Raw genomic sequence first — 113,659 nt, forward strand, 5'->3', positions numbered from 1 at the left:
TCCTGTGTGGAGGGATGGCCAGGTTGACGCATGAACGGGTGGAGGGTTGGAGGGATGGAGGGGTGGATGTACAGACGTGTGCGGAGGGATGGCTAGGTGACTGGATGGGGGAGTGGGTGGGGGTCTCTGGCGTGTCAGACATAGCCACTGACCCCTCCCCAAGCCTGTCCTGTTGCCCCTCCCTCCTAGGGGAGGGCCCACCTCTTTCTGGGGCGCACACACTCCCTTTGCTGTGGCCTCTACCTCAGCACCCTCAGACCAGCCCCTTGCCTGGGGGCTGCAGGCTAACCCTCTGCCTAGAGCCCAGGTCCCACGTGCTGCTCCTCCCCTCTGCCCCACCGCTGGGCTGTTCAGGGTGCAGAAGGACAGGCCTCGGCCTGGCCACCATAAATCTTGCTCCCATCCTGCAGCCAGCCAATCACTGACCAGCTCCAAAGCCCCTGGGTGTCTCAGTGCTCGGCCTGCATGGCAGCCTGGCCTGGCTGTGGGAGCCGCAGCGCCACCGGCTCGGGATGCCGTTGGCTACATTTATTGAACCTGAAGCATTGGATTACATGTTTGTTCAATAGCAATAAACTCCCAAAGTTTTATGGGGTCATAAAACCGCTGTCTTGGCTCCCACTTTGGCAGCGCAGGGCATCATGTACACGGGCCGGGTTCCTTGCTAATGGGGTGGCGCGAGTGATTCGGTTCTATTAGCTGGAAACATCACATCTGCATTTCCCCAATTCTCATAAATACAGCCACCCGCCAGAGCGCACCTGACCTAGCCTCAGAGTCCCAGGAGAAGGAAGGAAGCAGAGAGGGCTGGAGACACAGAAATGCCTGGGCGGTGGGGAGGAGAGGGAAGGAATGTCCCTGAGACAGATGGGGGCAGGGCCAGGCACCCACCCACCCAGGTGGCCTGGAGTTAGTCCTCCCCGCCTCCCCCCTGGAGAGACTCCGAGGGGATCCTCTGAAGGTCTGGGCCCCAGTTCCAGGCAGGTCGGAGCTCAGAGGAAGGAGGGGGAGGTGTTGAATGGTGGGGAGAGATGGGGGGGGATGAGAGCTCCAGGCCAAGGGAGCAGCACATGCAAAGGTACCGAGGGGTGGCCAGGGCCCCGGGAGCCCCAAGGGCCAGCCGGGGATTCAGACTGGTTCAGGGAGGAAGTGATCAGAGCTGGAGGGGCCAGAGCAGGCAGAGGCTGCCCCCCGCCCCAGAGTGTGCATTTGGGAAGGGGTGCCACGTCTGGGGCCCTGGTCCATCATGAGGCGCTGCTGCGGGCAGTGATGGAAGAGGCAGCTTGTGAGGTAGTGAGCTCCCTCTCGTGGGGGGCCATGTCACCAAGGGAAGGAGAGCAGAGGCTGCAGAGAGAGCCCTGAGGCAGGGTCCTCTGTTGTGGCCTAGACCCTCAACCACCAAGCACAGACCTGCTCAGGTACCAACGGGAGACACCCAGACAGGGGTGGCATGAAGCAGGCCCCTCGGCCTTGGCCAGGTGAGGGCCAGGGGCCGGTACCTGCCAAGCTCCTCCCTTCCCCTCAGGTGGACCCAGCCATTGGCACTGGCCCCTGGATGGGCGGACAGCACTTTTTTGCCCATCCCTTCCCCCAGTCCTAGGCTCAGCGAAGACACTCAGTGAGTGGATGACTGCCCTGATCCTTGTAACTTTGCTATCGAGCTGGGTCCTCAGAAACACATCGATTTGCCTGAATCAATATTTATTGCAGCTTCAAAGGCTGGGGTAGGAGAGCTGCAGGCTGATGAATGGAGGCCAAGCAGCCAGCCAGTGGCCACCCTCCCGGCAGGCCTCGCCTACCTCAGCTCCTGCCCTGCCCACACCCAGGGATGGAGCACGGTCACTGTGTCTCAGGCATCCTGGTGTCCCGATCCCTAGGGCTGTTTGCTTGTTCCCATGAGCTTCTGAGGAACCAAGGCCTCTTGCAGCCTCAGACATCCTGGAGTCCTGATCCCTGGGGCTGCTCAGGAGATGGCGTGCACTGGGCAGTTTCTTGGGAACGGTGCGCTCCTTGCCCTCCCAAGGCTGACGTGTGGAAGGAAAGTCAAGGCACAGTCGGTGTTGCCACAAGAGCCATGGAGGAGGTGCGAGCAGTGCCCGTCTCAGGCGGGTAGAATCTGACGTCTCTAACGCTTACTGTCCCAATGCAGCACCCAGAACATCTGCCAGAAACTCAAGATACTTACTGGACACTTACCCTAAAACAACTCATGACAGCCACCCCTTAAAGACAAAGGGGCTCTTATGTCAGAGCACATAAGGTTTTAGCCTTTATAAGCCCCTCTCGCTTTCCCAGAAAGCTCTTTCTGTTTTACCACAATCTGTGTCTCCCGAATAAACTCTTCTTTTGTGCAGCTTGGAGGTCCAGGTCTGGAGGCATCTCTGGGAGGCTTCCTGGAGGAGGAAGCCCATCCCTGGCCACTCCTGCACTCCTCTGATCCCGGGCCAATCTTTAAAGTAGGATGAAAGTCAGGGAGGAAGCCAGAGCCCGGCAGACCATCTGCTCTGTAGCTGGGTTCAGTCTCAGTCACAGCAGAGGCCCTGCCCTTCCCTCCCACCTCCTTCCAGTGTGTGCCAAATCCCTCCTTCTGTGCAGTCCTTGGGGGCAAATCTCCAGCTCCACTACCTGCTGGCCCATTATTATTAACACCCTGTTGCTTGTGCTCCAAGCATCTCAGCCTTCCAGATTAAATAGAGCTGTACTCAGGGACTCCTTCCAAAAAGCCAGGAATTCTGACACCTCCTTGGCAGGGGCTGGGAGCACAGCCAGGATGGCCTGGGAGGTGGGACCCCACTCCAGGGATGCTGGGACCGAGGGGCCGCTGTGGGCAGAGGAAGGGGCCGTGCAGGTGGAGCAGCATCCGTCTTCAGGGCCGCAAGAGGCAGCCCCACAAGGAGGGCTGGGCGCCCAAGTGGGGCCAGGAGGTCTCAGGATGGATGGGGAGGGGCCTGGGCAAGATGGGGGCCTTAGAAACCCCTGGGAGATGGCAGCAGTCCAGCTGGACGGGGCAGCAGGGGGACTGGGCAGGCGGGCCACCGTGCACCCCCAGCGTTGCTGTGTGTCTACAGGAGATGCCCTCGACCCCATCCCCGTTTTACAGTGGACGCTGTCTCCATCCATTCCAGCTGCTATAACAAAATGTCAGGAACTGGGCAGTTTATCAACCATGGGGCTGAATCTCTCGCAGTTCTGGAGGCTGGGAGTCTGAGATCAAGATACAGGCGGATTGGGTGTCTAGTGAGAGGTCCCCACGGGGTCCTCACATGGCAGGAGGGGTAAGGGAGTTCTGGGGCTCTTTGATTAAGGGCACTACTCCCATTCATGAGGATTCCACATTCATGACCTAGTCACCTCCTGAAGGCCCCCCTCCTGATGCCACGCCCTGGGGGTTAGGGTTCTAACACTTGCATTAGGGGGACAGAGACATTCCTTCTACACCACCCAGCAGGCACTCAGCTCACAGAACTCACAAGCTGGGGGACTCCATGCAGGCCCCACCTTTCAGAGCCTGGCTTGCCCACCCCCAGGGTGCGGAGGGTGCCCGAGAGGCTCCACTGCCCTCATTCTGCAGGCCGCTGGCACCTCCCTGGTTCCACGTTGGGCGCCAGGCACCGGGAGGCTGACTGACCAGCCAGCCAGAGTCTGCCCCACACCCACTCCCACTTCTGACAGAGGCACCAGCTCCCGAGCAGGGGGGCAGGGCGGGGGGACACAGAGGTGGGGTCCTAGATGGAGCGTGGGGGCTGCAGGGGACCGAGGAGGCCAGGAGCCTTTCCTGGAAGCTGCAAGCAAGCCATGGGCCCAGGAGCACTGGGAACCTCCTGCAGGAGATTCCCAGGAGGAGGCCGGTGGGAAGGTGCATGCCCCATGCCCCAGGCATGCCCCGTGCTGGAGTGAGAAGGTGCTGGGATGGGGTCCCACTGCTGCCTCTGGGGAAGCTGAGTCAACCTCACGGTGCAGAGGGAGCCGGGCCCCCCACCTCCCGGAGCCTGATCAGGAATGTCTGCGCTGGGGGAGGGGCGGTGACAGGATGGGTCCACCTGTCAAGAGCTCTGTTGACCCTCCCGCTGACATTGCCTCCCGCCGGGAGGCCACCATGAAGGGCATCTCAGGTCTGTGCTCCTTGATCTTTGGGCATCGATTTCCTTGTTTCCAGCAGAGCTGGAACTAATATCTGGCATTTGGTTGTTTAGGGAGGAAACAGCATCAATATTGTCTGTAGGGCATCATTCCCGGTCCCTCAGAGAGGCCTGCTCCCATGCGTGAGCCTGGACAACAGGCCCGGTGTCTGACCGCCTGGCAGAGAAGCATGAGGACCCTGGAGGCTGGGTGACCTGCCCAGTGGTTCCCACAGAGCCAGTCATGTGGTGTGTCCCCAGGGCCCCGACTAGCATCTCACTCTCTCGCCTGATAGCAGCATCCCCGCACCCCCAGAAAGGACCCTTACTCCCTCCCCCTCGCACTGAGCAGGGACCACCACGGACATGGGCTCAAAGCAGGAACAGAGCCCATCAGGGTGTCTGGCCAGCCCTGATTGGGGCCAGGGAGAGTGCCAGGGGAGGCAGCTGCCACTGATAGAGGACACAAACGTGCAGGGCAGAGCTGGGGGTGTCCCCTGCCTCATTCCCCTGGGGCTCACATGGTCTCTGAGACAGGACAGTCCTCATGGCCCTACTTACGGGGAGGTGCACTGACCATCCCAAGGCCACCAGCCAAAGTGGTGACCAAGACCAGCCTCCTGAACCCTTGTCCCCAGAGAAGCCTGTTCTTCATTTCTGCCCCTAATTCTCATATGATCAGCCTCAGAGGCCAGCGTGGAGGAGGTGGTGATGACCCGGGAGAGGCCAATGGGCACGGTCAGGGGCCTGTGGAGGAGGGCAGACCTAGGGACTCGGGAGGCCAGGTGAGGCAGCAGGGCTCCTGTGTGCCGGGGTGTGAGGCTTCAGGAGGCCTCTGGGCGGCCCACAGACTCCACCGCCTGCTGCCCCTGCCCACTGCCCCCGCGGCGGGTGCTGAGCGTTTGCAGGGACAGGTTTGCACAGGGAAATAAACAGCTGGGCTGGGATCCACTCACTAAGGTCCCTCTCAGACCTCCCTGGGCTGACCAGGGCTCAGGGAGCCAAGGTGGTGACAGTAAGCCCTATGTCTCGGTGGGGCCCTTGGGTTGCAGACCCTGAGTGGCAGCTGGAGGTCGGACCAGGAGTGTCCTGGCCGGGAGGGGGAGGACGGGGTGGGGGGGTGGCCCAGGGCTGACAACACGCCCTATCCTAAGGTTTAAGTGAAAGGTAGGCACACAGCAGGTGGTTGCAGGCCTCTGGCAGGGAGGCAGGCAGTGGGCAGCGCAGAAACACCTGCTTGAAGGTCAAGGCTGATCCAGGCTTGAAACAGGGCCGCATCCGGCTGAGAGCCGGCCCCTGCCCCTGGGAAGCCCTACCTTCCCAAGGCCCAACCAGTGCTCAGAGCTCACACGCCAGGACACACAGCCAGGCCCAAGGGTGACCTTCGGTCTGGCACAGGGGCCCTGGACCCCCAATGGGACACCATGAGCACCCAGCACCTCTGGGACCCCTGTGTCCCCACCCCACCTAGGATGACCAGGCCTGATTCACAGGGAGGCCATGCACCTGCAAGAGCCTGGCACACTAGATGCTCACGGGCTGCCTGGCTTCACACGCCTGACACCCTTTCCAGGCCCTGAGATGGGAGGGGTGGTCCTAGGATTCTGGGCTGGGTCTTCAGGAGCTCTGTGCTGTGAGACGCCCAGAGCCCAGCACAGCCTCAGGCAGAGTGCCTGCCCCAGAGGCCACGTGTGGGTCTGCCCTATGGGGAGGGGTCAGGCAGGCTGGGGGCCCTGAGGGGCATGGGTGAGGCAGGGTTGCCAGTGACTTCCTGCTCTTTATTACAACACACCCTCTGTTAAACCTCACACCAGCCTGGTTCCCAGGCTGGCTCGCAGGGAGCCCCTGGGTGCCCCCACCCCTGGTGCCCTCACCCCTTGCCCCCGCCCAGGGATTATAGCTTGTCTGGCAGTGCTCTCAGCTGGGTCGGGAGTCCATGACCTTCTGGAAAGGCCCCTGCTTGCGGGGGATGCCCCACGGGGCGGCCTGGGGTCGACTGGTTGGCAACACCTGCTCGAGCGTCTTGTCATGAAATCCCGGAAATGACCCCAGGATTGGTCTGACACAGGACGGAGCAGCGGGTGATGGGGCTGGGGGAGGGTGTCCCAGGAGGGCGTGGCCTGGATAGGGGGTGCACAGTGGGTCTCACCCACGAGTCCCAGTGGGAGTCACCCCTCAGTTGGTGGGAAGAGGATGTTGGGCCGGGTCTCCTTGCGGGATGGGGGGGACAACTGGAGTGAGGGAGTGAGGCCCAGACAGTCGGCTGCAGAGCCCACCACTACCCCCATCCTGTCTGTACGGAGAGAGGGCTCGGGGCCGAGTGCCACCAGGGCTCCCCAGCCCACTTCTTGTGAACGTCCCCTGGGCTCTGCAGCCCCGGCCCACCACGGCCACAGACCCTGGCGGAGGGGACAGCTGGGCACACTGAGGCCAAGCCCTGCCTGTCCTCGCCAAGGGGCAGCCAGGTCAGGACTTAGACCCAGGCCCACAGATGCCCCACAGACGCCCCAACTGTGCCAGGCCCCCCTTCCTGCCCCCATAAGGGGTGTCCAGGCCCCGACAGTGTCCATCCTGGACCCTGCTCGTGTGAGTTCACCAGCTGGACAACGTGACCTCTGGTGACAGGTCCAGCCCGTCCCGCACCTCATTACCCACCCCACCTCTGCTCCAGAGGCCAGGAAAGTGTGGGGAGAACAGGGCGACAGCTACAAAGTCCCAACAAGCAGTTCCTGGATGGCCTGCCCTGTGCACAGCCTCGCAAGCCCTCGGTCGGGGGGTTGGTGAACAGAGGTCAGGGCCTGTCCTCCGAGCCACACACCTCGGGCAGGGGCAGCACCCTGGACCTCAGTTTACCCCTGCGAAGAGGGAGTGTGTGGGGAGGCGGGACCTTCCACTACGTGTGTGAGTCCACGCGCAGAAGGCCCCGACTGAGGTGGACTCTGGGAGCCCCCTGCCGACTCAGGGCACCCTAGACTCCCCCAAACACTCCTTTCCTGGGCACCTTCCTGATGAATACATATGCTGGAAGATTAACAGGCAAAAAAAGTACAGTTAGACACAAGTTAAGGGCACAAGTGGGTGTGAGATCCAGGGGAGTCCAGGGCTGGACAAGCATGGCCACGGCCACTTCAACACGCAAACGGCCAACGGCTCCACGGCCTCAGGACAGTGGCCAATGGGGTCCAGCTGGCCAGGCAGCAACAGGGGGGTCCCCAATCCCTCCCCACCCTCTCCCCAACACCTCCCTGCCTGCAACCCTCATCCTGCCCACCACCAAGGCCCACCACACTCTGCTCCATCCTGCACCTGCCCGCCTGCTTCACTATTATTTACTGGAGGGTTTCCTTCAAATGGATTTTTTTTTACTTAAATGATTATATTTTGAAAGGAAATCTTACAGCACCACTGGAAATGGAAAACAAGCATTGCAGGCGACAAATAGAAGGTATCCATACAAACAGAATGAAAACAAAACATGTTATGAAACCCCGCGAGGCCCGGACCCGCAGGTCTGCAGCCCTGATCTGGCAGCTCAGCTCCACGCAGAGCTGAGTGCCAGGAGGGGCACTGGTCCCGACGCATGGAGGGGCCCCACAGGAGGGTCAGAAAGCTGTTCCTTTACCCAAGCGGGCAGCTCCTGCAAGCACTGTCTAGTGAGGACATGAAATGACTTAATCTTGGCACCAGTTCAGAGGACGTGTCTGGGGATTGGGATCCCCACCTCCCACTGTCCTGGGCAGTCCCAGCCTCACCCCAAGCCCTTGCACAAGGCCCAGGGCAGAGCAGGAAGACGGCAGCCCCAGCCTGGCAGCATCCACACACAGACCAGGGCAGAGCCAGGAAGAAGGTCCCCCGGGGAACTCTGGGTTAAACAAGGTTAAGGGGTCCCCTGCAGGACTTCTCTGTGCCTTGTGTCTGTGTCCAGAGGTGGCCCTACCCAGCTCCAGCCTTTGGCCGTGTGCTCCCTGCAGGCCTTATCAGCACCTCGACTGACGTCCCTCTATCTGAACCAAAAAAGGAGAGAAAAAACATCCCACTCCTGCAAGGAGTCGCTTCCTGGGTGGCAGGCTCTATCTCTGGAGTCAATGGGGCCCAGTTGGTGGAGTGGCACCAGGGCCAACACTCCCCACCCCAGCCCTGAGCCCATGGGAGCCCCTGAGAATCTCAGCTAATTGGCCCCGGCCGCTGTGTGCTGCTCAAACAATTGGCAGCCTGTCACTGTTTTACGTGGTTTCCAAGGTGTTCCTGGGATTGGGGACGTCAGGTTTTGGACCCAGAGTGCAATGGAGCTGCCAGGCCAGGAGCCAGCTGGGCCTCTGGGGTGTCTCCAAGCACCCCACGGGCACTCACGTCCCCTTGGGTCCAGTCCCAGACCTCAGGACTCCCTGCAGAGTCTTTCCTCTTGGGATGGGCCCCACAAGGGATGCTCCAGGTGAAGGCCCCAAAGGCACTGCTGGGCTGGCAAGGGCACCTGGGGGCTGCGTCCGTGATGGCCCCATGTGGTGGGAGATGGCACGGAGCCAGCAAAATTTTTGCTTCCCAGGGGCAGTGTCGGCAAGGCACTGGGGACCGGTGATCTGCCCGGAATTGACCCCATGGAGGAAACAGACACACTTGTGCATTCCTGGACTTCCCCTGCAGCCCTGCACTCCTGGGTCCCAACCCTACATGCACATCAAGCTCCAGATACCGGCACCAAGAATCCCCGGTATCCTGGCCACCGCGGGATCTGACCCCTCTGGGTCTGCCGGAAGCTGTGCTCCATGCCAGCAGGGGGCAGCTGGCCCTGAAGGGTGGGGGCTCCTGTCCTGCCAAGAGCCATCTGTCCCACTGTGCACCTGGCACCCCAGGTGCGATCCTGTGCCAGGGACTTCAAAACAGCCACCTGTCCCCCCTGCCTAACCCTGAGCCCTCGAGGGGCCAGGGGCCTCCCAGAGGCCCTGCACAGAGGGCTGGGCCTTGGCTGTGGACCTTGGGCCAGGCTCAGCTCGACTCGGAGCCAGTCACTGTCCTGAGGGACCCTCGAGTCTGACCCGGGGCAGAGCCTGGGCCAGCTCGGTATGGGGGACGGGGGGCACTTGCCGGGGGCCACATGGGGCAGACACGAGGCCGAGCCCAGCACATCTCAGAGTGGCTGGACTTGAAGGCTAGCCCCACCAGACATGGCCAGCCTGCCTGAGCAATACAGGCAAGGCAGCTGTCCCCAGCCATGGGGCAGGCAGGCAGACGGGGGTACGGAAAGGGCCAGGTGCACAGGAAGCATGCTGGCCGGGACCGGGCCCAGGTCAGCGTCGTTACAGTGTCCATGCACTTGGAAGATCCCACGTGGCCCAAAGGCTGAGCAGACGCAGGCTTCTCTCTAGGGTGGACACATGAGTCCAGGAAAAGGGGACTTTGTCACCCAGAGGAGTGAGAGGTGGAGAGTAGGAGTGGGAGGGGTAGAGCGCGGCCCACACAACCCATTGCATGGAGGAGGGGCCCGCGGTCACAGGCTGACTGAGCCCTGGCCTCTCCAGGGAGAAGGGCCACGCGGAGGTCCCGTGGACCATGATGGTGACAGTGGGCTGAGGTCCTGCCCCTCATCACTGAGCCGGCCCCATGGGGAAGCCTCCTCAGAGCCACCTGCCAGGGACTGGCCCCTTCCCAACCAGGGCCGTGGCCCGGGGGTGGGTGGCCCTCCCTGGGCTCAGGAGCAAGGGGCTCTCCAGGAGGGCCTCCAGGGAGGGCGCTGGGGCCAGGAAGGTGGCGGCCATGGGGCGGTGCAGGCGGGTTGGTCGGCCAGACTGGGCAGCAGAGCACGGGGACAGCGGTTCTGTCCTGCAGGGGCCTCCCCGGGGCGCTTGGTTCCCTGTCACTGTGTCCCCCGGTGCCCCCAACCCATAACCGCCCCTGCCCTCTCCCAACACAGACCCTCCCACCTGCCTCCTGGCAGCCCACGGTCCCCGGTGCCCCTCGTCACAACCCCCATGTGCCTGACAGCAAGGGGCCCGGTGACTCGGTGACACCAATAGGCCTCCCTCAGACGCCTCAGCCCCAGGGCACCCTCACTCTTTGACCAGAGGCCTAGCAGGGCAGTAAAACCATGGGGACGGGCCTGGTCCCTCAGCAACTACAGCGGCCCCAGAGCTCCAGCAGCACCCCCGTGGTCTCTGGCGAAGCCCCCTGCCCCCAGCCTGACATTTCCGGACAGGCTCCCAGGGCTCCAAATGTCAGTGCAGCTGCCTGGGCGTGGCAGGGGCGGGGGGAGGGCCAGGGGACAGCAGGCACCATGACACAGGGCACCTGGGAGAGGGGCTCCCAGCTGGTCTGCCAGTGCAAGTGCGATGAAGCCACTGCCTTCTTGGGCCAGAGCTGCAGGGGGCCCTAAGGCCCCTCCCCCACGGCAAGTGGCAGCCCTGCCCCCCAACCCCTGTGCCCAGAGCAGCCCCTCCAGGGACCCAAAACCAAGGCACCTTCACACTGGAGGACGAAGCACAAGACTGGGAGGTGTGGGAATGTCCATCACTCACCTCACCCCTCACCTCAACCCTCACCTCATCCCTCACCTCACCCCTCACCTCACCCTTCACCTCACCCCTCACCTTACCCTTCACCTCACCCCTCACCTCACCCCTCACCTCACCCATCACCTCACCCTTCACCTCACCCCTCACCTCACCCCTCACCTCACCCCTCACCTCACCCATCACCTCACCCTTCACCTCACCCCTCACCTTACCCCTCACCTCACCCATCACCTCACCCTTCACCTCACCCCTCACCTCACCCCTCACCTCACCCCTCACCTCATCCTTCACCTCACCCCTCACCTCACCCATCACCTCACCCTTCACCTCACCCCTCACCTCACCCCTCACCTCACCCCTCACCTCACCCATCACCTCACCCCTCACCTTACCCTTCACCTCACCCCTCACCTCACCCCTCACCTCACCCATCACCTCACCCCTCACCTTACCCTTCACCTCACCCATCACCTCACCCTTCACCTCACCCCTCACCTCACCCCTCACCTCACCCATCACCTCACCCCTCACCTTACCCTTCACCTCACCCCTCACCTCACCCCTCACCTCACCCTTCACCTCACCCCTCACCTCACCCATCACCTCACCCCTCACCTCACCCATCACCTCACCCTTCACCTCACCCCTCACCTCACCCCTCACCTCACCGATCACCTCACCCCAACACCTTGCAGCCCTTCTTCCCTCTGAGCTCCCAGGTCACTGCCCCTCTCATTCCCCAGGAAGATCCCTGCAAGGTTTGGCCTGGGCATCTGCATAGCCCACCTTCCACGGGGCCCCCCAGTTTCCTCCACCCTCCACTGCCCGGAGCTCACAGGAGGGAAACCAAGGCACAGAATATCTCCAAGGGGTTCAGGAGCTGATCTGGGGCTCCATCCCCACCTAGTAGCTCCCATCCCTCGTGCTGGTCCTCAGAAGGCGAGTCGAGGCCCCCTCTGTCGTTTGGACACCTCGCTTCCTGGGTGGTTAGGTTAGGGTTAGCATCACACAGGACACACGGGCTTCCTGTGTCACAGTGTCCACGTCCACAACGTCCAAGTGCAGACCCCAGGCTCCTCCAGGCCGGGCCGCTGACCCCAAAGCCTCTCGGAAATGGAGCCAGAGATGGTGACTGGGGTCCCACACACCTGCCCTCCCCTCCGCACCCGTCAGCCCCGAGGGAGCCAGTCAATGCTGATTGATGGGTGATTGTTTCACCTCCGACCAGTCTGAGCCCTGTAACTCGGGGTGTAAATCCCAGCCACCGGGCTTGGCTGACAGGGAATGACACGCAGAATTAAATGGAGGCATAAAGATTAACAGCCCGTCAAAGTGTCCTGAGTGGAGCCCGGCCCAGCGGGACGCTAGTCTACATCCCCTCCAGGGGGTCCTCGCCAGGCCTCACAGTTCCAGTGGGCCTCTCTGTCCCCCCAGCCCTGCCCTGCCCCACCCAACTTTGCCCCCAAACCAGCCCCTGCCACCAGCCTGGGGTCAGGGCCGCTCTGGGGGATCCACAGCAAGACAGCGGCTAGCGTGCTCCCTGCGTGTGCAAGGACTCACGTGTCCTGGTGTCCCCCTGTGGCCATGCTCCCTCAAGTCTCCGGGGGCCCACCTCTCCCAGGCCGAGCTCCGTCACCCTGCACCCTTGGCCTGAGGGGTCTGGGGCTCATGGGGAGGGAGCCCGGCCTTCTCCTGGCCTCCCCCTGCCTCGGCCTCCTTCGCCGGTCAAAGGAGCAAAGCCCTCCCGGGTCCCTGTGGTGTGGACCGAGGTGAGGGCGGGCACCCATGACCCCTGGGCCTGGAGGCCCAACAGACGAGCGGGACCAAGGCTCAGCCCCTGCCAGGCCCTGTGCTCTGAACAGCAGGACCCTCTCCTGGGGAACACCGCCGAGGCCCTGCCTTCCCATCATCTGAAGATGAGGAACCAGCTCCGAAGGGCATGACCACACCACCCGCGGGAGCCCTCCTGGCCTGGGGAAGGACGCCTCCCGGGTCCCACAGGGGTTGGATGGGGACCCTGGCGCCTGGCCGCGGGCTTAACACCCAGACATCTTACTGGAGCAATGCAGAGTCCACCGTGAGAATCATCTCAATAAAAAGCCCCTTCCAAGTTTCCCTGGTGGCGCAGTGGTAGAGAGTCCGCCTGCCGATGCAGGGGACACGGGTTCGTGCTCCGGTCCGGGAGGATCCCACATGCCGCGGAGCGGCTGGACCCGTGAGCCATGGCTGCTGAGCCTGCGCGTCCGGAGCCTGTGCTCTGCAATGGGAGAGGCCACAACAATGAGAGGCCCGCGTACCACAAAAAAAAAAAGCCCCTTCCCCCGCCATCAGGAACAGTCAAATGGTTGCTATAACTTAATTGCCTCAGAGCTCCCTGTTTTGTAACTCAATAATTGTGATTTTGTTTCCTTATTAACGTCATTGTTTTAAACTTCCTCCACCACATTCTGTACTGGGCCTCCAAGCGCAGAGCAGAGGGGGACTCCACTAAAGAGGGGGATGTGGGAACAGTATCTTAGGGGTGGGAGAAACTCCAGCTGATGAAGGCCGGGGGTGCTTGGGGCAGGGAGATGGAATGCACGAAGGCAGGAGGCGTGAGCATGGGCGCCGAAGGGGCTTGGATGTTGTCGGGGGCGGGAGGATTGGGGGCCACAGAGTCTGCACTGCCAGTGGCAGGGGGAGGGGAGGAGCATGAACTTGACCTTGGATGTGTCACGGTGAGTTGGAGGGGAGGGACGTCCTGTGGTCCAGGGGACAGGGAGCAGGGAGAACCCTGCCAGAACAGGGGTGGGTGCTGCCTACAGGGACATGCACTTGGGGAGGCCACCTGCAGCCCCAGGCTCTGGGCCCTGAGGCACCCCAGCCTCTCCCCAGACCCTCGGTGAGCTGTGCCGGCATTGGGAATTCGGAGCAGGTCCAGCCTGCTGCTGTGTCGGAGAAATGCAACACGATTAATTAGCCCCTAAAAAAAGCGTTTGAAGTGTTTATTGCAGGACGGCGCTCCTGGTTTTATAAGCAGATGGGGAAATAAAGTGGTGGGGATGACAAGCCGGGAACAGCTGCACAGGGACCCGGAACCTAATTCATAATTCAGCGGACTAATCAGAGAACATCTTCTGCTGGCACCGTAACGAAGGGACGTGAGGCCGCAACTGATGAGCTGCACCCGTGCCCTCCGCCTGCTGGGGGGCCCCGCCGAGGCGCCAGCCCAGCCCCATCACGGTTCCAAGTGCCAAGCTCTGGACAAGAATTTTCTCAGCAACCACATTACTCATATACCCTCTTTCCAGGAGAGGAAGCTGAGGCCCAGGGAGGCTGAGCCTGAGGAATGGGTCCTGGTGGGCACACAGCCCCCACTCCCACCCCCCACCCCCGGGCCCAGGTCCCCCAGCCCTGGCTGTAACAGCGGAGATCACCCAGCCCCACGGCAGGGGAGAGAAGTGGGGGGGTAATGGGACAGGTATAGCATTCAGAGCTCACCAGAGCCCCTGGGAAGGCAGGTGGGGGCCAGGGTGGGGATGGGGCTGAGACAGAATCAGGGGCCTGGGTGGTACACAGGGCAGCTCATGGGCCCCCCATGGGGACTGGGATCATTGAACATAAAAACTCAGGCATATTCTATGAATCTTCCAGCTCCGACAGAAGCCCAGAGTTCCCAGCAGCCGTGGACTGTAAAACGCGCAGGAGGAAGTATCTGTGCCGGCTGGAAAGTCCTTGTTTTCTCCTCAGCTGCTATTAAAACAACGGGAGGTGAAGGGTGGGAGCCGGGTGCCCTGCCAGCCCCGCCAGCCCCGCCAGCCCCTGCCCCTCCCAGGGGGTTGGTGTGTCCCCCCGCCCCGACCAGGATCTTCACCAGCACACTCTGTATTCTCGTCCATGTGTCCCTTGTGTGCCTGGCAAGATAGGGCACCCAAGCGCCCTGAGCAGCTCATACCCTCCCAGGCAGACAGACCAGGTCAACTAAACTTTGCACAGGACTTTCCTTAAACACTTAAAACCACAGAGTGGTTGGTGCTGTAGCAGAGGAAGGCATGGGTGCCATGATGCCCCAATGGGGGGAGTTGTGGAGTTGGGCTTTGAGGCATAAGTAGGAGCTCGCCAGTGTGAGAAGCATCTGTCACCATCCTCTGTGCCACCGGTGCTGGATGGGATCCAGACTAGGGTTAGAAAGGGAGCTCTGAGTCAGACCCTGACCCCAACCCCCCTTGGACCCCCAGGCCGGCCTGACTGGGGACTTTTTCAGGAGGCCAGGCTCCTGAAAAAGGGCTTTCAGCCCTTGGACCAGTCACTTCCCCACAGGCTTTGAGGGGAAGTCAAGGAAAGGGGAGAGGCTGTGCCTGGTTACCTTCCACAGGTGACAGACAGACCCCATGCCTCCCATGTGCTCAGTTTAGGGGTCAGAATCCAGGCTGGGCTGTGGGGGCTGAGTTTCCCTTTTGTGTGACGTCCACTGGGTCCCTGGGTGCCACTCAGCACATTCCTGGCCTTGGCGGGCTGGCTGCCTGGCCGGACTCAGCAGGTCGCCCCTCTCCACGTGGCCATGCCAGTGGTGAGACTCCTTAAGTGGCAGCTCGAGGCCCAGAGCAGGAGGCAGAAGCTCCAGGCTCTGAAGGCCCAGGGCCCAGCTCAGCATCACGTCCACCCTCCATCTGCGGTCAGAGGTATCCCAGGCCACCTGGGTCCAGGGAGGAACAAAGACCGAGGTCATGGAGGATCAGGGACCTCCTAGGGTCCCCACAGGCCCGCCTCAGACCAGAGTGCCGGGGCAGGCAAAGGGGCAGAGGCCCACCTGGACCCCAGACCCCTGGAAAATTCGTCCAACGGAAGCTCCCGAGGTTCTGGGCAGATGCCCTCGTGAGCTCCTTTCTGGAAAAAAATGAACAGAAACGTCCCCAAGACTGTGGGTAAGAAGCAGCCCAGTGCCTCCTAGTCCTGAGTGGATCAGGTGTGTGGTAAACCCAGGACCTCAGCAGGTGAACCCTTGCCAAGATGGGGTCTTGGTGCTGAAGTGGGATTTGGGCTCAGAGGCAGGGCCGGCTGCCTTCAACGCCTGCTGCCCGGCTGCTGTTTGCCGAGGACGCCCGGGCAGCCAAGCTTAGCCAGCATGTGGCCCATCATCCCAGAGGCTGGTCCTCACCCACTGGCTCAGAAAGGAGACACACCTGCCCAAGGTCCCCCGGCCTGTAAATAAACGGCAAAGCGAGGAGGTGAGCCCTGTCCCTGGCTCTAGGGCCACATTTTGGCCACAGGCTGGCACTGCCCCTCCCCACAGCCAGGTCCCCAGAGTCCACATTTGCTACCTCCCACTCTTCCCGTACCTGCCAGTGGGCAGGCTTCTCTGGGTCACCCTCCCCCAGGGAAGGGGGCTGCTCCTCTGACCTCGGGCCCAGGGCCAGGCCCCTCCCTGGGCAGCTCAGAACCACGGAGACTGGACGAAGGGCTGGATGTGATGGACCACTGGGCAGGGACCCGCTTGTGCGGGTCCAGTGACCCACGGTGGTGGCCGCCTCAGGACCGTGCCTCCGGCACTCCGGGCTGGCTGCAGGGTGCGGGCAGCGGGCAGCGGGCAGTGCTACCCTCAGGCCACCACACACACGTTCCCTGCTTCGCGTCTGGCGGCAGAGGCAATCTCACTAAACGAACATGCCCCGGATTAGCTCTGTGCAAACAGCAGCAACGCCACAGCACCAAAGAGGGGCTTGGAGAGCCAAACACACAGTGGGGCTCTGGGGGCCAAGTCCTTCGGGCAGGAACATGGCAGGAACACCAAGCCATGGGGTGTCCCTGGGTTGGGGACATGGGACATCTTCTAAGACACACGCCCACCCAGCCCTCATGTGCACCGAGCTGGACACTGAAGGACTGTAGGGGCAAGGTGGACATGGCCCTGGCCTCAGGAGGGGACCAGACAGCGTACGAGCTATAGAGGGAGTGCCCAGCCCTGTGGCACCACCAGCCTGATGCCAGCCCGGGCCCCCACACCTGTGCCTACCCCACCACTGTTGCAGCTATCCCAACCCTGAGCTCTGCCCTCCGGCCAGGGCCGTCCCTACTTCGGGGGTCCCCCAGGCCCTATGTGGGAGCCCAGACCTGAGGACAGTTGGCGCCCACATAATGACCTCCATGGAGCTGCCCAGAGTGGCCTTTCCTCTAGTCCACTCCTCACCCCACCCAATTCCTCCTGGAACAGAACCAAGACTCAGGGGTGACAGACCAACCAGGCAGGACGCCCCTTGGCCCCTAACAGAGCCCTCACAAGGGCTGCCCTGGTCAGCGAGGCCATCAGGGTAGGAGCCCGGACCCCCAGTTTGCTCCCGGCCCTGCTGCCCTCCTGCCCAGGGGTCCTTCTGGTACGGCCAGCTCCTGGGGTACAGGGCTCCTCCCTACCAGCCTCTGTGCCCACAGCCCACTCCTGGGACCCCTGCCCCAGCCCCCAGCCCCAGCTGCAGAGGAGCCCAAGGCAGGAAAATGGGCACCTGTTTTTGCAGTTTCCCTTTTCTCACGTTTCTGCACTTCCAATTTTTCTTACATGGGCACGAGTTTCTCAGGTAATCAGAACAGAGAGTGTCAGCAGGGAGAAACCAGGCTCCCCTCGGGCGGCGGAAGCTGGAGGCCCAGGGCCCCAAGGGGGTCAGGCTCCCTCGGGCTGGGCCCCCACATGTGCAGCCCAGTGAAGGGCACCCTCCCGGGCCCAGGCTTGGTGCCCTCCCTGTGTGCCGCCATCCATCATCCCGTTGTGTTCTGGGCCCCTCCCCGGGGACAGGCCAGCCTCATTGCACTGCCACAGCGACGCTTGCATTAACTTGTATCTAATGGGACGCATGGACATGGAGCGATTCCAGTTTAATTAGGCGTCAGGAAGCTGGGCATTAATTAAAGTAACAAAGACTCAGCACAACACGGGCGGGGCCCGGCTGGAAAGGCTGTGGCCAGGTGGTCAGGGGAGGCCAAGCATGGCCAGCAGGGATGGCCCCACGCTCGTCCCGCAAGCTCTCGACCCCCTTAGCCCAGCGTCCTCTAATCATCTCCACCATGGCCCACACGTCAAAGGCCATTTGGAGCCTCGTGTCCTGACCTCGCAGGGCCACATGCGGTCTGGGGAGGGGGCAGGGGACACAGAGACAAAACACGGATGCTGCAGCCAGCACTGGCCAAGTCCCCTCCATCTCCCTCTGCCTGAGTCCCCTCACCTCCCAACCTCTCGCCCCTGCCTGGCCTTCACCCCCAGCACCCTGATCAAGAATCGCACGAGGCTTGAGTATTTGCTGCATTTATGAGAAGCGCTTTAGCCGACTTTTTATTTTAAGGGCAGGAGAGTTGAGGGTTTATATTTCTTTCTCTAAGGAAAAACAGAAAACTAGATTAGGTGGCTTACTCTCCCACAGCCTGACTGTCTCCCGGGGTTTCCCTCTGCCCTGGGCTGCCCTTGAGGCCTCATGGGTATGCTGCCCCTCGGCCCCAGGACAGGCCCAAGGGTCCCTGGTCTAAGCCACTTCTCCCAGCCCCACACAGTGTCACCTCCTTCCTCCTGGATATCTACCTCTGTTGATGTGTCCTGCTCTCCATCTTCGCTCCCCTGCGGAGGCTGAACCCAGGGGTTTGAACTAAGGGGCACAGAGGCCCAGGTGTCCGATGCAGGTCGCTGGACAGCTGCTGCCCAATGGGCTCCAGGCCTCAAAACCCACTTGAGTGAGAGGGGTTTCTGTCAAGGCCATGGGGCTGATTGGGCAGGAGCCGTGGACCCCAGTGAGACTCAGCCAGGGGTCCCCACTGCAACAGCAAGAAGACCGCAGCCACCTCCATGGAGCCACCCCAAGATGCACACTTTTCAGAAACTGTCAAGTCGGCCAGCAGCTCCCGTTTCTGTGAGTGCCTGGAGCTCAGCCAGCAGGGCATGGACGTGGATGCCAGCCCGGGGAGTGACAGGGCCATCCCTACCAGAAGGGCCCGGACGGGGGTTCTGAGCCAGGGCTGAGTGGCCTGGGCCAGAGCGCAGTAGGGCCCTGGCCAGCTCTGTGTGGAGAAGAATGGTCGATGGCCTAATATCGATGTTTCCCATAATGATGATCATATTTTCCCCACCGGTCAAGACCCGAGTCAATGACATCTGAGTAATTGGAGCTTGATTTTAATTAAGTCTTCGAAGTTTTGTGACTGTACCTGACAGAGGACTCCTTTCTGTGCTGCCGAGGGGACGGTGGGAGCAGGACTGCGGCCGGCCTGCCCCAGAGGTGGGCAGGGCTGGCACCTGGGCGTCCTTGGGCCTTGGCCTGACTCACCTGTCACCCCCCCAGAGCCACCGTGTCCTCTGTCCTCAATCTGCTATGATTCTCAGCCCGTGGGCAGAATTGGCCTGGTGGGGATTGGATCCTGGGGGAAGAGCCTGGGTGGGTAGGAAGTGGCCGGTGCTGGGTGCCTCCCCACCCGACCCATTTCCTCATCTGTCCCCTGCCCCGTGGCCCAGGCCCCACTCCACAGGAAGGGCTGCCATTACTTCTATCCATCACTTCATGGGATTGCCCCAAACATGTGCTCCAAGCCTCCTTCCCTCCAAACCTCATCCTGTCGTTTCCACCATCCCCAGGCTTCTGCCCCCAGGGCCTGGGTCACCCCAGCCATAGACCACAACCCACACCTGCTGACCACAGGACGCAGAGGCCTCACCTGGGTTCCCTGCCCAGCCCCACCCACCCTCCAGAGCGTCTCATGACAATGCCGGGAGCAGGGACCCCGCACACAGCCCCACCCAGCCTCCCCCAGCACCCCACCCCGGGGGACCCCAGGCCTCCTGGCTGCCTCCCTCTACCCACCAGCCCACTGACAGTTTTAATGTCATGGAGGAGAGAAGGTCATTAGCAGGAATGGATTATTAATGAGGAGGCCTAATTAGGCAGACCACTGAATCACCAGTCTCACTCCGAATCCCTGAAGACTAACAGGGAGTCATCGAGCCCTCAGGGGCGTCCGCCAGGCTGCAGGGGGGTGGGGCCCTGAGCACCGAGGACCCCAGTGGTGTCCAGGCCTCGGGGCAGGGGCCCAAGTAGTACCCACGCCATTGCCCTGGGGACCCCCAGCTCCATCTGCCTCTGGCTGAGCCACACGTTTTACCAGCTGAGCCTCTGCTGCTGGGCCAGGGCAGCCGTGGGCAGCACCCCACCCCCAGCCTCTGACCCCAGCAGGGGAGCCGAGGGGGGTTCCACAGCACAGGCACTGCCCACAACAAATGTGTCCGAGTATGGCCTTGGTCCTCTGCCCTAGGGGTCTGCGCTGACCCCTACTGTCCACCCCTCCCCTGGGGGTAGAGGCAGCCTCTGCTCCGACCTGGGCCCACAGTGGGACTCGGTCTCCTCACAGTGAGAGGGAAGCTGGGGACCCCTGCCCCAGGGCTGCGTGGAGGCTGCCCTCAGGACGGCTTGGGCCCCAAGGACTCTGGGAAACAGAAACTTCAGCATCAAGGTCAGTGCCTCACGGCTACCCAAACCCACTTCACAGACAAGGAAACTGAGACCCGGGGTAGGCAGCCCCAACTACAGAGCAGAGCCTGGGACCAGGCCCCTCCCAGCCCCCTCCTGGCTCCTGGGATTGGTTGGGGTGCATCCTGGGACAGCCCGGCCCAAGGTCATCAGTCCCTTCCCGGCTGATGCAAGGAGTCGGGGGTGGGGTGGTGACAGGCAGAGGCGGGAAGGACGGGTGGTGGGCAGACTCGCCCACCCCACTGTGTCACCCATGGGTCAGGGCCAAGGCCACTGGGTGCTCGCGTGGGTGGACAGCCAACGCCTGCCCTGGGAAGGCCATTCGCCAGGAGCAGAAGGAGGGTGGGCCCGTGGAGGAGCCTTAATGAGCAATTGAGTTTGGAGGAGCTGCGATCCCACTAATGGCCTCAGAGCCGCTGAACTCAGGAGGGAACCATGACGGGCCTAATGAGGGGACACTGAGGGACACTCAGAGCAGTGACCCCAGGCCAGAGGTCAAGAGGGTCTGAATATGAGGGCCTGGGCTGGGCGCAGGGCCTTTGGGACCTTGGGCAGCCCTGAACCTCTTGGGGCCTCAGTTTACCCATCCAGGGGTGCCCTTGGAACAGGGCTGATGAGGGAGGGGAGCGCTCCACAGCGGGGGACGCGGAAGCCAATGCCAGGACCGCATCTGTCTGCTTGTCGCGTGTGGTGACTGTCTGTCTGTGCTGAGTGACAGGGGTCCCCACCCAGCCCTCCCTGTGGGGCTGCCATCTTCTCTTCGTTCCTCCAGCTGCCACCTTTTCCTAACTTGTGCTTTGAAAAACTTAAAACCCTCACAAAAGCTGCAAGAGCAGTTTAAGTGGCCATCTGCCTGCCCAGAGCAGGAGCTGGGGGACCTCTCTGTCCCACCATCGCCTTGTGGCAGGCTGTGCAGAGACAGTACTGGCCCTGGCTAGGGCACAACATGGCTTTGAGAGCTCTGGGAGCTGTGATGACTTGGGGGAGGGGCATAATTAAGGTGGTCCTGCTTTGAGGCCAAGGTGAGGGGGCTGCAGAGTGCTGTCAGCTGGTAGTCTCACCAGGTGGGGCCAGAAACCAAGATCAGAAAAAATGACTGACATGAAGGGCAGCAGGTCCCCAGGTCCTGCCCCTACCAGGGCTCTGGTCTTCCTGACATGCTGTCCAGGGCTGAGATAGTCCAGAAACTCAGGGCAGCCAGTACCAGGCCTCCTTTGCCTGGAACTGCCGTATTCCTCTCCCTCAGGTGAAGGTTTCATGAGACTGCAGGCCTAGAGGGTTAGGGCAGCACTGAGCAACCACTCACACTTTAGTGAGAATTGGTGGGCTGATACAGGAGATGGCAGGGTAAGTCTGATAGCAGAGGGGTACTCCCAGGGCCCAGAGGGTCTACAGGCCATGGGAGGACCAGGGATCGGCCAATGGGGGCAGAGGATGTCCCTGCCTGCCAGCCCTGAGACCCAGGACACCTATAGGCACAGAGCAGAGACTCATGGGCTCACTGAGGCAACCCTGTAACCACTCCACTAGCACCCAAGGGAGGGAGACAGGCTCCACCCACCAGGCCCAGTGATTGGGCAAGACATCCCTCTCTGCAGGCGAGTGTGGGGTCCTCACCGTCTGTGTGTGGGTAACATCCAGCCCTGGGGTGCAGGCCCGGGAATTGGGCCGCTCAGGGGTCCAGAGAAACCATACGTGGCCCAGATGACTTGTCCACCCCTCCCCCACACCCCAGCACCAAGATTCCTGCAGTGTGCAGAGCATCAGCAATTCTGATGGGTTTTCATTTAACTTTTTCTTTATCACAATTACTTTGAAAACTATTAAGTGTAATTATTAATCATTAAGTAATTATTATCTGCTCTTATATTAATTTTCTGGTCATCGGGAGTGTCGCAAAGACTTAAGATCTTTGATTGTTAATAATATTTCCCAAGCACAAGGAGGTTTAATGCACCTCGATATATTCCCCCCTGCCTGGATGAGGCAGGGAGGGGCCCCCCCCACGCCGCCCTGGCAGGGTTGCTCCCCCACGCGTGTGTCCTGGGCCCCAGGCGTGACCCAGCCCTCCCAAGCTCCCCTTAGGGCCCCCGAACACCTGGACAGGAGAGTGGCCCACTCCTGGTGTCCATGCCCACCCCACACCCGCCAGCCTCTCTGAGGCCCTGGCACGAAGGCCAACCAGGAGGATGCCCATCACAGGTCAGGTGCCACTGAGGGCCTTGCTGTCCCAGGTCAAATCCAGGCCTGTGTGTCCCCGCAGGCCTCACTGACCACTCAGCCCCACCACCATCCAGTGTCCCCAGGAACTCTGGCTGCAGCCCTGTGACCAGCAGACCAGGGAGGAGCCACCAGCTGCGCCTCTCTCGCTGTGTGTCGGCTCTGAGGGCAGGACAGTGGTGCTGGGGATCCCAGCGGGGACAGAGCTGGCAGTGTGCGGCAACATTATGTGACACCAGTGACCTAGAACCACAGTGAGTGCGAGCTCCCCGCTTACTTCCCGCTGTTCTCAGCAAGTTGACACAGTGAGGCCGCTGGCTAATGCTGGTCCACGGCCCCTCCTGCTGCCCTTCATGGGCATCTTCCCACCCTGCCCTCAAGGCCTGCTGCATAGAGGGCACTCTGTCACCCCATCTCACATGAGCAAACCGAGCTCAGAGGCAGGAGACTGGTCCAGCTCTGGCTCTCTCGCCCAGGGCCACCTCTGCCCAGAGCCCGGCCCCTTGGCTCCCCAAGCACTGGCTGGGGTCTGAAGGAGAGGACAGCTGGGCATCTGGTCCAGGCCTCCTTTGCCCTGGGGAGGCCAGCCTGTGTGACGTGGGTGTGGACGGACAGAAGGACTAGCACTTCCTCTGCCCCCATGTGGCCAAAGACAGAATGTGGGTCAGTGTTGAGACAGGAGGGGGCACTGGGAGTGTCCTTGGGCTGGGGTCCCCCAAAGCCCGAGTCCTTCAAGATCTGCCAAGCCTGCCTCTCTCCCGCTCCACATGTCCCCCACAGACAACCACATCCAACCTCCCCTCAGGTGTGATCAGAACCGCATAAAGGTGCCTGTGCTGGAGTGATTAGTGCCGACTGATGGAGGCTTGAACCCACGATCGGCTTGTCAACACGGTGCTGTGACAGTGGTGCTGATGGCACAGGCGCAGTGATCGCAGTCATGGTGGAAGTGACGGTGGTGGTGGAGTTGGTGTTGGTGGAGGTGGTGTTGGTGGTGGTGGTGGTGGTGGTAGTGGAGGTGTTGGTGTTGGTGGAGGTGTTGGTGGTTGTGGTGTTGGTTGTGGTTGTGTTGGTGGTAGTGGTGGTGGTGGAGGTGGTCGTGGTGGTGGTTGTGGTGTTGGTATTGGTGGTGTTGGTTGTTGTGGTGGTTGTGTTGTTGGTGGTGGTGGTAGAGGTGATGGTGGTTGTGGTTGTGGTGGTGGTGGTGGTGGTGGAGGTGATGGTGGTTGTAGTGGTGGCGGTTGTGGTATTGTTGGTAGTGGTGGTGGTGGAGGTGATGGTAGTGATGGTGGTGGTGGTGGTGGTGGTGGAGGTGATGGTGGTTGTAGTGGTGGCGGTTGTGGTATTGTTGGTAGTGGTGGTGGTGGAGGTGATGGTGGTGGTGGTGTGGTGGTGGTGGTGGAGGTGATGGTGGTTGTAGTGGTGGAGGTGAGGGTGGAGGTGATGGTGGAGGAGGTGATGGTGGCAGCTGTGGAGGTAGAGATGATGATAATGATGGTCATGTTCATGGCGACAGCAGTGGTAATGAAAACTGATTCTCCAGGACCCAGAGTTTCCCAGACAAACAATGTCTTGACCACTGTCCCCACCCCAGCCACTGGCCCCATCCTTGCCTGTGGGCTGTCCCTAGAGGCAGCAGGTAAGAGAGCCTAGACCAGACCTGACAGCACAGTGGTATATCTTGAGCTGACAGACAACATTTAATCTTAGTTAAAAATAAATAAGTTCAATTATTGGAAAGGAAAAAAATAACCTAGTATTTACTGCAAGTGAATCAAAGGTGATTACTCTGGGAAAAGTCCCCTTTTTGGATTCTGGGCACCGCCCCCCCTGCTGTCAGGGTCACCACTGGCAGGTAGGGCCACCTTGTGGGCCTGGTGGGAGGGAGCCCAGACTACCCACCCCACAGGCTGGGGCCTCCTTCCAGCCCCCTCCCTGGTGTGACTGGCTGGGCCAGCCTTGCCTCCCCTCCCTGGCCCCTGGTTGGGTGAGGTCACCTCCCCAGAACTGGCACCAGGATCTGCTGAGATTAGGGGGACCTGGCAGTGACCCCAGCCCCGACCACAGGCAGCGTGGGTGATGAGCCGCTGTAATTAGCGTGAAACTTGCCGCCTTTGCCAGGGAGGACAATCTCACCTCAGAAACACACATAGGAAGCAAGTTCAATTTCACCCGAGGGGCCATAAAACCCTTTTCCAATCACCTGGAGCTGTTGGCTGCCAGCACCATTAATCCTGGAGCTGTTATTTAAAGTCAAGACATCACTGGGGGAAAATCAAGCCCAAACCCCACAAGTAGCCACTTCTGTTCCCACAGAGGCCCTGGGAGACAGACGAGTCCCGCCCAGGGGCTGGGCGGGGAGTGAGCGTCCTCGGCAGCCCTAGGATCATTTCATCTTGCTGCGGGCTGGCAGGGTCCCAGATGGGCCCATCTTGGGTGGAAGACTGAGGCCAGCAGCCCAGCCCCACTCTGCCCACCTGCCCGCAGCAGACACCATCCTTCTCCCGGTCCTCAAACCAGCGAACGCCTGGCCCGATCCTCCCCTCCAGATTCCTATCATCCCACAGACTTCCTTTAAAAATCGTTTCCTTGATTACTGAGGGTAACAGTGAAAACACGTAATTGAATCTCCAAGAAATTACCATTTTTATAACTTGCGCCCAGTTCCTGAGATAAATGAACGTCTCCCTGTATGGCGGGCGGCTCATGGCACATCAGCAAGGGGTGATCCTGCCCTTTATCACTGACGTGGGGCCTTCTTAGGAAGAATGCCTCACGCTGCCTCCCGGGAGGCGCCTGGGCTCCACCGCACAGTCCGGAGTGGGACACGGTCGGCTCGGGAGGTGTGTGGGCGGTGGGTTCCTCTGCTTGGAAGCTGTGGGTGGTTGGTAGGGGACCGGAGTTGGAGAGAGTTGAGGGAAGGGCAGCAGAGAGCAGGCCTGACAACAAGGGAGGGGGGTTACCCACCTGCCCCTTCCTGTTGACCAAAGCTGACCCCAGCAGCTAACTTCCCACTGGGCTGCGCTGGGCACCCAAGGGTCCTGGGGCATCTCAGGGTCAGTGCCAGAAGGGAGGGCGGAGTAGGTGACAAGTGTTTGAATGGTCAGTAAGTTTGTGAGGTGGTTAGCTGGTGGGTTTGGTGGTCACAGTTGGCTGGTGGGTGCAGAAACGTGCCTCTTGCAGGTTGGGTGGGTGGGTGGCCTTTTGGGTAGTGGGGAAGCTGAGGTGCCCAGACAAGAGACTGAGTTTGCTACAAGTGTTGGCCGCTGTGCTCAGCTGAACCACCTTCAGACAAAGGACCCAACAGTGAGACTATTCACAAGAGAAAGCTGGGGGGTGGGTGCTGGTCTCTGCTCTGTAGGGAGGGGAGGGGGAAGGCCCCAAATCAGTTTCCACTGTGGATGTCTGGGCGGACTCTGGCCAAGGGCTACAAGCTGGGGTTGCCAGGGTCCTGGAATACTGGCCCTGGAGGTCCCACCTTCCCCTGAAGCTGAGCCCTCTGGAGGAGCCCTGGAGGGGACCGGATGGGCAGCCAGGGAGGATGATGGAAGCCCCGTGCAGGTGGGTGGATGGACGACTGCACCCCACAACTATGCGCCTGCCTCCTTTCCATCCCCCACCGGCTCCCCCCGTCCCCACCGCTGTGGCCCTGCAGCCCAGGCTCAACTGGAGGCTCTGGTGGTATGGTCGGTGTTGAAGCCCCAAGGTCAGGTGCACAGTGTGACCTCGGTCCACTTCCCAGCTGTGTGTCCTGGGCCAGGCCAAGGGAGGCTCTGATACTCCCTCATCACATCTCCCCATTCATGCAGGAATTGTAGTTAAAGGGACAGTCTGCCTGAGAAGGAAGCCAGGCTCAGGCCCCAAAAGCCCAGGGTTGAGAGAGCCTGTGTCCCCTCCAGCCTGCATCTCCCAACCCAGGAACCCCCAACTCATGCCCCAGTCCTGACCCACTTCCCTCCGACTTCTGAGGCCCACCCCCAGAGCCCAGACAGCCAACTTCACCACCCCAGCAATTGGTCCCGCACCCCAAAACCCCATCTCACCAGGACAGAGCCCAGACCCCTGGCCTGGCTCCAAGAGTAGGGTGGCTGCCCAGGGGACTGAAGGCCTTAGAAAGGGCTGGGCCCCCCCAGGGCTGAGGCATGGAAGCCTTGGGGGTCCAGTCCCAAGTCCGGAGAGCCTGCACTGAGAACCCATCCAAGGCCCTGTCCCCAGCACGCAAGCAAACGTCCAGTGTGTCCACCTTGATGATCTTGTGGGAGGCAGAGATGGTTCCAGGCCTCTTCTCTGTGCCAGCACCACGTGGTCACCCCAAAACAGTGGCTGTGCCCTGCTGCGCAGCCAGCCCATCACCCCAGGGCAAGCCTTGGGGCGGCATCTCTGGGCACAGAGCATCAGCGTCCCCCATCCCCACGCCACCGCCACTGCTGCCTTGGGGGCTGAGGCAACAATTGGTAGTGGGGGCTCTTTCTCCCCAACCCCTCCGCCTCCTTCCTTGTCCCCCTGCTTCCCAGACACCCTGGAGACCATGCAGGTGACCACAACCTGCCCCTGCTGCACTGGCCCTCTAAGGGTGCCAGACGCCCCAGCCTGCCCCCTGCAGATGGGCTCTCACCTCCCAGCGCCTGAGCCACGTTCTAGCCAACGCCTCACAGTCTTGAACCTGGGACCCCCCTCACCAACTCTGGCTGCCCACTGACAACCAGGCATCATGTGGCCAGCCCAGGGCTGCTAGCAAGGGTTGGGGGTGGTGTTCCCACACTGGGGAAGGCTCCCCCCCATTCTGGGAGCCCAGACCCTGGGCAGGGAGCAGGCGAGGGGCCGGAAGGAGTCGGGGGTGAGTCCCAGGGTCATTTATTTCAGTGTGAACAGTGAGATGGAACCAGCAGGAGGCATTCAGACCCCCACAGAACTGCAGATCCAAGTGGGGAGGGGGTTTCTCCCCCAGCACTGCCAGAAGCTTAGGCCTCAGTGGAACCACCCCTGGCTCCTCCTCAGCCCAGGGCTGCTCCTGCCCTGGGTTTGGGGTTCCCCAAAGCCTGCAGCCCGTCTGCAGCGTTCTGGCGCCATCTAGTGGTAGATCCTGGGACCTACACAGAGCCAGCCGGGAGAGGATGGAGCATCCTTCAGAGGGAGGGAGCACCTGCCACCGAGGTCTCCATCCCTCACCTTACCCCCAGTCTCACTCAGCCCCTTTGGGCCCATTGCCTGGACTCAGGGATGGACCCAGTAGCTCACGGCCCAGCAAGAGCTGGCTAGGGGCAGAGGGTGGAGAGCGGGGTGGGCCGATGTCCTGGATTCTGGCCGCGGTATGGACTTGGTGAGGTGAGTCCAGCATTGACCATCAGGTGCTCTGGCCATGCTGGCTTCCCGGGCACCACTGTCGGGCTAGCAGGGGCAGATGGGCATGGGGGTATCGAAAAGGGGGTGAACCTAGCTGGGTGAGACCCTCTTGGGGGGGATCTCTGGGCTTAGGCAGGGTAAGCACACCCAGTTCACCCACCCTGGGGTGCAGGAGGCCCTGCAGCCGCAGCACAGCCACCTCCCCAGGCTTCAGCCCTCAGCACCCTGGCTGATGGTAATTTATAGAGAGTATTTTCCTTGACATTATCTCATCTGATTTTTTTTTTTCCTGCACCAATGATCCATGGGTCTGATCACTGATTGAACCAAAACACTCTTTCCTAATTTACAGATAAAAGTTAGGCTCATGGAGAGCATTGCCTTAGTTTGAAATAATTTTCTCATAAATTTTGCTTAAATCTGTAGTATCAGTTATTGATTTTCTGCTTTTGACAAAATAAGTGAACAAGTAACAAGCATTATTTCTAGAAAAAAATTTAAAGCTCCAATCATACCTAGATTCAGGCATAGTTTTCCAAAGTAACAGTTTCCGTGGTTGTGACTTTACATTACACATACACGGTATCATAGATTTGTCAGAAAATTATTTGTAGATCTTATGATAAAAAACATTTTGACACTATCTCGTGGTGAATCTCAAATGCACAGTCTCCTCTGATTCTTAAATAGAAAATGTGAGCAGCAGCTGCCCAAAGAGTCACCGAGGGAGGGAGGCGAGACAAATGGCCCGCCAAGCCCATGCCCTGGGAGCTGCTCAGTCACAGCCTCTGAAATAGAACCACTGTGGGAGGACCCCATGGGCCCACCCCCAGCACCGCCTCTCACCTTCACCTTCACGCATTCCCAGGGCCCACCCCCAGCCTGTTTTCCATCCCGAAGGGCTTCCCCACAGGCTGGGGAGGGGAGGGAGCTGCCCAGCGCTCAGCTGCCTGTGACCACTCGCCTGCAGTGTGCCTGCGCTCTGGCCCTGGGCTGGGGCGGTCACTCCCCAGGCCACCCACCCTCATGCAGTCACACCCAGTGGACCTGTCCTCCTGGTTATGGGCCTAACCACCCCTTTGTGCCCCAAGAGGGCACAAGACCACCCTCAGAGCCCCGTGGGTCCCAGCCTCAGGCCATCTGTGTCTGCTACAAACTCAGAGCACAGGAGAACTGGGAGGCCCTGGGAGGAGGTGAGATCCCAAGAGTGACCTGAAGCCCCAGAGAAGGGGGTGATCCCCAGCCTGGGGCTGCTCCAGGAAGCCTGCAGGGCCTGAGGGTCTGAGGGCTGGAGGGGGGTTCTGGACCAGGGCCCTGATTAGGGGATACACAGATGGGACTCCTCCTGAGGGGCTGTGGCTGGTCCAGGGACCCCAAGTTCCAGGTCTGTTTCCCAGCTTTAGAAATAAGCGTGGGGCCTTGAATGTCGAGGCCACGGTGAGTCCTGGCAGGAGCAGGAAGGGCGCGGGCCTCCACACCTCCTCTCCCTCCGAAGCCCAACCCCTGCTCACAGGCTCAGGCTCCCTGAGGCTATTGGGCGTCATGGCAACTTGGGCAGGAAGCGGCTGCCATGGCAACTGGTGTCCAGGGAGGTGCACACTGCATGACAAGGAGGGCCTTGGCCTGGCTCTTTCCACGACGCACTTGAGCCTCGCTTCCCGCCATGGCAAGGAAATCTGACGATGCAGACTCTCCCCGACCCCATCCTGGAGCCCTGACTCAGTTCAGACCCTCACCCCAATCAACAAGGATTTGCAGGGTGCCCCGCATACATTACCTTACCTGTCCCCACTTGTGGAAATGCCACCAAAGCTGAGGTTCCCTCTGAGAGCCCCCCACCCTCTGGGCCATTCTCAAGCTCAGGGGCACTTCACAAGGACCACAGGGAGGGTGTGAGGAAGGTTTCAGGGTGTTGGGTTCTTCAGGGCTGGGCTGTGAGCCACCAGCAAACTTCCCAGATGGGGCGCAGCCAGGGTAAAGGTTGCATCCAGGAACATGGGGTTCCAGGCCGGGACACGGTGGGTGGGGCCGAGGCTCCTGTGTCATGGGGTGTCCCAAGCACCCCCTCCTGCACCCCGCCTGGGTGCCCTGCCTGGCTCCTGAGACTTGAGGCCTCTGCTAGCAGTTCCCGGGTTGCAGCCACTGTCCTTGCTGTTATTACAGGGGGTCCCCAGTCTCCATGAGGAGATCCCCTCTCCCCATTTAACGTTCCCAGGCACCTGCTGGCACCTGACAGGGCGCCGCTCCCCGCCCCACCCCAGAGGCCCCCTCTTCCCCTGGTGGCTAAGCAGAGTCTGCTCAGGGGAGAGTTCAGGGGACCGCTGATGCCTGAGTGGGGCTCCAGGCCCATCTTTCCCAGCCCATCCCCAGCCAGAGCCTGTTGCTAATGCTTCACAGATGCAACCCTAGAAAAAGAGTGACCTCCTGGGGCTGGGCCACCTGTGTCCAGTTAGACACAGCCTGTGAGCTGTGCATGCCCCCTCCTCTGTGGGTGGCCCCCGTCCAGCAGCCCCTGTAGTGTATCTGTCCTACAAAGAGGACAGGAGTGAGACCATCAGCAGATAAGGGATTTTGACAGACTTCTTCAGACAGGAAGCGGGAAGCGGGGGCTGACATAGCAGGACAGGGGCTGACATCACCTGGGTGTGGACGAGGCAGGGCATAAAAACTGGGCTGGCTAGGAGACGGCTTGGGGTGGCCTCCAGCACGTGTGAGGGACGGCAGGTGACACGGGGACTGCCAGGCAAACTCCCCAAGCTGTCCCCTTCTCCAGATGTCTGCCCAGAGGCAGGAGGCCTTTCTTCCAGGGGACTGACTTTGGGACACCCCGGCTGCTAACGGGGAGAGGAACTCCTCAGCTCCATCCTGCCTCCCTATGCACAGGAGTAGAAAAGCCAGACATTTGAGGACAGGGACTAATAGGAAGTCCTACCAAACAGAAAAAAAGAACCACAAAGAGAAAAAGCAGGAAGCAAAAGTTCCCCTCCCTGCAAAATCCACGTTATCCCTAAAACAGAACAGGAAGCTCTGAAAAAAGAATAAGGGAACACAAAGAACAATGGAGATGTCTTGAAATTTTAAAGCACGATTGCAGCACGGCCTGCGGGTAGCAGCTCCAGGGACTGTGGAGCCCCTGAATTCCTGTGGGAAAATGCCCTCCGAGCTGACTCTGCCCAAACTCAGCCAACAAGCGTGAGGTCAGAGTAAGTTGCTTTCAGACTTGTGAGGTGTCTCATGATCTAGTCACAAGGGGCAGATGGCTCCCAATCTCAGAGGCTAAAACAAGCACAAGTCAGTCGGGCCTTGGCGACTTGGCCGGCCCCACGTGGTGGGTCTCTGTGGTCTCGCTGGGCTCTTCAACCCAGCTCCTGGCAGCTGGGGACCCGCTGGGATGACCAGAGCCTCCCTCCCCACAACCTGGTATCTGAGAGCAAGGTCGTGCCCCCCTCCCACCACAGAGGGTCCCCAGAGCAGCAAGACAGTCACAGCCCAACACACAAGCACTGTTCAGGTCTCTGCTGGTAAGACTCCACTGGCCCTAGCGAACCCCCAGGCTAGCCCAGAGCCCAGGGTCACATTGCAGAGGGCCAAGGACCCGGGGACAGGAGGGATTTGCGGCTGTTTCCACCACACAGGCACTCGGGTTTCCACTGACCCACCTTTCTGAGGACGCTGCTTGAGGATGTGCTTCCACAGAACAAGGGAGGGAACTGAGAAAGAGGAGGATGTGAGGCAGGGGCTCCAGGAGCAGCGGGGGTGCGGTGGGACAGATAGCACCACATGATGTTGTAGGAAGGGAGGAGAAACAATTGTGGGGCGGGGGCTGGATCTGTTTCCGCATGGGAGGCACGCTCTGCTGTCACTGAAAAGACCCCTAAAGTGGTGAAGACCAGGCTGGACTCTGGTCCCATCACTGAATAGGCCATGGCCTCGGGCAAGTGTCTTCACGCCTCAGTCCCCTGCCTACAGGGAGAGGATAATAATAGTCCTTGCAGGACCATCGAATGTTCAATAAATGATTTTTTTAAAAAAACTTGGAGATACGTTAGGTGAAAAGCCCAGGCTGTAGGATGATCTCTTCTGTGTGAAGAGAGACCATGAGACGTGCGGCCACCTCCAGAAAGGTCTCAGCCACGGGGATCACAGGCTGGGGGCAGGGTCACACTGGACACTTCCTGTTGTTTGACTTTGTTCTAACCATGTGTCTGCATGATCTGCTGTACATTTTAAGAAAATAGTTGAGGTGGGTGTGGTGGGGACGATGCAGAGGGGGTGACCCCCTGAGGTTACTTGAGGAACAGGGACACGGTGGGAGGGGCCCTGCCAGCCCTGCTCTGACCACCACCCCAGCCCATTATGACCTCCCTGGCCATGCCCAGGCCTTTGTGACAGGTGCCCCTGAGGCACCTGTGAGCCATGACACCCAGAGGGCCCTCAGACTTGTGAGGTGTCTCATGATCTAGTCCCAAGGGGCAGATGGCTCACAGGGCCATCTGTAAGAGGGTGGCAGCTCAGGCCAGGCCAAAGCCTAGACCTGGGGTCAGGAAGGGGTCACAGGGAGGTATGGAGGGGCCGAAAACCCTGGGACCCCGTGGCCACTCCCACCCCCAGTGCCCCTAACCCCCAGCTTCGAGCAGCCATGGAGGATGCCTGGACCCACCCTGCCAGGGGTTTGTAAGGTGGCCCTGCATGGCGCCTCTCAGCTCCACCCACTCAGTGGAGTCTGCCAGGCCTTTCCCAGCCCCGGGGACAGGGGGTGGGGGGCCCAGGGTCGGTGACGAGGTACCTGGGAACTTTATCACAGCTGAAGAGGAAGAGATGCAGCGACAGAGGCCACGAGACCACCCGGCGGGGGCGAGACAAGGACAAGTAGAGACGGGGCTGGGGTGGGGCTGGCCCCTGCACTCAGGCCGCGAGCAGGGGACACCCACGCAGGGGGCGGGGCCCAGCTCAGGGCCCAGACCCTGCCCTTGCCCGCCCCTGACCCCGGGGGCAGGGACCCTGGCCTCGCCCAGGGCAGCCCCCTCCCAGCTCCAGAGTGTGCTCCTGGGGCCTGCAGAGCAGTCCTTTCTCCAGCTGGAGCAGGAGAACCAGAATCTGGTGAGTGCGCTCCCAGCCCTCCCAGGCCCCAAGCCCTCCACCACCGCCCCCTTCGACCTCCTGCCTGCGAAGTGGCTGTTCCCATCTCTCTGCCCCCACCCCCAGAAAAGGCAGAACCAGGACCTGCGGGAGCAGCTGGGGGCCCTCCTGGGGCCGGGGCAGCAGTTCCTGCCCTTGTGCCCGGAGCACTTGAGCTGCATGGCCCTGACCTGGGTGAGTGCGTGGCGGGGTGCGGCCCCAGTAGGACAATGGGAGGCTCTGGGGAGCTCCCTGCCACTCCATGCGCTACCCTCACCCCACTCCCAAGCAGTCCTTGACCACGGATGCTGCTGATGGCCTTGGGGCTGAGCTGGTGGCTCCTCTGCAGCCCCTTGAGCAGGCCAGCGCCCGGCCCCTGAAGGACAGGGCCCCTCTGCAGCTGCTGCAGCAGGAGCTGTGCCGGGGGAAAGAGTCCTTCGTGCAGCAGTCCCAGGTGGGCCCCGGAGGCCGGGGGCGTGCGGGGAGGAAGGAGCTGACCACCCGCCAGCCCTCCCTCTGCCCACACTGTGCCTTCCCCCAGAACGAGCTGCAGCAGATCCGACTGTCCTTTGAGAGGAAGAAGATGGCCATCACCGAGGTGCCCACCTGCAAGGGTGGGAGGGGGCGCTGGGGCAGCCACCTGTGACGTGCATCCTGCATGGGTCCCGCTCCTTGGGGCGTGACCCAGTCTCCACCCTCCACCAGGTGTGGGACGGCGTGGCCGAAGTACACATGGCCCTGAACAACCAGGCCACCGGGCTCCTGGTAGGTTCCTAAAGGCAACACCCAGAGGATGAGGGGGCTGGGTGGGGGCAGTGGGGTTGGGGGACCAGCTTTACCCTCTCTGCCCCCCAGAAGCTCAAGAAGGACATCCGGGGGGTGCTGAACCAGATGGAGGACATCCAGCTGGAGATTCTGGGGTGATGTGCAGGGTTGGGAGCCAGCGGGGCCTGGCTGAGCCGGGATGGGGGTAGGTGTCCAGGTCAGGATGGGGTGGACCAATCCCTGACCCCTCCCCAATTCCCCTGCACCAGACCAGGTGGTGCCAGGCTGAGGTGGGGGGTACATGTGGCGCTGACTGTGTGCTGTCCCCCCCCACCCCCGCTAGGGAACGGGCCCAGTGCCACAGCCGGGTCAGGAAGGAGCAGCAGATGGCGTGCATAGGGGTAAGTCCCCCACCCCACCCTCTCCCTGGAGGCCCCGCTTAGGGAGCTGGAGAGGATCCCTGTGACCAGAATCACCCTTGTCCTGAGGGAGAGCAGGAACTCGCTCTGACTCAGCCCCTCTCCCGCAGAAGGCGCGGCCTCAGCTGGGATGTTCCGAGGGCCTCAAAGGCCAGCTCTGGTAGGTGGCCGTCCAAGCTCAGGGGCAGAGCCCAGTCCCCAGGAACTGTCCCCTGGGTGCCCCCACCCCCTGACCACAGCCGTCCACAGGCTGCTGGCCCTGAGGTTGCTGCTGGGCGCCCTGCTAGCCTGCACCGCCGCCTACGTGTACATGGTGGACCCCGCGCCCTTCGAGGGGCTGGTGCCGCCCCTGCTGAGCCGCGCCACCGTCTGGAAGCTCCGGACCCTGCTGGGCCCGTTCTTGCGTCTTGAGGTGGACGACTTCCTGCCCTTCTAGGCCGGAGGCCCAACAGCCCCAGAGAGGAGGAAGCAAGGCGGCTGGTGTGGCCCAGGGTGCCCAGCGGCCGTGCCAGCCCCCACCCATGGCACTGCCACGCACCGGTCCCAGCCCAGAGCCTTGGAGGAGGGTGGAGGCGGGGTCTGTCCTGAGGACTGGGCCTGCGACTGGACATATAGTAGTGACACAAGGCCTGTGCACTTGTTTCCATGGAAATGGGGGCGGGGCACAGGAGGCTTTGCCGCCTTCTGAGGCGGATCTTGCAGTGAGGGTCCCTGCCTGGTCCCTAGGGTCCCACTTGCAGTGGCGCCCCTGCCTCGTCCCCCAAGCCCCATCCGCTGCCAGGGCAGCCTCTCCACAGGACGCCCCCAGACCGCCCTGGCCACCAGAAGGGCTCTGAGCAGAGGGTGTGCAGAAGGGGCTCCACTGAAAGTGAGACCCTCAGGCCTCATCCCTGGGACTGGCGGACCTCGGAGATCAGGGACCCTTCACATAAGCCTGTGGCTCTGCTGTCGCTTCACATAAGCCACATCCCTGTCTGGCTGACCACCCCCCCTTCCCAAACCACCCAGCCACCACCCGTCCCCTGGCTCCTGTTCCCTCCCCACCCCAGGGTCCCTGTCCAGTCCAGCCTCCTGGCGCTTCCCAGAGGCTTGGAGGACAGGGGGACCACGCTGGTGGACAGAGCCATGGAGGTAAACACCAAAAATTTTATTTAGTGCATTAAACTGGGGCGGGGCAATACCTTTCAGAACAATAGAGAATAGCTTTGTGGCTGCTCACCCCCAAGTGGGAGAAACAGAGCTGCTGCCCAGGCAGAGGGGACGGCCAGGGCCCAGCCCTGCCCCTGCGAGCGTCCAGGCCCAGCCGGCTGGGGGCTGCAAGGCTGGGGGTGGCAGGGCCCTCTGAGCTCGCCAGGTGCAACATCTCAGAGTGAAGGAGTGAAGACCACCGGGCAGGGCCGGTGGGCTGGGGTCTCCTCCAGCTGGCAGCTCCAGGAGCTTAAGGCATCTGTTCATGTGCTGGGTGCAGGGAGCGGGGAGTATAGCGACCTGCAGGGGTGACCTGAGACCCCCACCCAGCCCAACCCACAGAGGCCGGGGCTCCCTGGGAGGAAGTGGCGTGTAAAGTGCTTGGTCAGGCAGGGGGATCAGGTGATGGTGACACCCGGGAAGGCTGTGCTGGTCCCAGCAGCTCCAGGGCCCCCACCTAGGGTTTCGAACCCTCTGCAGCAGGTGGGGACTTCCTGAGCTGGGAGGGCACAGGGTCACGGGCCCTGGTGGGCTCGGGGTCAGTCAAGGTGCCGCTGGTGGAGACGGGACGCCCAGCCCACACCCTAGGGTCCGCGGCAGCCTGGCCTCTTGGGCCCCGGAGTCTTCTACTTGGTGTCCCGCTCGGGCCCTGAGAGGCTGGGGAAGAGGCTGGAGGCGGCCAAGTGTAGACGGCACACGGCCCCCCGGGGGGGCGCCCCAGTGGCCGGGCTCCAGGGGACCCGCAGTGACGGGCGGTCCACAGGGAGGCCGAGGTGGCACAGGTGCAGGCCGGGGGGCACCCTGGGCTGGCCACGCCGCCCCCATCCACGGCTGCAGGTACCGATCCGCCCCCTGCGGGTTGCAGCGTCCCGTGAGAGAGAAGCAGAAAGGCGGAGGTCAGCAAGGGGCAGAGCTGCCCGGTTCAGGGTCTGAGGACCCACTGGCCTCCCACACATGGCCAGCCCCTGCCCCGGTCCCCCAGCCCCTGAAAAGCTGTGGATTCCCGACGCCCCCACCCCGGACACTTGCAGGGGGAACGGGAGATGAGTTCCAGTCCGCGCAGCTGCAGGACGGGCAGGCACTCCCTGCTCCTGGGATCCCGGGGCCCCTGGGGCAGCTGCAGTCCCAGCTTCTCTCCAAACGTCCTGTTACTGCCAGGGATGACGCAGACCCAGGGAAACCTCACGCTGGTCAGCCAGAGAACCACCGGCCAGCCCCCACCCCCCAGGCCTCCAACTTGGCTTAAGTCCACGGAAACGCCCACGCAGAACGTCCACGCCCAGACTATCTGCCACCACCTCTCCCGGAGCCTGACGCCCTCTGCCCCCGCCCGGAGCCCCTGGCCTTGCTCAAGGAAAGGATCAAAATGACTCTTTTTCTTTTTTTAATAAAATTATAGATATATAGATGTAGATATAAAAACATAAAACAGACACAACGCAAGCGGACGCTGCCGTGTGCTTACTCTCGGGTCCCTGGCGCCAGACAAAACTCCGACCCCTCCCCGATGTGCTTTCCACGTGGGCGCCCAGGCTCCAGCAGGGCCTGGACTTTGCATGCCTCGGGTGGGGGTCTCCAGTTTGCAGGGAGGGGACTCGGGGTCGCGTGGGCCCCCTGTGGCGGCATCCGGCCTCCTGTGCCCGCTCCCCCTGCCCCCATCACCTCCCACAAGAGCATAAAGCAAAGATTAAGGCTTCAATTAAAGCGAGTTTCCGGGCAGTGGGGGCAGCGGGGGCCCGAGCGTGAACACATGGGACGTGGCATGGCAGCTCAGCGCACAGACACGGGGACGCGCCCACCAGCTGGGCGAGACGAGACACACGGAGCCAGGACCCCACCCACAGCTGGCTGTCCGTCCGTCTGTCCATTTGTGCACCTGTCCGTCAGAACCCAGAGCAGTCCCGAAGCTGGGTGCCTGTGGGCCGGGCCTGGACTCCCTGCAGAAGAGTGGGCCTTGCCAAGCTACAAGCTTCCAGCGGGTCCCTGAAAGGCAATGGTTAGGAGCAGCTGGGCGGTGGGGCCCTCGGTCTGGGAGGACGGCCAGGGGCCCAGGCCTCTCTGTCCATCTCTGGGCCACAGTGACCCATGTGTAAGGGAAGTGGGTAGGGACTGGCCTGGTGACAACCTGTGCAGTCCACGCCCCCTTGCTGCCCCAGCTCGCGGGAGCAGGGCCACCAACACGCAGATCCTGCAGCCTCATGGCCCTTGGCCCAGCCGTGCCCTGGTGAGCAGATGAGTGGATGCACGGGCTGAGGACGAGGGATAGGCCCGTGGAGGCGTAGTTCTCCTCCCGCTGATGCGTCCACACCAAGCCTGGGCCTCCTCTCCCGGGGTAGAGAAGTTGGGAGGGGGGCAGCCGCTGTGGGGGGGGGTCTTGGCTCCCATGGCACCACGGCGACGGGTGGCAGTCAGTCCTCACACCGAGATCTCGTATGTGGTCCCACCCACGCCGGACACCTTCTTAACGAGCGTGTGCCGGGCGGGGCTGGCGGAGGGCCCTGGGGGGCCGGTGGCAGGCCCCAAGCGGGCCAGGCCCGGGGACTGCCCATTAAGCTTACTTGGGGGGGTCTTCAGCTGAGGGTGGTCCCTGCATCAAAACAAGCACACACACGCACACACACGGTGAACACGGGACCATGGCAGGACAGGGGCCAGCGGAGGCAAGAGGACAGAGGACACAGACACAGACGGAGCACTGGGCAGCCCCTGCCTCTGACCCTGGACGGTCCCACACGGAAATGGGTGGGGGAGCAGAACCTGCCAGGGGAGGGCCGTGCTGTCACAGGACAGACAGATGTCAGAATGGCTGCCATCCCCTCCCAGGCCTCTCGGCACAGACCACAGAACACAGGGACGCCAGGTGGATGCTGGCCAGGCGAGTCCCTAGACCCTGCCCTGTCCTGGTGCCCTGAGCTGGGAAGCCCAGCAGTGACGATGTGGCCTCTTCCCTGCTCCCTCCAAGGGAAACGAGGGGCTGCCCTTCTGCCCTCCAGCCTGCCCAGCACTGACCAGTAGCATGGACCTCGCTGCCCAGCATTCATGCAGGCAGGAGCCCCTCCCTCCCTGGGCTGCCTCACAGCTGCCCCCTCTGGGCCTGTCACACGCACAACAGGAACCTCCTCGTCAACTGAGCCTGTGCTCACGGCAGCCAGGTGAAGCCCTGATGAGCAAACGTGCCCAGCAGCTGCTCAGCTCTCGTACGTGGGCCTGGGACCAGCCTGCCCTTCTGAGACTCAGTTTGCCCATCTCTGAGCAGGGAAGCCCTTGCTTCCTGGGGCTGTGTGCCCCCCGAGGGCCAGGACCGTGGTGCCCAGAGTGGCATGTTTTGCTGTGGGAGGAGGGTCACCCAGACTTGGCCTTCTGGGCATGGACAGTGGCATCATCTCTAGAGGAAGAACCCTAGGGTCCCCCACATGCTGGGTCTGTGCCAGCCAGGGGAGAGTGTGGGTGTTGGGCTCAAGATGCAAATTCTCCTGCCCCTGGTCCCAGGACATGCCAAGGCGCCCTTGGAGCCGGGCTACCCTCACACTGGCCGCCAGGATCCTCCAAGGTGGGTGAGGCCCACCCCCCTAGGTAGCCTCAGGCCTCCTGGGCAGCCCCCACGTGCTTGGCCAAGAGGCCCTGCAGGCAGCCAGACACCTGCCCTGTGCCCAGCAGCTGACCGCACCCTGAGCACCCACCTCTGCACAGACAGCGAGGGCGGCGGTTCTGGGAGCTCCGCTTGGATGAAGGCGACGGCTTTGGGGCCCACGTAGGAGGGCGAGCGGGGAGTGCTAGGTGGGGACGGAGGGACCTGGCGCACGGGCGACCTGTGCGAGCCGCTGGCAGGCCGGGCCCCCGGGGCGCCACTGTTGGCCAGGTCTGCCTGCAGGGAGGAAGAGGAGGTCCGCGGCGCTCGGCTCATGGCGCTGGACAGCGAGGACAGCGACGCCTGCAGCGCGGGGTTGCGGGCGCCCCCGAAGCCGGGCCCAGCCACCAGGTCGTCCCTGGAGCTGCAGCGCAGCGCGGGGCCACGGGGGCCCTCAGACAGCACGCTGGCCTGCTGCAGGCTATAGGAGCTAGGTGCGTCGTAGACGCCCGAGTCGCCAAAGAGCGAGTCAGCCTGAGAGCGCAGCAGCCGCTCACGCTCCTCCCTGTCCTTGCGCTCCTGGATGGAGGCCATGATGGTCCTGGACAGGTTGTCGTAGCGCACAGGCGAGGGCTCCCGAGGCCGCAGGCCCAGCACGGGGCTGAAGCTGCGGGGCGGGGGCCGTGGTGGGTCGCCCGCTGCACCCGCGTGCAGGTAGGGTGAGCGGTAGCTGGCTGCGCCAGCTGAGGGGTGGGCCGGGCACGTGTGGCCCCCGGGAGAGCCAGGGTTTAGCAGGCTGTCGTAGGACAGGCTGCCGTTGCGGTTGGGCAGTGCGTGGGGGGCAAAGAGGCCACGGTGGGGCGTGGGGGGCCCACCCTCAGAGCGCAGGGGCTGCAGGGCCACGTGGTCCCCGCCCCGCCGGCTGGCGGCTTTGAGGCTCAGGGAGCGCAAGGCGCCTGAGAAGGTGTCAGCAGCACTGAGTGGTGGGGATGGCGGGTAGGCCGCATGCAGGCCACTGGGCGGGTAGTCAGGGACATCCAGGCTGGGCTCGGATGCAAAGTCCAGGCTGTGGATGCTGTCCTCCCCGAGCGTCAGGGAGTCAGTGCCCGTGACCTGCAGGGGGAGATGGCGCACATCCATCTTGGCCCACCCACCGTGCCCTGCCCGCTCACCAGGTGCTCTGTGCCCACTAGGAAGTTGCAATCCCGGTGGCATCAGGGATGGCGGCAGGTGCAACCGACGAGCTGTTCCCAGAAGCTCTCTATCCCCTGCGCCCCACGGAGGGAAGCGGGGAAAGGGTGGAGCAGAGCCGGGGGCCCCAGTATCTCTCCAGGGAAGGCTGTGCATCTGCTCCAGCCCAACTCCCCAGGGAGAGGAAGGGGCCTTGGGGCAGGCTTGGGATCAGGACCTCAGAGAGACTTAACCACACAGTGACCCAGGGCCTCTCCCAGGCAGCCCACGGCTGAGGGTCTGGGCGGGCAGTGCAAAGCAGACAGCAGGGCAGTGCCCTCAGAGCCCAGCAGCCCAGGGGGTAGCCACAGTGACAGAGAGGGGCCTTTTTGATTCTCCGTGATTCCAGGCACACAGACTTGGACTGGGACAAGAGCCTGCAGAACCTCAAAACCCAGAAGGCGCATGGGTGGGGACAAATGTGGCCTCAGGGCACTTGGCCAACCAGCCGGACCCTCCATGGGACCCAGGACAATCCCAGGAAGGAGGCAACCCACCTAAGCCCCCTCATTCCAAGAAGGGCCACCGGACACTGGCCAGGGAGGCCCAGACTCACTGCCCTGACCAGCAGGCCCCAGAGGCAGGGTCAGGAAGGATATCAGTCCTGGAGGGAGTTCCCTGGGAGAGAGGGGCTGGTCCAAGTGTGCTGGCTCAGCCATGGGCCTGCCCTCTGGTGGCATGAAGGAGGCAGGCAGCCTGGGAACCTCAGGGGTCTGGGTGTCTGCTCAGGCCGTCCGCTGCTCCACGTGAACGCAGAGAATAAACGTGCTTCCTCAAACAATCTCAAATTCCTCTGAAGCCTTCCCGAGGGCCCTGAGGACCTTACAGAGTGACTAATTGTGGAATTCCAGGCATCCTGGCACACAGTGCCCCCGGGGGCAGCGCCTAGAGCCAGCAGGCAACACTGGCCAAGGGCTGGGTGGCTAGGACTGCCTGTGCCAGCCCCTCCCAGGACACCTGCCCCAGCTGGGATGCCCACACCCTCTGTGACCCAGGCGGGTCTTTCAGGGGTGAGACCTGGGTCGTGGCCTTAGATAGGATTCCTTGGGAAGTGGCCTCCAGGGTGTGGCGAAGTCTGGGGGCGGGGCTCTGGAGTTTCCCGGGGTCCGGGGGGCGGGGGGGGGGGGGCTCTTGGGTGGAGCCTGCGGGGCGGGACCTCGGGACCTCTGGGCAGGGCCAGGCCTCCTCACCTGCTCACCCGGCCCACAGAAGGGCGCCTTGGTACCCGTGGGAAAGGCGGGCCGGAACTTGTACATGGCGGGTGTCGGGGGACTGGTCCTCTGCGCCGACAGGGCGCTCTCTGGGGAAGATGGACCACTGTCAGACTGGGATCAGTCTGTGCCCCTCCCTCCGTTTGGCCGCCCCCGCCTCACCAGCACTGCCGGGGCGTGGGGTCTGCAGGTCGCTGCCAAATGTGCCAGCCTCCGCCTTGGGGGGCAGCGGCGGCCCCAGGTCCAGCGGCTTCTCATCCAGCCGGTCCAGGCTGCCCTTGGACTGGGAGGGGGCACGGTCAGTGGTGTGTAGGGTACAGGCCACGGGCAGGGCTTAACTGGGGACTCCATCCTGAGGCCTGGGACCTAGACTTCTCCCCGATTCCACCCAGTCCTTCCCCCTTCTACTCTTAGGCCCCTCCAACCTGACCACTTCCCACCTCACCCCATCCCTTACCCCACCCCTGGGCCCCCACCTTGCTGTGGCCCAGGCCAGCCTTCAGCCCGTTGTCACTAAGCTTGACCTTGAGTGGTGCGGCTCGCTCCAGGAGCTCCGGCCGAAGGAAGGGCGGCTTCAGGCGAGCGGCAAGCGGCAGCCGGGGCGGCTCCACCACATACCTGCACCAGGGCCAGAGGGGTCAGTGGCCAGGGCAACCTGGCCTGAATGCATGCCAAGGGCAGGACCCCACCTGCCAAAAGCAGAAGTGGATCAGGCTGAGGGCCCATGGCTGCCCACCCCAAACCCCGAGGAGGCCCACTGGACACCCGCCGGGCCTCACCGGGGCGCCAGGGGGCTGCACAGCACGTGCTCCACGTTCCCATAGCAGCCGCGGGTGAAGGGGTTCACACCCCCACGGAACTTCCCCGTCACCTGTGGACATGGGACCCCTCAGCCAGCCTGGCCAGCCAGGGTCTGGCCAAGGAGGGCAGGGGGACAGGCAGGGACAGCAGGGGTTCCGCAGAGGTGAGTTGGGCAGGGTTAGCCCAGGGGTGCCCCCAACCCAGGTCACCAGGGTCTGCCCCTGCTGTGGAATTTCTGGGCTCTGATTCACTGGTGGTTGCAGTGCCTACAGATGGGGGCAAGGAGGGGGACAGGGCAGGTGAGACCCCACATGCCAAACCCCACCTGGGGTCTCCAGGGCCAGAGCTTCCCCTACCACAGCTGCACATCAGCCGAGGGCCCCGGCCCTGCCCCGCCCCCCCCACCCCAGTCCCTGTGCAGCCCTGGCTCCTCGCTCAGCCCATCGGGGACCCTCCCATGCCCAGCCCCATCACTGCATGGCCCCACCCAGGGTCTGCACCTGCTCATTGGTGGTGCGGCCCCGAGTGACCAGCACCACGTGGAAGCCAGTGAGGCCGATGACAGGGATGAAGAAGAGGCCGGCCACACACATGACGGCCATGCTGGCCCGTTAAGGCCAACGGCCGTGGGTGAGGATGGAGCAGGCACCTGTGGACAGACTACCCGCCCCTCCCCACCGCCCGCTCAGGGAAGGAGACCCACTCCCTGGGGACTTCTGGGCTGTCGACCCACCCCTCCAAGCCTCGACTTCCCCTGTGAGAAGCGTCCCCGGTCCACACCGCCTTTGTGGTCAGGCCAAGGATACGTGATGGTGGTGTGCGCGGCGCCCAGCCCCTCGGCGTGGTTCAGCACGTAGACCAGGCCGAAGGCTACGACGCCCACCATGTGCGCACTGAGCGACAGCAGGAACAGGAAGAAGTAGCGGTAGTTGCGGCGCCCAATGCAGTTGTTGACCCAGGGGCAGTGGTGGTCGAAGTCCTGGGCAGGAACAGCGCGTCAGGGCACACGGCGGGCAGGGGAGGAGGGCGTGGGCTGGGGGCGGGGCAGGCGGTCACCTCCACGCAGTTGTCGCAGACGCTGCAGTGGGAGCAGCGCGGCGGGCGGTAGAAGTGGCAGGTGGCGCACCATTTCATACGGACCTGGATGCCCCGCACATCCACGTTCTTGTACAGCGGGGCCCGGAAGTCATCCTCCTTATCCTCGTCCTCATCCGCTGTGGGTCGGGGGCAGCACGAAAGTGACTTCCCTGGCAGGAGAGCCCCTCTCCAGCCAGCCCTTCCCACCCACCCCCCACACCGCCCCCAGCCAGACTCTCTTTTGTCAGCCACTCACACTCTAGCGAAAGTCAGCCAGATGAGCTACCCCAGCACAGGGCCCTACCTCGGGGGAAGACGCCAGGGTCCATGAAGGTGGCCATGCTGAAGTTGGCCAGCACAAAGAGGAAGAGGATGCCATTGTAGACAGGAACGGCTGGGGACACAGCTCGTGTCAACCATGGGCACCTGTGTCGGACAGCAGTGCAGAGCTGGGTCTGGGGGTGTGGCAGGTGTGTGGGGAGGGGACGCGGGGCAGAGGAATTAGGCTTGGCCACACGCGTGCAGCGCTCAGCATGGCAGTCAGGGAGACCACTGTTGCCACGGGCCCACTGCTTCTCTACTCAACCCTCAGGGGCTGTGCACAGGCTCCGTGTGTGCCAGCCCTGACCCAGACACCCCTGAGCGCCTGTTAGGAGCTCAACCCCCCGTTGAGCAGACTGAGGCTCAGGGAGGCCCATAGGCCAGAGCCAAGCCGCGTCCTCCTGCCCCAGCTGGGAATCGTTCCGGGTCCCCTGCCCTTGATGGGGAGACAGGAGACAGGAGGTGGGAACCCAGGATGGGAAAGGAGCTGGCTCTGCCCATGTGCTCTGACGGGTAGAGGCCAGTGAACTGCCGGGCAGCTCAGGCCAGTCCTGGGCCTCACCCAGACCTGTCCCCAGCTTGGCAGGATCCTGTTGCCAGGGAGATTCTGGGGTGTGGTGTGGGGAGCCCCAATCCTCGGTCGGTAAATGCATGGGGGGTTCTTCCCTGCTCTTCCCTGAGGGGTGCAGTCTCAGGGCCTGGGCCCTGGGTGCATCCCCACCCAGGCTGCCTCTTCTTTTTAATTTGTCACCTTATTCTCCATAGGGCAGTGCAAAATACTTGGAGACTAAAAGCATGGCGCCTCCCACCCCTCCGCCATCTCTCATCACCCCTCGCCACTTGGCTCCAAGGCTGCCCCCTCTTCCATGAAGCCTTCTCAGATTGATGGCTCCCTGCAAAGGTCTCACACGCCTCCCTGGTGGACACTCTGGCACAGAGAGCATCTTCCTCAGGACTGGAGACTCACCAGTCCTCAGGCACATGGCCTGTGACCCCCTGCCCCAACTCTGTGGTGGGTTTCTGCCCACTAGGCTGCTACGAAGCCCCTCTGGCTTCAGGCTCACCATCTCTCCCATGGCTGCTGTGATAAGCAGGGGGCACCCAGTGGGTCTGCTTCCCTCCCCGCACTCAGGCCCTCTGTGTAGCTGGGGGGCCGGTGGGGATCCCCTACACCAGACTTGACCATGTGGACAGGGCATTGTGGCCACCTGCAGAGTGAGTCGTGCCCGTGGCCCTGCCCGCCCCCATGGCATACGCCGGCCACACTGGTGCCCACGCCTGCCTTGGCCAGGAGCCAGCCCTGCCACCCCAGCAACCACCTCCATGGTAGCGGAACTTCTCTATTTTTAGTGGAAAGCAAGAGGCTATTTAAAGATTCCGCTCCCACGGCAGGCAGCACACTCGGCAGGCTGGGAGCCGTGAGTTGCCCCTACCTCTTCTCCAGAACCCGCCGTGGAAGTGATGCATAGTCTGAGGACACGGGGTCCTCTGCCAGGAGGCCTTCCTCCACCACCCCTGACCAGGCGGCCCAGAGCAGATACCTTCCATACTCCCCACCCCTGCACGCTGGAGCCTGGCGTGCAGACAGCGCTCAATGTATGTTTGTAACCTCCGATCCAATGTCATTTGGCAGGATGACGGTGGGTCCCTGAGGCATGGTCTGCCCAAATGGGTGGGAGGGGGCTAGGAGCCCAGATGCCGGTTAAGACAGGTGAGAGAGAGCCAGGCACAGCCAGAACCTGGGAGAGGTGGGCACCGCGGACCCACCCTGGTGCTGCGAGCCAGCTCCCCACGCGCCTGCTGGGAGGGCTGACCATGTAGTCTGTGCAAAAGGAAAGTGTGGCTCTCAGGCACCTGCACTGTCGCACACTGGGGAGCCAGCCTGCTCTCGAGAGGAAGGAACCGGCCGAGAACGGACAGACATGCAGACACGTGCAGCAGGCAGGCGGGCGCTGAAGGCGGGAGGACGTGGGACGGGGGCCGAGCACGGCCCTTCATCATCGCCCTCCAAGTTTTACCGGCAGATGTTGAGAGCCCACTGCCCACCGGCCTGCTCAGTGAACCATGCATCCCACCCTTCAGGCTGGGGGGCGGCGCTTCTGTCATCCCCATTTTACAATCAAGGGTATCTGAGGGCTTGTCACCCAAGGCAGGGACTGAACCCCCGCCCCGGAGGCCCACACTGTTTTGTCCTCCCTGGGCCTTGATGACCCTGAGTGACACAGTTGGGGCTGGGGAGAGCAGCAGCTGCAAGGTGATGGAGTAACGCTTGCAATGAGGCTCTAGACGGCCTCTACCCAGGGTGGACACCACCCACCCACTGCATGCGTGGGCAGCACATACCAGGGAGGGCAGGGTGGGGCTTTAGCCTGTGCTGGGCAAGTCTGGGAGGGCATGGGTTCTCTGACTGGGACCTGAGCCACTGCACCCTCCACTCACCACCTCCAGCCCCCAGGCTTCACTCAGACCCAGGATCAGGCACTGGCACGCATTCTGCCCCCCCATCCTCACCCCAGGGGTCTCTACCCCCAGGCTGTGCCATAAGAGGGGCTGAGGCCTGGGTCATGCCCAACAAGGACTAGCTCACTAGCCAATGCTGCCAGGGCCCAGGAACGGCTAAGTAGGGGAGAAGACAAAAGAACACACGCACATCCACATGAACATGCAGGGACCCATGCATGCACACGTGTGTAGCACACATGCAGACACACACAATGCTCCAGGCGTACATGTGTGGATACTGCACAAGCATGCATACACACACGCACATGTGATCAACACAAAAGGCACGTGTGTGCTGACGTGTGTATGGATATGCACACTCGTGCACACAATGGCACATTTGTACCCTCATTCACACACAAACACAGATGCAGACTTGCCCCTCCTCCACTGACCCACACACCCCAGCCCTCTCTGGACATCTCTCAGCTCCCTGTGGGCTGGGCAAGTGTGAGGATGTGTGAGGACACGCGAGCTCCGTGGGCGAGGCCTGGCAGGCAGCACTGCTCCGGCCGCCTGAGTCTGTGCCAGGCTCCAGGAGCACCTCTCTGCCCTCAGGGATGACACCCCACTCCCCTCCCAGGGAATGGTGTGCTCCAGGCTCGCCCTGCCAGGCAGGGGTTGTACACTGCCCACTGGTGGCAGACACACTGCAGGCCCCTCCCCCGGGCCGGCCCCCCTCCTGAGCCTCCACCATGGCCCAACCTGGGCCGGCGGGAGACACCGCCCAGCAGGATGGGGTTCTGCAGCGTAGCATGCTGCCTCGGCTAAATGCAGAATGGAAAATTTTAACTCAGACGTTTTCACTTAAATCAGGTTCTTCATTAACATTGACTAATGAAGCTCACACACGGGACACCCGGAACCAGAGGGTCTGCGGCTACTCTGCCTGGTCCAGCCAGGCAGGGCCTCTGGCCACATGCACCCACCCTACAGACACCCAAGCGGATGGGGAAACTGAAGCTCAGGGGACCAGGGGTACACACAGCAAGTCCTGGCAGGGGACTAACACCAAGTGTCCCCCTCCCCATATGGTCCCTGCCAGCGGCTCCATCCACCTAGGCCCGCCGCAGGCTGGCTTGGTCTTGGACTGGAACTCTCACTGTCCTAGGCTGGGCCTTGTGGCTGACTGGGCCTCTAAGCATAGGGAGGGCTCAGGCCCATCCTGGGCACCTGCCATGACATCCCAGAAGTCAGCCCACTGGCCCCAGACAGAGACAAGACAGTCCAGTGTCGGCCCCAGGCATGGGTATCCCACCAAGCAGCCCTGGCCCTCTGATGTTCACAGGGTCCCTGTCGTTCTGTAAGGTGGCTCCAGGAGGAGGAAGGGAAAAGGGCAGAGACCTGGCCTCGGCACTCTCGGACACCTCCCAGCACCTGACCCGGCCTGACGCTGAGCCTTCTGGGGTCCAGGGGGACAGAACTGTACCAAGAACCCAGGAAGGCTTCCTGGAGGAGGAGGGCCACCAGGAACCTACCCTGAGGCCTGCTACCCATCCTCGTGGGGGGACACCCCCAGCTCTGGGCCTCCTCCCTACACCCCAGCCTTTCCTGGTGACATGTCTGAATGTCCTGCTGGCCGAGCCCCTCAGAGAGCTGGCCCAAGGGAGGGGTCTTTGGTCCTCTAGGCCTGGGCTCCCCACCCTGAGTGACACCCGGAGCTGCTGTCTACGTGGACCTGTCTCAAAGGAGCAACTCATATTTACTGAGTATAGAGCGGGCGCCGGGGACCACTCAGCTTCCAGTGAAGTCCAAGGAGCAGAGCAGACAGAATCCTGTGGGGCCCCGAGGGCAGGGTAGGAAGGGCCCAGGAGCAGGTGTCTGAGTCTGCAGTGGGCCTGGGATCAGAAACAGGGCAGAGGTGTGGGTACCGGGGTGACGAGAGGCCTGTCCCAAGAAGGGGACTGCTTGGCCCCCTGCTTACCCGGAATCAGCCCACTGTGGGTGGTGTCATTGGGCCTGGGCTACCCAGCAGACCCCCTCAGGAACTACAATGCCTTCAGAACTGGGCTGGGCGCCAGCCAGGGTCCTCAATGGCCATTTAGCCAAGGAATGTGGCCGTGGGGTGCAGGGATCCCTGTTCCAGGGGGCGAGTGAGGGTCCCTTGGCAAGATGATTGCTGCACCTGGACGCCGGCTAGCACCCCTGCACCTCCATCTTCCGCATGGTCTCTCAGGCAGAGTGAGTCACTCAGGGCAGGATGCAGGGCACACCTGTGCTGCCCTGAGGCAACCCCGAACCTCTCAGCGCTGGATCACTGAACCCAGAACCCAGAACCCCAGCAGTGAGAGCAGAGGGAGGGTAGGCAGCCTCCATGCCCAGCCCCTAGGGCAGGTTGAGTTCACAGGACAGTAGGGACCCTCTGAGATCAAGGGAAGGCTCAGGACAAGCACCCTTCAGGGGGCCTGTGTGCACCTAAGGGGAGAGGAGGTGGGTGAGCTCCCTGGGGTGGGGTTGATCTCAGTTGCTTGTTGAACTTTTCCCCAGCGTTTCACAAGTTCTCATTAGAGAACACATATTCCTTTTAAAGTCAGGACAAATGCTGAATTTCATTTGGGGAGTGAGAAACCAGAACCAGCACGTGGAGGCCAGGCTGCAGGGAAGCAGGGCCCAGACTCCCGCAAGACCCCTGCCCAGGCCCCACCCTCCAGAAGCCTCAGCGGGACGCATCCCACCTCGGCCCGCGCCCGCTGCCCACAGCCTCATAGCCAGCAGCATCTGAGTGACAAGAACAAGTCTGCTCGCCAAAGCCAGAAATAAGCCTGTCCACACAGGCCTTTTTTAAACATGCTGTTGGCAGCCTGTGGTGCCCACCCAGCCCAGCCTCCAGGTCGGGGCTCGCCTACCTCCAAGGTGCCCAATGCAGCCTTCCATCCTTGTGCTGCTGCCCTCGCCCCGGCTAAGGTGAAAGGGTACCCGGCTGGCTTCTGCCCACCCCCGCCTTGGAACAGATGCCCCACTGGCTGCGGCCACCCCAAGCCTCAGGTCCCCAGGAAGGCTAGAGTGGTTGCTACTCTGGTGACCTGGCTGTGTCCCAGCCTGGGACTTGTGGCAGGAGGTGGTCGCAGACCTGCATGGCTGAAGCCTGGGGTCCCCAACCCTTCCCTGTGCCTGAGGAGCCCTGGGGAGGGGGGTGGCACAACAATGCAGAGGGAACTGTGGTCAGCGCCTGCCCTGGTCTGCACGGGCCCGGGACCTACCTGCCCTCTGCCTCAAGGGTCCCAGCGCCCACTGAGGCCAGTGTCCCTGGGTGTGGCCTGACCTAGGCCTCCAGCTGTGACCACTGGACCTTCCTGAGAAGGAGGTCAAGAGAAGGCAGAGGGCACTGCCAGGCCAGCGTCGGTGGTGGCCATGGGGCAGGCACGTGGCAGCCGGGCCAGGCCACACCTACGCGGGAACTTGGCTCTGGCCTGGGGCCGGACAGCTGGGAGGGCACTTGAGAGTCGTCCTTGGCTCCTAGCAAGGAGGGCTGGTGGCTCTGGGCGGCCCCCCTCCCCTCGTGGGGAGGGCAGGGCTGCAGCCACACCCTGGGCAGCCCCCGCACGCACTCCCTTGCCCGGGCCAGCGCCTCGCACCCAGGGCCTGCCTGGTATGCTCACAGGGTGGCCATCGGACACCAGTGTCCTCACACCCAGGTCTCACCTGTCCCTGACACCCCAGGAAGGGCACGCTCGTGGCATCAGCCTTGGTCCAGAGTGGGGTCTCACATTGCCCACGGCCCTGGTGCCCCAACCCAGCCCAGCCCGCCAGCCCAACCCCGGCCCTGGTCCCTCCAGGCCGCGTCCACCGCTGTGCGCAGCCCTGCCCCTTCTGGCCCCAGCGCCGCGGCCGACTCACGTGAACACGAAGAACAGGGTGCTGGAGCCGACCAGCAGTGCGGCCGCCGTGGCCACCGGGATGTACTTGGCGGGTTTGAGGCGCGTCCCGGGGCTGCGGGGCATCCTGGGCACCGCGCCGCCGCATCCCTCCCCGGGGCCGGGCGGGCGGGGCCGGCTGGACGGGCAGGACCCAGGCAGCAGCGGTGGCAGCAGAGGAAATCCCACCTCCCGGGCGGCGGCGGAGACAGCGTGCTGATGTCAGCGCGCCCCTTAAGGTGGACCAGCGGTGAGGGGCCGTGGGGCCGGGCGGGGCCCCTCGCGACAGCCGGCCCCTCCCACCTGCCCGGCCTGCCATCTCCCTCCTCCTCCTCCTCCCTCTGAGCTCGGGGCAGAGCCGGCGGCGGACCCTCCCGCAGCGGGGCCTCTCCTCCAACTCCAGGCTGGGAGCCCGTGACCCTCAGAGGCCATGCGGCCGCCGCACACCTGAGGTCTTGCCCACCGGGGTACACACGGCGACCGCCAGGCCTCCTGTCCCCAGCCCACAGGCCGCGGCGCTGGAGCATGTAGGTCCCTTCCGGGTCCCTGTTTGCACAGATCTTTCCCTAAACACCTCGGAGCTCTTCCTGGGTAGGGCCTGGCCCCTCCCATCTGGAGGAACACCCCGCCCACCCCACCCGCAGCATTTATGAGGGTGGGGGATTGTCACACTGCAGGGGCACCTTGGTTGTTTATCCCCTGCCCACCTCACAGCCCTTGAGCCACAGGGCCAGCGGGCAGGGTAAGGAGGGCGGGTCTGCTGGTCCCTCTGCATCCCAGCCCAGGCTGCAGGCCTCCCAGGACAGAAAGGAGTGCCCCTCAGGAAGGGCCGGGCACCCTGCCCGTGCCTGGGATAGGCCCGCGGGCGGGCCCACCTCCTGCAGGAAATCCCACCCCTCCAGCACCGCCACTGCTGTCGCTTAAGGTGGACCAGCAGCCTCGCAGTGCTGGGCCGCGCGTGGGCGGACCACAGCCTCCACAGTGAGGACCGGTCCCTGGGTCCTCTGTTCTGAAACCAAGACCCATCTGCCCCCTCCCCAGGTCAGAATCCATGTGGGGCCCTCGCCCTCCCTGGCCCTGGGCATCTGCTTCTCTACAGCCAGAACCCCGCGCAGGCCAGCGGCCACCTCCTCAGGCCACCTCCTTGGGCCACGCTGCACAGGCCCTGGGACTCCTCAGACTGGAAGACCCCACCTCGCCTTAAGGTCCTAGCCCAGCAGGCAGGGCCGTGAGCTGTTAGAAAGGAACCTGGGCTTGGGGGCCAGAACAGAGGCATTAATGCAGCTGCTGGACAGCAGAGGTGGTAATGGGCTTCCTCCCACCACCCCAGTTACAGCCTCTGCCCTTCGGGGAGCCCACCCACCCCAGGAGGCCCGGGGCCCAGAGGTGAGCGGAGAGCAGACACCTCCTTGCTCTGCCCGGGCTGCCTCAGCCTCTGGTGGCCTCAGGGCCTGAGGACACACTGTAGCCCTCCGCCACCCCCTGGGCCTGGCCCTGGCTCCAGCTCTTCTGTGGCCCAGCACACGGAGGCCCCCAGAGGGCCTCCAGGTCTGTGCGGGGTGAGAGCTGTGCAGTAAGCACCTGTCGCTGGGCGTGGGCAGGAAGGGCATGTGTCCCCCTTGAAGAGGTCCCTGCCGACTGCCTGGGCAGAGGGGTCCCGGGTGGGGCGGACCCAGTGAGGCCATGGCCCAGGTGTCCTCTCCTGAGCACAGCAGAGTGCCTGAGCTGCAGGCCAAGGGACTGACCTGGAACAGAGTGGCCATTTCGCGCCCCACCCCCACCCCATCACACACCCCATCACACACCCCCTCGCCTCAGGGAGTCCACCTGGACATACACTGGCTGGGGGCTCAGAGGAGCCCCCCCAGTGTCCCCGATTGTCCTGGCTGCCACACCTTGCAGTGCAGCCTGGTCACAGCATGGCTGTGCCCCAGCCACCCTGAGGGGCCGCCCCGCTCAGGGTTCCCCCCTTGGAGACACATCTCCTCACCCAAGAGGAGGGAAGTCAGCCTGGCGTTTTACAGCAAGTGGAATTCACCATGTACTACAGCCCAAAGCAGAGACGTTCCACGTCCCTTCTGTGCTGGCAGGGGTGTCTGACCACCCTTCCCTGGAGGACCACGGCCCAGCAGCAGCCTTTCCGGTCAATGCATCGTGACCTCCACCAGCATCACGACTGAAATGGGGAGGTGCAAAAGCTTCCATGTCCCTCCCTGGGCCTCCCTGGGAGGCAAGGACCACCACAGGTGCCTGGCAAGCAAGCGAGGGCTTGGGATGCCAGCACGTGACCAAGGCCAGCGAGGTCTTCAGTTTGGCTTCCTTTGGAGGTGCCTCCACCAGAGGTGCCAAGGAAGTGAGGTTTAAATGGGACACAGGACACAGGGAAGACAGGCCAGGGCTAGGCCATGATGGAAGCCTCTGATAGGTGCTCCAGGGTCGGCTCCTGCCAGGCTCCTTCCCCTCCCCTGTGGGAGCTCCTCCGAGCCCGGGTGGTCTCCCGGGACACAGGCCATTAGACCGTGTGCTTGGAGAACCTCTCTGCTGCTTAGGCCTACCTGCCTTACAGGACAAACTCCAAATGGCACTAACCCGCTTGCAGCCCTGAAGTCCTCCCTTACTGAAAGCTCCTGCAGATGTCCCCAGCCTCCACCCAGACGGAGGGCCAGGAGCACGTAGACAGGTCTTCTCCGAGGATGGCTGTGGGGCTGAGCCCCGCCTGCACCCAGCACCAGGCCAGATGTGCGAGCTGTGGATGGGTGGCTCTGCCAGGACTGAGGGCCAACGAAAGATGCCCAGCCGAAGGCAGGGGACCCACTAGGTCTCTTTGTGCCGCAGTCAAGGGGACCTGGTGGGCTTCCTCTCTCCCCCAAAGGCCAGGAAAAAACCTCCCTGCTCCTGGCCATGGGGCAAAGCAGGGCTGTTTAGGTCTCCAGGACAGCACTGGCTTCCCCAGGCCACCTGCCCCACCAGCACCAGCTCAGACGCACCGCGGCCCAAAGGCCACACAGCAGAGCGTGTGTGACAGCCAACGGGGCAGGAACCCACTGTCCCAGGATGGGGCCGACGCACACATGGTCCTGCCTCCATGCAAGTTTCAAACGTGTTGTTTATTTGCTATTTTGATGACTATAAATAAGTGTTTCCACTATGGAAAAGAAAGTTAGCACAGTACATTCTCACGACTGGGTAATGGATTTTCTGAAGTCGTCTTCATTACGGCAAAAACTTAGAAAAAAACAACCTGAATGTTGGAAGTCAGTTCTTTATATAAAGTCCCTTGTAAAAACAAAACAGAATAAAAACAAACCAAAAAGAAGGGTGCAGGGCAAAATTTAAAAAAAGAAAAAGGGAAAAGACAGGGAGAAAGAACACAACGGGAGCCGACTCATTGCTCCTCCTCAGCCACCTCCTTGGTCTCGTTCTCAGGCTCCTTGCCCTCCTTCACCGAAAGAGCTTCTAGCTTCTCAGCTACTTTCTCGGCACTATCATTTTTGCCAGATCCTGCCAAGACACAGGAACGCAGTAAGAAAGAATCACCGCTCTGCCCAGCCGCGTGGCAGCGGACAGACCACTTCCCTGTGTGCCTCCAGGTAAACACGTGCTCACGCCTGGGACCCCACTCAGGATGCTTGGCGACCAGCATGGGGCCCTGAGTAAGCAGGTGACCACGAGGACCTCTCCAAGCCCCTGCAGCCCCTGGGAGACTCCAGGAGACGTCGTGACTTGGCTGCTAGGCCAGGCCAGAAAGCACGTGCACGGGGCCCCAGTGGCTGGCTTGCCCCTCAGAAAGCACCCGTGTACCGGGGTGGCTGCATTGCCCTTAACAGGTCAAAGTGGTCACAACCTCCCGGAATGCTGCTGTGGCAGACAGAAAAAGCACCCGCCTGGGGCTGCAGTCAGGTGCAGAGTGAGTCTGCAGAGCCCCCCCGGGCGCCCGCCACCCCATGGGCATCTGGCACCTTTCTTTTCTCTCTCTTCAATCTCTTTCCTGCATTCTTCAAACTTCGTTTTGAATTTCTGTGCATCTGCAGAGGTGAGAAAAGATACCCCCTTAAGGTCCCTGAGCAGTGAGGAGTAAGTGTCCTGGTGGGTCTGAAACTCCAAGATTCATAAGGCCTATCCCAGGCTGCCCCAACCCTCCACCTCCCTGCCTGACTTGGCACCCATCTGGGCAGGGCAGGGTAGCCTTGCTCCTGCCAGGCGCTCTGCTCTCTGCTCCTGCAGGCCCCATTCCCAGAGGAGAGGCGAGGTCCACTCAGCACTGGATGTTCAGTTACTGGGGTGCTGAGCCCCAGCACCCAACCAACCCCCCAGGGCCCACTGGGTGCTGCTTTTGACAACCCGAGCTGGAAAGATGTCCCAGCAGGGGAGAGGTCTGCCTGGGCACTGCCCTTGCTGGCACTCAGGCCATGGTGAGAGAACAGGTCGGCCCTGGGCAGACTGCCAGCACAGGCCCCTGTGAACTCAGCAAAGGAACCACACTGTCATGGACTCAAGAGTCTGGGCAAGACCTCGAGGGCACCGAGATCCCTTCCCCGAGGGCCCATCAGGCAGGGCAGGAACAGTCCCCACCACACGCTTCCCAGCTGCCGTCAACTCTCCCAGGAAAGCAACAGCACTGGCGTCTGCAACCAAACCGCTACACCGTTAAGAAGCAGCGGCAGGCTGGCCCAGGCCTGCTTACTCTCGGCGTTAAGGAAGCGGATGGCCAGCAACTCCTGCTTGGGGCACTCGTCGGCGAAGTCTGCGTGGGTATTCCAGACCCAGGCACGGTCACTGCCTGCGTTCGGCTTCAGCTCCATCATTGGCGTGACTGGAGAGAGAAGCCCCATGAGGATGGTGCAGCTGTCAAGCTGGCCCACCCACCCTGACCCCTGAAGGCCCGAATTGGGGCAAAACAGGCCTGGTTTGGGGTTTGCCAACCAGGTTCAGACAAAGTCCTGTGGGGTCTGGATTTTACCCAAACCTCTGAAAACATCCTATGTTCACTTAAAACCAGGACCGCCCTGAATCTGGGAACAGGGTGGCCCATTCCCTGACCACGAGGACACCTCAGCGAGGGTTTCCAATCCCAACTCAGCCAAGGCCTCCAATGCCACCATGGTTGCTCACACCCAGCCCCACGGCCCTGCCCCTGTCTGAGCAGCCCCCAGACCCAGCGCAGACATAGGCCACAAGGCCTGGTGCGCCCAGCCCTTCCAGTGAAGGGCACCCACCACGTGGCTGTGTCCATGCTTGGCCACTCCATCTGGGACCTGGCCCACAGAAAGTGGGGAGCGGCAGAGGAGCAGAAGCCAGGAAGTGGAGTGATCACCCAGGAAGGCCATGGTCAGACCAGGGCAACCACTCTCAGCCTTGCACTGTCCAGGGACACCACGGGGAACGAGGCCACCAGAAGTGGACACTGAGGGCCTCGTGACCTGCTCGTATGTCACAGAAGGTTGAGCCACGGCCGGGAATAAGCACAGCTGTCCATCTTCTCAGACCTCGCACAGACTCAAGGAGGACGAGCTCCCCAAGAAACAGGAGCACCCCAGAGCCACGCTCACCCCACGGCCCTGGCAGAAGCCTCCTGAGATACAGGACATGCCCAGCCCCAGGAATACGTCACATTCTAAACCGAGAACGTCATCCCAGCCCACAGACACCCAGTGATCCTGCATTCCTACAGGGCACCAGGCCTGGGACCCACCTGCAGCTCACAGCAAACAACCCAGTGACTGGCCTGGCTTTGGGAAAAGCAGGGAGTCAGGGAAAACCCCCAGGGAAACACCTCAAATTGGGTTGGAAGACAAGGACCAGGCCAGAGCCGATGGCCTGGGCAGGGTGGGAGGACCATGGGGCAGGGACATGGAGTCTGGCCCGTGAAGGCCGGGGGACTGTGGCGCCAGGAGGGCCCTCCCTGCTCATCTGGCCACATCACCCTCCAGGGCTGCTCCCTCTGGTTCTTGCCAGGGTCACCTGTGTGCCCAGAGGAGGGGCCCTGCCCCACCGGACACTTTTGCTTCCAGACACACACTCGCGGCTCCAGAGCAGCCCAATAACCAAGGGACTGAAATGGGGGGAATCTTACTGTCACCCCTTCGCCAGCCAAGCTGCAGGTGGCTTTCCCTGGACGCCCCACACTGTGCCCGGGGCCACCTACTGTAGTGGTTGGCGCAGATCTTGAGGGTCTTGTCCCTGCGCATGAGGAGGCGGATGGTCCCCTTCTCCTTGTGCTTCAGCAGTTTGACGTCCCCGGTGCCCCGCTCCTTCCACTCCGGGAGGTCGTTCTCTGAAGCGAACCGGAACAGCTTGGCCCGCCTTTGAGGAAAGCCATTGAGCGAGGGGTTAGGCAAGCACGGAAGGGGACAAATGAGCCTGCGCCCGTGGCATCACGAGACACCCTTGCCTTTCTTTTTACTCCCAGAACCACAAGTCAAGATGTCAACAAAAGAGTGAGGCGGCTCAACAAACTCCAGGTTTTTACTTCACAATAAAAAAAGAAAAAAAAATCCTAGAAGTTGCAACGTATTCCAACAGAAGTCCTGACCTCTCAGAGAGCCCACCACGTCCTGGGCAAGGCTGCAATCATGGGACGGGGGGCTCCCTGGCGTCCCCGGCGCCACAAGGGCAGCACGGAAGTAGGCAGGAGCCGAGGAGCCTTCCCTCTGCTGGGAAGACGGGACTGCAGGCCTCTGCTCAGGCCGCCAGGCTCTGGCCCAACAGCCTGCCTTCCTGTCCAGAGCAGCCCTGCCCTTTGCTTCCCCACAGGACCCCAGCTCAGCCGGTCCCTTTCCTGTGGAAGACTCTGCTCTCCGAACTCAATTCTGTCAAGGGAGATGCATCCTCAGGAAGAAGCCCCAGGCCCATCATGACGGCCCCACCCCCCTCAGGATGCCAGGAAGTGCAGCAACATTTCTATGCAGATCAGAGATCCAGAAAACCAGTGTCTTTATGGAGCCGCCCAGCACCCTCTGAGACTCAAGGGGTGCAGACAGCTTCTCCTTCCCCAGGCCCTTGGAAGTGGTGGGGAGGGGCTGGTCTCTCCAGCCTCCCTGCCTTAGAGGGAGGAGTCGCAGTGCTGGGATCCCCTCTGCTTCCCTCCCCTGACCCACAGCAAAGCACTCAAACCATAACCTGGCATCTTGGACAGAATTTGAATGGGTGGAGAGTCTGCTTCCCCCTGATTTCCACTAACTTGTAGCTACATTAGCGTCTCCTGCGATCCTGCGTGTCCGCGCGGTGCCGTCACTTTGTTGCACACATCTGGATGCACGGCTTCTGTGACCACTGCTTCAAAGTGACACAGCCACCGTAGCTTCTTGTTGAAAGCACCAAGAATCACGTATGATTTTTAAAGAGTAACTTTAATGACTATAGCACCGCCCACTCTCATTTGTAATTCCAGGCATTGTTTTGTATACTAAAAGTATTGAATTGGAAATTCATAAACTTCAAAATACCCCCACATTTAAGGAAAAAAGATAATAGCAAAGACCCAATGCTCAACCAGTGGCAGGGGTCTGAGAGAGTCTTAGAGGCAAGGGTGGCAAGGACAGGGGTCTTGGGGAGATGTCCCTTGTGGACAGAGCAGTGGTAACATGACACCTGGGAGTGCCCATGCCCTCCCCAGGACTGGCCTCAGGGCAGCAGGGACACCCAGGACCTAGGAATAAGTTGATTCTAACAACAGCCTTGATTTCCACATGGGAGTAGCCATCACAAAACTCTCCGTGTGGTTAAAGGTCAAGTCAAGATCCTGACACCCATAAAAACCAGTTACTATCTTATACTAAAAATGCCTACTTCTGAAAAGACACCAACTTACTTACATTTTAAAAAGCTCCTCTTCATCTTCTTCCAGCGTTTTAATTTCTTGCTCAGGAAGAGAAACTATTGGTTCAAACTGGGGGTCATGGTTGGACTCGTCGGCATTCTCGGTGGAGGTGTCGTGGTCCTCGTGCGTGTCCTGTGGAGGAGGGTGGAGATGTGACCCTACTGGCCATGCCAGAGCTCACCAGTGGCCACAGCCATCATCCCCACTAGTGAAGGGCCTCACCACAAAGCAAGGGATTAAAAAAGCCTTTCAACCCAAAGCTTTTCTCTGGGATCTGCAGTGAGACACCGGACTCCGACACCCTCCCCCAGATGCAACAACCACACCTGCACAGACTGGTCTCCCTAAACCCTGAAACTCCCAGTGCCGGGGAGAAACTGCCCCAGGCTCCTCATCTGCAAGATGCAGATGCTGGTACTGCCACGCACAGACTAAGGACACGATGATGGAGAAAAGAGGGCCTAGAAAGAAACACTACCGTTAAAACAAAGCAACCCTTTGAGTTTTTACTGGTTGAGAAAAATCTGTGTTCTTGCTTAAAAGGAAAAAAAGTTGTGATGGATCTGCTAGCGTTTATACAGGACTCACATTTCTGCCGGTAGTTATACCTAGGTTGGGAAAATTACGTTTAAAATTCAAAAGAATTCACATAAGAGCTACAGAATTCTAATCCAGTACAAAGAACTAACTGTAGAGCACAAAGGATCATGTTTTAGATTGTCTCACGGAGCACGTGGCTTGGCAATCCATAACTCGGGAGAATAAGACACCCAGACTTAGCTCCCGGGCTCTGCCCAGAAACGCAGGCCTTCGCCGACTCCTCGGCCGGATCGCACCGGGCCGCACGGCCACCCCCGGGCCCCCGCCGCCACAGGCCACCCGCCGGGCCGCGCGGGAGCGGAGGCCGGTGGCGGCTCGGGGACCAGCACCGGATGAATGGGGCTTTGCGCGGGCCCCGGGCGGGCGGGGGCCGTCTCGGTGCGGGGCCCTCGGGGATCGAGCGGGAGGCCTGCGCCTGCCCGCGGCCCGGCGGCCAGGAGTGAGAGCGAGGCCCGGCCGCCCCAAGGTCACGCGGCCCCGCGCCTGAGCCCGCTGGCCGGCGGGGGTTGGCGGCGGCACGGGCCTCCCACGTGGCCGCCGGCAGCGGCTCCGGCCCGCCCGGCCCCCGGCCCAGCCCGCCCAGCCCGGCCCACCTTGGCGGCCGCCATGGGCGCGGCGGCGGCGGCGGCTCGGCTGCTCGGTCGTCGCGGGCTCCGCGGCCTCTCGGCGACTGGTCGCAGCTCCTTCCTCCGCGTCTGGCGCCGGCACCTCCCGCCCGCCCTCTCTTCCCTCCGCCCCGCGACCCGAACCCCGACCCCTGACCCCGGCGGCGGGAAACGCGCCGCGATTCAAAACCAGCGCAGCTTTATTGGCTCAGGCGGCGGACACTCTCATTGTCCAGCCCGCCCCGCGCTTCCCGCCAAAACGCCCGCAGCGCATGCCCGGCCCGCCCGGAGGCGGGGGAGCGCGCACTCCCGGCGGCCCTCGCGCGCACTTCCGTCCGCGGCCGCGCGCGCCCCTAGAGCTTGCGGACAGTGCTGGGGGTCCTAGCGGCGCGTGGCGATGACGTCGCCGGAAGCGGGGACGATAGAGACGCGTCGCCTCAGCTGCGCGCGCCGGCTGACGAGAGAGCGGCAGGCGAGGAGAGCGGCGGGCGCGGGACCCTGCCTGGCTGGCTACGCAGCCCGTGCCCGGGACCCGGACCTGAGCGCAGAGGGTACGAGTCCCGCCCCTGCCCGGGCCGGAGCAGGGCCGGCCTCGCCGAGTCGCAGCCGCTCTCCGCTCGCCGCCCGTGTGCCAGGCCCCGGGCGAGGCGGCGGACGGAGCGGACGATGGGTGACGAGCTCGACGGCGAAGTACGGTGAAGGGAGACCCTGGCGGAGCCGGGGGCGGGTGGTGACATGGGACGGGGAGGGAGAGGCTCGGAGCGCGCGGGCCCCAGCCAGGCCGCCTGTCTGCTGTCTCCACGCAGGGCCGGGCGTGCGTGGGGGGCCCCGTCCAGGACGACCCCAGCGCGCCGGGCAGCCCCGCGGCCCCGGGCCCCCATCAGGGGGAGGAGCAGGCCACGGGGGCCGGGGCCGCGGGACCGGGTGCTCAGCCGGGGCCCTACGGCTACATCCGGGCTGGCCTGTTCACCTCGGAGATCTTCAAGCTGGAGCTTCAGAACGTGCCGCGCCACGCCAGCTTTAGCGACGTCCGGCGCTTCCTGGGCCGCTTCGGGCTGCAGCCCCACAAGACGAAGCTGTTCGGGCAGCCTCCCTGCGCCTTCGTGACCTTTCGCAGCGCCGCCGAGCGCGACAAAGCCCTGTGTGTGCTGCACGGCGCCCTGTGGAAGGGCCGGCCGCTCAGCGTGCGCCTCGCCAGGCCCAAGGCTGACCCCTTGGCCCGGAAGAGGCAGCGGGAGGACCAAGGGGAGCCGCCTACCACCCCCACCACGTGCATTGCTGATGTGGTGACCCCTCTTTGGACGATGCCCTACGCGGAGCAGCTTGAACGGAAGCGGTTGGAGTGTGAGCAGGTGCTGCAGAAGCTTGCCAAGTGAGTGTGGGTGCAGGCACTCCTGGGCAGAGCGCCCATCGGTGGCTCCCTGTGCGCTCAGCCTGCTCAGATACCCCTTTGGGGAGCCAACCAGTAAAAACTCTGTGTTACCGGTCGGGACAGTGAGGTCCCAAAAAGGGGCCCAGGTGCTTGGGCAATTGGAGCCTGACCTCTGCCCCTCCTTTGCCCCGCAGGGAAATCGGGAGCACCAACCGCGCCCTGCTCCCTTGGCTGCTTTTACAGAGGCACAAACACAACAAGGCCTGCTGCCCACTGGAGGGGGTCCGGCCATCACCTCAGCAGGTCAGGGCCTCTGCTCTCACAGAAGCTCCTCCTTCCTGGCTCTTCCATCTCTCTTTCTGCTGCGCTTCTGCTTATGGTTCTCATCAAGTGCTTGTTAGTTGTCAGCTTTTTGCCCTGGGCTGCCAGGGCCTGCGGGGGAACCAGGGCCTTGGTCATTGCTGTCTTTTGCTGTGCACCCTCCGTGCACGAGTGCTGGACCGCTGGGGTAAGGGTGGGCATCTCTGTTTCCTTCTCTCCTTGCAGACCGAGTATCGGAACAAATGTGAGTTTCTTGTTGGTGTTGGGGTGGATGGGGAAGACAACACAGTCGGCTGCCGGCTTGGCAAGTACAAGGGCGGGACGTGTGCTGTGGCAGCCCCCTTCGACACCGTGCATATCCCTGGAGCCACCAAGCAGGTGGTGAAGGCTTTCCAGGAGTTCATCCGGTGAGGACACGTGGCTGGGCTGGTGGCTTCGGGACGTCCCGAGGCAGTCTGGGAGCAGAAGACTTGGGTCCTATCTGGGGGGTCTGGTGGGTGTGGCTGGAGGAGAGAGCAGGGATGCTGCTCACCCTATCTTGGTCGGCAGATGTCAGGGACTCAGGGCCATCTGTGGCTCCCACAGGTCCACTCCCTACTCGGCGTATGACCCGGAGACATACTCGGGTCACTGGAAGCAGCTGACCGTGCGCATCAGCCGCCGTGGCCAAGCCATGGCCATTGCCTACTTCCACCCGCAGGTCTCAAGCGGGTGGCTTGCTGGGGGAGGGGTGTCTGAGCCAGAGCAGACTTCGACACAGTCTCATGGGCTTTTTCTACTGCCTGCTCCAGAATCTGAGCCCTGAGGATCTGGAGGGGCTGAAGGCTTCTTTGGCACAGCACTTCATGGAGGGGTCAGGCAAGACCAGCGGGGTGACTTGCCTCTACTTCGTGGAGGAGGGACAGCGGTAGGTAGTCCAGGTGGGGCTGGGTGGGTTTCTCCGAGCACTGGTGACACCAATAGACGCACCTTCCCGCCCACAGAAAGACCCCCAGCCAAGAGGGCCTGCCTCTGGAGCACGTGGCCGGGGACGAGTGCATCCGCGAGGACCTGCTGGGGCTGACCTTCCGGATTTCCCCTCACGCCTTCTTCCAGGTGACCAGATCCCTGGGCTCCGGGCTGGTGCAGCAGAGGGGAGAGCATCCAGGCAGGGAGCTGCCAGGGCTGTGAGGTCGGCCACCTGGAAGAAGGGCTACTAACCGTGGCCACTCGCTAGACCCTGGTGACCACCCTGTGGGAGGGTGGCTTGTGGGCATGACACCAGGCTTTGGCACTGGTGGGGTCTGGTATCAGCTGCTGCAGGGGTCCCATGGGTCCAGCTTTCGAGGAGGTGGGAGGGGGGTAGCATTGAGTTGCTTTCTTGGGCCGGGAGACAGGGTGTGGACGGAGGGGCCCTGGGGCCCTCAGGCAGTTAGAGGTGGAGAAGGGAGTCGGGGGGGGGGGGCAACCAAGAGCACAAGCGCCTGGGGATGCAGACACTGGGGGGCTGGTGGGCAGCGGATAGGCTGCTCTGATGTGTAACCCACGCCCAGGTGAACACCCCCGCAGCTGAGGTGCTCTACACGCTCATCCAGGACTGGGCCCAGCTGGACGCAGGGAGCACAGTGCTGGACGTGTGCTGCGGCACCGGCACCATCGGCCTGGCTCTGGCCCGGGTGAGCCCTCCTACCCCGGTCAAGAGCATGCTCTCCCCCACCCCACCCTTGTGTCATCACCCGTCCTGTCATGACTCCCCTAAGATAACCTCAGACTGTTCCAGGTCCTCTTCCGCTGCCCCCCAGAAGATCCAGGGGTGGGGAGGGGTGCCATCAGTCTGCCCTGTTTTTGCTCCAGAAGGTAAAGAGAGTCGTGGGGATCGAGCTGTGCCAGGAGGCTGTGGAGGACGCCCGGGTGAATGCCCTGGACAACGGTGAGAGCCAGCGGGCCTCGCAGTGGGTGGCAGGCCCTGTGTGTCCCTCCACAGGGCACCTGGGACCCACCCAGTGGCTCCTAGGGCTCACGGGGTGGGGGCAGAAAGGGCCCCTACTGTGCGGACCTATTGTGCGCCCACGATGCCTGGGGCTGCCCCGCAGGGAAGGGTTTTCTTGAGGTGTCTTCTGGGAGCTTCTGGACATGGCCGGGCAGATCTCTGGGGGGTGTCCCGGGCCTCATGGCAGGGCTGCTGCTCTGTCACCTCCAGAGTTGAGCAACGTTGAGTTCCATTGCGGGAGGGCCGAGGACCTGGTGCCTGCACTGGTGAGCAGACTGGCATCCCAGCAGCTCATGGCCATCCTGGACCCACCCCGCGCCGGTCTACGTGAGTGGTGTCCACCTGAGGGGTGGTGTGGGGAGGCAGAGGGTGGCCCACTAGGCTGCCTGGTCTCGGGCCCCTGTCCGCTCCTTGAGGGGGAGCCATTGGGGACTCTCCCTTGAGGGGTCTGTGCCTCCCCAGATTCCAAAGTGATCCTGGCTGTCCGCAGAGCTGAGAACCTCAAGCGACTCCTATATGTCTCCTGCAACCCCCGAGCAGCCATGGGCAACTTTGTGGAGTGAGTGTGGGGCATGGGTGGATGGGGCCTCACCCCAGGAGACCCTGCTGTACCCACGCAGTTGACCATGGCACTCCCTCCCATACAGCCTCTGCAGGGCCCCGTCGAACCGAGTGAAGGGCAGTCCGTTCCGGCCAGTTAAGGCTGTGGCCGTGGACCTGTTCCCGCAGACCCCACACTGTGAGATGCTCATCCTGTTTGAGAGAGTGGAGCACCCCAATGGCATGGGGGCCCTAGAGCCCCAGGATCCTCCTGTCCAGCCCCCACCAGGGTCCCCAGGTGACACCCCACCAGAAACCAGGGCCTCCCCTGCTTCTTAGTTCTCTGGGGCAGCAGAAACCAGCCTTTCCAGAACAGCACCCAGACTGCATCATGGGCAGAATCCTGGGGCTCCCCAAGTCCTTGCCCTGCCCGGCCTGGCATACTCAGGCAGTAGCCACAGAGGGTGCAAAACCCCTGTCCCCGTGGGCTCCTGTGGCCTGCTCTCCCCTCACCCCCAAAATGGGCCGCAAGGGCTGGAATAAACAAGTGCTGAACTACCAATGTTTGTGATAAGAACTCAGAGCCTGGCACACAGGGACTCTCCTCTACTCTCACCACAGGTGCAACGGGGCAGGGCCAGGAGCGCTCATAAGAACTGGCCCAGTTGGAACAGTTCTCCCAGCTCTTCGCGTGGCCAAAAGTCCCAGTGTCCCAGCAGAGAGCCTGCTGTCTGACAAGAGACACAGGCCTTGTGGCCAAGGGCCAACCGTACACATGGCGTGGGGAGCACAGAACGAGATGCTGCCCTACTGCCCTTCCCCACCCTCATTGCAGTCCCATCCCCAAAGGGACATACCTCCCAGTGACCACAAGAGCTAGGGGTGGGGTTGGGACACCGCTCAGCTGCTCTGGCCTTCAGGGCAGCTCTAGCCAATTAAGGACCACCCCATGGCCAGAAGAAAGACAGACCAGCCATTTCCTTTTGGACATTTTGCTTTATGCTTTCAGACAATCAAGGCTCACCCCTATAGCCATGGCCCAGCTGCCACATGGGAGGTACACAAAGGGTGGTGGTCACCCAAAAGTGGCCTCAGCATAGGCTCCCCCTGCCCTCTGCCCCCTCAGTACGGCTGTGTTCACAGGATACTTGCACCCATACACGGGACAGAGGAAGGACTCGGGGAGGCCTCAGTGAGGCTCACCTGCCTCCAGTGTGCACAAAGCTTTGGTTCGAGGTGGTGCATCTGACTGTTTTAAGGGCAAACAGTTATAGTCAAATGGTTATTCACAACTACAGACAGGGCAGGACAGAAGCAAGTGTGTAATTATAGCAACTCGATTTGCGGACTCTTTTACAAAGGTCGGCACAGGCGCCAACCTCAGTCACGGTGGGTGGCAGGGCATAGAGAATACTGTCTCCTGTAAAAACACCACCCACGGGAGGTGTCAAGCACTGTGCCATGAGCACACGGTGCCCTGAACAGATGCCAGGGGCGGGGAGCCAACGGCTCACAACCAACTTGGACTGCTGGGACTCAGTGGGAACAAATCTACCCCACACCTGTCCATAGGGGCCACCTAGTCACCTGGCTGCACCAGACGGCTGCTCTCAAAACCCAGTGCCGCCCCAACATGCTCGCACCAGCTCTGGACAGGAGCACCAGCATGTGAACACACTGCACTGAGGGTCTTCGTTTCCTCTCAAATCCACGAGCTAAAATGCATTAACTGTTCACATCTGCTACGTGATTCCAAATCTATCTTCTACTCTCACTGTAAAAGTTTCTTTCCAAACGCTAAAATATCATAAAAGCTTTAAAAATTGATGGGTGGACAGACTTGACTGTGCAAAAATTTAGTAAAAAATTGCCAGAGGCCAGCGAAGGTGAGGGGCCTCAGTGTCTAAGAAGGCATGTTTTGGGGGCATTAAGACTTACTCAGAAGAATGGACTGCACCCCCCAGCCCAGGCAGGGGCAGCAAGCTGGGCAGGGACAGGTGCCTTCATCCACGTCACGGGCAATGCATTTCAAGGCAAAGAATGATCACCTTGGTGGTTTGCCTACAGCCTCTGAAAAATAGTTCTGATACTAAGTTGTGTTTATTTTAAACCAAAGAAGTCTGAAATACTCCTTCCTAACTATAACTTTTTCGGAGAAAAAAGGAAAACCCAGGAGGCGGGGAAGGGGATGGGGTGCCAGCGTGCATCTTCTGGCCAGGTCCCTACGGTGCCCGTGGGAGCACCAGGCGCAGGGCTTTCTCATTTCATGTCATCCAACTATCATTTCTTGTCAGCGCCTGTTACATACTAAAATTCATGAAAACCTTCATAACACCAGTCTGCAGCATGTCCACACAAGCAGAGGTCCATGGCGACTTCCCACCTTTCTGTGTCCACCTGTGTGGCAGGCTGAGTCGATGCTTTAACGTGGCCACCCAGACCTGTGGGTAGCCCCCAAGGAAGAGCTGCGTGGACCTGGCTGTCAGACACGCAGTGGCAGGGGACCGTGGACTGGAGACCCGGGGCTGCAGAGTGAGGGCAGGTCTCCCCCGCAGCAGAGCTGGCAGCCCCTGAGCCCGGACCACCAGCCATCACACGTCCACGGTGCATAGGGGCTCGCCGCCAGGCTGCGCAGATGCCACAATGGACATCTTGGGCTTCTTCCGCGTCTCCTCCTGGAAGAACAGCCAAGGTCAGGGATGTAGGCGACATGGGAACCTGCAGCCCAACCTCGGCGAAAGGCCGGTGGCGGGGCTGCAGAATGTGCGCGATCGCAAAGCACCACGTGCTGGCACTTCTGTGGGCATCAAGACGCATGCCCGGGAGTGGAGGGTCAAGGAGGTCACAGCCACCAGGGGTTTGAAGCTGCCCCGACAAGCCCTACAGGGACCCCACATCAGTGCACAGGAGGCCAGGGCCACCAGCTCTCCAGCACTGCCACAGCCTGAGAGCATGCGGACAGGCCTCACCCTCTCCTCCGCCAGCCTCCGCATCTCCTCCTGCAGTTTGCTCAGGATGTGCAGGTTGGGCTTGTTCTTCCGGGCAAACTGCTGCAGCTCGATCACACTCTTGTCCGACGTCTCCTGGGGAGCAGAGCCCGCTCGCAGGACCGTCTGGGGTCACCCCTCCCTTGACCCGCCTGGATGGCTGCCTGCCAGCTGTTCCCCACTTCTGCCACTGCCTCCTGCGCAGGGTGCTCCCCCGGCCCCCTTGGCCTCTGACATAGCCACTGAGCAGGCACTCGACATGCCCAGAGCCCTCAGGCAGGAGCAACCAGGACACAGCCTCAGCCGGGGGGACAGCACACTGCAGGACAGAACTTGCCCCGGCACTGCGGCCCCTGGGAGCCTGTGGGGCCCAGACGCTGAGCTCCCTGCAGGCCCGTCCAGGGTGAAGAAGCCGTATCTGAAGATGCCTGCTGGCCGTGGGTGCCACACTCCCCTGCCTCTGGATGGACCCCTTGCCCGCCAGCTCCAGGGGGCTCCCACCACGGGCCCAAGCAGGCTTTCTCCCCTCACTCACAGCCCAGCACAATGCACAGAAGTAGAGCACAGACCCGAAAGCAGAGGCTCAGCAACACAGGGCCAAGCACCTCGGGGCCCAGTGTCCCCTCCCCTCACCCACCCTGTCAGGCCGAGAGCAAGGAGCTCTTCACTGACGGCCTGGGGGTCACCATCCACAGTCCCCACCCTCCACACCCACCACTCACAGGGGTGCTGGTGACCCAGACCGTTTCTGTAAACATCAGGGAAAAAGTCAACATAAACCTCGCTTCCCTGTACTTCTCTCCACCCCAAACACAAAAACCTAAGGGTATTGGCTAAAATCTTGAGATCTTGGCCCAAAGAGCAGAAACAAAACAGATGACACACATGGGCCGTTGAAAGTTGGTGGCCAGGGAGAGCTGTCTGTGTGTGGTCTGCTCGCTCTCCCTCTAGCCCTGGCCCACACCCCATCCCCTCCCCATGCAGCCAGAGCCCAACTCTGCCCCCGGCCCCCTGTGCCAGAAGGGGACCCCATTACCTGTTTGACCATCTTGCTGCTTTCACGGCCATACATGCGCAGCAAGGACCCCCAGTTCTTGACGTGTGGGTGCAGCAGCTGAAGGATCTTCTGAGAAGCTAACTGTTTCCCAACTCGCTTATTCTTGCCTGAGAGGAAATGTAGATAGAGGGAGTCACAGATACCAGCCATCCACAAGGCCACCTCGTCCAGACAGGGGTGCTCCCGACGGGAGGGGGCAGAAGGCGCAGCCGCTGCACTGGGCACAGCACCTCAGCCCGGCCCATCCTGCAGAACAGCCCATCAGAAGCTCGGGGAGGCCAGGACACACCCAAGGCCATAGCTTATGAGGCCTCCCGGCCCCCAGCCCACATCTGCTGACACAGAGGACGCACCTGCAGGGCAGACACAGGGGTGGGGGAGCATCCAGAGGGCATCCTGTGCTGGGGACGTTTCTAGATGGAGAGAAGGTGGGGCCAGGGTGCAGAACAGGCCTGGAGAGCAGCAAGGGCCTCTGGCTCAGATGGGGGATCTATCCTATGCCCTGCCCACCTGCTCAGGGCTGGCCTCAGCAAGGAATGGTGTCTGCAGGGCACAGGGCACACCCAGGGCCTGCTTGGTCATGACCTTCTCACTTACCCAGTGCTGGTCTGTGTTTACAGTTTACACAAAGTTTCTTTGCAAGTAAGGTTATAACCAAACACCAGATTAGGTGAAGAGCACAGTTGGTGCCCAGCAACAGCAGAGGGCCCTGCGGGGGGCTCTGCTGCTGTCTTAGGAGGCTCCTGCTCCCTTTACAGGGACCGAGGGCTGGACAGGGGCAGTGGTGGCAGCCGCTGGGGAGCAACACAGCCCAGCCAAAATGACCAGCCCGGGGACTGGACACCCACAGCTGCACTCAGGTCAGCTGTGACTCAGATGTGGACATGGGATGCTGTGGGCACAACCGTGGGCAGTCAGCATACAACTGAGGCTCGGCTGATGCCAGGGCAGTGGTCCTCGGGATCACTGAAAGCCTGTGTGTGGGTGTATTGGGGGAGGGGTGTGTGTCTTACACCAGCCGCGCACTGTGTGCTTGCCACACGCCATGACATATTCACTCTTCTGGTTTTTACCAGGAACCACTTCAAACTTGATGGAGGTGTCCCCCATCCCATGGTTTCTGTAGGAGAAAACAGACAGTAGGTGACATCAACTGACGGGGAGGAAATGGCTGCTTCCAGAAAGCCCTCCAAGGGCCCATCAAGACAGAACCAACCCTTCTCCCCAAACCGCTGCTCCAAGGAGGGACTCTCCCACCACACGCCATCCAGCCCCTTGGGTGGAAGGGTGCTGGGCACCCAAGAGAGGCCCCCATGCCCGATGGCCAGGGAAGCGCCCCCCCCACTTACCTTTTAAGGCACTCATGGAGGATCTGGTAGGGAGATAGCAGTCCAGCCTTGCTGGTCAGCTCGTAGACTCGCGAGTCCTCGATACTGATGTGGTTAAAATACTACAAAATGAAGCAGCCGGTCATAGTGCTGGCCACTCCCGTGGCCCCGTGAAGCGGCTTCCGTGCTGCCGCCTCCCCTGGGGCCTCCTGCCCCCACCACTACCTCTCGGAGACATTGCATCCCACATCCCACACCTCCCCACCCAGATGCCCGAGACACAAACGAGGAATGGCAAGGGCCGGGCTGCCTGCCGCTGGCCTGGGGAGCCCATCCTGAATCAGAGGCTGATCAGACGACCGGTCAGAAGTCTAAAGACACACAACCTTCGGAAAAAAGCTTGAAAACCATCATAAGTGAGGTTATAGAAGAGAGAAAGTGACCAGACACGGCAGAACAGAAACGTGACCAAGGTTCTTAAGAGGCGACGCCCAACTGGTTCAGGGAAGAAAAAGGAAGCTGGTGACAGGGGCATTGCCAGCCCAGAGGCCGCTTTGACCCCATGGCCCCCGGCTCCCACTCAGGAGTGTGGGCCCCCTCCCGGGTTGGCCATAACGGAGAACCACATGCTCCTTTGAGGCCTCTCAGAGAGGTCCCTTCCAAGACTGTCCAGCTTCTAGGGCCCCTCGGCTTGTAGCAGCATCAACCACAGCCCTGCCCTCTTCATATAAAAGCCTTGGAACCTGCTGCTCTGGCAGAGAGGGGGCTTCCTCCCCACCCAGCATCAGGAGGAGGCCCTGGTTCCAGCAAGCAGGAAATCATCCCCCTCTAAGCACAACCCCGCCCCCCCAGCACCTCAATGGGTCCGCCAGCCAGAGGCACCCCGAGCCCCTTAGTCAGGGTGTCTGCAGAGGCATCGCTGTGTGAGCCAGGCTGCTCAGACCCCTGGCCACGAGGGATGAACCCAACCCCCAGCACCACCCCTCCCCGGGCACTGGGGGAGGCAGAGGACAAGGCTGGAAGTCCAACCTCCGACTACATGATGGTTCCCCTGGCAACCACCCCCATCCTCGGGGCTTCCAAAATTCACCTCCTGAACATGAACTCAGGCGTAGTTGAAGGGGTTAGAATAGAACGTTCCCTTCACTTTTATCAACTGGAACTATTTCAGGAACTGGAGACAAAAACCAAACGTTAATTTATTTACTACGTTAGAAGGTCCCACCAGGAACCAAGGACAAAAACCAAACGTGTATTTTATATCAATATCACAAACACATACACACCTAACAGCCCCAAAATACATGAAACAAAACCTGACAAGTGAAGGGAGCAATAAACAATTCAACAGTAACAGCTGGGGACTCAACACCAGTCCAGACAGAAGACCCACCAAGAACGAGAACAGCAAACCCCACACCAGCTCAACCCACAGACGCCTGTTCACTCCACTCAGAAACACACAATGCACATCCTCTCAGGCGGTCACAACACAAGCCTCAATAAACTTAGAAGGACTGACTGAAATCACAAAAACTATGTTTTTGAACCACAGTGGAATTAAGTTAGAAATCAATAACCAAAGGAAATTTGGGAGATTCACAAATATATGAAAAGTAAATGCTCCTAAAATAACCGCTAGTTTAAAGAAAAAAATTACAAGAGAAATCAGGAAAATACCTTGAGACAAATGACAAAAGAAACACAACATATATTAAAGCAAAATTATGGGATGCAAAATAGTACACAGAAGAAAATTTATAGCTGTAAACTCCATATTTAAAAAGAAGACCCCAAATCAATACCTTAATCTTAAGACACTAGAAAAAGAAGAACAAACTAAACCCAAGGCTGGCAGAAAAAAAGAATAATAAAGGCAAGAGCAGAAATAAATAGAGAATAAAAAACCAATAGGAAAAAAAATCAACAAAACCAGAAGTTGGATATTTGAAAAGACGAACAACATCGACAAACCTTTAGTCAGACCGACCAAGAGAAAGGAAAGACTCAAACTGCTAAAAATCAGGAATAAGGGACTTCCCTGGTGGCGCAGTGGTTAAGAATCCACCTGCTAATGCAGGAGACACGGGTTCGAGCCCTGGTCCGGGGAGATCCCACATGCCGCGGAGCAACTAAGCCCATGTGCCACAATTACTGAGCCTGTGATCTAGAGCCCATGAGCCACAACTACTGAGCCCGCGTGCCACAACTACTGAAGCCCACGTGCCTAGAGCCCATGCTCTGCAACAAGAGAAGCCACCACAATGAGAAACTTGCGCACCCCAATGAAGAGCAGCCCCTGCTGGCTGCAACTAGAGAAAGCCTGCGTGCAGCAATGAAGACACAATGCAGCCAAAAATAAAAATAAATAAAATAAATTTATTTTAAAAAAGTTTAAACAAAAGGATCATAACGGAATACTATGAATGTGTATTTGTCAATAAATTAGATAACCTAGATCAAGTGGGAAAACTCCTAGAGAGACACAAAATCCCAAAAGTGGCTCAAGAAGGAGTAGAAAATCTGAAGATGTATAACAAGCAAAAAGATTGAATCAGTAAATAAATAACTTCAAAACCAAGCAAAGTCTAGGCTTGGACTGTTTCACTGGTGAATTCTACCAAGTGTTTAAAAAATTAATACCGGGACTTCCCAGGTGGTCCAGTGGTTAAGTATCTTTCTTCCAATGCAGGGGACGTGTGTTTGATCCCTGGTCAGGGAACTAAGATCCCACATGCCGCGGAGCAACTAAGACTGTGTGCTGAAACCTCAGAGCCTGCACACCACAACTAGAGAAGCCTGTGTGCTGCAACGAAGACCCAGTGCAGCCAATAAATAAATAAATAAATGAAGGAATAAATATTGTGCTTGCATGGTATATCTTTTTATTTTTGGCTATGTTGGGTCTTCGTTGCTGCGTGCGGGCTTTCTCTAGTTGTGGCAAGCGGGGGCTACTCTTCATTGCAGTGTGCGGGCTTCTCATTGAGGTGGCTTCTCTTGTGGTGGAGCACGGGCTCTAGGCTCACAGGCTTCAGTAGTTGTGGCACACAGGCTCAGTAGTTGTGGCGCAGGGCTTAGTTGCTCCACAGTATGTGGGATCTTCCTGGACCAGGGCTCGAACCCATGTCCCCTGCATTGGCAGGCGGATTCTTAACCACTGTACCACCAAGGAAGCGTGTGGTTTATCTTTAAAAAAAAAAATTAAGGGCTTCCCTGGTGGCGCAGTGGTTGGGAGTCCGCCTGCCGATGCAGGGGACACGGGTTCGTGCCCCGGTCCGGGAGGGTCCCGCATGCCGCGGGGCAGCTGGGCCCATGAGCCGTGGCCGCTGGGCCTGTGCGTCTGGAGCTTGTGCTCCGCAATGGGAGAGGCCACAACAGTGAGAGGCCCGCGTACCGTAAAGAAAAAAAAAAATTAATACAAATCCTTTGCAAATCCTTTGCAATGAAAGAGGAAGCAACACTTTCCAACTTATTCTATGAGGCAAGTATTACCCTGATACCAACACCAAAGACATCACGAGAAAAGAAAATACAGAACAGTACCCCTTATAAGTACAGCTGCGAAAATCTTTAACAAATACCAGTGAGCCAAACCTATCAACGCATAAAAATGATTATACACCACGACTGAGTGGGATTTATCCCAGGAATGCAAGGTGTGTTTACCATTCAAAAGTCAATGAAACACCCCCCCACATCAGTAAAGTCAAAGACAAAAACCACGAGATCATCTCAACAGAAACAGAAAAAACAAAATCCAACACCCATTCTTAACAAAAACTGTCAACAAACCAGGAGTGGAAGAAATGTCCTCAATCTGATAATACTCACAGCTCACACAGCACGTGAAGTGGAAGAGGCCAGTCGCAAAGGAACATACATCGTATGATTCCACTGACAGAAGACGTCAGAATTGGCAAATCCAGGGACAGAAAGTAAATGAGTGGCTGCTGGGGGTTGAGGGGCTGGGAACGGGGAGAATGGGGGTGGCTGCTAATGGGGACAAAGTTTTTTTTTGGAGTGATGAAAGTATTCTGAATGTACAAAAATCCACTGTACTGTGTAGTTTAAAAGGGAAAAATTTATGGTGTTATAAAAAAGAATGCATTCTTCAGAGTGAGAAGCCCTTGCTACAAATAACCATAGGACCATATTTACCCAAAAAACTTTACAAATAGTTTTAAATGGTTCTTAACATAAAGAACAATCTAGGTTTTGCAGCCTCTGCCTCAAAGGCTCACTCCACTTTGGATCTGCTGTCAGCGGAGCATGGCTTCCTTCCGAAACATTTACCCGCAGCTTCTCACAACCCTCGGCAAGACACAAGGACAGAATTCTCTGACAAGAACATTTCCTCTGCTTGCAAAGACAAGCAGGTCTCCTCTTTGATGAAATACAAGAGACGGAGCACCTGGCACCTGAGCGATTAAACCCAAGCACAGTCTGACACCAGGGTGGGCTCACAACCCTCACCTCCAGCTCCTCGCTGTCTTTGGGCTTCTCCTCAGAGGTCTGTTTAACAAAGTCTGGGATGAGGATTTCCAGCGTGGCCCGGGCTGTGGAAAGAGGAACACTGAGGGTGAGGGTGGGGTCCCCACGGCCGAGGGAGCCTGGGCCCCGGGGACAGAGCCCCAAGGGCCTGCACGTGAGGCACAGGCAAAGGGTGTGGTGGGGAGCAGCAGCTGGGCCAGAAGGACACTCTGGGGAGGCGCCTGCAGGCCCGAGCGCAGGGGTGGCGAGAACCCGAGTGCAGGCACCCCATGAACAGGGGTGAAAACGAAGAGCACGTGGGGAGGAGCATGGGGTGGGGGTGGGAGGCGAGGCGCCAGCGCCATGACGATGGCCCCACCCACCATGGGACCCTCACAGGCTTCTGCTCCGAGACCCCAGGAACACCCCACTTGTGAAGCAGGAAGAGCCTTTGGAGAGAATCTCTCTAAAATTGACAGGAGACCTCCTGGGGATCGGGCAGAGCTTGTGAACCCAGCACAGCTTCACACGGGGTCAGCCAGACAGTAAGGTGGGGTCCCATCACCCTCGGCATTCACCACCAGAAGAGAGCAAGGCCCAGGGGCACTCTGAGCCCCGGAGCACAGACACTCCACCAACCCAAGACTCGGTGAGACTGCGATAAACGCTCCGCGCTCTGTAAGAGGCAGAGCTGCTCTGAAGACAACACGGCGATGGGGGTGCCAGGGCCCGGGGTGCATCCATCACGTGCCTGCGATGTGGTCCACTCCCCAGAAGAGGCCAAATAACCCTGGTGCTGGGGCTAAGCGGCTTCTGGAAAAGCACGCCAACAACAAGGAGTGCCAGGAATATAGCCAGCAGCAGGACACGGGCAGGAGGAGCATCAGACTTCCACCAAAAACCACCAGCTTTCCCAAGGGCCTGCTTGGCTGTGTTCCAGGAGTGGCAGTCCCAAGTCTGGAGCTGGAAGGACTTGGAAAAATGGTCCTCATGGACATCAAAACCACCTGAGGAAGATGCCACCTGTTCTCCTTCTCAGCACACCCCTGCCTTGCTGGGTTTAAACAGACGGTGCCCTGGGCTCAGGCAGCACAGAGCAACCAGCATCTGTGAGCGCTGGGGACAGGGCGGGAGGCGCTGGCCCAGCCATCTGAATGGAAAAGGGCCTCTACTTTCATTTCTCACGTTTTACTTTTTCTATTTGAATCTTTTCCAGTGAGTACATAATTTAAAAAGATCCAAGTAGATGATTACATAAATAAAACAGACTTGCCCCATCCACAGCCTTCCCTAGCCATTGGTGGGCCAACACGGGTCTCTGACACCAAGCAGGCACATTACCAGCTTTATTCTTCGCGAGTTTTTTGCTGCTTGCCGTTCCAGATCCATAGGTCACACCATCGATGGTCACCGAGGCACCAAAAGGCTCACTTGGGTTCTCTTAAAATTAAAATTACCATTTTAAAACACACTTGCCAAGACATTAAAAGCATACGTGCACACACACAATGTGCTCGCGCTGACAGACAAGACGAGGTGGGGGTAGGGCTGCTGCTGGAAGGCAGAGGCCTGCGGGGGGGTCCCTGAGGCACTGGGGTGGGGCTGAGGGACAGTCAGCAGGCAGAGAGCATGGCCAGGAAGTCGAGGGGGACAGGGACCAACGCCTGAGAAAGATGGACGGAGGAGTGCAAGGGGTGGCATGCAGACATTGTGAGCCAGAGAAGCAGGAAGACAATAGTGGACGCTGAGCTTCTGGTTTTCACTAAGGAGTGATGCGGGCGGCCAGAGGACAGCTTGTGGCCATTGCAGGGCTGCAGCCCCTCCACCCTCGGAGGCGCAGTGGGAAGGGGGTGCGGGGAGGTGACCATCTGATCCCCCTCGACCTCCCCTCTCGTTCCTACCCAGCAGAGGGGAATGACAGTCAGCTCCCACCTCCCCAGCAGTGACCCCAGTGACGTGCTTGATGCTTTAGGAGTGAGATGGGGAAGGTCACACTCACCACATTCAAAGAAGTTGTACACAGGGCGGACCTTGAGGACGCGCTGCATGTACTCGTGCAGGATGCAGACCTCCGACTTCCCATTGGGGTTGATGACAAACTCTGTGACAAAAGGGGCCGTCTCAGCAACAGCGGGGACTGCAGTGACCACACCCCAGCCCGCGGGGAGAGGACCTCTGCGCCGCAGGGCAGACACAGGCCGATGCAGCACCCTTGGAGCACACATCCCAGTAACATCAGACCTGTGAGTTCCGTTCACCTTTCTTCGTGGGCGCGTCCTGCACAGACAGAGTGATGAGCTTCTGATTGGCCGGCAGGATGGGCCTCTCTGACTCAGCCTGTTTTCGCTTCATTTCTCGGTTGAACTGCCGACGCTCAGCCCATGTCCTGAACTTCTTCACGGTAACTTGCTCGAAGTCAAAGCGCTTCTCCAGGTAGTTCCGAAACTCCTCGAGGTCTATACGGGATTCACCAGAGACCCAAGTCACGGGTGGAGGTCACGCCCTCCACCCGGTGAGCAGGACAGGTCCCAGCCACACGATACCCCCTTCCCCTTTCCTCTCCAAGGGCGAGGGAAGTAAAGAATCACGCCCCTTCATTCTGCCAGCTCAAATTACCCTGCCAGGTCCCCTAGGGACAAATTTCTGGCATGTCCTTTAGTTTGTTTAGAACAAGAATAAGAATACAAAAATAAAAAAACAAAAACGAATCTAAAAAAAAAAGCCAACCGCAACCAGCCTTTGGGACCTTTCTCCCCACATGGAAACAGGTGCTGGACGGCCAGCAGCAGCCGAGGCACCACGTGCCCACCATGGCCGCCCCCACGCCCTGCAGCAAGTAGGCAGCTCAGGGCCATGGCACTTGTTCCACCTCTCCCCCAGGACCCCAGGGCTTCCCATCAGTCTTGCTGGCGCCCTGCCTGCACCCCTCCTCCCACCAGGCAGATGCCTGAGATTCCACGTGAGCTACAGAACAACGTGCTTGCACACTTAGTGACAAACCAAAACCACATAGTTCTTTACACATGAGTGCAGAGAAGCGAGTCTGGAAACAAGAGCCATGAGGTCAGAGGTGGCAGGCAGTTGTTTTCAGAAAAACAGGAGCACACTCAGGTGTGTCCTGCATGTGCGGAAGGACGGTGTGAAGAGGCAGACCGCCAAGTTAGAGTCTTACAGGGAGGGCTCCCTTCCAGCTGTGTCCCGAGAACAGCCCACCCGCTGACAGAGCTAGCCGGGACGGGGAGCCAGACACCACTGTCCCCCTCCTCAGCAGCAGCCCCAGCCCCTCACATGCAGGAGTTCCCAGACAGGCCGGGCAGTAGCAGAGTGAGAGACCCCGAAAACGCATGGGGGCTAAGACAGCCTGCCACCATGGAAGAGATGCAGGAGGGACAGGGAGGAACGCCCCACACCTGAGAGCAACTGAGGGTCTGAGAAGGGGGTGGCATCCACACCACGTGGTGGAGACGCCCACTCTGCGCACTGGTACACCAGGACTCCATGCGAGCATGTCCCATTTTCATGAAAAGCGAGACTTGAGGAAAGATCGCGAACATGACCAGAGAAAAAGGCCATCTGCAGGGCAGCACCAGTGTGCGGGTTGGGAGCAAGAGGTCAGCAGGCAGAATCTCCTAAGCTCAGGGAGACGGCCTCTCCAGCCATGCGGGAGTGGACAGGCAAGCACGGACAGGTCCCTTCCTCCTCAGGGACCAAGTTCACTCTGGAAACTTACCAACTGATTCATCTTTGCACACTTCCACCTTGGCCTTCACTTGCCCCAGGGCCCCGGGGGCGGCCTCGGCCGCCAGTGGATCCTTCTCATCTGGGGGCCCCAAGTCAGCCCCCAAGGAGTCGGGCTCTTCCAGGGGGAGCTCCAGCTCTGCAGATCGGCTCAGGGGCTTGGCGGGAGACACCTCCCCACAGGGGGCGAGCTCGCTGTTCTGCTCCCTTTCCTCATTGTCTTTCATTTTCTTGTAATGCAGACAGGGGATGCTACTCAGAGGAGGGTCATGTTTCTGTGGACAGTGAAATTGCAACACAGATTACAAGGATGGCCCCAAACATCTGAACGTCCGGTGCCTTTCACCTGCCTGTCTGGCTGCAATGCAACGTGGGCAGACATGCATGCTCCTCCTGCAACTTACGAGACTAAATTTATGACTGATGTGTCCCCTACCCGTATGCTTCCCGTTCCCAAGAAGTATGGCCTGGACCAGGTGACCACCCGAGACTCTCGGTGCAGGTACACGGGGACTCCGGAGTTATGGAACGTCATGATCCACCCGTCCGGCAGTGGTTCCGTAGGTGGACGGCCACGACCTGCACAGAAGACAAGAACACCCTGCAATCACTTAAAGACACTTGTAACTGAGTAAGAACTGTCAGGACGTTTCCAAAGTTACAACCCGTGTCAGAAACAACAGCAAGGTGGACCCAACGTTACAGAGAACCTCTAAAACGTAGGAGGGGGGAACACCCCGCTCTCCACTAGAGAAAGTCCCACCCAGCCCCACCTGCAAAACTCTGCTCTCCCTCTGCTGCTGTGCCTGTCCCTCTGGGTGTGACCCACAGGCTCGAAGTCCCTCCGTGCAGCAGGAAGCTGTCCACCCTGCTCACTGCTATACTCCCCAGCCTAGAACGGCACAGGCAGGCCTCGGAGCCTAGAGCAGGGTTCTGCAAGACACAGGGCCTCGCCACAGCTCTGCCTCCACGGCTGGCAAGCACCGTGGACACTGACTCCCCGCCCGCCTCCCACAGGTGTGGCCAGAGGCACCGCAGGGCCTGGGTAGGCTTCGCTAGTAACTGCACATCTGTGGATCACTGCTCCCTGTGACCAGGTGACAAGCCTGTGCTGTTCGAGCTGCTACTGACAGCCCTGGCTGCTGAAAAAAGCACATGGCAAAGACTTAAGTAAAACTTACTTTTCTTACAGGTATTGGGAACAAGTTAAAAATTCACAAATGGAAGTGAAAAACCAAGTGAAATCTAAAAAGACACATACGAGATGAAAACAGCACCAGCTATTCTCACAGAAAAGGGAATGACACCCTTGTGCCAGGTCTGACACCCACACGTGGCCAACACCAGCAGACACCTGTGTCAGGACAGCCCTGGGAGGGAATGTGAGGTTGGACACGCACAGACCCCGTCAGGCACCCCCATGCCCACCGCGGGCTGGGCTGGGAGCTGTCTGCAACCAGCTATGGGCTAAGTAAGGAGAAGGAGGCACTCACACAGCTCAAGCTGAGCACATCATGGGACAAGGCATGTCTGCGATAGTGAGCTGTCACAGAGTTGGCCCAGCTGCCCGGAGAGCTTGCGTGCATCTCATAGTCTGTTACTGTTCCTGTTGCGGCCCACTTGGCAGACGCGCGGCCCAGCACTGCCAACATGTCCGCTCCGCAGCCAGGAGACTGTACGTCGGCCACCCTCGGTTTCCTCCCATCACGCTGGCCACCTGCGCTGGTGCTCAGCAGAAGATGTAACCTGTGTGCCTGAGTCCTGTGTCCCTCCAGCCCCTTTCCACCACCCACCTAACACCTCCACCTAGACACTGAGAGGTGCCTCCAGGCCAAGACAGAAACAGACACGGAGACCCCTCAGACCTCTCCGCATCAGCAGGGGGGCTGCACGGGCCAGCTCTGGGCACCCCCTGACCGCTCCCCACCGCGTCTCCGACCCCTCCACCTCTACTCAAAGTGCAGGAGTCACACGTGCACCGCGAGCCGTGCTTTCAGACCAGACTGTGGAACGAGTCCTGCTTGCTTCCAGTGGCTCCCCCGACACTTGGCACAGAATCTAGAACCCGGACTGCAACCATCACCAGCCACCATGCCGAGCAACCGCCTCTGGGCCCAGCATCCATAACCCTGGATGCCCCCTCCCCAGGGATCTGCCCAACCCCCTCAGAAGGCCTCTCCCCACCATGCCGCACAAGCCCAGCTGCTCTGGTTTCCACAGCACCTGCACCACCTGCAGCTGCGCCATCATGCATCTGGGTGTGTCCTCACATCTTGTCTGTTTCCTATCACCAGACAGGGCCCTCCTGGCCTCAGACACACACCTGCTGCCTGACACCGAGGGCTCTCATGCCCATACATGCAAAGTCCCGTGAACACTCGCTACTTCCTGGCCCGACTTACTTTTGAGCACTGTTTTAATCTTGGTCATCATTGGCTGCACACTTGTCTCTCCGTCTGATGGGTGGTCGCTGTCTCCTCCATATTTCTCCTCCATCCGCCTCTTTTTGGGAGCACAGAGGCCCTCTTCCAGCAGAGCATCAACATCGTTGTCAAAATCATCCTGCAAAATATGCTGTTCAGACACCACAGCCCCCCCGGTGCCCTCCAGGCAAGTGTCACAGTGTCACTGACAACGACAGAAAGGAGGCGCTCTCGGGGGCCTAGGTGTGCCTCTATGTTGCGTGATCATCTGAAAAACAAATGGAATGAAACCGCCAGCTGAAGCACACGCTCAGGCAGGTGTGCGTGCCACCAGGGAGCGTGGCCAGCAGCTCCTTCCAACTCAGTTGGGACAAGGGTACGAGGCAGACCTGTCAGCCAAACTTTTCATTAGCAAAGTTTGAAAACCTGGACTCCTGATGGCTTTCTCTTTTCACATTTACGTTTCCACCTCCTGTGGGTGTTCTTTCCTCTGCAACATCAGCTTTACAGAGATGCTGCGATTCCCAAACACCTCTCTTTGGGTTTTGCTAAGAGTGCTCCAAAGGAGGGGACACCGACATACCTCGTAGGAGAACTTCAAGGCCTCTTCGTCCACTCTGTCTCTCTGCACGATCGCTTTAGCCGTGAGCCCGCCTGCTCCTTCTTCATCTAGCTCCAAATTGTCAGTAAAATCTTCTAACTCATCCAGCACTGCGTACTCCACTCTCTTTTCCTGATCCAGCTCATTCTCCTCATCCTTCTTATCCGCACTCTCACCCCCTACGCCTACCCCGTTACCAACACTCCCGCCAAAGGGACAAGCATGCACGTCTCCACTGACAGGGCTAAGGGCCAGACCGCACTCTGCCCGCGCGTCGCGCTCTGCTCCCGTGTACAGCACCTTCCTGTCCTTACTCCTGCAGCTCTCGGTAAAGCTCACGCTAATCTTTACATCCTTAAGCAACTTAAGGTCAGGGGAGAACTTCCGGACCGCAGGTGCGTGCCGGGCGGTGCGCGGGCTGTGGCCACTACAGTTCGGGTCTACGAGGAGGCGGGCCTTAGAGAAGGATCCTTTGGAGAGAAGAGAAGCTCCGTAGAAGTTGAGCGGGTCCTCAGCAGGGGGTTCGGCCTGTCCATCACCACCAGAGCCAACGTCCATTACCTCTGCATCACTGGACGTTTGCAGGGGAGGTGGTGGAGACTGTCCACGGGGCAGCGCTCGGAGGGGGCAAGCTTGGTTCTCCATCACCGCTCCTCCTGCGGGCTCACGCGGGAGAGGAGAGGGGCTCTCACATGTCTCCATAGTAAAAGTGGTTAAGACTATTTTAAAAGACCAGAGTTTTAAAAAACCTTACATAAATCTATACAGCTAACATGCACAAGTCCGTCGAGACCCGGGTGCCGTCCTGCCCGCGCTGCACACGCTGGCGGCTTAGTCAAGCTGGCCACATTGCTCTTTTCATTAATGTAGACAGCTTTTAGAACCACTGCCTCAATTATTGGAAATCACAATGCACTCAGCTTAAATGACTGACGACTAAGCGAGTCTGTCCTCAAGCCGGAGGGGCACCCGTCTTCCTCCACCTGCAAAGAGACGTAAAGGCGTTGTCACAACGCAACAGAGCCCTCCGCGTCCTGGTACCAAGAGCCCAGTGCTATTGACAGAGCAGTGAAAATTTAAAAAGAATGCTGCCCAAAAAGAGAACCTTCTATGCTTTAAAACAATCGAACTTTACTTTTTTCTTCAGAACCTAAATTGTACCTTAAGTCCCAAATTAAATACTTTATTAATTGTCCACTGTAATTCCAACTTGAGAAACACAAAAACCATATTATGTTTAGGCTCAAAAAGGATTAAAAAAAAACATCTTCCACTAAACTTCACCGCAGCACCCCCTAACTCAGTTTTTACAAGGCAAGCCAGCATGCAATGCAAGGCTGCCCTTTCCAGAACACACAGAAGGTGTGCGGCTTCCCTCCAGCACCAGAGCGACATGGATCCACTCACCTGCGAGGGCCGGGTCAGTCAGAGGGCAAGCGGGAGACCCTCGGCTCAACTCTGCGGCACTAGGGCCAGGGGTTCTGTCACCCGGGACCCTGGGGCACGTGGATGGGGACAGTGATGCAGCGGGCTGGGGGAGCCAGAGGTGGCGTGGTTCTGTTCCCGGGAGAGGTAGGGGTGGTGACCGCAGGGAAGGGAGCCCAGCCAGAGTGGGTCGGGGGAGCCGCAGGAGACAGCTGGAGCCAAGGCACGGGGAGTCCTGGGAGCCGCCCGGAGCCTGGCTCCATCCTGGGGGGCAACAAGAAGCCACCGGGAGTGAAGGGACCCTCAGGCCACAATTCAGTCCCTACTTGAGAAGGAAGGCCAACAGCTGCGCCAGGCATGGTGCCCGTGCCCTCGAGAACAGCAGAGACACAGAGTTGACCGCACTGCTGAGTGGGCAGAGGTGGAGAGCTGGGACAAGGGGGCCCTGACGACCAACGAGGCCTCTCCCCGGAGGGACAGTCAAGCAGCGCCTGCAGAGGAGGGCGCTCCGAGCCTCTGGGCAGACCTGGCCAACGGGGCTGAGGCCGCCAGGACACATCAGCCAGGCGGTCACCCAAACCGCAGGAGAGGCCGCCCAGAGAGGGAATGCAGACCGAGAAGAGGGCTGAGGACGCAACTCTGGAGAAGCACAACGGAAGGGAAGACACAAGGCTGAGAAGGCAGGGCAGGGGGCCATCCAAACACAGGGGCCTGCAGGAGGGAGGGCACCCACCAGAGCAGAAGCACGTGCAGAAACGCACGCATGTGCTCACATGTACACCCCCACACCGTGCAGACACACGCACAAACATGCCATATGCACGCGGATGCAGACACATGTGCGTGCCCATGCCCACTCGGGGCAGCTTGCTGGTTGCAGACAGAACAGTAAACAGCAGACACCACATGTTTAAGAAGTTTACAGTGAAGGGACAGAGCGTGGTGGTTGAACTTTGAAGGGGACATAACATAAAAACCAGAGACTTGTTTAGATTTGATTAATTCATCCAACAACTACCCAAAGACTACCTACTCTGATGGGGGCACTACCATGAACTACAGGGCAACAACCACTGACTGTCAATCTATTTCCTAGATTCTAAGATGTCTTCACATTTCTGATTTCAGTGGGAATTTAACATAATACCTCCCACACAGGTATGTCTGTCAAAGGTGCTAAGGACCAAGGAAACATAGCACACAAATGATGACAGACTCAGAACCGCAGTGATCGCTGAGGAGGCTGTAGCCAGACACACACGAGGAACACTGAGTGGAGTAGGGCCAGTCTCCTGGCACCAAGAAAGATCGTTTCAGAGAAGGACAGAAGGTCAGCATACCCAGTGCTACAGAACACAGATGTGACCAGGACCAAACCCCTTGGCACCAGGCAGGTCTGCAGAGACCCTAGCAAGAGCCAACTCGTGATTCTGGGGCTAAAAAGGCTAACATGAAGAGATGTGAGGAGACGGGGGGCACTGAAGACACACTCGGCAGAGGACGGGGACACCTGCTACCACGTTCAAAGGCTAAGAGCAGCATGAAGCCAGGATGAGAATGATAAAAACTGAAGAATGGAAGAGCTGCACAGAGTGGAGTCTCCAAGAAGCCATGGAAAGTGTGGTCCTTGGAGCTCAGGGAAGCTGCCCAGCCCCAGGGGCAGCAGCTCATGCTGAGGGCTCCACAGCAGGCCATCCTAAGCAAGCTCCTTACCATCCCTGTTGCCTGTCGGTACCTATCAATACCTTCCAGGTGGCACACACATACCATTTTAGATGCTGAGGGCATGAGACAGACAAAACCCCTGGCCACAGAGCTCACGTTTTAGCAGAGAGACTGACAAGTAACAACTAAGAAAAACTGAGAACCGTTCAAGAAAAAACAAAGCAAGGAGTTGGGGAAGGGGAGGCAGCTTCAAAACGGGTGGGCAGCAAAGGCCTCACAGCCAACGTCCACCTGAAGGTAGAGGAGTGGGCCGGGTGGGTAGCTGGGGTGGGAGGAGGGGACATTTCAGGCAACAGCGAGAAGAGCAAAGGCCTCCGGGTAGGAGCGTGGGGTGGCAGGTGACAGCAGTATGCCCAGTGGGGAGAGAGGAGGCCAGATCAATGAGGGCGAGGGAAAGCAGGACTCTGGCTCTTATCTTGAGAGATGGGCCACTGGACAGGAGGGTTCAAGCGGTGAGGTCACATGATCCAAGGTCAGCAGTGGCAACCAACCCTCAGGCAAGCCCTGTTCTAAGCACTTTAGGTACTGTCACTCACCAGCTCTCACACAGCACTGTGAGAAAAAGTTAAGGATAGAGAAATGAAGCAACTTGCTCGAGGTCACACAGCTAGAAAGTGGTGGAGCTGCTTTACCACCCAGGTAAGCTGGCTCCAGTCTGTACTGCCTCGGGATTACAGTCTTGCAGTTTAAAAGAAACACTGTAGGTCCAGAAAAACCCCAGGTGGGTGGACAGTAGGAGGAGCAAGGGTGAGAGCAAAGAAAAGAATAAAGAGGCTCACCGGGAGCTTGGACCAGCATGTCACGCTGGAGGTGGTGAGAAACTGTCCTGAGGGTTGCATGGAGGCCTAGGAGTGACTCCATACTCAAGGACAGAGATGTCACATGCAGAGGTGGTGAAGGCAGCATGGGGAGTGTTTGGGGTGAGTGAAGATCACAGTTTAGGTTTACACATGGCTACTTGGCATCAAAGTAACACGGGGGGATGTGGAAGAGGCAGCCACAGGCATAAGGCTGCAGCTCAGAAGGGAGGCGAGGGCTGGAGATGGAGATGCAGATGTCAAGGAGAGACGGCATTAAAGCCAGGAGACTGGACGAGATCACCAAGGAGTAGAGGGCAGCTCCAACCTGAAGCCGAGACTGGGCAAACCAGTCAGACTCACTTTCGTACCCCCAAGGTCACGGTTAGATTATAAAACCCCTGGGAAGTGCCTTGCACAGTGGCTGGCCACAAAAGGCTCAAAGGGTGGCTCTCCTGCCATCGGCCTCACTACTGCTTCAGCTGACTGCACACACGGATGCAAACCTTGCTTGCCAAGTGGACCATAAGCCAGCAGCAGACTTGCAGCAGGCTCCCCTGGATCCCAACACAGGGTAAAACCGAGACGCTTGGACAGTGCCCTTCACTGGAGTCCGCTTGCTGGGCTGGCATGGAGGTGCCGTCTGTGATGGTCCAGCGCTGTGGCTGCTGCCTTTCGCTCAAGCCTCTCGGCGCTGCAGCCTCCCGCCCAACCCAGCAGCAGTATGACCTCATCCCGTCCTTTTGTCATCCTCCATCGGCCTCACATCCCGCACTTACAGGCGGCACTGCCGACTGGCCATTCACTCCCTCTGGTGGGTGACCGCCTGTAGCAGGGTTTGGCCCACTCTACCGCCGCCAGGAAACAGGATCCCCGCCTAGCGGTTGGCCTGGCACAGTCCCCAGCCCCAGAATGGACTGTCGTGCACCGGGTAACAAGGTACATGCAAGCATGCAAACGACAAATCAAGTTCCTACCCTGAGCAACCCAAGTCCATCGGACGACACCTGACAGGTACCTCTGTCAACAGGTTGCCACCTTCCACTTATTTCTATCATGGTCATTGTTACGACAAAACCACATCCTGATCACCTACGTGACACTCAGTCCGTGAGCATTTGGTGAAGACGGGCGACTTCTCAGATTTCCCAAACTGTGTTACACCCGGCAGGGTCCTGGGCGAGCACCGCCCCTGTTGGTACCTTTCCCGCCTGAAAGCCATCTACGGCTTCGGGCACGCGGGACGAGGGGCCTCCTCACACCCCGGTGTCTGCCCGGGCGGAAAGCGACCGGCGCGGCGCCCCCCGGCCCGGGGCCCGCCACCGCCCCCGGCCCAGCCCAGACCCCGGCCCCCGCGGGCCCCCCGCCCGCGCTCCGAGGCCCGTGGCCATGATGCTTCACAAAGGCCGGGACTCGAGAGGCCAGGCCCGCCCGCGCCCCCCCGCCCGCTCGACCCCGGCCCGCGGCCTCGGCCCGGGAGGGAGGGAGGGGAAGGGCGCGCCTCACGCAGGCCGCAGCGCCGCCCGCCCGCCCGCCCGCTCGGCCGCGGGGCGCCCCTCGCGCCCCGCACCTACCTCCGGCGCCCGCGGCCGGCGCGAGCTGCCCGCAGCCCAACTGCAGCGGAGATCCCTACTGCCCGGCCGCCGCCGCCGCCGCCGCCGCCCTCCAGAAGGGCCGCGCGGGCGCTCTCCAGTCGGCGGGACCCGCCTGCCGCGCGGGTCGAGCGGAGGGCGGACCTTGGCGCGCGCGGCCAATCCTGCGCGCGGCCGCCCCGCATTGGGGGAACCGCAGAGCGGGCTGCAGAGGCAGCCAATCGGCGGCGCGCGGCGCTCCCGGCCACGGCGCGCGGCCCAATGGCGCGGCCACGTGGGCGGGACCAGGCGCTGAGGCCGCAGCCGCGCTAACGGTCGCCGCCGGGGCGGGGCTCGCGGCGCGGAGGACGGCGGCCGCGAGGGGCGCCGGGAACGGGGAGCGCGGGTGACGCCGGGAACGGGGAAGCGCGGAGGACGCCGGGAACCGGGGGTAGAGGGTGCCTCTCCTGTGTGCACGGTGAGGACTAGACCGTACACATAGAGACATCACCCGTTTTCCATTTAAAAGCATTAAACGTAACCACTAGGGGAAAAAAGACAAGTGTGCGCAAGTGTCTGGCACTTTTCCATTTGCTGATCCTGCGCGAGGAACCTTGACAAAGGTGCTGAGCCGTGGAGCAGGGACCGCTCTTGCTGAGGCGGGAATTCCCAGGAACGCCGGGAACACGCTCTCCCGTCTGCAGCCGGCACGGTGGCTGCTGCAGACAAAAGCCAGGGGTGCTAGACAGAGGGCAAAGAATGAGAAACAGACGGGGGTTGTCAGTTTGGCAGAGTTGCAGAGTTCCCACCCGCCCCAGACTCTCACTAACGGCAAAGTGAATACAGTGATTTTTCAAGAAATAACCTGGGAGACCCCTTCACCAGGTGACCTAAGGTGCACACGACCAACATCAGAGGATGCACTTGAAAGTCGTGTGTTGCTTTGTGTGTTAATGATGCCTCGATTAAAAATGAAAAAAGCACCAGTAAAGGGACGTATGGACGGCTTCCTGAGAGGGACATATATCCACATTAAAGCCCCAAAGGCAAAACCTGAATGTAATCGTGAAGAAAGATCCAGCAAACCCATAGGAGGGCCCTTCTACCCAAAAAACGGGCCAGTGCTTTTCAGAAAGTGTCAGGATTGTTCAAGTCAAAGAGAGACTGAGGAGCTGTCTTGGACTGAAGGAGAGACAACTAAGTGGGATGAGGGGTCTGAACTCAGACAAGGGTTATTAGCAGGACAGTTGGTAAAATTCAGAAAAGGTCAATGCTAATTTCATGGTTGTAATACAGTTTACTGTGGTTAGGTAAAGTTACAGTCGGGAGGAATTGTGCAAAGGATATTGGATTCTTTGTTCTATTTTTTTCAAGTTTGTGGCAAGTTGAAATCATTTCCTACAAAAAAGTGGGGCAGGGGTGCTGCAGGTGACTAAGCTGGAGGCCTACCCAGGCCCTTCCCTCCCTGCCTGCCCCTCTGCTTGTCAGGCTGCGCCAGGGGACAGCACCAGGAACCTCAGTGGACACCGAGCCCTGTAAGGGTCTGGCTCCTGGACTCAGCCAGCTGCTGACTTTGTCCAGTGCAGTCAGAGCCCATGGGAACCCTCAGCACAGCACCCTCCAACTAGCCACCTCGCCACGCTTTGTTGCTTGGTGAGGTGGGGACCCTGCCTACCCCAGTCAGACCTGAAACAGCCCTGCACACTACAGCCAACTTCCACTTGGCCTGGCACCAACTGGGTGATGGACAAGGACCTTACCACGGGACCTCCCCACCATCCCCACCTGGCTCCAGCCTTGGAGTCACAAAGATCAACACCTGGAAGTTGGAACTCCAGCCCAAGCTGGGGGAGGAAAACTTTCCCTCTGGAGAGCGTGGATGATGCCATCTGCTGGCAAATGAGACCAAAAGATGGGATGATGGGGGGATGGGGGGGCGGTCTCTGTGGGCAGAAGGCCAGGAGCCCAGGCCCGCATGGGATTAGACCCAAGGTCTCCTGTGTCCCTAGGCTGGCCATGTGTGCTCGTAGACATGCCTCTGCCTCGCTCAGCTCCACGCCTCCAGCCTCTGTGCCTGCACACCTCCGCTTGGCTATCCTGGAGCCAGAGAACAGAAGCAGCTCATCTGGGAAGGGGCAGAGTCTCTGCCCAGGAGAAGAGACCCATGTTGGGGACTCAGGGATCAGATGCATCTGGTGACAAGTACAGAGGCCTTTCTGGGCATGTCAAAAGCAATTCTAGGAGACAGCTTCCCAGGGTCCCAAACCCACCTACAGCACCGACCTCACTTCCAGACACTGGCCTGAGCCAATGGGGCCTGGGAAGGGCCAGCACTGTCATCCTCAGCTCTAACATCTACCTGGCCTGGGCATCAGGATACAGGGGTAGACAAGAGAGGAAAGGTCCCGACTTCCTGGAGCTCTTGTTCCGACAGGAAGACACAGAAGAAACAGTCAATCAAAATGCACAGCACATCAGACAGCGCTTTCTGTTACAGAGCAATGCAGAGCAGGGACCAAGGGAGGGAAGACTGCCTTAGACAGGTCGACTGCCCGGGACTTCAGCAAAGACCTGCGGGACACGAGGGGGAGTGCGGTTTGGGTGTCTGGGGAAGGAGCCCTTCAGGCAGAGGGGACAGCGAGAGCAAAGGCCCTGGAGCAGGAGCAGTGGCAAGAGCCAGGGCAAGTGAGGCGAAGGCAGGGGTGCCAGGCAGCAGGGTGAGCCGGGTGTGGCAGGACCCTGAGGACCACCTCGCCCTCATCGTCTTCCCTCCTGGCCTCGTGGCTCTGCCTCCCCACCCACCTGGGGACTGAGGGGCTGTTACTGTGTCTCCCCAAGCCTCAGTTTCCTTGTGTGTAAAGCAAGGTCACAATTTTTTAATCTTGCTTGGGCTGCCATAACAAAGTACGACAAGTGAGGGGCTTAAACAACAGAAATTTATTCTCACAGTTCTGGAGGCTGGACGTCTGAGAGCAGGGTGTCACAGGGCCCTGCTCCCTCTGAGGGCTCCAGGGGAGGACGTGTCCCGGCCTCTCTCCCAGCTTCTGGGGTTCCTTGGCGTGAGGCAGCCCAGCTCCAGTCTTCACAGACGTCTGCCTGGGTGCCTGTCTGTCCCTGTGTCCACGTTTCCCCCTTTCTATAAGGACACCACTCATATTGGATTAGGGCCACCCTAACGATCCCATTTGATTGATTACCTGTGGAAAGACCCTAACAAGATCACATTCTGAGGTATTGGTTGCTGGGGTCCAACATATCTTTTGGAGGGCACACAACTCAGCCCATAACAATAGAAACAAGTCTTGGGCTGCCCCTTCCTCAGGGGCTCCAAGCTGCCAGGGAGCCCAGGGCAGGCAGGGGCAGAGGGGACCATGACAAGTGTGGGGAAGCTTTTCCTGTGCAGGCCCGTCCCTGGGGCAGCGGCAAACATCTGAAAGGCTCTTCAGATGGCTTTGTACCCAGTCCAGCGGCGCCCCACGAGGGCAGACCTGCCTGGCCAGGGCAGGCGCTGGTGTGGGGACCTGGTCCATTCCATGGTGCGGGGTGGCCTGCTAAAGCAGACAGAGGGTGTTGGCAGTGCCGGAGCTGGGAGCCTGGCTAGCCATGGCTCAGCTGGACACGTGGGTGGGGGGCACAGGCTGCATCATACTGGGAGCCCCTTCATGCCTGGCTGTGGGGTGGTGAGCAGGAAGGGAGAAGGGATGGAGAGGCAGGTTGGGCCCAATCAAGGTCTACAGCCCACCCGAGCAGTCACTGCACTGAGAAGGCCAAGTTGGGTCGACCGCCGAGGCGGAGGGAAGCCTGAGTGTCAGCATTGGACACAGGACCCCCGAATGCCCGGCCCCAGCTGGGGACAGGAGCTCCAGGTGCTTGCCCAAAACAAGGGCCCTGGGGTAGGACAGACTCCACCTGCTCTGTTACCCGAAGCCCAGCCCTTCCTGCCATCCCCTGGCCTCCACGGTCCAGCCCGTGTGCACGGCTCCCCGGGGCTTCCACCTGCACCCGGATGAACTCCTGGCTTCCGTCACAGTGCTCAGGAGGCCATGAGCAAAAGGGAAATGTGGAAGAGCCCTGCACCGGGGTCTGGGCCCCAGGAGCTCCTGGGGGCTCCCGGACAGCAGCTCTGGTCATCCTGTCACAGAGTCAAGGGCCTGGAATGCACTGGCTCACCACGGCCTCAGAGTTTTATTATCAGCGTCTCACATTTAAGTACAGAGTCTTATTATGAAGTTTAACTCCCTAGGAGAAGGGAAATGGCAGGGGCAACTGTGTCCCCTCCCTGAGATGGGCCTGCCCGGAACCCATGATCCCCCTGCACAGGTGGAGGCTTGAGAGCCTGCTGAGGCAGCCCATTGCATATGGATGCTCCCTCACAAGATAGCTCCATGCACAGGACCCCTCGGCACCCACAGAACCACCGGACCCACCCAGCGGCCTGTGCCTCTGCTATGGAGGAGGTTTTCCTCATTCAAATGTGGCCTGTGTCCTCTCCAAGAGCAGGGCTGGTGGTCAGGAACTGGCTACGCCCAGGAGAGGAGGGGCCGCTTTGAAACAGACATCCACTCTGTTGTTGGGATCACAGCAAGACTCACTGGCCAGAAGCACGTGTGGGTGTTGAGAGGCACAGCTCTGCGTGTCTGGCTCGCATGGGGGGCGCATGCCTGGAGCGTGTGTGTGTCTGAGCACGTGTGTACACGTCTACTGCCTGTAACGTGTGCGCGCATGCATGATGGGTGTCACGTGTGCCTTGTGTGAGCTTCTGTGCATGGGCCGGGGGAGGCACAGCACACCTGGGCCTCCCGTACACCTGGCCATGGGCCTCTGTCATAAGGCTGGACCCCGAGCTTGACATGGGGATGCAAACAGTTCACACACATCAGAGGGCTCTGGCCCTGGGGGACGCTGGCCGAGTCACAGGCAGTACCTGTGACAGGGCCTCCCGGGAGCCCCGGCCACACCCGGGTGGGGGTTAGCTCTGCAGCCTGAACTCGTGGGTGCTGGTCTCCCAGCAAGAGGGGTCCGTGCCCAGCATGCTTCGCTCTGTGAAGGTCACGTGCCCATCTGCATCCACAAGGATGACCGTGTTGGTTCTGAAAGAGAGCATGGGGCCTGCGTTCAGCCCGCTGCCCCTGGACCCCTGCACGCCAGTCAGAGCCCCAAATGGATCAGACCAGAGGTGCGAGGGGCCTTGCTGGGCACTGGCCTGGCTCGAGATGGGTCACAAAGAGCAGCAGCCTCTGTCTCGGCGAGCAGAGGGTCCCCTGTGAGGCATCAGGGTCTTGAGCCGCAGGTCCTGCAGGCCCCTGCCCACAAGTCCTATCACCTCCCCTCTGAAACACCCCCAGGCCGCCCTGCCCACCCTCTGCAGCATGAGCCCTGATCGCCCACCACTCTCAGCAGGGTAGGCCCTGGGCTGACCAGGCACCTCCCTGCTCAGAACCCCCAGGGCTCCCAGCACCACCACTGGGGTGGTGCCCAGACACCTGCAATGGCTTCTAGACAGGGTGGAGGTGGGGAGGAGCTGGGCAAGATGGGCTCCTCCAGGGACAGGAGGGCGCACCAGCGGCCCATCCGTCGTACCTGGTGCCGTAGTCCGGGCAGCGCACACACACAGCTGCGTACTTGCTAAGTATGGGCTGCACGTACTCCCTGCCCTGGTCCTCAATGGCTGGGTCTGGCAGCTGCCTGAAGGACAGAGGAGGGGTCACCACTGGCCGCCCCAAACCTATCCCCGCCAACGCTCAGCCACAGCCCTGCAGCGCCTGAGGAGCCCACCAGCCTCAGAGAGGGGCTGGGGGAACCACAAGGGTTGTTCCGGGCACTTTCCAGGTCAAGGCCTCGAACCTCCATCTAGCCTTTAACTCAGGGCTCCATTGTGGGGGCCAGTCCCTGTGCTGGGGCCACCAGGAGCTTCCCAAGGCCCAGGGACACGAGCTCATGGGCTCTGTCCGGTCAGAGCCGTGCAGGCCCTGTGGAAGGACAGTAGCCACCTCTCAGAGCTGGCGGGGGGCGGGGGCGTGTGTGTGTGTGTGTGTGTGTGTGTGTGTGTGTGTGTGGCACAGCACTCACGCCTCTTCATTGTTGAGCACGTCCAGAAGCTGGGCGGCCAGGGCGTCCTTGGGGAGCGCCTGGCCCCGCTCCACGGCCTCCAGGAAGAGCCGCTTTCCGAAGCACAGCTTCCTCCAGGGCGTCTCCAGCAGCGCGTTGCTTAGCCCGTAGGTCCCTGCAGGAGGGGTTGGCTCGGCCAGCGTGGGAGGTGGGGGGGACTCTGGCTGGAACTCCACCCACCCGCCCCTTCTCTACATGCGTCCAGGAACTCGCCAGGCCTTGGGGGTGGGTGATCGGAATCAACAGCAGAGGAAGGTCCATCCATAAGTGGGGGAGCCCGACGTGGGGGTCCACCTGAGAAGGTCAAGGCTGGGAGCACCACAGCCTGAGGCCAGGAGGCGGCCCACCGGGGTCAGCCGGGGTCAGGGAGCCCGCTGACCTTGGCCGGCCCGAGGCGTAGGCCAGGTCCCTGGCTGGGGGCGCTGTAGGGGCTTAGAGCAAGTTTCTCAGGACAAGTTCTCAAGAAGAGTCCCAGTCTCAAGGTGGAAAGGCCCCCAGAGCCTCTTCTCAAAAGAGGCAGCAGGGGCAGCCAACCCAGAGCCATGCGGCCTGAAAAGATGCACCAAGGACAGAGAGCCACTACCCTCTGCTGCTACCGGACTCCGGGCCAACTCTGACACGACTACTGCCACTTGGCACTGTGGGGCCCATAGTCACACCGCCAGCCACGGCATCACCACACTGTATCCATCAGGCACCTGGCAGCCACATGCAAAGAACAGAGCAGGACCCCCACTGCGCACCACACACAAGAGTCCATTGAAAACGTCTCAAAGACCTGAACATGAGAGCTAAAACCAAATAGGGGAAAAGCTACACAACCTCAGATTAGGAAATGACTTCCTAGATGTGACACCAAAAGCATGAGCAACAACAAAAACCCCCATAAAACTGGACTTCATCAAAATTTAAAATGATGTACTTCAAAAGAGACCAACGAGAAAGGGGAAAAACCCACAGGATGGGAGAAAATATTTGCAAATCATGTAACTGATGAGAGACTTGTATTTAGAATATATAAAACAATTCTTACAATTCAATAACAAAAAGACAACCCAATTTAAAAACAAGCATAGGACTTGAATAGACATTTCTCCAAACAAGATACACAAATGACCAACAAGCACATGAAAAGCTGCTCAACGTCATTAACCATCAGGGAAATGCAAATCAAGGCCACAGTGAGACCGCACCATAGCCCAGAACTGCTGCGATCAAAAAGTCAGACAGTGACAAGTCTTGGCGAGGATGGGGAGAGACTGGAACCTCATAAGTTGCTGCTGGGAAAATAAAATGGTACAGCTGCTTTGGAAAACAGTCTGGCAATTCCTCAAAAGGTTAAATGGTTACCTTATGATCCAGCAACTCCACTCCTAGGTCCACACACAAGAGAAATGAAAACGTTTCCCCACAAAAACATAATAAATGTTCACAGCAGCATTTTCCACAATAGCCAAAAGGTGGATACAACCAAGTGTCCTTCAGTGGATGATGGATAAACAAAAGGCAGAAAATCCGCACGATGGAATATTATTCAGCCATAAAAAGGAATGGAGCCCTCACTCACGCTACAGCATGGATGAACCTTGAAAACATTACAGAAAGGGAAAGAAACCAGACACAAAAGGCCACATATTGTCTGCATCTGTTTATGTAAAATGTGCAGGATAGGCAAATCCACAGAGACAGAAAGGAGACTAGTGGTTTCTAGGGGCCAGGGACAGTGCCAGTGGGTGTGGTTTCTTGGTGAGGTGATGAAAATGTTCTGGAGTTAGATTTTGGTGATGGTTGCACCACTTTGTAGATAGAGTAAAACACCTGAAGGCACACTCTAATGAGTGAACTGTATGACACGCGGTTATGTCTCAATGGAGCTGTTGTTTATTTTTTTAAGGGACATGGATCAGGCGCGGCTGGCTCAGGGATGAAATAGGATGGAGTTCAAAAGAATTCCTTCTAAGCAGCAATTTAGCAGAAAAGAAGCATCTCTAGTCACAGTTGAGGGCATTATGGGGTGGTTTCCAGATGCTTCCACAAAGGCCACAGAATTGCGGGGGAAGGTCTCTGCGTCCTTTTGTGCCTTTTAGCTTCCAATTCTCTCCAGACAGCCAGGGACTCGGTACAGGGGGAAGGCAATCTAACCTGTGTGCAGCCTCATGTGGACCGGGTGAGGCCATGGCCACTACTGGGCACAAGGTACACGAACGGCCGAAAAACAGCACCAGGAGGGAAATCAGCAGGGACCCGGTCCCTGAAAGTACTGGGGTCCCCACAGGAGCAGCCCCACCCTGTGCCACCCGCCAGAGCAGCCTCACCTGGTGCCAGGGCAACAGGCTCACGCTCCCCCCGGTTTCCATAGTAGCAAATGACATCTCCCTTCTCTGTGCTGCGGACCAGAGGGGAGACAGGGTCAGACAGGAGCCACAGGGCGTCCCCAACCCTCGCTGCCTGGCAAGCCCCACAGCCCGGGCCCCAGCATTCGGGTGGCACCATCCGTGCAGGCACCGCTGTTGCTGAGCTATCTGCCCCCCACCCTGCCCAGCATCTCTGTGTGTGCCAACATGGGCCTGGCCACACCCCAACTGCCACTTCCCGACGTGGCCCCAGCCTCCTGCAGAGTCCCAGCAACCTGACTCCTGAATCTCACAGCCAGCGCAGGCGCCCTAGACTCGAGGGCCTGCACCTCCCTGGGGGACCTGCTCCTCCCGCCTCTAGGACAGGCCCCTCTGCCCCTGCTCCTGCCCTGCTCCCAGCTGGTCTGCCCCACCCCGGGCGGAGAAAGCTCCCGGCCACCATATCCTCTGGCGACAGGGCCCATGGGTGGCATGGACAGCGTCATTGCCCCAGGAGCCGTCTGCCGAGCCCCTTGCAGAACCCGACGTGAGCCTTGCCACCCACTCTGCCCAGCACTCGGCAGTGCCCGACCACCATGGGGCCCGGGGTCTCTGTACCCAGCTGTGCCTGCACCGCCTTCTCCACCGGGGCACCTCTGCCACCAGACCACAGGGCAAGTGAGGTATGGCTCAAAAACGGGCTCCTCAGCCACAGAAGCGGGGAGGAGACGAGACGGAGGGACCGATCTGGCCCGCGTGCACCCCCGGCCCTACTCCAGCTCCCACAGCAGGAGCTGGCGGCCCTCACACTGCCCCAGCTTGGATCCCTGAGTCCCCAGGACAGTGGATCTGGGAGGGGCTCGGCCCTTGGGACGCTCCCTGAGCCCACCAGGTGTAATGTCCCCAGAGAGGCTGCCACAGATGCCCCGGCTCCCGCTGCCTGCCAAGCCTGCAACCCGGCCCTGTGCGGCGCCTGGGGGCTGCATCCCCAGCCGGTAGACCCACCTTAGGTCGGCCGCTATGAGGTTGAAGCCGTTGTACAGGTGGCCCTCTGCGGAGACCTTCTTCAGGTAGGACAAGCTATCCATGTCTGAGGTCAGAAACTGAGCCACGAGTTCACCTGCATCAGGGGACACACACCCATGGCCGGGGCAGTAGGACTGAGCCCCTCTCCTGGGGAGACTGACGGTCCCCCACGGGACGGCCACACCTCAGCGACCCGGCAGCCAAGGAGGTCGGCACCAAGAACTCTGATTTTGAAAATTTTTCCTGTTGTGCCCCGACGTGGAAGTCCAGCACGAGGGGAAACGTCTTCAGTGGGGACAGTATATGTCTACCAGATGGGCAGTGACAACACGGCAGTCGGGAGCCATGCCATGGCCACAAGTGGGAGCCATATGGCCAGGCCGAGGGTGGCTCCCGGCGTTGCCAGCCAGGGGGCTTCAGGGCCCCTCCTTTCGTCACTCCTCCCATCCCTCCAGGTGCCCAGGAAGCCCCGCCCCCCGCCCCGTACCTCGGCCCCGGGCGTCCCGGTCCAGCCGTGGCTGCAGGTAGTTGGTAAGTGCCGCCAGCTTGCCCCGCGTGTTGATGCCCAGCCACGTGCCGCCTTCCTTGCCTTCCTCCATGTCCAGCCCTGCGGCAACAACAGTGTCACCACCAGCCCAGCAGCCCTTGTGGTGAAACGGGGGCTGGAACACCGCAGTCTGAGGCAGCCCCTGGGGACCATGGGTATGTGGGAGAGACCCTCTCCCGGGACAACACCTGATGCCCCTGGGAACCCCCGGCCCCTGCACAACACATCCTGGTGCCTGGGTGGGCATCAGGCTGGGGGCACAGCACCAGCTCCATCGCAGAAATTGCGCCAGGCCCCAGCCCCGCATCCCGATCAGGTATAGGGACACTGGCTGTCCTCCCTAGGCAGGACCCAGCCCTCGGCGGGCCCTTCACTAGGAGCCCCGCAGGCTGCAACCCTCCATAACCGTGGGCCCCGCCGCAGGGCCAGCAAGGCCACTACAGCCCCAGGAGAGTGTCTCCCCAGGCCAGAGGGGCATTTCACTTGACAACTGGAGTGAAAATAGCTAAGTCATTAACATATTATTATTATAACAGTAATAAGTTATAACAGTAGAAGAACTAAAAGCTGCAAAGATCTGAAAGAAGCAAAACTGTCCTTATTTGTACAAGATAGGATCGTATGTGAAGAAGATCCAAAAGGATCTACAAAAAAAACCTACTGCAGTAAGTGAATACTTGGCAAGAACTGGAAAATGAAAATTCAATTAATCATTTACAACAGCACTGAAAGATTTTCAAAACACTTAGGAAAATGTTACAGGAAAGACGTGTGTGCTGAGGGATGGACGTCAGGCAGACCTAGTTAAAGGAGGAGTCTTGTTCCTTGCCCGGGAAGCTCACATGGTCAAGAGGACAGTTCTCCCAGAGTATGGAGAAAAGGGAGCCTCCTACACTGTTGGTGGGAATGTAAATTGGTGAAGCCACCGTGAAGAACAGTATGGAGGTTCCTGAAAAAACTAAAAATAGAGCTACCATATGATCCTGCAATCACACTCCTAGGCGTATACCCAGAGAAAACTAATTCGAAAAGATATATGCACCCCAATGTTCATAGCAGCACTATTCACAATGGCCACGACATAGAAACAACCTAAACGTCCACTGACAGATGAATGGATAAAGAAGATGTAGTACATATATACAATGGAATATTACTCAGCTATAAAAAAAACAATAAAATAATGTCATTTGCAGCAACATGGATGGAAATTATTGTACTAAGTAAAATAAGTCAGAAAGAGAAAGACAAATATAATATGATATCACTTGTATGTGTCATCTGAAATATGACACAAATGAACATATCTATGAAACAGACTCATAGACATAGAGAACAGACTTGTGGATGCCAAGGGGGGGGAGGGGAGGGATGGAGTGGGAGTTTGGGATTAGCAGATACAAACTATTACATATAGGATGGATAAACAACAAGGTCCTACCGTACAGCACAGGGAACTATATTCAATATCCTATAATGAACCATAATGGAAAAGAATATACACATATGTATGTATAACTGAATCACTGTGCTGAACAGCAGAAATTAAGACAAACTTGTAAATCAATTGTACTTCAATAAAAAAATAATAAAACAAAACAGAAAAAGGATGACAGTTCTCCCCAAATGACCAAGAGGGTGACATGATCCCAGTGAAGACCCTGTGGGCTGGTGTTTATAGAAATTCATAAGCTGGCCCTGAAGTTCAGGACGTCCACAGCAGTCCCAACAAGCAGCAAAGCCACAGGGCTCACCTCAGCTGGTTCCCAGACTTGCTCAGAGGCTGCAGCACCCGAGCCATGTCAGTGGGACACAAGAGTCCACAACGGCCCCACACGGATGTGATCAACTGACTTTCAGCCAGTTTGCCGTAGTCATGCACAGGCCAGAGGAGGCCCACTGGTTGGTGCTGTGGGGACAGCCGGAGAGGTAGGCGTGGCTCAGTCCCTGCTTTGCACCGCACGCAAAGTTTAATTTGAGATACATCACAGACCTAAGCATAAACCCAAATCAGGAGGCTTCCAGAAGCACACAGAGGAAAATATCTTTACGACCTCACGATAGGCAAAGACTTTGTGGGTAAAACACAAAAAGAACAAGTCACAAAACAGAAGATAAACAGCACTTCATTAAAATAAAATATTCTGCTCACCAAAGGACATCATGAAGAAAATGAGACAGTGACACAATTATCCAGCAAAGGATCCACATCCAGAGCACAGAGGCCTCTGACAAACCAACAACTAGAAAGTGAATGAAGCTTCCACATCTGGCCAAACAACACAGTCCAGACAAGGAAGATACCACGGTGGAATTTCTGGAGATAAAAACTACAGTGTGTGAGATGAAAAATATGCAGAATGGGATTAGAAGCAGGTTAGACACTAAAGAAAAAAAGGTTAGTGAACGTGAGTAAAGGATATGGCGATAGAAACCACCTAAAAAGGAGCAGGGACAACAGAGGGCTTTTAAGTGAACCAAGCATAACCAAAGGGCACTGATCACTTCAGATAAACTGACACACGTGTGACTGGGGGGGCTGAGGAGAGACAGCAGGAGACGGAGGACTTGAAGAAACAGAACCCAGAGGTTCCTGAACGCCTAACAAGTCCCCAGCAATGCTGACGCTGCTGCTACAATTCTGTGCACGCTGGGCGATGCCAGACAGAGGGAGGGGGTGGACCTTGGGGTCTCCCAGGCCTGAGCCAGGCGTGGTGGCCACGGGCCCACCCAGCACTGCGGTGCAGCAGGGCCACCCTCCCGCTTGGCAGGACGCGTATCAACGCACCAGGGGCCGCCTCCAAACCACTGCAAAGGGTGAAGGACTTGAGTGGCTGGGGCTCCCCAGCGGGATGGGCACTGACCAGGGCAGGAAGCGTGGAACCCAGGGGCCAGGAAAGCCAAGGGGCCCAGGCAGGCTCACCCTTCGTCTAAGCCTCCATGTCTTCATCGACAAAGTGCCCCAGCAGTGCCTCCTGCCTCCCTCCCGAAGGATCAGCTCCTCACCCTTCACCTCACCTGTCCTGAGCAGCCCCCACTTCAGCCTCCCATGCGTGCCCTGCAGCAGTGACACACACGGCCTGCCCTCTCCCCACGATCCCTTTGTTCCGTCCTAGCCCAGGATGGTCCTGGCCATGCCCACAGGCTCCCCTAGGACCCCCTCCCGTGGCCCAGCAGGCCTGCCACTGGACCTCTGGGGGAGCCATGGCCAGCCTGGCTGAAGTCCCCACACACATGACCGCTGTGCCCAGAGCTCAGGCAGCGGGGGCCTCCCCGCCAGCCCCACCCCGCACTCCCGAGCAAGCAGGTATCCAAGGTCTCCTGAGCAGCTTCTGGTGAGGCCGAGACCCAGCCTCATCCTCCTGCACTCCCACCCTGAGGGCCCCGCTCACAGCTCTCCCCACCTCCTTTCAGACCCCCACTTTGGTCTCCCCACTCCCATCCTCCTCCCACGCAGCACCACTGCCCGACCCCAGTCCACACTGGAGGCCTTCGTGGATGCTCCAGACGAGCTTCCAGGCTCCGCAGGCAGAGGGTCCCTGGCCCGGCCGACACCTGTCTGCACGTCCTCCGAGTGGCCCCTGCCTGCAGGAATAGGAGCTGCTCCCTCCAAGGGGCCCGCGGAAGCCACCGGCAGGGCAGGCAGGGTGCGGTCACCTCCACTCCACCCCATGGGCTCCCCATCGGCTCCCCCAGCCCTGCCAGCCGGGCCTCTGCTCCCCAAACTCAGGCCACTCTCCCTGGGGCAAGGGGTGCATGTGTCTAACAGAATCACATGCACATACACATGCATGTACACACACACGCGTGCACGCATAACCATGATGCTCCGAGGTGACCGGTCTGAAATCATGCCTCACACGAGACCAACCGCAGCGGATGGTGGATCCAAATACAACCCCCACCTTCCAGCTGCTTCCCCCGGGGATCCGGGCACGTGAAGCTGAGTGGACAGTGCTGGGTGGACAGCGGGGACACTCACCGCTGAGGACCTCGTTGTTGTTCCCCCAGAAGTCTGCAGCCCTGGAAGGCCGGTGGTAGAACTCGTCCCTGTTGGCGGCCAGGATGAGCCTGAGGAGAGAGCACGGCTGAGGGTCTCGCGTGAATGTGGAAGAGTCACGTGTTTCCTCTCGTTACCAAGACAAAGCACCTTGGTAGGCAGCAACCTGGGCAAGTCCCAGAGAGGACGGGACCCCACTGGGAGGAGGAGATGGGTGGCTGCTGGCTCAGCCCTGCTGGCTCCGCCACCCGGAACAGGGCACTGGGCGGGCGTGTCTTCCTGCCTTTCGGTCCCTCCCCTGAGGGACACCCTGTAAGCCTCCCACCAGCGCTCAGGGACTCCAAGGGCTGCTCCATCCCGCGCTTTGGGGTGTCTTTGGGAGGGAGCGAGTGAGGACTTTTCTGTGTTTCACTAGTGTTTTGTATTATGAATCAAACAAGTATTTCTTTGACAATCAGCAAAGACATCGATGTTTTCAGGGCCCTGGTTTTGAGGTAAGAAAACGAAGTTTTCGGTCAGCTCTGCCATTTAAAATAACTATGAACACAGACGGCGACTGAGTGGGCAGGGTCACCCCACAGGGTCCCGAAGACCCCGGGGTCTAAGAGTGGCCACCGAAGGACCCTCCAAGCACTGCAGGTGGGCACGGCACCTGGGGCCACAGTGGGTCTGAAACCAAGTTCGCTGAGTCAGGGGTTAGATCCTCAGAAGTCTTCAGAAGTACTGTTTGCATCGACTCATTGATTTCATGAATATCGGCTTGTGGTAAAATGTGAATTAACAAAGACACTCACAAAGTTGAAGGCAAAACCAGTGCTGGCACCCCAGGGCCCTGGAAGTCTCTCACCTGTGTGCACGTGTCACCCCCCACTTGTGCCTCCCACGTCACCTCGGCCACAGGCGCTGGCACTGCCAGGGACCACCCTGGAGCCTCACCACCCTCAGGATACCTGTCTAGCCTGTGACCTGGCTGTCCCTCCACACAGCTGGCTCTAGGGCTGCGCCAGGTTCAGGTGCAGGGGGCGGGGGGGTTCACTGTCCCTGACACAAGCTGCAGCCGCTCACAGAAGGATCCTCTGCAGCTCCAGCTGCCAGGCCCTGACCTGGACCCCATGGCCCCTTGCCATGTCTGCCCTGTCCCCCTGGGACCCAGTCCGGGACCCATCCTGGCAGAAGCTGGCTAACCAGCAGTCAGGAGAAGGACAGCGCAATGCCCCCCCTCCCCGCATGGGGAGACTTGGCTGCGGGGCCTGGGCCCCCCAGAGGGTGCAGTGGCTCCTGTGCCAGGATCAAGCATCCTCCTTCAGGTGCCCAGCGCCCCTCACCTGCCCGCTCGCCTGACCCCTGCAGTCGCAGGGGACGGGAGGCTGAGCCCGAACCAGGCCGGTGCCGTGGCTTCTGGTTCCCATTCTTGTGAAGACTCCAGAAAGGAAAACTTAGGGAAAAGAACAAAGCGAAAGAGCAGTGCCTCTGTCCTCTTACTCCAACTGCCCATTTGTAGACAAGAAGCGAGATGTTTGCTAATCGCTAGGAGCCTGAAGCGCTGGGTTGCTTTCATCAGAGTCACTGTTTAGCCGAACTGCTGGTGGGCATGATGGTACCACGTGGAGGCTCCAAGCGAGAGGAAGCCCCTCACTCCTCACTTCCGAGTCCCACTGGGCACAGTCATGGAAAGGGTCTGTCACCATTTGAGGGGTGGGTCTGGGCACAGTCAGGGCAGGGGTCTGCACACCGCCGGGGGGAGTTTGGCAGCAGTGACGGGTGCACAGGCCAGGGTCCAGTGAAGTGTCCAGTAGTGACGACCTCCATGGAAGCCACCCCAAAGGGCAACAGCTGACCCAGCAGTCCCTCCAGGTGGAGCCAGTAAAAGCATCAACCTGTGGGTCTAAATGACATTTTGACAAGGAGGGTGGTGACGTGACAGCCATAACAGCACCATACTGACGGGAGTATGCTGGTCTTCTATGCAGCCAAACATCTACACAAATGCGGCAGCTTAAAGCAACGCCCACCCATCATCTCGGCCAGGTGCTCAGCCCCGGGGTGACACAGGTGCTGGTCGGCGGCGTCTCCGCTGTTGCAGGGGTCAGTTTCTTGAAGCCATGTGACTGGGGGCCCTGGTCTCGCCTGCCGTGCGCCGAGGTCACTCGCCTCCTGGAGGCTGCCCTCAAGCTCTGGCCACGGGCCCCTCCAAGGGCAGCAGCTTACTCCCTGAGGAGGGGCTGGTCCCTCTGCAGGCCACCCCGATGAGGTCAGGCCCACCCAGGACATCCCCATCCCATGAACTCGGGGTCCCCTGATTTGGAACTTTCATCGTGTCGGCAAAATATGGAGGTTCCAAGTGCTGGGCAACCTCAGGCGTGATGGGGGGTGCGGTGCAGAGGCCGGGACCCCCCAGGGGTGACCCCAGGAGGGCGCAGCACCTGTGGGTGGGCAGGTATGCAGCCTGGAAGGCAGGTCAAACCCAAGGGCGCCTGGGGGATCATGCTGGGCAGTGTCTGGGGGGACATGGCAGTGGGATATGATGGGGGAGGGCTGCCACGTCTGGAGGGATGGGCGCCCCAATATGGAGGGCAGTGGGCTGGTGACATGGGGGTGGGGTGCAGATGAGGGGTCCATGACAGTCACGGCCCAGCCCAACATCAGGCCTGGAGCTGCTCTGCAGAGGCAGTTCACATGTACTCCCGGCCACACTGGGCTGTCTCCCCTCCCTTCCCACACCCACGAGGGCACTTGGCTGAATAGCCCACAGGACACACGCTCTAAATTGGCTGCAGCCCAAGGAGGGGAGAGAGGCTTCAAGAACCCCACAGGCATGGTGGGGCTGGCAGGGCTGGCCTCATCTTTCAGGAACTAATTCTAGGGAGGCCAGAAAACAGGTTCCCGTGAGACTGGAAAGGACAAAGCCAGGAGCGGCACCGCCCACAGCATCAGAGTGAGGATGTCCCACTCTGTCCTTCAGGGCAGAGGTGATCTGTGTAGATCAGTGCTTACACACGGCAGGGATGGCCACAGACCCAGATGGAAGAGTCCTCTGCAATCAGCTGACCCTGGAGCATTACTGACACGGGTGACCTTAGCTCACAAACACAGGTGAAAACAGGTGTGATGTCGAAGGTGCCGGAGCAGGGGACTGTGTGGGTCCCAGGCCCCGGACAGGCTTTGTGGGCAGCGGTGTCCAAGTGGACGGCGGCCCTGGGTCTGGGCCTTTCTGGCTGTGGGGAGAGGACCTAGTCTCAATGATGCATGACGACGAAGCGCCACAAAGACCCACTCCACCACCCAACATGAGGACATGGACCAACGCTGCAGGGAGCCTCTGGCACAGCCATCAGAAGACACACGAGGAAATCAACTTGGCGGTTCCGTGTGATCCAGGATTTTCTGATTCTGGGTATATACCCAAAAGGACTGAAAGGAGGGCTGGGACAGGTACTTGTACACTAATGTCCACAGCAGCTGAGAAGCGGGAACAGTACAGGTGTCCGCTGACAGGATGGACGCCGACGCAAAATGTTGTCCATCCACACAAAGGAACATTATTCAGCCTTAAAAAGGAAGGAAATCCTGACACATGTTACAATGTGGATGAACCTTGAGGACATTATGTTGAGTGAAAAAAAGCCAGACACAAAAAGAAAACATATGATGCTACTTCCATGAGGGACTTAGAAGAGCCAAGGTCATAGAGACAAAAAGAAGGAGGGTGGGTGCCAGGGGCTGGGGAGGGGGATGGGAGTCAGTGTTTGTTGAGGACAGAGTGTCAGTTTGGGAAGATGAGGAAGTTCTGGTGACGGTTACATGACAGTGTGAATGCTTAATGCCGCTGAGCCCTGCGATTAAAAATGGTAAATTTGGGCTTCCCTGGTGGCGCAGTGGTTGAGAGTCTGCCAGCCGATGCAGGGGACACGGGTTCGTGCCCCAGTCCAGGAAGATCCCATGTGCCGCGGAGCAGCTGGGCCCTGGCCAGTGAGCCATGGCCGCTGAGCCTGCACGTCCGGAGGCTGTGCTCCGCAACGGGAGAGGCCACAGCAGTGAGAGGCCCGCGTACGGCAAAAAAAAAAAAGGTAAATTTATGTCATGTATACTTAACCACAAACACACACAAAGTACAAATCTTCTCCTGACATCACTGGGTGGGGGGCCGGCAGTGAACTCAGTGATGGGCACTGGGGTGGGGGTAGAAGCTGCTGCATTGCCAGCCAGGGCAGTGACAGCTTAGGTGGGAGGGAGCCCAGGTGAGGACATCCAGGCCTCCTGGCTCTGAGCCTGCCCCCCCCACTCCAGGAGCTGGGGGCCCCTCCTTGGTCTCCGATGGGCCCAGGGTCAGCTCACCAGGCTCTCCTCACGGCCCTGCTGCAGTGTCCCTCCCACAGCAGCCCCACCCCCACTCCTCCCATCCTAGTCCCACATCACACGTGAGAGCTGCCCACCCCGGAGCCAGAAGTCCCTCTCAACCTCCAGCGCCATCAGGCTAGGACAACATTTGAGATCAATGCTGAGACCGAGTCCCAGCCCTGGAGCTGTCAGAGGCAGGTCGTGGCAGGACGCAGGCTCCCCTCCCCGTCCCTTCCGTTCCTTCTCCCTCCCAGGAGAACAGGGGTGACCTCAGGGCTTGGCTGAATCCGTGAGTAAGAACCAAGGCAGCCATGGACTCGGTGGCCATCAGGCTGCGTGTCCTCACTTGTCAGGAGGAAGGAGTGCCACTCTCAGCGCAGGAGGCGACAGCGCCAGTGATCCATCCACCTGTTGCCTCAGCCCCACTCCTGCCCTTCCTGGGGGCTCTGCAGTGGCTGCGGGTCCAGTTCTGTCAGCAGAGGGCGCTGGAGGGACGCTGCAGGGGGAGAGGCTTCTCTCCCAGGCTCTGGGTGCGGCTTCCCCAGCAACAAACGCCCGACAGCAGCCAGCGTGAGCAGAGCGGGCAGACTTCCAGCAAGTGCCCAGAGAGCTCCCGGCCGCCCGGTATGCCACGGCTGTGCCCCCAACAAGGTCTGGGTCTCAGCCCAAGGATGAAGGACAGGCTCTGCCTCGGGCACCCCGATCTCACAACAGTTTATATTTCCACGAGTTAGACATTCCCTGCTCGAATCACTGCTCCGGGGTTCTGTCCCCTGGCTGTACCCCGACTCACACGGCATGCTCTGTCAGGGCTGTTCAGGGCCAACTCCCGGCCCCCAGCATGGCCCTGCTGCCCACTCCCCTGCAGGAAGGGGACACTGGGCACCCCTTTCTCCCCATTCCCCAGCCTGGAATGAGTTACTTCAGCCACACATCAGGTAGCACGGAATCCCAGAAGCCAGTTGAAATGTTCCAGATCTTGAGATGATGTAAACTTCTTAAGCAGTCGCACTAGTGGCTCATCTGTGATTGAGGGTCACATCCCAGCCTCATTCTCCATGTGGATAAATGTCGGTGGATTCCCACCAGGGTGCCGGGGAATGGAGGGGCGCCGTCCAGAGCCAGGGGTCATGGGGAGGAGAGGAAACCAGACCGTGTGGCCCCTCCCTGGCCTCAGCCTCCTGCCTCCTCCAGCTGGTCCCCCAGCTTCCCTGACCCACCCCCTGCACTCTGCCCTCACCACCCAGACTGCTCACTGGCCACAGGCTCCAGCCCCACAAGCCAGGTCTCGCTCCCTGCCACTGTTCTGTTGCCACCTGATCCCCAGTCAGAGGTGCAGGGCTGTGCTGTACCCACGTCATTCCCCCATCCTGCCCACATGGCCACCTTCAGCGGCTCAGTCTTAGCATCTCTGCACATCGACTCAGGGTCCCTGCCCACACTGAGTGGCCACTGTGGGAGAGGGCAGGGCAGGGCCCGGGCAGTGTGTCCCAGGGCCTGGCCTCTGCCCCCGACCCCGCACATGGAGCCCAAACAGGCACTGAGGATGGCGTGTTCCCAAGGCCGAGCAGGATAGCAGACGCAGCACGAGGGGGTTACCTGTACGCATTTTTGGAAACGGGGCGAGGATCGAACTTAAAGAAGATGATGCACATGGGTCCCCAAGGGGTGGCTTGGCTCACACGGGGTAACGAGGTCTGCGGGAGAAGGAAAAATTAGTTGAGTAAATGGCAGACGACAGAATTGCCTCCCAAACCTGCAAAGCTCCCTTGCCCAAATGGAACAGGCTCACAACACCCAGACCCTCGCTGGACGAGGAGACCGCGTGTCGGCTGCCCTGACACTCGCCCATCCCTGTAAACATGCTCCTGGGCACTGGTCAGACATTCCCCTGACGCCTGTGACCTCGTTGGCCCTGGATTGTTGGCAATTGCTTCTGGTTCTGGGGTCTGAAATGGAACACTTCCCACCTTGGGATTCACAGGAGGATGTTCCCACCACACTGACCCCGGCTTCAAAGCCATGCCAGCATCGCATGGTGGGTGGGCGGGCGTGGTGGCTCTGGCCACCATGCAAAGAGAAGCCGAGGAGGGGCCGGAGCCCAAGGCCAGCACCACAGACACAACCGTGGCTCAGAGCCATGCAGTAGCTGCCCAGCGCACAAGGCCTTCGGGCATCCCACCCTCCTCTCACTCATGCTCACTGGTCTGGCTGGCGCGGGTGGCAGGGTCAGGGTTCACCCCACTATTTTCCCTGTCAGCCCCCACGGGCCCTGGAGGGACCCCCAGGATTCAGCCCTGTGTTCCTCCGGGCACAGATGTGGTGACAGCCTCAGAGGACCAATTTTTGTGGCTGTGCAGCTGAGGCGCTGCCGCGGTGACAAGCACCATCTCCAGCAGCCCAGGGCGCTAGGGGACATGCACCATGTGAGATGGGCTGCCAGCCGCTGCCCCCCCACCAGGGACGCTGGGCCACATGCAGTGCTGATGCCGAAGGGCCCTGTGCAGAAGGGTTCCCCAAGGTGATGGGAACAGGCTGGGTTCCCGCCAGGGCGGCCTGGTAGTGTCCACTGGTGGCCATCATCCCAGGAGTGCCTGATGATCCCAATACTAGTAGGCAGACTGTTGGGAGCAACCTCCCTGGTAAAAGCAACTCCAAACGCTTGAAAGAAGGTGAAAAATATTAAAAGCAACCAAGAGCTGACAAGGTGGTGCAGGATTTAGCCAACATCTCAGAGAACACAGGAACCCAGAGAGGAAAGAGAGCAGAGTACAGCAGCGGCTCCTGCCTCAGGGCGCTGGCCCATGGGGCAAACCGGGCTCTGGTGGCCTCAGGGGTGAGGGAGACAGAAGACACGGCCCAGAGCCGCCCCAGGACAGGGACCTAGGGTGGGGGGGTTGTATCCACAGCCACACCAGGACCGCAGGGGAGGCGCACAGAAGTGGGGGTGGTCCATGAGAAGCTCCATGTGCAGAGCTAGGCCACACCGGGGGTCCAGGGACTTGGTCTGATGGGTGCTTGCACTGGCAGTGCCCCTGGGCACCAGGCAAACCAAAGTTTTCCTCTTCATCACAGACTTCCGAGAAGTCTCACAAATAATTTCAAGAACAAAAAGCAGTACAATAGAAAGAACCACATAAAACAAAGCACCACAGCAAGAACCAGCAGTAGTCCCCACACGTCCCAAAAACCAGCCACTGAGTGCAGGAGAAAGGAGCTCAGGAATATCTGCAGGGAAAGGACATGATAAAGAGTAAACGGGGGGTCCACCCAGCACCAGAAAGACCCTTTAGAAACAGAAGCCCCAGGAAGTACGACTTAAAACTTGGCAGGCAATGTTGGAGCAGATTAGGCACAGAGAATGAGAACCACCCAGAACGCAGTGCAGGGTGATGGGAAGCACCCTGGGCGTCACAGGGCCGGGTCATCCCACCCGTCCCGTGTAGCTGGCGGGGCTCCCAGCACCTGCCACGTGACCGGAGTCCAGCACAGAAGACACAGGTCCCCCACCCTGAGGGGGCTGGTCTCTCCCAGACACAAGGATGCTCCAGGCAATGTGTCATCTGTGGCAACCAGGCTGGCCGAGGTCAATGGGAGAAGCCCTGCTGAGATCCCACCTACCCCGGCCCCTCCAGGACAGAGGGCTGCCTCACCAGGAACACACTACTCTGGGCCGTCAAAGGAGGCCAGCATGCCTGCCATCCCCCCCACGCCCAGCCCAGGCTGCATGACTGGCACTGGGTGAGGTCGCCGGCCACCGCTGCTCACAGGCCAGATGCAGAGCCCCCCAACTCGGCTGCAGCACCCTGCCACCCTAGCTGGCCCAGGTGGGTGGCAGACAAGCCCTCCAGAAGGTGGTGGCAAGAAGTGCTCCGTGGTCAGAGGAAGGCTGCCGAGAGGTCTCCGGGCAGCTTGCTGCAAGAAGTGTGGGCGCGGAACCCAGGGCGCGGCCTCAGTGAAGAGTGAAGACGCGGTCATTGGGAGGGAAGGACCAGAGGAAAGCCAGCCCCTGGGGAGGAGACCATCAGGAACTGCCTTTCTCTCCAATCCCTCACCCCCCACTCGAGCCAGGCCCGCTGCCAACTGGCCCCTCCCCTTCCCGCTTCACTCCCACCACCCCCAGCACCCTCCTTCGCAGGTCCTGTGGGTGCAGGGCCCTTCTCCCATCCTGCCCCCACCCAGGCCGAACTCCAACACCCTCTTCGGGGCCTGGCGAATCCTCCCTGACACCCCTGTGACTTTCGGGGCTCCCAGAGCAAGCCCTGGACACACCACTGCTGTCCCACCACTGCACTGCAGCGGGGCACTAACTGGGGTATCCTGCCTGGGGCGCTCCACTGCTGGGAAACGCTCCCCTCCTGGGAAACGCTCCCCTCCGCTCCCAAGGCTTCCAAGGCCATGGAGTGGGAAGGTGAGGTGGGGGGAGCAGTTCAACAGGTCCCACTGCTCCAGGTAAACTCAGCGCTCCTCCTCACCAGGTGACACCTAAGCCTGTCAGGAGGAAGTCACCCTGAAGAGCACCTGGGCTGGCAGGTGCCGAGGAAGGGGGGTCGACCAGGGCAGAAGCGCGCCGGCTTTCTAATGCCATCCCCGCCCCGCCTGTCTCCACCTGGAGCCCGGGGTGTCCACACGCCGTCAGAGCTCTTTGGCTGCTGGGGCCGCCATGAGGGCCGGGTGGCCAGAGGCAGAGGCAGAGCCAGAGGTGGGCAGGAAGGTCCTGGGGCCTGATGAGGAGTTTCACCCACGGGCCTCAGCGACCACAGGGAGGACGCCGCCTGGAGGTGGGCAAAGCCTGCGGCTTCAAGCGATACAGGAAGCAGTGCCGGCCCAACGGGCGTGGAGGCCGCTAAGGTGACGCGCACACCCTGCCAGGTGTGCGGATGGCAGTCGGATGCCACACGCCTGCCCTCTGCAGGTGAGGGGGGTCCCTCCCTCCCCCTCGCTTGGCCCCATGGCAAGCAGGATGGCAGTGGGGGACCCAGGCCAGGCGGGCAGGGCCCCCACCCGATGGGGCAGGTGACACACTGACCTGGAGGAGGCCAGGCCCCAGTGCCACGGGGCAGGGGAGGGACAGATGGGGACCCACTTCCCAGGTCGGGCACATCCTGGGCAGGCTCCTCTCTCACCAAGAGTTCAGGTGGTGCCAGAGGCCACACGGGGGCTCTGGGGGATGGGGGTGCCTGCTGGCTGCACTCAGGGTGATAGTGTGGGCACACGTGGGGTCTCCTGACCCCTGTACATGCTCTCAGGATGCCCCGGGCATTGGACCTGCCCATCTGCACCCCCTGGCACACAAACGAGCTGCTCCAGCCATGTCATGGAAATGCTCGGAAGCCAGCGTGCCCCTGAGCATCCCTGCTGACCCTCCCCAGGTGCGAGCAGCCCCCAGGAAAGCTCACAGTGGGGCAACCGGCTCCGTCCTGGCCACAGTCCTGGAATCACTGTGCCCATGTGTATCTCGCTGGGGGGCTGCCTTACAACTGCCTTGCATACAGGGGTGCAGCCAGGCCTCAGACGGGCCCCCACGGAAGGAAGACCCCAGACGGTGGCCTGGGCTGAGGGGAAGCCTCACGGGCAGCAGTCTTGAGGGGGCCTCCCGGGACCGGAGCATGCAGGCTGTGAGATGGCCGAACATCCTGACAAATGCCCGGGGTGCCCACGTGGCGTGGCAGTGGGTCCCTGGGCCTGGTGGCAGAGAGAAGCCATCTTTGTCACCACTAGGGTTGGGGGGCATGTCATTTTGTGCTCACTGCAAGGCCCCGAAGGAAGGCCCCTGCCCATGGCTCCACATACTCCACAGATGTATGCTCCATCACATGCAAGGACCCCACCACCCTGTCTTCTTGCCACCTGGCCGTGCAGTTCGCCCACGCCCGGGGTAGCGGCGTCCCCCACCTGCCTGCTGCTGCCCAGGGCACGTGTGCCTTCTATCCACTCTTGCCATCCAGCTTCCACTCATGCAGAGCAACACAGCAGGGCCCGGCACGCACGTTCTACAAACAAGCTGAGGACCTTCCCGACAGGTGCCTTCCTGTCTCCCAGGCAGACACCCAGGAGGCGGAATCACTGGGCAGGGGGTGACGCTCTTAGATGAGCATGCCTGGCCGACTCCCTCCAATGTCTGGCGCAGGGGCGTCCAGCACGAGGGTACCCGCCACTGCTCCCCCCACCCTCACTGCAGTGGCAGGAGATGCTCAGGTGGTCTGCTGGCATCCCCCAGCAGCCACTGGCACACCGTGCCAGGATCCAGGGCCTCTGTCCCACAGTGCGGTGGCATTGGGGTGGGGTGGCCCATCCCTCTGCCTGTGCTGCCTCCATTGGAACCCATCTGTCCTTCCACAGCAAGTCCCCCCACTTGTACTGCATGGCTCTTGCCCTCTTCATCCCAAAGCAAGAGCCCCTTTCTCTTGATTTCCGTGCGTGGTTGCGTTTGGGCTTCATTCTAGGATGTATCCAGGGTCTGCCTATGTGGGAGGTGTGAGCCACGGACCCCCATGCTTCCCAGCAGACGGGCATGCTGTCTGCCACCACCTGGGCCACGCCCTGGACACCCCACCACTCGGCCCCTCAGCCCCTGAGCTTCAGCACATGCTGTGGTATCTGGAAGGTGAGTCTCCCTCTTGGCTTTTCACAGAAGCTTCTAAAACTCCGACTGATCAGGGCACCCGTGCGGCACCCTGTGGGGCACCCGTGTCCATGAAGTGACACAGACGAGGAAGTCCACAGCCCGGAGCTGGAAGCCAGGCTGTCTGTCCATAGCGGTGTCCACCTGCCTGAGCAGCATGGGGCAGAGCGGGACCCCACCCATCAGAGCACACCACTCGGTGCTTGTACGAGGCAAGGAAGAAGCAAGACTCATGCGTGGGTACAGAAGCAGGGCAGGCCACCTGGCCAGGGAACAATGGAGACCTGCAGGGAGACGTCTGGGTGCTAGTGACGGTGTCCACACCCTGATCTGGATGGCGGTTGCATGCTGGGCTCACTCTGCACCATCCCTGGAGCTGGACGCTGCACACTTCCGGTAGGGAAAACAGGATCATCCACCTGGAAAGCTGCCCATGAGGAGAACATGGACAGACCCTGCCCTCCTTCCCCGCTGGCTTTGAGTTGCTACTCTGGGTGGGGGGCACTGAGGGGCGAGGCAGGAAGAGCAATTCTCGGGAGACCGGGCAAGGCGGATCCAGTCCCAGCTCAGAGCTCCTCAGAACAGGATGGAGCGGCCAGGCTGCCCTGAGTTCTGCACAAGGACCCACACACTCAGGTGACCGCCGGGTGGGGTGGGGGCCTGTGCCCTCGGGGAGCACTTCCCTCTGTCAGACAGGGGAGCACGCTGGCCAGAGGCAGCGAGGAACGCAGGGACGCGTGCGAGCAAGCAGGAACAAGGGGGCCTGGGCCAGCGGGACAGTGAGGCCCCGGGTCCCAGCAATCAGTCTCCTCTGGCTGTTCCTTAGGGCTCTGGGCAGGGGGTGACGGAGCCCTAGAGTTGGCGGCCCCACTCCTTATGCCCAGCACCGCACACATGTGGAGGAACGCGGTCAAGGCTAGCCAGCCTGTCCATCTGCCCTTGAGCAGAGGAGCTGGGCAGCCCACCCACCCTGCACAGGGCAGAGCAGGACAGCAGGAGCTGCTCTTTACAAGTGACGTGTGACGTCCCCCCAGGCTGCCAGCAGAGGAGGTAAACACATGGGAACACATTGTCGCTGTTTGGAGCCTTCGCTGAGAAAGCCCTGCCATCCTAATCATTCCAAGCAGCCCGCCGCCACCCCCCAAACACCACGCCCTCCTCCCCGCCCACGACCTAGAACTCCACAATCTACGCTCTGTCATCTGGCTGATAAGTAGCATTTCACCATGACACATTTTCTATGGCGACACTCTTTCCTGAGATCTTCAAGATGTCTTAGGAGCACTAATTCAGCCTCATACCAAGTATCACTGTCCCTTCAAGGTTCAAAAGGGCAACACAGATGAGGGATACAGTGAGCCACGGCGAGCTCTGGATGCTCCGCACCCCGGCCCCTCCTGGCAGGAACAGCTTCCCCACAAGGCGGGGGCCAGCCCGGCCTTATGGCGGCCCCTATAGCTCACATGGTTAATAGGGGAGGAAGGGGGCATTCCCACCAGCCCCTTGAAAGAGGGTGGAAGCAAATACTTATAGTAGGCATGGTCCTGAAGACCCAGCAGAGCCGCCCTGAGTACCACGAGGTGGGGGCTGGCCTCTTTACTTTTAAGCGTGTATCCATTATTTCTGCAACCTAAAAAAAAAAGTTGAGAGGGAAAAAAAAAAAGGCTTCATCAATACCCTGAAAAGGGAACTCAGTGGTCCAGGGGTGACCTCATTCTCTCAGAGCCCATCACCAAACCCCGAGGTCCAGACCAACAAACTGTCCTCAACACCGGCTGACATGTTGCCAAAGGATGGACCCAGTCCTCACACATCTGGGGTGTCAGTGACGAGTGTGGCCCTATTTGTAGCAGCCCGCCTACCTCCCTGCCCTGGGCTACTGACATCCTCAGAAGCAGCAGCATCCACGGACAGGCGAGTGGGACTGGGAGGCGCCTTCTAGAGCAGCAGCCAGCACAGGAATAAGTCCCCACAACACCACATGTGACTACACCCAGGGTAAACATGATCAAAGTGACAGCCCAGAAATGAAAACACAAAGAAAGCGTGAGGCAGTAATACGGCTCAGGGGCTGGGCAGCAGGGCAGAGCTGACAGCTAGTGGCCTGGTCTGAGGGGCCTACATTCTGCAGACACACCAGTAACACACAGCCACAGGACTGCAGGACACATGCTTTTGAAGTGAATGGTCAGGGGTCCAAGGGGGTGGGAGCACCAGGGCAACATGCTCCGCCCACTGGGAGCCCTGGGAACCTAGAAAGGGGGGAACAGAAGCTCTGCTGTGTCCACCTGCCAACACAGCCACCCTCCTGCAGCCCCACCCCACACGAAAGGTCACCCGACACAGGAAGGTTCTTGGGAGAGGGGCTCAGGAGGAGAGGCCAACCCTGGCTCTTACTGACCTTGGGAACACCATTGGCCCTCAGCCTGAGTTTTCTTTGCTGTGAACGGTATCTGGCCAACAAACACTTGCCGTGAAAGGGTGCCCAGAAGACTAAGGAACAAGCAGCAAAAAGCGATTCCCAAGAACTACCAGCTGCAGGCGCCCCATACAGCACCATTACTGCACAGCTGCCGCATGGAAACAGCAACAGCAAAACATCAGTGGGCAGGTCCGCAGCAGGATGGCAGCGGCAGGCCTGGCTGACCATGTGACATCCCCAGTGGAGGACAGATGGGGGCTTGAGCCTCAGGGACCGGTCCAAGGCCAGAAGGCCCACGTCAAATCTGTGGCCCAGAGGCGAGCATGGTAGCTGCTGGGCGGGAAGGCATCTTAAAGTCCAGAGGCTACAAGGACTTGCCCAGCGTGCAGCCCTGACCAGTGCCCTCCCCTGACGCCCTGGGGGGAAGGTCTGAGTACTGAGCCACCCCCGGAAGACCGTGTCCAGACGCACAGATGACCTGGCACTTGCTGCCTCCCCGGAGAGACATCAGCTGTCACCCGCAGCAGGGCGCAGGGAGGGAGCAGCGTGACTCAGGGCTCTGGGGCCGTCAGCCGCGGAGCCCACCCACCCTCGCCCCGCGGTGACCGCGCAGCTCCCGGCCGGCCAGTATGCCCCACCGAGGGACACCGGCCCTGCCTGCGGGGCCCACGCCCCACCCAGGCGGGGACACTGGAAACGCCTTCCAGGAATGGGAGGAACGCTCCTTCGGCCGGGGTTGGCTTGGTCTCCCCGGACCGGCCGCTGGATTTGCATTCACTGCCTCGAGAAGGGGAAACTGAGGCAGGGCGGGCTGTACGGCCGCTTCCGACTCCGCGCCCCACTTCCCGAGACCCGCTTCCCGACTCCGAGCCCCGAGCACCGCGGGGAACGCAGCCGGCCACCAGCCGCCGGCCACCCGCCGCCCGTAGTCCACCGCGTACTCACCGCCTCCGCCGCCGCCGCCGCCGCCGCCGCCGCCGCCGCCGACTTCCGGGTGCTGCGCCCGCGCGCCGCCGCCACCGCCCAGGCCCCGCCCCCACACAGTCTGAGCGCTCCCAATGGGCAGCATGGCTAGGGGCGGGGCGGCGCGCCGCGAGCCGGAGCACAGTTGGCTGCGCGTACCATCGCTCCGGGCTGCACCTCCCGGCGCCCCGCCCCCGGGGCTGCGCCAAGCGCCCGGCTGCGCCTCGTGACCCCT

At 60.3% G+C, this 113,659-nt stretch overlaps 6 protein-coding genes and 1 non-coding gene across 22 annotated transcripts; 2 read left to right on the plus strand and 5 right to left on the minus strand.

Moving 5' to 3' along the window:
* Positions 1-32,223: 32,223 nt before the first annotated feature.
* On the plus strand, positions 32,224-34,398 carry CCDC188 (coiled-coil domain containing 188). Its single transcript, XM_067701426.1, is given in 9 exon segments — positions 32,224-32,760; positions 32,866-32,973; positions 33,128-33,232; positions 33,320-33,376; positions 33,484-33,543; positions 33,634-33,698; positions 33,887-33,944; positions 34,073-34,122; positions 34,212-34,398. Coding segments are annotated over 9 exon segments (1,227 nt in total).
* A 696-nt stretch (positions 34,399-35,094) lies between these two features.
* On the minus strand, positions 35,095-50,522 carry ZDHHC8 (zinc finger DHHC-type palmitoyltransferase 8). Of its 6 annotated transcripts, none has more exons than XM_067699851.1 (12): positions 50,162-50,297; positions 49,698-49,947; positions 43,342-43,463; positions 43,101-43,174; positions 42,767-42,939; positions 42,461-42,563; positions 41,939-42,030; positions 41,636-41,777; positions 41,322-41,442; positions 41,139-41,248; positions 38,831-39,831; positions 35,095-36,002 (listed from the first exon to the last, which is right to left on the minus strand). In XM_067699851.1, the coding sequence occupies exons 2-12, from the start codon at positions 49,799-49,801 to the stop codon at positions 35,777-35,779; spliced, it is 2,268 nt and encodes a 755-aa protein (XP_067555952.1). In that variant the 5' UTR covers positions 49,802-49,947; positions 50,162-50,297; the 3' UTR covers positions 35,095-35,776. The 6 variants fall into 6 exon arrangements, with proteins under 6 accessions (XP_067555952.1, XP_067555948.1, XP_067555950.1 ...); XM_067699847.1 differs by having other exon boundaries at positions 43,017-43,174; positions 50,162-50,295; XM_067699852.1 differs by lacking the exon at positions 35,095-36,002 and adding an exon at positions 36,518-37,133 and having other exon boundaries at positions 43,017-43,174; positions 50,162-50,293.
* Positions 50,523-52,802: 2,280 nt separating this feature from the next.
* RANBP1 (RAN binding protein 1) lies at positions 52,803-58,884 on the minus strand. Of its 2 annotated transcripts, none has more exons than XM_067699860.1 (6): positions 58,727-58,884; positions 57,529-57,665; positions 55,860-56,017; positions 54,399-54,527; positions 53,674-53,739; positions 52,803-53,215 (listed from the first exon to the last, which is right to left on the minus strand). In XM_067699860.1, exons 1-6 carry the CDS (start codon positions 58,739-58,741, stop codon positions 53,100-53,102), a joined length of 621 nt encoding a protein of 206 aa, XP_067555961.1. In that variant the 5' UTR covers positions 58,742-58,884; the 3' UTR covers positions 52,803-53,099. The 2 variants fall into 2 exon arrangements, with proteins under 2 accessions (XP_067555961.1, XP_067555960.1); XM_067699859.1 differs by lacking the exon at positions 58,727-58,884 and adding an exon at positions 58,260-58,397.
* On the minus strand, positions 53,506-53,631 carry LOC137204280 (small nucleolar RNA SNORA77). Its single transcript, XR_010933510.1, has one exon. It is a non-coding gene; the product is annotated as a small nucleolar RNA SNORA77 (small nucleolar RNA).
* Positions 58,885-59,147: 263 nt separating the features above from the next.
* On the plus strand, positions 59,148-63,502 carry TRMT2A (tRNA methyltransferase 2 homolog A). The gene is made up of 12 exons (XM_067699858.1): positions 59,148-59,428; positions 59,545-60,110; positions 60,305-60,413; positions 60,657-60,838; positions 61,017-61,131; positions 61,223-61,338; positions 61,415-61,526; positions 61,964-62,086; positions 62,265-62,340; positions 62,611-62,727; positions 62,863-62,959; positions 63,048-63,502. Exons 1-12 carry the CDS (start codon positions 59,405-59,407, stop codon positions 63,277-63,279), a joined length of 1,869 nt encoding a protein of 622 aa, XP_067555959.1. The 5' UTR covers positions 59,148-59,404; the 3' UTR covers positions 63,280-63,502.
* A 414-nt stretch (positions 63,503-63,916) lies between these two features.
* Positions 63,917-85,211, minus strand: DGCR8 (DGCR8 microprocessor complex subunit). 5 transcript variants are annotated; one of them, XM_067699856.1, is made up of 15 exons: positions 85,066-85,211; positions 80,299-80,527; positions 79,527-80,200; positions 78,923-79,082; positions 76,957-77,099; positions 76,513-76,795; positions 75,041-75,238; positions 74,782-74,883; positions 74,124-74,222; positions 72,786-72,868; positions 68,334-68,434; positions 67,998-68,104; positions 66,964-67,091; positions 65,910-66,023; positions 63,917-65,615 (listed from the first exon to the last, which is right to left on the minus strand). In XM_067699856.1, the coding sequence occupies exons 3-15, from the start codon at positions 80,187-80,189 to the stop codon at positions 65,532-65,534; spliced, it is 2,265 nt and encodes a 754-aa protein (XP_067555957.1). In that variant the 5' UTR covers positions 80,190-80,200; positions 80,299-80,527; positions 85,066-85,211; the 3' UTR covers positions 63,917-65,531. The 5 variants fall into 5 exon arrangements, with proteins under 5 accessions (XP_067555957.1, XP_067555956.1, XP_067555954.1 ...); XM_067699855.1 differs by having other exon boundaries at positions 65,910-66,020; positions 79,527-80,527; XM_067699853.1 differs by having other exon boundaries at positions 79,527-80,527.
* A 2,773-nt stretch (positions 85,212-87,984) lies between these two features.
* TANGO2 (transport and golgi organization 2 homolog) lies at positions 87,985-113,436 on the minus strand. Of its 6 annotated transcripts, none has more exons than XM_067699865.1 (9): positions 113,407-113,436; positions 105,014-105,111; positions 99,059-99,147; positions 95,017-95,136; positions 94,509-94,623; positions 93,486-93,556; positions 91,132-91,285; positions 90,643-90,747; positions 87,985-90,152 (listed from the first exon to the last, which is right to left on the minus strand). In XM_067699865.1, the coding sequence occupies exons 2-9, from the start codon at positions 105,067-105,069 to the stop codon at positions 90,032-90,034; spliced, it is 831 nt and encodes a 276-aa protein (XP_067555966.1). In that variant the 5' UTR covers positions 105,070-105,111; positions 113,407-113,436; the 3' UTR covers positions 87,985-90,031. The 6 variants fall into 6 exon arrangements, with proteins under 6 accessions (XP_067555966.1, XP_067555964.1, XP_067555963.1 ...); XM_067699863.1 differs by lacking the exon at positions 113,407-113,436 and having other exon boundaries at positions 87,985-88,194; positions 89,987-90,152; XM_067699862.1 differs by lacking the exon at positions 113,407-113,436 and having other exon boundaries at positions 87,985-88,610; positions 89,987-90,152.
* Between the last annotated feature and the right edge of the window lie 223 nt (positions 113,437-113,659).

The sequence above is a fragment of the Pseudorca crassidens genome, chromosome 12 (assembly GCF_039906515.1).
Source record: "Pseudorca crassidens isolate mPseCra1 chromosome 12, mPseCra1.hap1, whole genome shotgun sequence".
Lineage (NCBI taxonomy): Eukaryota > Metazoa > Chordata > Mammalia > Artiodactyla > Delphinidae > Pseudorca > Pseudorca crassidens.

Coding starts and splice junctions, on each gene's coding strand:
- RANBP1 (XM_067699859.1), bottom strand. CDS start 58,283: ATGGATTGCCAAGCCACGTGCTCC. Junction 57,666..58,259: donor ATTGCCAAGCCACGTGCTCC/GTGAGACAATCT, acceptor CCTCCTCCACAG/GACACGCACGAGGACCACGA. Junction 53,216..53,673: donor TGAAGAGAGAGAAAAGAAAG/GTGCCAGATGCC, acceptor GTGTCTTGGCAG/GATCTGGCAAAAATGATAGT.
- DGCR8 (XM_067699853.1), bottom strand. CDS start 80,246: ATGGAGACATGTGAGAGCCCCTCTCCTCTCCCGCGTGAGCCCGCAGGA. Junction 66,024..66,963: donor GCAGCAAGATGGTCAAACAG/GTAATGGGGTCC, acceptor TCTGCTCCCCAG/GAGACGTCGGACAAGAGTGT. Junction 65,616..65,909: donor GGAGGCTGGCGGAGGAGAGG/GTGAGGCCTGTC, acceptor CTGTTCTTCCAG/GAGGAGACGCGGAAGAAGCC.
- TANGO2 (XM_067699866.1), bottom strand. CDS start 100,634: ATGAAAGCAACCCAGCGCTTCAGGCTCCTAGCGATTAGCAAACATCTC. Junction 99,148..100,401: donor GGGGTCAGGCGAGCGGGCAG/GTGAGGGGCGCT, acceptor CTCTCTCCTCAG/GCTCATCCTGGCCGCCAACA. Junction 93,557..94,508: donor CTCATAGCGGCCGACCTAAG/GTGGGTCTACCG, acceptor TCTGGTCCGCAG/CACAGAGAAGGGAGATGTCA.
- TRMT2A (XM_067699858.1), top strand. CDS start 59,405: ATGGGTGACGAGCTCGACGGCGAA. Junction 59,429..59,544: donor GTGACGAGCTCGACGGCGAA/GTACGGTGAAGG, acceptor GTCTCCACGCAG/GGCCGGGCGTGCGTGGGGGG. Junction 61,527..61,963: donor CCCCTCACGCCTTCTTCCAG/GTGACCAGATCC, acceptor ACCCACGCCCAG/GTGAACACCCCCGCAGCTGA.
- ZDHHC8 (XM_067699847.1), bottom strand. CDS start 49,801: ATGCCCCGCAGCCCCGGGACGCGCCTCAAACCCGCCAAGTACATCCCG. Junction 42,940..43,016: donor TCTGCGACAACTGCGTGGAG/GTGACCGCCTGC, acceptor GTTCCTGCCCAG/GACTTCGACCACCACTGCCC. Junction 41,778..41,938: donor TGCAGCCCCCTGGCGCCCCG/GTGAGGCCCGGC, acceptor GCCCTGGTGCAG/GTATGTGGTGGAGCCGCCCC.